This window comes from Myotis nattereri (assembly GCF_964212035.1).
Source record: "Myotis nattereri genome assembly, chromosome: 4".
In the NCBI taxonomy this organism is placed as follows: domain Eukaryota; kingdom Metazoa; phylum Chordata; class Mammalia; order Chiroptera; family Vespertilionidae; genus Myotis; species Myotis nattereri.
Genome location: NC_138079.1, coordinates 9,792,463 through 9,935,489, shown reverse-complemented (window position 1 = coordinate 9,935,489; position 143,027 = coordinate 9,792,463). Strand labels below are relative to the sequence as shown.

General features: G+C 47.6%; 4 protein-coding genes and 1 pseudogene across 9 annotated transcripts in view; 3 read left to right on the top strand and 2 right to left on the bottom strand.

The window, feature by feature from the left end:
* CCL28 (C-C motif chemokine ligand 28) overlaps positions 1 to 7,695 on the top strand; it is a gene marked incomplete at both ends in the record, with an annotated part of 12,823 nt that extends 5,128 nt beyond the window's left edge. The window contains 2 exons of the mRNA XM_081089587.1: positions 7,242 to 7,368; positions 7,482 to 7,695. Of these exons, the coding sequence (XP_080945713.1) occupies positions 7,242 to 7,368; positions 7,482 to 7,695 (341 nt within the window). The remainder of the gene's footprint in view (positions 1 to 7,241; positions 7,369 to 7,481) is intronic.
* A 22,020-nt stretch (positions 7,696 to 29,715) lies between these two features.
* Positions 29,716 to 46,664, top strand: HMGCS1 (3-hydroxy-3-methylglutaryl-CoA synthase 1; the record flags this gene model as incomplete). Of its 2 annotated transcripts, XM_081089603.1 has the most annotated exons (11): positions 29,716 to 29,825; positions 35,172 to 35,230; positions 36,610 to 37,067; positions 37,754 to 37,879; positions 38,383 to 38,547; positions 40,067 to 40,232; positions 41,044 to 41,214; positions 41,892 to 41,998; positions 43,584 to 43,709; positions 43,928 to 44,091; positions 44,978 to 46,664. In XM_081089603.1, the coding sequence occupies 9 exons, from the start codon at positions 36,620 to 36,622 to the stop codon at positions 45,065 to 45,067; spliced, it is 1,563 nt and encodes a 520-aa protein (XP_080945729.1). In that variant the 3' UTR covers positions 45,068 to 46,664. The 2 variants fall into 2 exon arrangements, with proteins under 2 accessions (XP_080945729.1, XP_080945730.1); XM_081089604.1 differs by lacking the exons at positions 29,716 to 29,825; positions 35,172 to 35,230; positions 37,754 to 37,879; positions 38,383 to 38,547 and having other exon boundaries at positions 36,620 to 37,067.
* A 6,370-nt stretch (positions 46,665 to 53,034) lies between these two features.
* NIM1K (NIM1 serine/threonine protein kinase) lies at positions 53,035 to 87,779 on the bottom strand. The gene is made up of 4 exons (XM_081089412.1): positions 87,647 to 87,779; positions 67,645 to 68,569; positions 56,630 to 56,898; positions 53,035 to 53,901 (listed from the first exon to the last, which is right to left on the bottom strand). Exons 2-4 carry the CDS (start codon positions 67,940 to 67,942, stop codon positions 53,152 to 53,154), a joined length of 1,317 nt encoding a protein of 438 aa, XP_080945538.1. The 5' UTR covers positions 67,943 to 68,569; positions 87,647 to 87,779; the 3' UTR covers positions 53,035 to 53,151.
* Positions 87,780 to 94,619: 6,840 nt separating this feature from the next.
* On the bottom strand, positions 94,620 to 120,352 carry ZNF131 (zinc finger protein 131). 4 transcript variants are annotated; one of them, XM_081090411.1, is made up of 7 exons: positions 120,010 to 120,352; positions 118,967 to 119,068; positions 110,586 to 110,730; positions 104,137 to 104,494; positions 103,812 to 104,034; positions 97,363 to 97,493; positions 94,620 to 96,773 (listed from the first exon to the last, which is right to left on the bottom strand). In XM_081090411.1, the coding sequence occupies exons 1-7, from the start codon at positions 120,131 to 120,133 to the stop codon at positions 96,087 to 96,089; spliced, it is 1,770 nt and encodes a 589-aa protein (XP_080946537.1). In that variant the 5' UTR covers positions 120,134 to 120,352; the 3' UTR covers positions 94,620 to 96,086. The 4 variants fall into 4 exon arrangements, with proteins under 4 accessions (XP_080946537.1, XP_080946536.1, XP_080946539.1 ...); XM_081090410.1 differs by having other exon boundaries at positions 103,812 to 104,494; XM_081090413.1 differs by lacking the exons at positions 118,967 to 119,068; positions 120,010 to 120,352 and having other exon boundaries at positions 104,130 to 104,494; positions 110,586 to 110,850.
* Positions 120,353 to 120,660: 308 nt separating this feature from the next.
* Positions 120,661 to 139,159, top strand: LOC308518101 (porimin-like; annotated as a pseudogene). The gene is made up of 4 exons: positions 120,661 to 120,784; positions 126,016 to 126,037; positions 132,281 to 132,999; positions 139,075 to 139,159. The product of its transcript is annotated as a porimin-like (transcript).
* Positions 139,160 to 143,027: the final 3,868 nt, after the last annotated feature.

Sequence of the window (143,027 nt, the reverse complement as noted above, 5' to 3'; positions counted from 1 at the left end):
ACATTTATGTAGCATCAACTGTAGCCGCTGTGCAGTGGTGTGGGTAGAAAGATGTCCTGAGGGAGTCTTAAAAGAAAGTCATATTGACCCTTAATTTTATATAGGAAAGCCAGGGAAGCCAGGGGACCACAGGTTCATGTGGAGAATGGGCAAAACGGGGAGAAAGGAGGCAACTGGGGAGCTCAGTAGGCCCACGGCCAATGAATGAGGTCTTGAACTTGGGCAGTGGAGGAGGGATGAAAAGGGAGAGGCAAAGCTGAGCAATGTTCAGGAAGTAAAACTTACAGGAGTTTGTGGCAGGCTGTGGGGTGCAGGAGGTTGGAATGACATGCGGGTTTTTGGCTTGGGTGACTGTACATGCTGGTTAAATGAGATGAGGAAAGGAGTGAAGTTAAAGCGGCAGGAGAGAATGTCTTCAGTTGAGCATTTATTAGGTTAGGGGAGCCTGTGAGACAGCCAAGTGCATGTTGCACAGAAGTTGGATATATGTCAGGGTCTTGGGGTAGAGGTTAAAGTAGACAAAGATATTTTGAAGTTACTGACAAAGTATGAGAAGATATAGATGGGAAAAAAGTAGAGCCGTAGCCGGTTTGGCTCAGTGGATAGAGCATCGGTCTGTGGACTGAAAGGTCCCAGGTTGATTCCGGTCAAGGGCATGTACCTTGGTTGTGGCACATCTCCAGAAGGGGGTGTGCAGGAGGCAGCAGATCAATGTTTCTCTCTCATCCATGTTTCTAACTCTGTCCCTCTCCCTTCCTCTCTGTGAAAAATCAATAAAATATAATTAAAAAGAAAAAAGTAGAAAGTCATGGATGGAGCTTTGAGAAATGCTAATTATTGAGGAGCGGACCAAGGAGAGGGGATACACCGGCAGATGTTATGCATGGAGCCTGTCTGGTCTGGGCTTCACTGTCCTGGACATTATGATGGTCTGATCCCCCCTCCCCCAGCCAGTTTTGGTCTTGCCTGACAGTCATGACAGGTTTCTCCCATGATTCCCCAACCCAAACATTCTTGGTAATTCTGAAATTGTGGGTCCTAAAGAAGAGTCCTTCCCCTCTAAGAATAGGGGCAAGGTGGATTGATAGGGTAGAGAGGCTGGTCCCCCACAGGGTCAGAGGCCCTACCTGCTGGGCAGGTGCTGCGAACCAACTCCCTGCCCTCTGGTGCTCACCTTCGTCCCCCAGAGGACTGGCCTTAGCCAGCAGGGGCTGCTCTCATAAATCACCTGTCAGGGAGCTGTTGGGCTGACACTCTGGGGTGTCCTTCCCAAAGCAAAGGGGCATCTCTGGAGAGTTAGGGGAGGGGGTCGGGGTGGGGGGGGAGGGGTGACGGGGATCAAGCCTCACAACAAACCTCAGATCTTTGTGTGTTCATACCTCTGGGCCCCCCTGCTTTGTCAAGCCCGCTCTGCAAGACCTCTCTCTTATTTGCAATGATTTTCTCACATTCCCCTCTCGGGAACCCCTACTGCATCAGTAAGGGTGGATTCCTGTGTGAATTCCTGTTTGAGGACAAAAGCAGGTTCTTTCCTTGGGGCTCCTGGCCTCCTGCAATGGTGGCATTCGAGGTGGAAGTTTTTGTAGAAAGGCTTAGTTTTCTGAATTCCTTATCAGCTTGCTGCCACAAACAAGTAAACGCATCATATGAATAAAAACGATGTCAATGCAGAAGCAATGTCAACTAATTCCGTTCTCAACTTTACTGCCTCTGCGAAATTGCTCCGGTGTGGAAATCAGAGGAAGTTGCTGACCTTTAAAAATGGAACTATTCTGACTGAAGACTGCATGAGAAAACCTCTAGGGGGCGACATTGTCCAAATGAACCTTCCCATTGCCCTAGTCCAAGCCACCCTGATACCATTCTTCATTGCCTAACTCCTCAACAACTTTCAAAGGATTCTAGCCTTACACGTATTTCGGAATTCCTCATTAGGGCACCAGTCACATCTGCCAGCATGACTACTTCTCGAATTGATGTCAGCACTCAGACAACTCAAACTCTTAAACACACAGGCGTGCTTATGACTCAGAAAGCCGTTTCCTCTTTTATGGTTTCCGGGGTCACAAGCCGGCAGTGGTCTGTGTATGAGCTCTTTGAAGCTAGTAACTCTTTGTCTTCCTACCTCCATCCCTACTAGCATAGTGACTCACGCAGAAGAAGTCATAGATATAGACATAGCTAGTGATGCGCTCTGTAAGAATTCACATAGTGATTCTTATATAGTAAGATGGACACATGGATAAGCTCCCAAATTTGGGGGGATATTAAAACAGTTTGACTTGGAGAATAAGCAGCACAGCGTAGCTAGAGGGGGGAAAAACCAATTAGTTGGAAGAAATAAATGTATTAATAAGTGTAAGGACAACCAATGTGCTGTTCTCCTATAGCATTTTTTATAAAGTTGAAATATAATTCACCTACCATAAAATTCACCATGGAATGGTTTTCAGTGCCTTCGCTGAATTATGCAATCGTCACCTCTAATTCCAGCGCATTTCATCAGCCCCAAAAGAGACCCCGTTCCTGTAAGCAGTCACTCCCCACCCCCATCCCAGCCCCTGGACACCACTAGTCTACCTTCCGTTGCTATGGACCTGCCTGTTCTGGACACTTCATATAAATGGAGTCAGACAGTATGGGCTTTTGGAATCTGGCTTCTGCCCCTTATAACCCCACCACCCGGTGAACGCCTGGTGAACGCCTGTCAGCATGTCAACCGTGTTGTGATGACTCGTTTAACTGCCTTCCTCCCTCGAGGGCAGAGACTGTGCCCGGTTTACTTCTGAGGCAGAGTTCCGGGCTGGCACAGAGGGGCCCTCGACGCCTGTTTGCTGAACGAACGATGCTTTGCCTGTTCCAGGGGATCTGGTTGGGTGGCGTTGGGTGCGCCTTACACACACTCCTTACACCCATAACAGCTCGGAAAGTTCTCACTGGCTCTAGATTGAGAGGGAAGCGGAGAGATCCCTGCGGCATGAAATAGCTTGCCTGGGCAACGTCACCGGTTTCCTTTCTTGGGCTGCCGCGGGCCTGGGTGTCACCAGCTGAGAACAGAAGTGAGGCTGAGCAGAACATAACAATTTATTTGTCTTATGTGGGTGTATTCCAGCTACATCTATTCCTTTAAATGCATGGTTTAGTAGTCATTGAAGACATACATTTTTGTAAGTGAATTCGTGTAGCTATATCATTAATGTCTACTTGGAGGGTGTATGTATGTGTTCATTCCCTGAGAACTGAGATATAGATGCCCTGGGCTGCAGCTAGGTTGCCACTGATTTACACCAAGCCGAGATTCTGTCCCGAAAGGAGCAGCACTGAGCTGTGAGGACAGGCGGGCGGGGGAGCAGGTGCAAGTCTTCCTTTCTGGGGGGAGAGAGCGCCAGTGAACATGACACAGATCGTCCTTGAGGGTCCGGGACCAAGGTCAAGGCACTTTCCCCAGGCCCTGGACAAGGCCCGGAGGCACTGCGAGCCTGCTCCTTGGACTATTGATAAGAATCTTGCCAGAGGAGACTTGTCCCTGTTTAAGACACCAGATTCCTCAAATGTGACTCAGATTCTGTGAGATGAACAGTCTTCTGTTCTCTTCCACACCAGGGTTCTGGGTATGAAGTTCCTGCTACTTGGAATGTTCCTCCCCCTCCCCCGCCCCCACCCACCCATTTCAACCAGTGAATGCTGACCCCTCCTCCAAAGCTGAGTCCAAACTTCACGTCCTTTGATGCCTCCCTGCTGGAGACCAAGTCCAGCATGTCATAATTTCAAGAGTTTCATCAAAAGGTTGATGAAAGTTGGGGACTCAACAGGGTTGAGTCACACATGTAGTCACCTGTTGGGAATGGCTAAAGGCATTTCCCCAAACCTGATTGTGGCTGCCAGACAGTTAAAGGGCATCTTAATCTACATGTTATTGCCTCCTACTGGCCCAACACCTGAACAGCCGTAGGCTATTCCCCAGACTGACAATGCCTCTGTACCCTTTGAAACCTTATCCTTTGAAGTGTGTTATCTCCACCTTGCCTTAGGACAAATTGTGTTAATAAAAGCAAGGCTCCTAGACAAGGAGGGAGTCTTCAGTTCCTTTAGCTGAAGGTCCTCTGACCCCCAATGCCTTTCAAAATTATATCTCGTCTCCGGATTCTTTATTAGTCTCTGGATTCCTATGTCATCTATGCACAGCCCACTTTCCAGATTCCTAAACCCTTCTTGTTGCTGGGACAAGAACCCCAGCACCTCCCATCCTCCCTGGGTGGTGTTCTGTAGTCTCCTGTGTTTCTATAGGATTCGTTCCAATCTGCCTAGCACTGGAAGTTTTAAAAAATCACAGGTATTTCAGGCTAGTTGAAAATGTGTCCCCTTTCTAGAAGTAGTCTTTTCTTATAAATTGGGGCTAAATATTTCCACATCTTTTCCTCTGTGTGTGTGTGTATATTTTTAATGAAGATGGAATCATTTGTAGTTCTTATATTGAAATTTGCTTTTTGCACTTAATAAATTATGGAATTCGTGTGTTAACATATATAGACCTATCTCATCCTTATAATGTACCATTATGTATTTAACTACTGCTAGACACACAGATGGTCTCTGATGTTTTGCTCTAGGGAATGCCTGTGCCCCTGTCTTTATGCTTGTGGGAGCCCCAGAAGCACAGATTTGAGAAGTGCAGCTACAGTGCGCCATTGCAGCTATTCCCTGAGCATTTAGTTCCAAGTTTGTCTCCTCTACCACAGCCTCTTGAGGACAGGGACATATTGTTTTATGTATTTTTTGTATCCCCCAGTGAGTATCATTGTGCCTGGAACTGTTCGGTGAATGTTTATTGAATAATTAAATGGGTAGTCCTAGCTGGTTTGGCTCAGTGGATAGAGTGTCGGCCTGCGAACTGAAGGGTCCCGGGTTCGATTCTGGTCAAGGGCATATGCTGGGGTTGCAGGCTCGAGGCAGCTGATTAATGATTCTCTCTCATCATTGATCTCTCTCTCTCTCTCTCTCTCTCTCTCTCCCCCTTCCTCTCTGAAATCAATAAAAATATATTTTAAAAAATTAAATGAATAGATGAATGAATGGCAGTGGAAAATTTTGGTGCCCAGAGAGTGAGTCACCTCGATATCCTTATTTCATGACCTCTCTACTCCATCGCTGTGAGGAGCCTGTCTCCATGTGGGTGGAGCATGGACTCAGAGGTCTTCTCCCCTCCAGAGGGCAGACACTTCTATTGCTTACAGCTGACACCATAGAGCGGCTTAAATCGTTTCTTTCAGCCTCTCATTCTAACCTCTGTTATTAACAGGCTGCACCTACAGCCTCTTGGTTTTAATTTCTAATTTTTTTAAAAGAAATTACTAGCCCACTGGTTCTCAACCTTGGCTGCACATGAGAATCGCCTGGGAATCTTTTTAAAATCCTGATTTCTGGGCCTCATCCTCCGGAAATTCTGTTTCTTTGTGATGGGGTGGGGCCACAACATTAGTAACAAAGAAACAGAATTTCCGGCGGATGAGGCCCAGAAATCAGGATTTTAAAAAGATTCCCAGGTGATTCTCATGTGCAGCCAAGGTGGAGAGCCGCTGTGTAACTAGCCACTTGGTGAAATGGGAAGCCCAGGAGAGTGCTATGCGCCTGTGGCAGGCAGGAATCTGCAGACACACACTTAGCAGGGGCGCGATTCCCTTCACATTTGTGTGGCCCCCATCCCCTTACCTCTGGGTAAGGTCGGCCCCCCCAGCTTGACTTCCTGCCGCAGTCTCTCCCCACTTTAGTCCATCTTGCTTATCACTGCAACATGGGTTTTCCTAAAACCCTTCCCCTTTCTCAATTCTTGAATGGTCCCATTTCATAAAAGCGAAACCCCCCGAGGCTGACATTAGGCCTCCGTGGTGTGCCTCATGCTCCCGTCACTTGCCTTCCTAGCTGCTCGATCCAGGCAGCGGTCTCTTCTCTACGCCTTGTGCTTCCCAGTCTCAGGGCTCTTTGTTTGTTGGTTTAAAGCAGTGGTCGGCAAACTCATTCATCAACAGAGCCAAATATCAACAGTACAACGACTGAAATTTCTTTTGAGAGCCAAATTTTTTAAACTTAAACTATATAGGTAGGTACATTGTTATTAACTTAATTAGGGTACTCCTAAGGCTTAGGAAGAGCCACACACAAGGGGCCAAAGACCCGCATGTGGCTCGCGAGCCCAAGTTTGCCGACCACAGGTTTAAAGTATTATATATGTCCCCGCCCCCCATTGACCTCTTCCAGCGGCCCCCTCCCACCCCAGGCCTTCATGGACTCCTGACCATGCACTTGCTTTAGTCTGGATAAGTCTCCATTTTTCTCCAGCCATTGAATCCTTCAGGATTCGGCCAAGTCCTTCCCAGCTGGGGACTTTGAAACCTGCCCCGGGGCCCGCGTGGGGCTCTCTGCAGAACTGTGTCAACCTGCTTCTTCCACCTTTTACCAAGTCCGCCTGCAGCCCCAGCACATGGCTGTCCGGAGCGGCTTTCCGCTCTTCACTCGGTCTGTGCTTCATCTGTACTTAGTTTTATCTCCCCCCATTCAGTGTAGGTTCTGGAAGGCAGAGCCAGGGCCTGCTCCGGGTCTGCCGCCAAAGCCACCCATCGGTCCCTGTCGGTCCCCGTCGGTCCCTGTCTGCCCTCGCTCAAGTGGATTAACATCCTGTTTCTCTGGAGTCTTTTTTTTTTTTAAACATACTTTTATTGACTTCAGAGAGGAAGGAAGAAGGAGAGAGAGATAGAAATATCAATGATGAGCCCTAGCTGGTTTGGCTCAGTAGATGGAGCATCAGCCTGCAGACTGAAGGGTCCCAGGTTCGATTCCAGCCAAGGGCACATGCCTGGGTTGCAGGCTCAATCCCCAGTAGGGGTTGTGCAGGAAGCAGCCAATCAATGATTCTCTCTCATCATTGATGTTTCTATCTCTCTCTCCCTTCCCTTCCTCTCTGAAATCAATAAAAATATATTTTTTAAAAAAAGAGAAAAAAAAGAAATATCAATGATGTGAGAGAATCATTGATCAGCTGCCTCCTGCACGCCCCGCACTGGGGATCAAACTCACAACCCGGGCCTGTGCCCTGACTGGGAATTGAACTGTGACCTCCTGGTCCAGAGGTCGACGCTCAACCACTGAACCACACCAGCCAGCCTCTCCGGAGTCTTTAAGATGCGAACCAGGCGGTGGTTCTACAAACTGTAAGGTGTGACATGCTCTTCCTTGTCCCCGTTCAGCCATCCTTCCCATCGCCTCCAGCTGCTGCACTGCGGTTTCCCATCACGTCCCCCGGCGGCTGCTGGACAGAGTGCACACGTGTCGCATCCAGAGAGCTGATGGGGACTGCGACTTGGCGGCGGTCATGTGAGTGCCGGCGGCGGGGAGGCCGGCACCCGCGGGGTCTGCGTGGGCGCGGCCTGGCAGTCAGCGTCTCCTTGTTCTTTCCACCCGTGACCTTTCTCTTGCCTCTTTGGCAGCCTCCATGTCAGGCACCGGAGGATCTGTGTCAGCCCGCACAGCCACACTGTTAAGCAGTGGATGAAAAAGCAAGCAGCCAAGAAACATGCCAACGGCCACGCTTGCCACACGAAGCAGCACCATGGCAAGAGGCACAGCCAAGGGGCACATCCGGCGAGACCGGGCACGCGGCCCCCAAGCTCCGTGTTGGAGAGCGAGCCAGCGGACCTGTGAACAGATTCCTGCCGGGAAGGTGGCCGGGGCTGGGTATGCATTGATCATGGGAATGTTCCTTCTTGGGAGCCAAGAGGGCAAAAAAACCCCAATGATACAGTATGCAAACGTAGCCAATAATACACTCAACTGAGAAATGACATGAAAAGATAATGCAAAACTTCATTTAATATTTTAAGAGCACAGCATACAGATACAATTTCTTCAACTTTATACTATAAAGTTGTCCAAACCTACAGAGAACTTGAAAGAATGGTAATATGAATCCCTGTATACCTGTCATCTAGATTAATCATTGTTAATATTTTGCCATACTGTTTTTCTCTCTATTTTTGTGTGTGTATATAAAACATTATATATGTAAATAGATACATTTTTTGTTAAACCACTGGAAAATAACATAAACATTATGATACTTCACTCCTAAATTTATTTTTACTGGTACAATTCGGCATCCCTCAAGAACAAAGACATTTTCTATAGGATCACATTATCAGCTTTATACCAAAAAAATTACAGTTTCTTATCTATATATTGCATGATCAAATTTCTCCAACTATTTCCAGAATATTTTATATAGTTTTTTTCAATCAATCAATCAAGTTTCACATATTGCACTTAGTCATTATATTTCTTTAGTATATTTTAATCTAGGAAAGTTCCTTTGCTTTTTTTCTTTCTTCCCATGGCATGGATATCTTTTTAGAAGTCTGCGAGTTTGTTTCCTCATGATCATGCTCAGGTTGAACATTTTCAGCAAGAATGCTTCCTGTGTGGATTTGTATATTTCTTCTCATTATTTAGAATTTATAAACATTAAAGCTCATTTTCTACATAGAAAAGTTTTAGCCGAATATCACTTTAAAATACATAGTTTGAATAACCACTGTTGATAATTACCGATGGATAAATTTGATGCTGAGACAAAAATAAAGGGTCTGCTTTGCTCCAGGAGCCGTCTACCCCTGAAGTCAGTTCTGAGGGCTCTCGGGGAAGGTCTGGAATTGGGTCCCATGCGGATGATCTTACTCTCCCTACACACGAGCCTACACCTTGTAACTCCTAAGCACCTTCCCACGCTGTGGGTGGATCCTCCTCTGCCTTCCTTGTCCACAGAAGCTTCGGGATGAGAGCCAGACCTGGTTTCATGATCAGCCATTAGATGTCAGGAGCACGTGTCCACCTGGGCAGGGGTCAGGTGTCCTGTGCTGCCCGGCTGGCCAGTCCCAGCAGTGGTGTGGCCAGGATGACGGGGAGGTGAGAAGGGACACACAGAGGTGCTGAGCCTGGTGTAGTCTAAAGTATCACCAAGCAGCCTTTGTCTAACACTGCTCATCGACACCCACTTAGCAGGTCATTTATTTGCTCTCGCCAATCATCCTGTGAGCTTTGTACTGCTTTCTCCACTTTTTGGATAAGGAGACCTCAGAAATGCTAAATAATTTGCCCAAGGTCACACTCACACAGTAAGTGGCAGAGAGAGAAGCCTTGTGCCCAGAACTTTCCTGTTCTCTTATCAGCCCCGGCAGAGGGCCCAGGAAGGTGTGGACACAGAGGTGGGGCAGAGGGAGAGGCGTTCAGATAAAGATCTGTGCACCTAGTGCTTCACAGAGGGCCAGAGGATGCCTGCCATCCGCGTCAGCGTTACCTGCAGCCTGGAAGTAAGCATGCTGCTACAGGTGGCGCTGGTGCTGCTACAGGTGCCGCTGGTGCTGCTACAGGCGGCGCTGGTGCTGCTACAGGCGGCGCTGGTGCTGCTACAGGCGTGTTGGTGCTGCTACAGGCGGCGCTGGTGCTGCTACAGGCGGTGCTGGTGCTGCTACAGGCGGTGCTGGTGCTGCTACAGGCGTGTTGGTGCTGCTACAGGCGGCGCTGGTGCTGCTACAGGCGGCGCTGGTGCTGATACTGGCGGTGCTGGTGCTGATACTGGCGGTGCTGGTGCTGCTACAGGCAGTGTTGGTGCTGCTACAGGCGGTGTTGGTGCTGCTACAGGCGGTGCTGGTGCTGCTACAGGCGGTGCTGGTGCTGCTACAGGCGTGTTGGTGCTGATACTGGCAGTACCCTCTCCAGAGATGAAAGCAGGCCCCAACCTGATTTTATTGAATTTCCCAATCTGAGGCAATGGAGAATGTGCACACTATCACCTTGGCTTTGCAACCTGCCTCACCGGGTTCTTCTTTCAACTTAAAGACAGATTACATAAGAAAGTCCACATTCTTCCGCTCAGCCCCATCATGCGTTTTGTTGTGAGAATCCAATAGCACAGGGGAACTGAGGGAAATGGTTCCTTGGGAACAGCAAGCATCTGTTTCTCACAGTTCTGGAGGCTGGAAGTCCAGGGTCCTGGCCTCGGCAGGTTCGGTGTGAGATCAGCGTAGTGAACTGGGGGAGCCTGGATGAGTGAGGCCTGTTTGTTAGGACTCTTATCCGTGCCCCATTGCTCCCAGTGATGGGTATGATTAGGGGGCTGGCGTGTGGTGGGCAGGTGTCGTGTGTGAGCCTGTATGTGACCCAGGAGAGCTGATTCTGTGGAACCCAAGCATGCAGCACCTCCAGCCGTCCTGTGGCCCTGGTTCAGTAAGGCATCGTCCCCTGCACCCCATTATCCTGGGAAAAGCGCAGGCGGCCAGAAGCCATGTCGAATGTGTTCCCACCAACATCCTTGTGCCTAGCCCCCGGGCCTGGTCCATAGAAGGCGCTCAGTGAATATCTGAGCATAAGAGCTGCTCACATAGAACACGGAATCTGGCATTCAGCAGCCACTCCCCGTGGTGGAAGCACAGCCACAGAGCAGGTAGACACGAATCTCTCTCTCTAGCTGGTGTTTGGAAAGCTTGGCACTGAGTTCTTAGACTCTTCAGGTAGAGGAGATAGAGAGGAAATATTCTTGTTTCGGGGAATAAAGGTAAGTTGATTTGCAGTCTATTACATGAGACACCATTTCAGAGATTCGAAGCAGATGGAAGGTGAGGACTGGAAACTCTGACTCTTGCAAGGACAGGCCTGAACAGGCTATCGGAACTGGGTGTGGCCCTTAATACAGTCAACTCATTTTTTCTTGTGTGAGAAATAGCTCCTTAATCCAAAACAGGCTGACGTTACTACCTAGGGGTAAAAGGAGAAGCATGGTCCTTATAGTTCCCCAAAGTAAATTTCCAAACCAGGCAAATTTCCCCATATTTCAGGTGGAGAAATCGAGGTGGTGAAGAGAGAGCAGTATATGAAGCAAATATGCTCACAATGACTGCTATGTAAATAATTGAATAAAATATTAGTTTTAAGAGTCTTGTATGAACTTTCACGGCATTAGCACCTGTTATTTAAGCACACACACACACACACACACATACCCCTTTAAAACTGTTAAGTGAACCTGTTTGTTTTTATAAGCTAACCATTCCTGAAAACTCTTGCTATTCCATTTATTTTTATAAACTGAAATCAACTGTAAACGAAGTGGGAGAGTTTCTTATTGGAAGAAATTTCTCCCAAAAGCCTTTTGCTAAAGTGGACGTTATTTTTGAAAGCTATGTTGACATTTGATTTTCGGTCTGTGCAGTGTTTGTGGTGGAAAAAACCCTGGGTCCCTCTGGTAAGACAGCCCTCCACTGAAATCCCTGTAAACAATGCTGGTTTGTTGATCTCCAAATGGTTTCAGAGATCGTTGTTGTGGAGTCAGAGAAGGAGACAGGACAGCAGAAGAATAATCTGGCCCTGGCCGGGGTGGCTCAGTTGGTGGCGCATCATCTGGTGCACCCAAGTTGGATTCCCGGTCAGGGCACATGCCTGGGTTGTGGGCTTGATCCCCAGTAGGGGGCGTGCAGGAGGCAGCTGATGTTTCTCCCCGCCTCTCTGTCTAAAATCAATTTTTAAAAAAGCCTATTTAAAAAAAGAAGAAGAACCATCTGTCTCTTGGAAGAACTGTGAGAAATATTCGACCCATTGCCCGCTGCTGGTTTCGAAGCTGGAGGAAGAGGCCCCAACCCGTGAACCTGGGAAGCCGCTAGAAGCCAGAAAGAGCAAGGAAACAGATGGTCCCCCAAAAGGAGCCCGGACCGACTGCCACCTTGAATTGAGCCCAGGGAGACTCATTTCAGACTTCGGACCTCTAGAACTTTAAGATAATAAATTTCTGTTGTTTTAAGTCATTAAAAAGAGGGAGGGGGCAGGTGTGGGCTAAAAGGGGTCAATGAGGAAAAAAGGGAACACCTGCAACACTTTCAACAATAAAGATTTTTTTTTAAAAAAAGATGGTTGCGAAGAGGTCGGGCAGAGCACCGTGCTTGCCACAGGAGAGGTGCTCAGTAACTATGACGTCGTTTGGGGGACGACTGTAATCTGGTTTGTGCAAAGTGAGGAAAATCATGGAGAGTAAAGGCATTCTCTTCAACTCGACTTCCACACTCTGACTCCTAGCACTGGAGCGCCTGTTAGACAGTGCACCCGGGCCTGGGTCGTGTCGCGAACAGCTGGGGCAGGATCTGCCTTGTGCTTTAGAAAAACTAGCTAAGGGGAGGGCAGTGTCTTCGCACAGCCTGAGTGGTGACGTTGGGGCTGTCACTCACAGAACAGAGGGCGCCTGTGCCCCTGGCAGCAGCAACTCCATGCGGGTCGTGGGTAGCTGCGGCAGCACCAAGGTAGCAGAAACAAGGCCGGAGCAGAAGCACGAAACTCACTGGTCCCCAAGCACCACTGGAGCCATGTCCTCAGGCCCTGGGAGGTTACACTCGAGTGAGGTAGAATCTGACCATTCGTGCGGTGGGATTACAAGATGTCTTAACTGAGCATCAAAATACTGTGTCCCCATCTCTGAGTCACACGTGCTATTTGTTTCACAGCACAGAAATAACTTCTGTTTCAGTGATTGGACTTGGACTGGGGAGAGTTTCGAAAATGTCGAGAGCCTCCCCTCCCCTTGCCTTTTGTTTTGTTATGTTTTGTTTTTTAGTCATAAGGCCCTCTGAGACCTTGGTTGGGGGGTGGGGAAGTTAGAGAGAGAACACAAGGGCAAAAGATAAAGTCTAGCTACAGCTATCTGAAACGAGGAAATGATTCAGGGAGCTTCATAGTGTTTTTATTTGTGTTTGTGCTTCATTTCCCTCTGCTTCCACTTGCCACCACACCTACTTCCAATGACAGTAACTCGTAATGGCTTTCCTGTCATCCATATCAGGAGTGGTGTCAAAGAAACGGTTCTTCACTCATTATGTCTTTCTTAGAAATTGCCCTCTTTAAGGAAGTGCCTTCAGTCTCTCTTCTCGCCCTTTATTTGCTCCCACATCGCCTGCTGTCATCCGAGTGCATGGGACCAGTTTCCTGCTCCCTGATTGGGTGCAGTTTGAGCAGCTTGCTGCCCCAAGCAGGGCAAGCTAGGGCAGGATAGGGCTGCCTGCTCACTGTCATCCCAGCAACTCAAACTTTGTCACTCTGAATAGCATATCTCTCTCCTCGGAGCAAAGATTGTTTATTTGGGGACTGTGAAAACAAACCAGCATTCTCACTTTAGGCATTAAAACAATCTTAGAATTTAAGAACATAGCAGGAACTCTGAAAATCATCTGGCCCAAACCTCTCATTTGAAAGATGAAGAGAATGAGGGCTAGAAAAACTGAGGTTAACAAGGGTAAGCTCAAAGCCAAGTTTCCTGACTCAGAGATCATATGTGCAGCTCCTTCACAGAATTGTTTTTTAAAAATATATATTTTTACTGATTTCAGAGACAAAGGGAGAGGGAAAGAGAGATTGAAACATCAATGATGAGAGAGAATCATTGATCGGCTGCCTCCTGTACATTCCCTACTGGGAAGCAAGCCCACAACTTGGGCACGTGGCCCCACCAAGAATTGAACTGTGACGTCCTGGTTCATAGGTCGATGCTCAACTACTGAGCCACACCAGCCGGGCCTTAGGGAAATAATGATCCCGGTCAAATACATTCATTTCAGAAAATAGTTATTAAGGGTCTACTTTAGGCAAAGCATTGTGTCAGATGCTAGAAGCCATAGAAACATGAACCAGAGCAGCTTCCTGCTTGGGCATGGGTAGGAGATATCACCAATACGGGAGGTAACTCTAATGTAAGCAAGAGTAACGTTTGTTCCATAAGAGTTATGGGGTTGTGAGGATGGAGGTCTGACATCCAGTAAGGGATGGAGGACTCAACCTGGCTTGGTGCTTTTCCGCACAGCGCTCAGAGCCACACTGCACCTCCACTGTTGAGACAGAGCATCGGACAGACTGGAGGAGGGCTCACTCCTTGAATGAGGCGGGAACAGATGGGGAACCTGAAATGTTCTCCAAGGATATGGGGCCTGGGCCTGGCCGGTGTGGCTCCGTTGGTTGGGTATCATCCCTTGTACCGACAGGTTGCTAGTTCTGTTTTCAGTCAGGGCACGTGTCCAGGTTTGGGGCTTGATCCCAGGGAGGAGGCATGCAGGAGGCAGCCCATATTAGATGTTCCTCTAATATCAATGTTTCTCTCTTCTCTATCTCTCAAAAATCCATAAAACTATTCCTTAAAAAAAAAGAATATGGGGCTTACCAAGCATAGCCAGGTAATGAGCGAGGCAGGAGGAACGGGACATGCATCAGTGTAAGGCGAGGACTGCAAAGCATAGCAGTCAGTTTAAGAACCAGGGAGACCAAGAGAGGCCCTGAGCAGAAACTCGGGGTACAAACTGAGGGTGAGGCAGGGAGATTCAGGGGGCTCATTACCCTGAACTATTCTCTTGATGCTGAGCATCCAGATGATACATAAGGAAATTAAATTGGTATAGCAGATACAAAATTCCAAAGTGGGTGCTCAGATCAGATGCAGATTTTCCAAGGAAACACTCAAGCACGGGTTTCACAATTCTAAAAATACTCAACCCGTAATACGGGTGTGATGGCCACGTTCATGTGTCAACTTAGCTAAGCTACAGTCTTTATTCAAGCAAAAGGTAACCTGCTGCAGAGAAGGTATTTTTATAATTAAAACCCACAGTCGGTTGACTTTAAGGGAGATGTCTACATAAGCTGGCAGGCCTGATGCAATCAGGTGGAAGCTTTAAGAGCAGGGCCCAGGCTTCTCTGAAGAAAAAGAAATCCCACCTGTGAGTACAGCTTCCAGCCCGCCCTTCCCGCTGGTCTGACCTGTGGGTTCGCCTCCACAATCACGTAAGCCAATTCCTTGCAATCAATCCCTTCATATATACTAGTATAGCTCTCTCTCCTAGGGGGTCAGGTTTTCTGGTTGAACCCTGATTGATACAAGGGTGTTAGTGAGTTGGAAGAGGAGTGCTTAAGAGAGAATTTAGAGAGGAGAATGTCTTTGGAGAGAAGTGATTTCCTGGTCTCAGTCTAGGCAGGGCTTCGGTGGGACCACTGAGAGTTTGACACTTATTTCCTGAAGTTGGGGCCAGCCTGGACCCATAACCTCTGCTGAGGGTGAGAGCTGGTGATTAGCTCCTTTGGCACAGGAACCACTAAGACCAGGACAGAGACGTCCAGTCGGCTTAAGAAACGTCCAAACCTGTAGAGAATTCTTGTAAGAGTTTATTTGAGCCAAAGTGATAACATATGCTGGGGAGCAAGCTCTCAAATGCTCCAGGGAATAATAGTTTTACAGCTCCTTTTATGCACTTAAAATGAAGGAAGGAGCATAAGGAAGGTTACCTGGAGGTGGGAGGAAGCAAGGCAGGGACTGGGTTATAGTTCAACAAGATTATGCGCTCTCTTGAGGGTGGTTACAGCTTATTACAAAGGTATGTTAACCTAGATTCACAGAAACAATGAACAGGGCTTGCTTAAAGCATAGAGAAACCTTTTACTAAAAACTTACAGGCCTCACCGACAACAGTGTGGTGATCACTAGAGAGGAATGGAGTGGAGGAAGGTAGAAGAGTATAAAGGGGTGATAAATGGTGATGGAAGGAGACTTCACTTGGGTGGTGAACACATAGTACAATATACAGATGATGTCTTAGGGAACTCTACCCCTGCAACCAATATAATTTTACTAACCAATGTCACTCCAATAAATTCAATAAAAATTACCCCCTCCCAAAGAAAAGTTACAGGCCTGTGAGTTACTTTCCATAGAACCGCCCCCCCCTTTTTTTCCCATCCACAGTATGAATTAAGCATATGTTGACCTTTGCTTCCTAGTGAAACTGACTAAAATGATCATACATGGATTTTTTAAAAAGCCATAAATCCATAAAGATAGGAAGCCTAGAACAGGAGACAACAGGTACAGACTTTTGTTAGGAAGGAAATGGAGTGATAAGAACCTCTCAGTGCCACCAATTATCTGAAGGGAAGGTATTCTTGACCAGCGGCATCAACCTATGAACTAGGAGGTCACAGTTCAATTCCCAGCCAGGGCATATTCGGGCTAGAGGGCAGGCAGGAGGCAGCTGATCAGCTGATCTATGATTCTCTCTCATCATTGATGTTTCTATCTCTCTTTCCCTCTCCCTTCCTCTCTGAATCAATACAAATATATTATTAAACAATAAATTACTGGGTGTTTTCTCTTTCCTGCTTGGATCCAGACTGATATTGGAGGGGGGAAAACAGCAAAATAGACATGTCAAACTTTTACAATTTTACTCTGAAAGTACGTACGGAACAATTCGTATAAATCTGTTAGGAGTCTGAGGGGCCATAAATAGAAAAAAGTCCTCGCCCTAACCGGTTTGGCACAGTGGATAGAGTGTCGGCCTGTGGACTGAAGGGTCCCAGGTTCGATTCGGGTCAAGGGCATGTGCCTTGGTTGCGGGCACATCCCCAGTGGGAGGTGTGCAGGAGGCAGCTGATCGATGTTTCTCTCTCATCGATGTTTCTAACTCTCTATCCTTCTCCCTTCCTCTCTGTAAAATATCAATAACATATATTTTTAAAAAAAGAAAAGAAAAGTCCTCTTCTCTTGTCAAGTCCTGAAACAATGTGGGTTGGGGTGTAAGTATTGCCTTTGGAAGCCACGGTAAAGGGCATGGTGTCGGTGTGTGGACTCTGTGGGCTGCCTAGCCCTGTGCCCCAGAATCACAGGCTTGGCCTCCCAGGCACAGGCTGTGGGTGGCCAGGGCGGTCCTCTTTCAGCTGCTACAGCAAACCACACCGTGGGAGAGAGCCACCGAGAGCACCCCTCCTGCAGGCCGCTGCCCCCAGCAGGGGGAGAGGACATAGCTGCTGTCTTCTCCCAAAGCCTCTCTCCAGGTAAGTCACTTCTTCCTCCCAGTGGAGATGGAATGAGTAAGCCCAGGGAGGCCAGTAATATTACACAGCCATGCCCTCCACATGCCTCCCACCAACCTCAACAAGGTCTGTGCCATTTTAACGTTATTTTTCTAAGTTTTACAAGGACAAATTTACAAAAGACTCAGATGAAGAGGGTGAAGGGGGTCAAATACAAGGTGATAAAAGGAGATTAGACTTTGGGTAGTGAACTCCCAGTTGAGTACACAAACATATTATAAAGTTGTACACCTGAAATTATATGATGCTATTAACCAACTAGAGGCCCGGTGCATGACATTTGTGTACTGGGGGGTTGGGGGATGTCCCTCAGCTTGGCCTGCACCCTCTCATAGTCTGGGACCCCTCGGGGGATGTCCACCTGCTGGCCAGCGGGCAAAAATCCCCCAAGGGATCCTTAGTGCTGCCGCAGAGGCAGGAGAGGCTCCTGCCACCGCCGCTGCGCTCACCAGCTGTGAGCCTGGCTTCTAGCTGAGCAGCACTCCCCCTGTGGGAGCACACTGACCACCAGGGGGGCAGCTACTGCATTGAGCATCTTCCCCCTGGTGGTCAGTGTGTGTCATAGTGATTGGTTGGAGGGACACTTAGCATATTAGCCTTTTATATATATAGACTAGAGGCCTGGTGCACAGATTTGTGCACTGGTGGGGTCCCTCTGCCTGGCCTGTGCCCTCTCTCAATCCGGGACCCCTCAGGGATGTGGGAGGCCCAATGCACAGACTTGAAACTGATCTCCGCAGGCCAGGCCAAGGGATCCCCCTCCAGTGCACAAATCCATACACCGGGCTAATTTTGGCCCGATCCCCACAAGCCAGGCTGAGGGACCCCACTGGTGCACAGATCCGTGCACTGAGCCTCTAGTATGCATATAAGATCTTTGGTTAATCTCTTCCCGTTGTCCCCCCTCCCCTCTTCCCTCTGAGATTCATTCGTCTGTTCCATGTTTCCATACCTGTGTATTGAGTATCTGCCCCCTGGTGGTCAGTGCACATCATAGCTACCAGTTGAATGGTCACACGGTCGTACATTTAGCATATTAACCTTTTATATATATATACTAGAGGCCCGGTGCACAAAAATTTGTGCACTTGGGGGGGAGGGGGGGGTCCCTCAGCCCAGCCTGTGCCCTCTCACAGTCTGGGACCCCTTGGGAGATAACGACCTGCCGGCTTAGGCCTGCTCCCGGGTGGCAGAGGGCAGGCCCAATCCCTAGGTGCAGCCCCTGGTCGGGCTCAGAGCAGGGCCAATTGGGGAGTTGGGGCGCCGCCCCTGTCATGCACAGAGCAGGGCGGAGTGGGAGGTTGCGATACCACCCTCAGTAATGCTCAGGGTAGGGCCGATTGGGGGGTTGGGGCACCGTCCCCTGTCACACTCAAGGCAGGGTCGATGGGGAGGTTGTGGCGCCACCCCCTGTCATGCACAGAGCAGGGCCAATCAGGGGGGTTGGGGCTCCTTACCCTGTCAAGCACAGAGCAGAGGGCCAATCAGGGGGTTGGGGAGCTCCCCCCGTCACGCACAGAGCAGGGCCCATCAGGGGGTTGAGGAGCTCCCCCCTGTCACTCACAGAGTAGGGCCGATCAGGAGGTTGGGGAGCTCCCCCCTGTCACACACAGAGCAGGGCTGATCAGGGGGTTGGGGCACCACCACTGTCACACTCAGGGCAGGGACGATGGGGAGGTTATGGCTCTACCCCATCACACACAGAGCAGGGCCCGTGGGGCGGGGGGGGGTTGGGGCGCCACCACTGTCACACTCAGGGCAGGGATGATGGGGAGGTTATGGCTCTACCCTATCACACACAGAGCAGGGCCTGTGGGGGCGGGGGGGTTGGGGCGCCGCACCCTGTCACACACAGAGCCGCAGGGCGATCAGAGGGTTGGGGCCCCACACCCTGTCACACACAGAGCCACAGGGCGATCAGGGGGTGGGGAGCTCCCCCCTATCAGGCATAGAGCAGGGCTGATCAGGGGGTTTGGGCGCTGACCCCTGTCACGCTGATCCCGGTGCCGGGAGGCCTCTCGGCTCTGCTGATCCCAGTGCTGGGAGGCCTCACGGCTCCACTGATCCCGGTGCTGGGAGGCATATTACCCTTTTACTATATAGGATAGAGGCCTGGTGCATGGGTGGGGGCCGGCTGGTTTGCACTGAAGGGTGTCCTGGATCAGGGTGGGGGTCCCCACTGGGGTGCCTGGCCAGCCTGGGTGAGGGGATGATGGCTGTTTGCAGCTGGTCACACACCCTTCAGGGTGGGGGTCCCCACTGGGGTGCCTGGCCAGTCTGGGTGAGGGACTGAGGGCTGTTTTCAGGCTGGCGGGTGACTGAAGCTCCCAACTGCTCCTTTTTTTCTTTTTCTTTTTTTTTTAATTCTGGGCCAGCTTTAGCTCTGGCTCCAGCTCTGAGGCCTCTTCTGCTGAAGCAGGTATCTGGTTTGTTTGGGTTCTACAATCAAAACACTGTATCAACTCCAGCTCTGAGATCCCGGCTGGCTGAAAGCAGGTTTCTGGGGTTTTGTTTAGCTTCTATATTTGTAACAATGTTTCAAACTGCAAGCTCAGAGGCGGGCATGCAGGCAGGGAATGTTGGTTTCCTCCGTCACTGAAGCAAGCAAGCCTCATGTTCACTTCAAGCTGCCTGGCTGCCAGTCGCCATCTTGGCTGGTAGTTAATTTGCATATCACCCTGATTAGCCCATGGGAAGGGTAGCAGATGTATGGCTAATTACCATGTTTCTCTTTTATTAGATAGGATATATAGATATAGATATATATAGATATTGATTTCAGAGAGGAAGGAAGAGGGAGAGAGATATACAAACATTAATAATGAGAGAGAATCACTGATTGGTTGCCTCCTGAACTCCCCTCATTGGGGACTGAGCCCACAACCCAGGCATGTGCCCTGACCAGGAATTAAACAGTGACCTCCTGGCTCATAGGTCAACACTCAACCACTGAGCCATGCTGGCCAGGCAACAATCATCTAGACTTTTGATTGGCATCTGATTTGGGTTGGAGTGGGAGCCAGTCTTGTAGGCCTGGGTTCTTACCTTGTGGAATCTGATGATATCTCCTGGTACATAATGTCAGAATTAAGTCGTAGGATGTCAGCTAGGATCAAAGAATTGCTTCATTTGTGGAACACCCATGTCTGGTGTCAGAGGTAAATCAGTGTTGCAGGAGAGCACTGCGAGCACAGGAGAAACACAGGAGTGTGTTTCTCCTTCGACCACTCCCCTAGAAAGTAAGCTCTATGGGGACAAGGAGTTTGCCTGTCTTGTCTACTAACTTTATAGGGTGGGAATCTTAAGCAAGGAAGAAGCTTTCTGAGAAAAATGCCAAAGTCAAGGAAATCATTTTTTGAAAGATGAAGAGCATAGTAATAGTAAATGACATCAACTGACTTCTTGGATCCAGTTGTCCTTGAAATAAAATCAACTGCGTAGCCCTAGCTGGTTTGGCTCAGTGAATAGAGCGTCAGCCTGTGGATTGAAGGATCCCGGGTTTGATACTAGTCAAGGACACATGCTTGGGTTGTGGGCTCAATTCCCAGTGGGGGGCGTGCAAGAGGCAGCTGATCAGTGATTCTCTCTCATCATTGATGTTTCTATCTCTCTCTCCCTTTCTCTCTGAAATCAATAAAAGTGTATTTTTAAAAAACGCAACTGCCTAGATTTTCATTATGTGAACCAAGTAATTAAGCTACTTTGTGTTGGTTTCTGTTCTTTGCAACCAAATAAATGGTATCTTCAAAATAAATCAACCAGCAACCAATTAGGGCTTAAAGGGAGTATATTGGCATGGACCCCCTGGCAGAAAGAGTCCCATGATATAGCTCAACCTCCATGCTGCTTCCTGGCACCCAAACCCACACATAGGAAATGAGCAGGTCAGGTGGAACAGCTGAGGACTCCGTCACCCACCAGGCAGGGTCCCTGCCTATCCTGCAGCCCTTTGCTCAATCTTCCCTGTGAACAGAACCCAGATTTGCTTTAGGGAAGGCTGAAGCTATCTATAATTCCTCTATAATGTTTGCTTTAGGAATGGGCATATGGTATTATTCTGCCCAACCAGCTACACGAAGTCCACGGGGGACTTCTGGAAAGGTCATCTTTGCTCTTCCAAAGGGATTTAGAGAAGGATGCCCTTTCCCCCTCTTCCAATCTATGAATATTTTTGTGAGAACATGATGCTGAGACTGGTTGCAACCATCTTGTGCTGTTGATCCCCAACACAGGTTCGGCTGCCTGCCACAAGCCAATACTGAAGAGTCAGGGGTTGGTAGAAGGAAAATTCAGTTTATTCAAGAGCTGGCAGCCTGAGAAGAGGGTGGACTCTTGTCACAAAGACCATCTTAACATCTCAGTGCAGGCAGGGGTTTTTATGATCCGGGAAGAGGAAGACAGAGCAAAGGAAACCAAAAGGGGTTGTGGGCTTTCTATTGAGGGTTCTGTGTGCGACTCAGCACAGTCTACTCCAGTGATGGCGAACCTATGACACGCGTGTCAGAGGTGACACGCGAACTCATTTTTTTGGTTGATTTTTCTTTGTTAAATGGCATTTAAATATATAAAATAAATATCAAAAATATAAGTCTTTGTTTTACTATGGTTGTAAATATCAAAAAATTTCTATATGTGACACGGCCCCAGAGTTAAGTTAGGGTTTTTCAAAATGCTGACACGCCGAGCTCAAAAGGTTTGCCATCACTGGACTCTACTCCCATAGCCATCTCAGAGTCGGTCACGTGATGGTCTGGTTTTTGTCATCCTGGTTTTCCTCATCATCCTGGTTTTAAGGTTGAAGGTCGGCCAGTCTCCAAGAGCTAGAATGCCTGAAGGCCAGAGTCTGTTGCTTAGAAGTCAGTTCCTAGACTTCTTAACAAACTGCTTATCTGCAGTCACATATTAGCTAACAGGTCGTAGTTTACAGAAACAATGTTAAAAATGGGGTGGGTTGCCCTGACCGGTTTGGCTCAGTGGATAGAGTGTCGGCCTGCGGACTCAAGGGTCCCAGGTTCGATTCCGGTCAAGGGCATGTACCTTGGTTGCGGGCACATCCCCAGTGGCGAGTGTGCAGGAGGCAGCTGATCGATGTTTCTCTCTCATCGATGTTTCTAACTCTCTATCCCTCTCCCTTCCTCTCTGTGGAAAATCAATAAAATATATATTAAATATAAATAAATAAATAAATACAAATGGGGTGGGTTACACTGTGAGGAAATAAGCCCGAAGACAAAGGCAAACAGCCATCGGGGTGGCAGAGCAAAACCATAGCAGGTCTGTACACAGCAGCCATACAGCTCTGGCTCCTCTTGCCCTCTGAGCCCATGGAGCCATGGGACCCGCTGAGGTTCTTTCAGCTCTCTTGGGGTTGTGGTGTCCTGGGATAGGGGTGTTCCCCATCTTCTTTTTTTTAAAATATATTTTATTGATTTTTTACAGAGAGGAAGGGAGAGAGATAGAGAGTTAGAAACATTGATGAGAGAGAAACATCGATCAGCTGCCTCCTGCACATCTCCTACTGGGGATGTGCCCGCAACCCAGGTACATGCCCTTGACCAGAATCGAACCTGGGACCCTTCAGTCCGCAGGCCGACGCTCTATCCACTGAGCCAAACTGGTTTTGGCCCCCCATCTTCTTGCTAGGCTTTGGAAGAACGCACTACAGCCCACCCTTACCTTCCTCATAGGACCATTCCAATAAGGTTTTTTTTTTCAAGCTCTAGCTGGCATGGCTCAGTGGTTGAGCATCGGCCTATGAACCAGGAGGAGGTCATAGATCAATTCCCGGTCAGGGCATATGCCGGAGTTGCTGGCTCGATCCCCAGGAGGGGGTCTGCAGGAGGCAGCTGATCAATGATTCTCTCTCATCATTGATGTGTCTATCTCTCTCCCCCTTCCTCTCTAAAATCAATACAAATATATCTTTTTAAAAAGGAATTGCTGGTAGGAAATGGAGATCGTCAGCTATGGGCTCATAAAAAAGGGGAGTCATAGCTACAAATGCAAAGTGTTCAGTTTAGGGCAGTCCACAGAAAAGAGCTTGCGGGTGGACGTCAAGGATTCTAGTCTCATGAGCAAAGCCAGTCTTAAAGTGGCCTGGGGAAGGCAATCGGGAGCTGTATGGCCTTGGTATATCTCCATCCCTATTGGGAAGACTGTCCTATTGACAAATGAATACATCATGTTATCTTAACTTGATAGCCTGAAAGAGCTGTGTTTAACTTCTTTCCCAATTCCATGTTTGCCAACCAGTGTTCTGAGGATGACTTGGCTCCTATGTAGGTTGACCTGGAAGGTGAGTGATGTCAATTTTGAGGGGTGGGGTTCCTTTTGTATTATAAGTAGTAAGCTGGCATTCTGATTTTATGCATTGTAACTTGTTAACGTAGTGCACCCGTCAGAGATTAACTTGTTCTTTTTTTTTTTAACCTTACTCGAGGATATGTTTTTATTTATTTGCTTTTATTTTAAAATATATTTTTATTGATTTCAGAGAGGAAGGGAGAGGGAGATAGAAACATTAATGATAAGAGAATCACTGATTGACTACTTCCTGCACCCCCCCCACCCCCCCACCGGGGGTCAAGTTTGCAACCCTGGCATGTGCCCTGACCAGAATCGAACCTGCAGCCTTTTGGTGCATGAGGCGAAGCTCCAACCAACTGAGCCATCTGGCCAGGACTACATGAACTTGTTCTTAGCAAGCTGATAAAAGAAGTCTGCTGAGACCACAAGCCAAGCACCAGACCTGTGCTATGGTAATAAGTGCTATCCTCTGAGGCCTCTCAGGAGAAGCTACCTACCTTCCTTATCCACCCTGTCTTTGAGCACAACTGTTTTTTTGTGTATGGAACAGTGGAAGGAACATGGTTCTGACATCAGAAGACCTGGGTTTGAATCCCAGCTTTGCTATTTTGCAAATGAGTCACTTGGAATAAGTTACCTAACCTCTGCATGCCTCAGTGTCCTCATTTGTAAACTGGGGTTTATCCAGGGGGGTTGACTGAGGGGATAATGTAAAACAAGACACTTATTAGAATCGCTGGAAAAGAACAGAGCCTCAGCAAACACTCACTACAAGTGTGACAAGTGAGTAATGGATTGCACTCAGGATCACAGTGTGGGAAGGACGTTCCGTTGAACTCACTCCTTTCCCTCTCAATGGAATAGAGAAAACATGGTGCCCTGCTCCATTAACACTCCTTCTGCCTGAAAACCCCAGCCCAAGGGAGATTTCACTGTGACTGATCACAACTTCGCCTTCACTCTCGATGAAAGACACAGTCCCCACGTTGTACATGTGATGGTTCCCTTTCTCTGCAATGACTCCCCCTCCCCCTCCTCACCTCCTGCCCCTCTGCTCCACAACCCAGAGAAGTCTTGTTAGTCCTTCAGAACTCAGCTCAGACAGCGGGCCTTGTGTTTCCTGTTCTTCAAACAGGCAAGCCTGGCCCCTGGGGCCCCTCGCCTTGCATCACTCTGCCCAGAGTTTCATAGATTGGCTCCTTCGCATCCTTCAAGTGTCATTAAGCCAGAGAGACCTTTCCTAACCACCCCGTGCACTTATCCACCCCACAGTCATTTTCTCTCTCATTCTTCATTGTATTATCACTGCCTGAAGATACCACAACTGGCTACTTTTCTCACATAGTGTCTAGTTTTCTTCCACCAAGCTTCCCTGGATCAGAAATCGTGCCTGTCTTGTGTACCACACAGATCTCCTGAGCCCAGAACAGTGCCTGGCACACATTAGTGCTCAATCCAGATTTCAGAATGTGCTACATGAATGAAGATCACATGCTCTGGAAAGCCTTGACCGCTAGGCTGGGTTAGATACCCATCCTGTGAGCTTCCTTTGTCCTTTGGGCATGTTTCTTTGTGTAGCACTTGAACTATAGCTAATTTTGCTATTTAAAAAGTGCCTTTCGCCCTAGCTGGTTTGGCTCCCTGGATAGAGGGTTGGCCTGCAGACTGAAGGTTCCAGGTTTGATTCCGGTCAAGAGCACGTTCCTTGGTTGCAGGCTCCTAGCCCTGGTTGGGGCATGCAGGCCACCAATTGATGTGTCTCTCTCACCTTGGGGTTTCTCTCTATATCTCCCTCTCCCTTCCACTCTCTCTAAAAAATTAACGGGAAAAATATCATCAGGTGAGGATTTAAAAAATAAGTAAATAGATAAAATAAAAACTGCCTTTCATGCATCCTCCCGCAGTAGTAACCCTTTCAGGGGTGAGAGATGGGCAAGAGGAGGGCTGAGAGGGAAAACCCTAGAGGGAAGCAGTGTTGGAAACCACTGGATTGTTGGGGAGGGAGTGCTAAATCAGAAGGGTTTTCAATCAAGTTCCCATTCAGAACTTTCCAGGGAGGTGAGTTCTGGAGAGAGGAAGATACCTCCCTGGGGCCCACCAGACCACTTTGGAGTGGAGCACATGCCAATGTGCAGGCAGGCCCCTCAGCCCCCCGGTCCTGTGGAAGGATTACAGAAGCTCCGTGTCATGCAGAGGAAAGAAGAGAGCTGAAACTCTGGTTGGCAGGGTTTGTGGGCTTTTGCTGCAAACAGGGCTGAGTGAGCCTACAGCTGAGGGCGGACTCCTGGGCAGGGCATCAGATGAAAGCTGTGAAGCCTTAGGATTTGGCAGCACTGGGACAGCCAAGACCGAGCCTGGTCAGCAAAGGGAGGCTAGTACCAGAACCCACAAGTAGGGCTGAGCCCCCTCCTCTGATGTAACAAAAACCCAGTAAAAGCTCATAAAACCCAATGCCACCTTGCCAAGTGGAAGGTTTCAGGAGAAATAGCCCTGACAGGGAATTCAACCTGAGTTGATCGAATATTGGGGCAAAGTAAAGCTGTTCACACCTGAACAGATGACCACACCGTTACTGACAAAGTCGAAGGGTCCTCCCAACCCGCCCTCTCCCACTCTTTAGTGAGTCAGAGGCTGGAAACCCGCCCCTTTGCTATATTTCCTTTTCTCTCCTCCACTCTTTACACTCTGAACTCTTTAAAGGACAGAGTCTGTCTTCCAGTTGTCCGGCACAAATGGAAGCTGCTTATGTCGTTTTACTTTTCTAGCAGCCACATTCCAAAACTAAAAAGAAACTAAAAATAAACAGGTAAAATTAATTTTGAGAATATAGTTTATTGAACCCACTATAACAAAAATATTATCATTCCATATAATCAACATAAAAATTATTAACAGGATACTTCCTTCCTGCCCGCCCCCACCCCCCAGTCTTTAAAATCTGGTGTGTATTTTACAGTCTTAGCACACCTCACTTTCAAATGCCAAAAAGCACCTGTAGCTAGGGTTTGCCTCACTCATCTAGCACAATCCCCGCCACAGAGGAGGTAAAAAGTAAATATTGATTCAATGGCTGCATTTCTAATACTAAATGTTATCATTACATGTTCCTACCTCCTGAGAAGCATTTGTTCCTTTCAAAATAGGGCAGATTAGCGCTGTCCCTCTCGGGAGCTCACCCCCGCCTTTCCCACCCTCTCTCCCCTCCAGGTGTGTTACCTTTGCTTTCCCTTTTCCTGAGTGCCAAGGGCCCTTCTTTTGCTTCTGTAACTTGTTTCCTGAGCCTATTCGGCCCAGCTGGCTCACTTCTACTACCTTTGTGACTTTCTGAATAAGCTTTCTTTTATAATTTGAAAACACACACACACAGTAGGGCAGAACAATCAGTCATGCTTTGCCTTGGATGCATAGCATCTACAGGGCTTGATCAATACGACTTGGCATTACATTTAGAAACAGTACAATAAGACATACACCTTACCATGCCTTAAAAATGCACATTCCAGTGCAATGTTGACTTCACTATGCTTGTGTCAAATTGCAGCTAAAAACCAAACAAATGTGTAGCCCCTCCCAAAATAAATACATTTTGTACTTTGTCCTCAATTGCATGGCCATATCTAATATTTGTGGAGCCTGGTATAATCTCTTATATTTCACAGAATCTCAGAGGCTTGCTTTTAAAATTCAATTGATATGTTCTGTATTTAATCACAAACCAATTTTGTTATTCATTGTTCAGTGTTATCCAATGACCAATAACCATGTTCACTTTGCTTAATTGAAGATTAATTTGATCAAAAGGACAGTCTGTGCCTCGAGGGAATTTCCTGTTGTACGAGACGATCACCCTCATGACTATCTGGCTAATCATTTCCCATGTGTACTCCTGACGTTGGAACTATTTGCTGTCCCTTCCTAAGGACAAAGCTGTATCCTCCTTCTTGTGTTTGTCTTTAACTGCCTTTCAATGCATTCCAACATGCCAAGAATGTTTAATTCCTCTCTCAAAATTGCTGCTGATCACAACCAGGCTGTGTTTCTCCCTTTATCACCTAGTTACTACAGGAAGGTGTGCAATGGCATTGATTCTGGAACAAATAGGCAATATTGTGGCGAGAAAACCATTATTGAATGGTCCTCTCCCCCAAATAACTTAACGTTACTACTTCATAGTGGTTCCATTGTCCATGTTGTTAACCTAAAAAACCATTGAAACCTGTAAAGAATTTTTGTGAGTTTATTTGAGCCAAACTGTCGACATATGAAGGGAAGCAGAACCTCAATGAATTGAGATAATGCTCCGGAGAATGGCGGGTTACATCTGTATTTATACATTTGCAATCAAAGGAAAGGGACATAGGTGGGTTACATGAAATCCATTGGTGATAGGCTAGAGAGGCAGGAGAAAACAAAGTGGGGAAACCTCTGGGATTGGATAAAAAGTAAAATGATAGACATATACTTAGGTGGGTGCAGGAACAATTAACATGATAATAATGAAGGAATTTGTGGTATCTGTCCTGGCATATTAGATTGTGCCCCAAGGGGTCCAGAAAAAGGGAAGTTACAAGTTACCCAGACATTTCAATGGTATGTTATAGATGCAACAAGACAGATAGGCTCAGTTTAGGTGAAGGTTGACCTTGTCAGTAAAGATATCAGCCTAGGACGTAACTACCCACCGTAACTGCTCTTAGTTAAAGTTTAATTTCAGACCATCCTTTGTTACCCTAGGTCTCTGAGTTTGCAAGACCACCATGCAGGCCTTCCCTGAGCTTGTCAGGTTAGCATGTGGTCCCTTTCGTCCACAATGTATTTTGCTACCTTGCTGCTGAGCATGTCTCTTACTAGGTTAGAATCTCTAGCAGATAATAAATTTTCACATAGCAGTAGTTACACGATGCATCAGTGACCCCTTATCAACAGTTTCCCAACTCAAGTGTGAGAGATACAAACAACTCTCATGGTTCTCCACCAAAGCTAAGTATTAGAGCGTCCCTATCTGAGGAGGAGAGGAGGCAGAGTCTACCAGGGGTGGGCAAACTTTTTGACTCGAGGGCCACAATGGGTTCTTAAACTGGACTGGAGGGCCGGAACAAAAGCATGGATGGAGTGTTCGTGTGAACTAATATAAATTCAAAGTAAACATCATTACATAAAAGAGTACGGTCTTTTCCGGCCCGCGGGCCGTAGTCTGCCCAGGCTGGCTCTAACACCAGGCCAGAGTGGTGAGGGATTACGAACCATCCGAATCATCCGCACACCAGGTGGCTGAGCCTGGATGGCTCCAGCACCCAGTGAAGGGAGTCAGCGGCTTTTAAAGGACTTTTGGCGGGATCTTTCTGGGCAGAGACTTCTTTATGCATACCCAGAGTGGAGAGAATGGAATGTGGTCACCACAAGTGAAAAGTGATCTTCAGCAAAGGGAATGCCCATAGTGAAATGACCGTGAAGCCACTTGGGGGGTGGGGTGCAAGTTTAAGGCCCTAAGGTCCTCCTTTGGAGTCTCCTAAATAGTACTCCAGTGATTTCCTCAGTTGCAATTGCTCCTCTCTGTTTTCTGGGAGAGTTAGTCCCTATCCTGTGGATTCCCTACGCTGAGAATTATGGGGTGTCTTCCTTTTTTTAACAACCTTTTATTTGGCACCTACCACATATCAAGCTCAGAAGAAACAGTGGGGAACAGGCCCCATGGAGCCCTTCCTCGGAGTGCCTGGGCTGGCAAAAATCCCAGACCCCGAACCACACCTCCCTGCACAGCCCTCGCTCTCCTCGCTGCTGCCTAACCTGACCCCACACTATCTTCTTAGGCTTAGTTGGGAAGAACTGTCCCAATAGCATCTCTTAATAAGTCAGGATAGTTTTGAAAGAGGTGACAATATTGGGTATTTACAAATAGACTATTTACAGATTTATAAATTCTGGGTGGCATCTCCTGCTCCCACTTGTAAGGCAGGCGCCCTTGGCTGCTCTGGAAACTAGAAAAACGTTAAGCTCGAATTCAAAATCGAGTTTTCAGAAATCGTACAGGTGAAGCCTCGCTCTGGTTGCTAGGCAACCTGACGGACTCTCCAGCGAGGACCAACTTGCCTCCCACACTGGACCATCTCTCCCCAGTGGTGGGACGCGGAGGCCCCATTGGCCCCCGTCTCCTCTCACTCGGCTCCAATTGGCCGCCGAACCTCTCACTCCGCTCCCGTTGGCTCTCGCCGTCTGGCGCCGCGCTCTCATTGGCAGGCCGGTTCTCGGGCCACTCGACGTCACTCTCTCACCCCACTTCCTCTGCCCTCCGACTCGGACACCGCCCCTCCTCCCGCCCTTCCAGCCACGAGGGAAAAACCCGAGCGAGCGCCCGCCTCTACCTTCCTTCTGATTGGTAGAAGCCCGGATGGGGGGCGGGCACTGCCGGGCTCGTCTGCCGGCTGCGATTGGCTGCTTGAGCCACTGCCCCGCCTCCCACCGCCTCCCGGCGCTGCCGGAGTCGGGCGGGTGGGCGGCTATAAAGCCGGTGGCGAGGGGAGTCGCCGCGCCCTGCGCCTTCGTGGCTCGCTCCCTTCGCCGCTCCGCCGCCCGGTCACCTCTGGGTGAGTGCCCCGCGCGGAGGGCCGTCGCTGGACGGCGGAGGGGCCGCGGGCGGGGTGAGGGCCGGCGGAGGCGGAGGCGGAGGCGGTGCCCTTGACTAGGCCCGAAGAAGGCCGGCTCGGTCCGGCTCGGGGCAGAGGGGGACCTGGCCGCCGAGAGTCAGGGCCGAGCGAGGCTCCCTGCCGGGCATCTGGGCCCCCCTACCCCCTGGGGGGGCCGTGGGGCGGAGCCGGGGGCTCTGGGGTGGGCTGGTGAGTTGCGGAGGGGAGCGGGCGGGAGGGCGTTGAAGGTTATGGGTTCGAGGGACACAGTCGGCCAGGAGTCGGAGGTGCCAGGGCAGGGGCCGGGCGTGGGCATCTGCCGGGGACGCGACCGGAGCTGGGTTGCTAAGGCGCTCCTGCCGCCTTCAGTGAAGGGGACGCCCGGGGACGGGGAAGCTCACCCGCGGGCTGTGGCTCGGCAGGGGGTGTGTCCTGCCACCCCAGGGGCAGTTGCTGGGAGGAAGGGGAGTGGGCAGCATCCCCAGCCGGGCGCAGGGGCAGGACGGCATCGCGGCCGCGAGGAACCTGGCCGAGGGCTGGCGCTCTTGGCTGCTGCTCACGGCGCTTGCTTCAGAGACCAGATTCCTGCCTCCCACCTTCCGCCTCCGTCATTTTTATGCCCATTTGAAAAACAGGGTTTCCCCGTACCTCCCCCCTGCCGACAGCTTCAGGACCGGCCTGACCTGCCAGGACGATGTGATGGGCCAGGCACCCACAGGGCCTGCACACACCAGAGGTTTTGGGTTAAGTCAAGGACATTCCCAAACAAGCCTATGGAGCCTTTGCAAACGCATGTCCTGCCGCGGCCCGCGGTAGAGAGGGGGTGGCTCAGGGCCACGCCGGGGAGGGGGTTTGGACCACAGGTAGAGAGAGGCTGCCCCTGCTTGCCGTGCTTGCCTGTGGCCTGGGCCTTCGGGCTCCTCGGGCCTCTCGGGGCTCGGGATGCTCTGGCCAGGTCTGCTGCCGCTGAGCACCAGCGGCTCCGTTTCAGGGACAGACAGGTCAAGAGAAAGGATAGCGAGATAAATGACAAAATCAAGACGAATGGAGGGGCTCACGCAGCTACCGGACTTTTCCTTCTGAGATGGAGCGCGGACCTGTCAGGAGGCGGATTGAAAGTCCTTAACACGGACCTGTGCCCAGTGGGTCTTTGCAGCTTGAGACACCTAAGCAGTCTGTGTTCATTCTCTGATCAAAACCTTATTTTTAAAATTTCAGTTATTTTCGTATGGACAGGAAGAGCATGTTCTACAGGGGAGGTGTGGGGGGTGGAGTAAGACATTCTTTTTGTTTTGTTTGTCCTTTGTAGGTTTCTCTCTTCTAAGTTTGTCCCATTTTCAGTTCTAGTTTAGTTCAGTTCCATGCTACCTTAGTCGGTAACTCCAGTTCTCAGAGGGTGTTTGCCTTTGGGGAGAGTTAAATGGATGTGACGTTTGAGGCCATAGACGGCCATATCATCTGTTAGGCTAATTCTGGCGCTTGCTTTTGATCTTGTTTACTTAAATATTCCTCCAGAATGCTTTCACATCTTGTTTCTCTTCACTGGGATTGGTTTTGAGAATTTTTGGTCAGTATTTTAGATAGCTTTTCTCACAGGAAATGCAGAACCCTAATGTTGATGGAACGTGTTTCCTTGGTACCCTAGAATTATTTAAAATCATAATCCAGTGGAACTGAATGTGGGGAGACACAAGTTGGTTGTGGAGGGAGGAGCTTGATGGGCTATATGTCAGAATCACTATTTAGTTTCGTTTAGAAAGGGATATCAAGGCTTATAATTTTAGGTCGGGTTCCTAAAGAACCAAGTATAGAAGGGTGTGATATTTCTGTGTTTCTCAAGAAGGTGATATAGATTGAAAAGGTTGAGAAATGTGTCACCCAATCTAATGGGAGGAGGGCAGGACTCGTTCTTTTTTTTTTTTTTTAAATATATTTTATTGATTTTTTTACAGAGAGGAAGGGAGAGAGATAGTTAGAAACATCGATGAGAGAGAAACATCGATCAGCTGCCTCCTGCACATCTCCTACTGGGGATATGCCCGCAACCCAGGTACATGCCCTTGATCGGAATCGAACCTGGGACCCTTCAGTCCGCAGGCCGACGCTCTATCCACTGAGCCAAACCGGTTTCGGCAGGACTCGTTCTTAGTCACCTATTCATCCTAGTGCTTGACATGTGTGATGCTCACTAGCTGTCTATCAGCTGAGTATAGCTAGTTAGAGCAGTAGAGGAGAAGCTAATCTTCCAAGCTCACAGTCTTCTCTGCAGGGTTTGTGCTTGGGGATGTGTGCATGTGGGAATGATTGTAAGACTAACAAATGTTCTCGTCTGATTCTGTTTAGATTCCTTTCATTTTTCGGGTTAGGATCTGGGAACAGTGGAAACCTACCATTTGCTTTGAACAACAACAGTAGAGAGCTAATTTTCTGAACACTCTTTGGTGCTGCCGCTCACCTTAAAAGTGATAGCAAAAAGAACTTACTAGTGAGGGCAACTACAAGTACTGAATCTACAAGATTTGTCCTGTAATTGTTTTAACTCCAGATTCAGCCCCTTAAAAAATGGCAGTTGAATGCCCTTTACTCCAAGGTCTCAAAGGGATTTCAAAAGACTAAAAATACAGTCCTTCCCCCAAGAGGAGTCTAGGAACCTGGGGGGGGGGGGGGGGTAGGAGGACCTCTCATAGCTTTCTTTTGAGGGTAGAATATGAAGACTTTGGTGTGAAAGACGTGCCTGCTGCAGGAGTGCAGGGCCCTGATTAGAAAACTCTAGGAAACTTTCCTAGAAGAGGAATCTTATAAGAAGGTATTGAAATATGAGTATACTCTCTGATAGCAGACCAGGAACTGAGGTGGGGATGGGGGGGGGGGGTCGGCAGGGGTATCCATGTTTTCTACTTAGAGAACCAGCCAGAGTGTACGCGCAGGAAGGCTTTCTTCACAGCAGTCTTGTTTGCTTGCTCCTGTGGTGGAAAGGCAGCTTATTCTCAATTGCCTGGATTCCTCTCCCGTAATAGTGAGCAGGTCGCCAGGTGACTGCTTATAGTTTATCTTGTACCCAAATGTGTCCTGAATTTCTCTGACCACCTGTTGGAATCAAGCTACAGGGGAGCCAGGAGGAATTCAGAACAACTGACTAAACCCCAGAAAAAAGCATGGTTGCAGGAACATGGTTGCAGGAACTAGGCAGCCTCATCATTTTAATCTTTGCCAAACTCATTGCCTCGGGAGTTTGCAAACACCCTTTGTGGTAACCTGCCCAGCCGCTTGTGATTCATTAACCACGTCCTGACCCTGACCCATGCTGCTCGGCTCTGGCACTTGCTCTGAAAACACCTTCTAGAAGAAATCTGTTGGAGACTTCGGCAGGGCTGTTGCAGGGAGAACAGAGAACCTGGCTGGCAATGACAGAAGAGGATGGAAGCCTAATCCCTTTCCCATGGACTCTTTCCCACAGTGGCCTTTACTGCCTCCATTTGTGCTCCAGGCCTCCTCCTCCAGGGAGCCCCGGCGACTCTCCACTCTTTCTTTGCCTCCAGTGCCTGCTCCCCGCCTCTTTCTCTCTACTCCCATTCCCCTCCTCTCTTTCCCCTTTCCTCTTCCCCCTCTCCCAACATTCATGCCCAGTTTATTTAATTATTATTATCTTTTGAATTTTTATAAGAGTTTATCTGAGCCAAACTGGCGACATATACTGAGGACCAAGATCTCATATGCTCTCCTTCTTCCCCAGTTTGAATAATTAAAATTGAAAGAAGGAATATCAGCAGTTAGGGGAAATTTCCTTGGCATAAATAGTGTCGAATGGGTATGCGTACATGGCTTCAAGAAGAAGTATTACTGCCCTAACCGGTTTGGCTCGGTGGATAGAGCGTCGGCCTGCGGACTGAAGGGTCCCGGGTTCGATTCTGGTCAAGGGCATGTATCTGGGTTGCGTGCACATCCCCAGTAGGGGGTGTGTGGGAGGCAGCTGATGTTTCTCTCTCATCGATGTTTCTAACTCTCTATCCCTCTCCCTTCCTCTCTGTAAAAAATCAATAAAATATATTTTTTTTAAAAAAAGAAATATTACTACTATTTAAGTAGTCTCAACATACAGAGGGAATCATGCTTTCCCCCCACCAGTGAGAACTGGTCTGCATGGTCTGCTTAATTTGCAGACTACACAGCATAAGATGAGAGAATAAAGAACAAAAAATAGGTTATTTTTTCAAAGTGTGTATTTAATACTTTAATCAAAGAGGTTTTGTGGAATTTTAGAGAGAGGAAGAGAGAGAGAAACATCAACATCTATGTGAGAGAAACATCGATCAACTGCCTCCCGCATGTGCCCTGACCTGGGGATTGAACCTGCCACCTTTTGGTGCACGGAGGTGACGCTCCAGCCAACTGAGCCACACTGGCCAGGGCAGGATTGATTGATTTTGGGAGGTGAGGTTAAACGTAATGAAGTAAACGGTACGAAGTCTGTGAAGAGCTCTTAAATGATCTGATGTGAAGAAAGTAAAGCTTTACTAAATAGCATCTCATTGTAGCCTCTGGGCCAATGCCAAGTGGGCCAGCACTTAGAGAGCAAAGGAAACTGTTACACAGGAACTGTTGTCTCAAGTGACCACCCTACAGCACACGTGGACTAAAGGAAGTGCTGCAGGTCATCATCCCATTTTCTTTCCACTCTGTTTATTTAAAATAATCATTGTTGGAAGTATTACAGATGTCTCCCTTCTTCCCCCATTGACCCTCTCTGACCTGCCCCTGCCTCCCACCCCTACCCCGTCTTCACTACCCTATTATCTGTGTCCTTAGTTTTTGCATATTTGCATACAAGGTCTTTGGTTGATTACCTCACACCTCCCTCCCCTTCTCTCTGAGATTCTGCACTGTTTCTACTCATTTTAAATGTTGATAAATTTTGATGTTCCTTGGCCTTGAAGTGTCAAATGCTTGTCTTTTCAATACAAGCACTAAGGGGAAATCACTCTAAAAGGTTGGGGCAAATGAATGTGGCTGAATGCCGCAGAGTTGAAAACTAGAAGCATGAGTGAGTAAATGAGGATAATTACATCTTGCTAGAAAGATAAGTATTTTGTTTGAAAAATCCTGAGGTCTGAACCTGCCCCTATAAGAGCTAATACAATAAAGGGGGAAAGGTTTATAAGCATTAGGTAACATTTTTCCTAAGCAAGGTCAAATTCTGTACTACATTATGTAATTGGATAAGGAAATGTTTAACTCACTTTGAAGTTGTTCTTTGAATTCATGTGGTAATTTATGACTTTAAACGAAGTTCTTATTTGAAATTCCTAGTGCCTGAAGGAGGAAACAGTGACAGACCTGGAGACTGAAGTTCTTTGTCGCTCACACAGGTATGGCACCCTGTCCTGCTGCTAAGGAGTGTCCTCTCGAAAGGAAGGGGGAATTTAATTTTTACCCCAGGGCAGATAACCATTCCTATGTGCCACACAGCCTCAAACCCTGTACAGGGTTACACCCTAGCTTGAAATACTAGTTAATGCTAATTTTGTGTTTAATGGACTAATGTAAAAATCTTTCGCTGGGAGGGTTGAGCCTTTGCTTTAGAACAGACTTGAGTCTTGTTGGTACTTTCTTGTTGGTACGTTCTTGTTGGAAGATAGCTTTAAAGGTTTCCAGAGCTGTGGTGAAAGTGTACCTTTCCTTCCCCTTTAAAGAAATTTAGTCCAGCCAGTGTTGCTCAGTGGTTGAATGTCAATGTATGAACCAGAAGGTCATGGTTTGGTTCCTGGTCAGGGCACATGTTGGGGTTGCAGGCTCGATCCCCAATGGGGGGTATGCAGGAGGCAGCCGATCAGTGATTCTCATTGATGTTTCTGTCTCTCCTTCCCTCTCCCTTTCTCTTTAAAATCACTAAAATATATATATTTGTAAAAGAGCCTGGCTGGCATGGCTCACTGGTTGAGCATTGACCTATCAACGAGGAAATCACATTTCTGTTTCCAGTCAGAGCACATGCCCAGGTTGCAGGCTTGATCCCTGATCTGGGTGCCTGTGGGAGGCAGCCAATGGTATGCTCTTACATCGATTTGTTTTTTCTTTCTCTCCCTCTCTCTCCCTCTCTCATCTCAATAAAAACACTTTTTATTGTTAATCCTCACCCAAGGGTATTTTTCCATTGATTTTTAGAGAGAGTGGAAGGGGGAGAGAGAGAGAGAGAGGGAGAGAGAGAGAGAGATATCACATAGTTCTTTACAACATGGAAGAATCTTATTTGAGTTTTCTTTATTTCTAATAATCATACTTTAAATCTAAAGATGTATAGTTTTGGCCCTAACTGGTTTGGCTCAGTGGATAGAGCATCGGCCTGCGGACTCAAGGGTCCCGGGTTCGATTCTGATCGGGAGCATGTACCTTGGTTGTGGGCACATCTCCAGTCAGGGGTGTGCAGGAGGCAGCTGATCGATGTTTCTCTCTCATCGATGTTTCTAGCTCTCTATCCCTCTCTGTTAAAAAATCAACAAAATATATTAAAGATGTCTAATTTTGAATAAAGTGCAAGCTTTTCTGAAAGATGATAATTTTGAATAATAGTACTTCATTCTTACTGTAATTGCTATATTTAAAATTGACTGCCCTAAGTAAAGTATGATGAACTTAAAAAAGTAAACTAATATTTTAGGTGATAGTTGAACTCTTAATGGCGATTTCTCAAATTTGAACTTAACAGTTTAGAACCTGAAATAATGTTCTTCTCTTCTTCTCCCTGAAGCTCTCGCACCATGCCTGGGTCACTTCCTTTGAATGCAGAAGCCTCCTGGCCAAAAGATGTGGGCATTGTTGCCCTTGAGATCTATTTTCCTTCTCAATATGTTGATCAAGCCGAGTTGGAAAAATACGATGGTGTAGATGCTGGAAAGTATACTATTGGCTTGGGCCAGGCCAGGATGGGCTTCTGCACGGATAGAGAAGATATCAACTCTCTTTGCATGACTGTGGTTCAGAACCTCATGGAGAGAAATGGCCTTTCTTATGATTGCATTGGGCGGCTGGAAGTCGGAACAGAGACAATCATCGACAAATCCAAGTCAGTGAAGACCAATTTGATGCAGCTCTTTGAGGAGTCTGGGAACACAGATGTAGAAGGAATAGACACCACGAACGCCTGCTACGGAGGCACGGCCGCTGTCTTCAATGCGGTGAACTGGATCGAGTCCAGCTCCTGGGATGGTGCGTTAGGTCTCTATTCCAAAGAAACAATCTCTGAGGATGAATAGGCCCAGAGGACCTTTTTTTAAAAAAATTTTAAAATATATTTTATTGATTTCAGAGAGGAAGGCGGAAAGAGAGAGAATCATTGATAGGCTGCCTCCTGCACACCCCATACTGGGGATCAAGCCCGCAATCTGGGCATGTGCCCTTGACTGGAATCGAGCCCATGGCCCAGATGACCTTTTAATTAATGCCATATGCAAACGTTACCACTTACGCTTGTTGGCATATGTCCAGGAAGATAGCTAAGACTTTTAGCATATCTGCATTATGAATCTGTTATCTTTATCATGTAGGATATTACCTTATCAAAACTTAGACCATTTTTTTTTTAATCCTCACCCCAAGGATATGTACTTTTTATTGATTTTAGAGAGAGAGGGAAACATTGATGTGAAAGAGAAACATCAATTGGTTGCTTCCTGTACATGCCCTAACTGAGGATTGAATTCTCAACCTAGGTATGTGTCCTGGCTGGGAATTGAACCAGAAACCTTTTGGTTTCTAACCAACTGAGCCACCCGGCCAGGGCCCATTTTCCAAAGATGGGAAAAGCATATTCTGGGGGAAATGTAACACTTCAGTTTCCACGTGTAATATTTACAGTATGGATCACCTTCTTTTGCACTGATGATGTTTTTCAGGACGGTACGCCCTGGTAGTTGCAGGAGATATTGCCGTGTATGCCACAGGAAATGCTCGGCCTACAGGTGGCGTCGGAGCCATTGCTCTGCTCATTGGGCCAAATGCTCCTTTAATTTTTGAACGAGGTGAGTGGGAATGTTTTTGTTTTTTTAAATTAGCACAATATGCTGAGAAATTTGAAAATAGAAGCTAGTGCTTACTGAGTGGTCATTCACAGCAGACACTACTTGCTAAGTGCTTTCTTTGTATTATCATATTTAGTCTTCATAGCAATTGTGTGAGATGAGCAATGTCATGCCCATTTTGCAGAGAAGTAAAATGGGTTTAAGGAATAACTTAAAGGAAGCACTTGCCCGTAGTCACACAGCAAGTGGCAAGCTTTATTTCAGTTTAGTAAAGCAATCGATGTCTCCCAGTTAGATTTATGAAGCTTGCATGAAAATGTATAGCCGAGGAGTCTTAGGCCTATTGTGGATACAGTTGTTTCAGTTACTATTGGCTCCACCTTGTCATGCTTATGCTGCAAGAGGCGAGAGCTAACTAGTTAAGGAGGGCCCAGTAATGCTTGCTAGCATGCTGACATCAAGAAGCAGAAATCCATGGACATCTTCCTTTTTGGTTCTAATAGGACTTCGTGGGACACACATGCAACATGCCTATGACTTTTACAAGCCTGACATGCTTTCCGAATATCCCATCGTGGATGGGAGACTCTCCATCCAGTGCTACCTCAGTGCATTAGACCGCTGCTACTCTGTCTACCGCAAAAAGATCCGTGCCCAGTGGCAGAAAGGTGGGTTTCCGCCGCTCTCCTCAGCTTGGTCTGTGTAGACAACCGTCTGGGTGTCTTCAGTGAGAAACTGCTCATGGGCATGCTTCATCAATCAGAGTCCTTTAACCATGTCTTCCTCACCCGCCAAGTGGCATTTCCTGTAGTTTTGGGGAATGTGTAATTTAGGAAAAGAGGTAAGCTTTGGCAATGAGATATCTCTGCACCAGTACTTAGGCCGACTTATCCCCAGTAAGAAAACTAAAAAGTAGGGTAAAAGAAAGTAGCTTGAATTTTGTTCATCTTTTGTGAAAGGTCCTTCCACGGGTTTTCGTTTGTGACTGTGCCCAGAGAAAGCTGTAAGAAGGTCAATTTCTCCCCCCATTTGTACTTGACCTGTGGGTTCATATTGGCTTTTTTATGTCATCATTAATCTCCATCTTTAACCCTGAAAAGGTTCTTTTTTTCTCCCCAGTGGTATACTTTTTAATAGTTTTCAGAATCTAGGCTGAATAGCTTTTTTAAAGCTGCGTAGCTTTTTAGAATAAAAGTAATGACGGTATAAGCTCGGGCACATGCTTTGAGACACTTGGTGAGCCACAGGCAGTCTGTGTCTTTGATGACCACTCAAAAGGGTGGCAGACTTCGCAGAGTAACTTGATTACAGTGTGGAGGAAGATGGTCACGTCACGGCACATTGTCTACGAAACAACATTCTGACGGTCAGAACTTCAGCAGGACACAGCACAGTCTTAGGTATTAATTCAGGCACTGCTTTCTGACCAGTACAGACTGCCTAAAAACCGGGCATGTATTTTGACTAGGGAAAGAAATAGACATAGCTGCTTTTTTCTTCTTCTGGATACAGCATATCTTTTCCAGGAGGAGACAGGCTCAGCCAAAGGAGTTCTGAGGTACGGAAAAGGGCAGTATTGAGTCAGTGCTGTTACAACGCACAGTATTATCAGATAAAATATACTTTTCCCATAGTCCAGCTTGGCTTTATGAGGTTGTGAGAGAGGGTTAGAAGTATATTCAGACACCTGGTGGATCTGGACAAGCAGCATTGCTGCAGTCTGTAAAATGGGCACTGCTGAGCAGCCTGTATTGAAGGCTATGGCGATTCTATGACTATTAGGACATGCAGTGAGAAATACACTTTACATCCTTTGTGTGTGCTGAACCCAAAGAAAAGTGTCATGAAATTGCTCATCCATGCTGTGAATTATGCAGCTTATTTTCTATTTAATTTTTTTAAACTATAATTTTTTAAGATAAAAAACTCCTAGCCCTGACCCACTAACTTGATTACATAATCCACTAATGGGTTTTGACTGTTACCTCTGAAAACCAGTAATATGGTAGTGTATATTCTATCTCTGACTGTCTTTTTGATAAGCATTTTAAACCACACAGGTATTTCATTGTACAGTATATTTTTGGTTGTGATTTAAAGATACAAAAACATCCTAGCCCTGTTCAAAAATAAAACTTCAAAAGTCAATTACATGAATTTCATAATGTCTTTGGATTTCTTTTTCAGAGGGAAATGATAGAGATTTTACCTTGAACGATTTCAGCTTCATGATCTTCCACTCACCATACTGTAAACTGGTTCAGAAATCTCTGGCTCGGATGATGCTGAATGACTTCCTGAATGACCAGAACAGAGATAAAAATAGCATCTATGGTGGCCTGGAAGCCTTTGGGTAAGGGGGAATGTTAGGGTTTTTTCCTCCTATATGAGAGCATTTCTTATACCTATCTGTTAAACTATTATTTGTACAGTCCTCAAATTTTTAGAGTCCAAAGGATTTTAGAAGTAATCTAGTCTAACCTTTTTGTGTCATCAGTGAAGAAACTGAGTCCCAGAGAAAAGTGGTGGCTTACCTACAGGAATTGTTGAGTCATTTCTACTCAGCTTTTCTGATTTCCCCCTTTTGGCACCCTCCGTCATCAGCATGATAATGTGGCCCACCAGCACCTATACTTACAACAGCCTCTTCACTCTCCTCCTGCCTCTCCCCAGCCCTGGGCCCCAGATTCATCTGCTCACTGTCACGGTCAGAGTCGGCCTCCCTGCCATAGCTTCCGCACTGTTCAGGCTCACTGCCAACCTCCTTCCACTTTTCCTCACCTACCCCTTCTCCATCTGATGAAATTCTACTCACTTTTTAAGACTTGGCTCCTGTAATACAATGATTCTCCTAACTCAATAGACATTATTATGGACTCAAAATAGTATATTTTTTTTGGTGACAGCAACACTTTAGTGTGTGTATTAACCCATTAGAAGCAAGTTGTCTTAACTTGGTTATTAAAAACTTTGAGAAAAAGGATTATCTGTTTACAACTGTTAAATCTTCCATATCAATTAGCATGCTACTACCTGGCCTTTAACAAATGGAATCATAAAGAACAGAATCATACACACTTGGAGATGAGAATAGTAATTGGGTACACTAATACAATAAACATGGAGTCTTTGAACACTAAAGCTGTCTTTTACAAATCTTTCAGGGATGTTAAATTAGAAGATACTTACTTTGATAGAGATGTGGAAAAGGCATTTATGAAGGCTAGTTCTGACCTCTTCAATCAGAAAACGAAGGCATCTTTGCTCGTATCCAATCAGAATGGAAACATGTACACGTCCTCCGTGTATGGCTCCCTTGCCTCTGTTCTGGCCCAGTAAGTATCACTTTCCGCTACTAACTCCCCTCATTCAGGGAATGTTAGGATTCTAAGACCAGCTTCGGTGCCACGTCACGGAAATTGTACTTCCAGGCTCTCTAGCCTATTGTCCATTGACTTAAAGAATATATGGGGTGAGGCTACCGTTATTCCATAGTATTTCATGTCAACATGGCTTTAAAAAAAACCCACATATTTTTATTGATTTTAGAGAGAACAGGAGAGGGATAGAGAGACAGAAACATCAATGATGAGAGAATCATGGATTAGTTTCTTCCTGCAAACCCCCCACTGGGGATCAGGCCCACAACCCAGGAATATGCCCTGATTGGGCAAACCATGACCTCCTGGTTCATAGGTCAACACTCAGCCACTGAGCCACACCAACTAGGCACACTGGCTTTTCTGGCTCCTGTTCTCATGGTTTTATTATTCCTGACCAGCAGTTGAACCAGAAATGCCCAGTTGACAAGGTGACTTATTTTATGGTAAAATAACTTTCATAAGCCCCCTCCTCCTCAAAGAGATGAACAGCTTGGTTCTGTGGGCTAGCTGTCAAGTCAAGCTTTAGGTTAGGTCCCTCAGGCTATAGGACGAATTCCTAGTCCAGCTCAGAGCTTTCTGCACACTGTTGTTTCACATCAGTTAAGTTTCCTGGCTCCTCCCCTGCACAGGTACTCGCCGCAGCAGCTGGCAGGGAAGAGGATTGGCGTGTTCTCCTATGGCTCTGGCTTGGCTGCCACCCTGTACTCCCTTAAAGTTACCCAAGATGCCACCCCAGGTAAGCACCAAGTCTTTCAACAAGAATGTGTGGGAGCCTGTTCTGGGCAGGTTGTCCAACAGCTTCTCAAGCACGCTCCGTCTGTCCCACAGGGCGTCTGTCCCACAGGGCGTTGCTGCATTTCAGTGTCAGTATTCTTCCCACACAGCTGGGTTTTACTCTCATCTAAGAATCTGCCTTACCTCGGTGAAGGGCAGCTCTGTCTGCCTGAGGATAGCTTCTCTCCACCCTTCCAAATCAGGAAAAAATACCAGTTTAAACATTTTATGGTGGAGTGTTTTGATTTTTCCTTCTTTTGGCAAATAACTTTACCTTTCATCTCGTGTTCTCAACATGTAGTCGGGGGAAAGGAAGCATATCTACTTAAGGCAGGCAGCTTTTTGAGTGTTTAATGATTGAGTCTGATCACATGAGTGAATAACAAATCATTTCTTACTGTTCACTAATATTTAAGTTATCTAGTTTTCCTAACTTTATGGTCTTGGCTACTTTTAAGGAAACTTCTGTGCCTTCTCTGTGGTAGAAGGAGCAAAAACAGAATGATGGTAGACTTGGCACTGCTTTAAAAACTGCCTCTATACAAGTTATTTATAGTATCAACCTCACCTGTTTAAAAACTTGTGCACTGGCTGACACTGAACAGGTATCTAGTCAGAGGTCATAGAAGCTGTGTCAGATAGATACCATCTTATCTTTAAATATCTATATACACTAGAGGCCCGGTGCATGAATTTGTGCACCAGTGGGGTCCCTCAGCCTGGCCTGCAGGATCAGGTCATAACCAGCTCTCTGACATCCCCCTAGGGGTTCCAGATTGTGAGAGGGTGCAGGCCAGGCCAAGAGATCCCACTGGGTATCCTACAGGAATTGTTGAGTCATTTCTACTCAGATTTTCTGATTTCCCCCTTTTGGCGCCCTCTGCCATAATAATGTGGCCCACCAGCACCCGTATTTACAACAGCCGGGGCCAGGGAGAGACTCGGGATGTTGGCCAGCTGGGGAGGGACTGTGTGTCCGCCTGTCTTGCTCAGTCCCTATTGGCCGGACCCCAGCAGCAAGCTAACCTACCAGTCAGAGCGTCTGCCTCCTGGTGGTCAGTGCACATCATAGCAACCAGTTGACTGTCTGCCCCCTAGTGATTACTGCACGTCATAGCAAGCGGTTGAGCGGTCTTAGCATATCATTAGCATATTATTTGATTGGTTGAACAGCCGACCAGACAACCAGACACTTAGCATATTAGGCTTTTATTATATAGGATAGTTTTTTAGAATTGATTTTTAGAGAGAAAGAGAAACATTAACGTGAGTAACTGCTTGGTTGCCTCCTGTATGCACCCCAACCACAACCTGGGTCTGTGCCCTGACCAGGAATCAAACCCATGACCCTTTGGTGCACAGGATGATGCCCCAGCCAACTGAGCCACACCGGCTGGGGCGGTAGATACCATCTTATCTTTAAACGATAGCCAGTAGTTTTAACAAGCAGTGAAAGTGGGTTTTTTTTAACATTTGGCAATATTTTGCTTAGGCTTTCGGGCATGCTATTTTTAATCTTTTAATGTTGGAATTCTTTACTATTTTAGGTTCTGCTCTTGATAAAATCACAGCAAGTCTATGTGACCTTAAATCGAGGCTCGACTCAAGGACGTGTGTGGCACCAGCTGCTTTTTCAGAAAGCATGAAGCTCAGAGAGGACACTCATCACCTGGGTAAAATATTCTGTTGTTAATATACACACATATACACCCCAAAGCCTGTAACAACATGAAACATACCACATAAAGATACGGTTATCCACAGATCTAGGCTGTATTCAGTACAAACCTGATGTTGGTGAAAATTGTAGGAAAATATGCAACTCTTCAGTTTATTACCAGGTAAGCTGTGTACCATAACTAATTGTTCACATTCTCCGCCTTTCCTTCAGGCAACTACATTCCCCAGAGTTCCATAGATTCCCTTTTTGAAGGAACATGGTACCTGGTTCGAGTGGATGAAAAGCACAGGAGAACTTACGCCCGGCGACCCTCTCCAAATGCCAACACTTTGAATGAAGGAGTAGGACTTGTGCATTCAAGCACAGCCACTGAGGTACAGGGAGCGTGTGGTGGTTGGTCGTGGGCTTTGGTGGGGGGACATTTACATCCCCAGATTGCTGGGCGTGGGGGGCCTACCTGTGGGAATATCAGAAAGAGAGATTCAGAGCGGGCTTGGGGCTTGGGTTCCAGCTGTGCCCTTTCCCAGTTTTATAAAGTCCTTGCATTTAAATGGTTATCATTTTCAAGTTTTAATAATACCAGAATTGAGGGGAAGACGGGTCTAGAGAGAGGCTCATTTGTGACACATCTTGGGAGAGCACATAAGGATAGGGTGTTGCAGCCCTCACCTCTCTTCTCTTGGGCCGTTGACAAAGTGGTCTCCAAAGTTGCCGGGAGGTGGCAATAATAGCTGTGCTTTGAATTCCTACTGTGCTCGGTACTTTATTTTCATTTTCTAATTTAATCCTTATCAAAATGGCCTTTTGGTTAATGATACTATGCCCATTTTAGAGATGAGGGTGTAAGAAGTTAAATGGCTTGACGAGGATCATAGCCAGGTTCAAATTTGAGGACTTTATAACCTTGCAGTTATTTATTACATCTCCTCAGCACGAACTTGTTGAACATAATCTTGCTTCTTGCTATTATACAAATTAGGTAGCAGGTCAACCTTCCGGCGTTTGGGTTGTGAATGGGAAATGTAACAAGTACAGGCCGTGGCTGGTGGGTCTCTGGCCTCCCCCTCTCTTGCTGTGTTGATAGTTGTATGAGTTCACCATAAGGTAAAGAATGGTGTTCAGTTCCCGCTGTGAACAGTTATATAGAATATATTTAGCATAAACCTCCAAGGTTGCGCTCTGCTTTTCTACTGGAACCTGCATTAACACCATGACTCAAAGCAGCAGTGACCTGAGGCGGCTTCTCCCATTGATTTTTAGCACATTCCAAGTCCTGCGAAGAAAGTGCCACGGCTCCCGGGGACGGCAGCAGAGCCAGAAGCAGCTGTCATCAGCAACGGGGAGCATTAACTGCCGTGCCATGCGGGGAAGGCCCGTGTGGGCGGGCAGGGTGGGCATGTATGGGAACCGTTGGGAATGGGATGTCTGGGACAATATTAAAGGATTACATGTTGCTTAAAATTTTGTGACTGACATGGAGCCTGGAAAACTATCGTGTTCTTGGGAAAGTCTCTGCTCAGTTTGCTAATTCGCTTCCTATTGAGTCTCGCTGATGCTTACTGTACTCCATGATGTTAAGGGCTCTGCAAAACTTCATACCTCTCCGGCCATTCGTATGCATGAAGCTTAGTTTTTAAATGTGGTTTGATGAGTCGTTTGTTTCTGGCAGAAAGGAGCAGAGGTACTGGTCTTCGATTTTAATTTTTTTGAATGGATAAGAATTTTATACTTTGAACAAACAAGATTACTGAAAGTACCTGTGGTTTTTGATAAAAAGTTTCTAGTTTAAGGAATGTGCTCTTACATGTGATATACACAAACCCTGTTTGAAAATGGCAAGACAAACGTTGTTTTTCTAAACTCTGTACATTCTGGAGAGAAGAGTTGGAAACTGGAATGTGGCTTTAAATCCATGCAGCAGTGGCGAGTGATTGCAGGGCCTGAGCGGAGAGGCTGGCCCTGAGCGGGCCTGGGAGGGCGGCCTGGTGTGTTTCAGCTCTGAGTGTGGCTCTAGGTCTGCCCTGAATCCGTTCATGCTGGACGAGGTGGAAAAACACTGAGATGTTACTGGAACTTGTGTATGAGGAAGCTTGTTGCTGCAGTCCTTCTGTGTACCCTATTTTGAAGAATAAACAAAACATTTTTCTGGCTGCCTTTTAAAAATTTTAAAAAGGAAGGATAGGGCAAGGCGCTAGTTACTCTGATGTGTCAGTGTTATAAATGCAACCGAAAGACTGTGTAAGTATTCTTTTCCTTTTTTAAAAAAAATCTGTTTAATGAAAATAAAAAGGTAAAACCCAAGTTTTTACATAGTTTAATCAGCCAAAATGAGTATTCCGCTTAGATCTGGAAGTAGGATCTATAAAGCATTTTCTCAGACTTCCACCTTAAGAAAACTATCACAAGGTCCGAATAAGACTGGCTAGACAGTTCTGTAGATATTTTTGGTGCTGAACTATGACATGAGCCTTATAGATTGTAAAATAGAGCTAGTTGGAACTAATGTACAGAATTCAATTTTTAAAACTTTATTTGCTATTAAATTCTGTGAAGTCTCAGTTATCTAAAATAAACGTACACAAATATGAAATGTAATGTTTCACATTGCAAGGTAATATGTAATGTAGTGTTTGTAAAATACTCTTGTCTAATATTAACTAGTGGTACTTTGATTTGTACAGTCATACTTTGTTAAAATGACTTCATTGTAACATCCAGATTAATAATGGAAGTTCAGATTTAAAGATCGATGGGAAAGTGGTGCATGCAATACTTCCACAAGTATTGGGAGTTCGGTATGTTTTGAAAAGAGTAACTTTTGGTGTCAGAAAAAGGGTTGTCTCAAAGTCCATTGCCAGCAATGGGCAGGCCCAGTAATATGGCACAGAATTAACTGTACACCTTATTGACAGTGAGGTGAATAACTTTGAATAAAGTTTTCGAGAAATATGGCAGATATTTGCGTCTTCTTTTTCTCTCCTAAACTAACATTTAGGCAAGAAATCAGCTGATAATCTGATAATCTATCTTTAAATATAGGCACTTTGCCCTAGCTGGTTTAGCTCAGTGGATAGAGCATTGGACTTTGGACTGAAGGGTCCCAGGTTCGATTCCAGTCAAGGGCATATGCCCGGGTTGGGGGCGTGCAGGAGGCAGCCGATCAATGGTTCTCTCTCATTGATGTTTCTATCTCTCCCTCTCCCTTCCTCTCTGAAATCAATAAAAATATATTAAAATAAATGAATGAATGAATGAATGAATAAATAAATATGGGCACTTGTGTTATTTAAATTTATTCATTCACCAATTCATTCATCATTCAATAAACATTCCAAAATGTGATATATAAACAAGGCACTCACTTAAGTCAGAAATAAAATTTATAAGATATATGGTCTTGCCTTCAAGGAACTCTCTCTCTAGTGTGGAGTGATTTATACTGATAATTTATTATTACACTTTAGACAAAGAAAGGAAGTCCCAAGTTGGGTGATGAGCATGTATGAAGTTTGCTATAATTTCTTTTAAATATATTTTTATTGATTTCAGAGAGGAAGGGAGAGGGAAAGAGAGATAGAAACATCAATGATTAGAGAGAATCATTGATTGGCTGCCTCCTGCATGCCCCACACTGGGGATCGAGCCCGCAACCCGGGCATGTGCCCTTGACTGGAATGGAACCCAGGACCCTTCAGTCCGCAGGCCGATGCTCTACCCACTGTACCAAACCAGCGAGGGCTATAAATTTTTTAAAAAATAGGTTTTTATTGATTTCGGAGAGAGAAACATCAGTGATGAGAGAATCTTTGATGGGCTGCCTCCTGCATGCCTCCTATTGGGGATTGAGCCTGCAACCCATGATCGAAATCGAACCGTGACCTCCTGGTTCATGGGTCAGTGCCCATCCACTCACCCACACCAACTGGGCTTGCTATAAATTTTTATATAGAGAGTTACTTTGTTCCTTGAAACAATTTAAGATTAAGAGTTAGCAATTAAGGATTCAGAGCAAATTCTATAGCTCAGCGACAGCTTCCAGCCCAAGAGTCACGTGTATATGTTCCTGGTGCTCCCGGGGGTTTTACAGAGAACTTCTGCATTGGCAGTAAAATTGGACTAGGTAATGAGTCCTATCAACTCTTTTGGATTGTATGAATTAGGGAGTACACCTAATTTTATGGTACTGATTAGCTCATTTTATCATGTCATGTCTATATTCAATACTTAGTAATAATTTCATTTATTTCCTGTCCCTCTGGGTCATTCAGAAAAAGGCCAGTGTTCTGTTCTCTAAGGTCACTTTTGCAAATTCTAGAACCCTAAGGAATATGGTTTTAAGAGTCCTTACCCTTCTCAAATGAATTTGTGTACTTTCCCCCTCACCTCTGGGTTTTTGTTTATTATGAACACTGATAATTCTGAGATTTTAAACACTAGGAGAAACTCAAATAGATGCAAGCAACCACTTTGGTCCTCTTGTAACTTAGTTGAAATACTTTCTCTTGTCCTGCTGTTTGAAATGGCCTAAGAAACAATGAAGTGGAAATCAACAGAACAAGGAATGTAGCATGATCTTTTTAAAAAATATATTTTTATTGATTTCAGAGAGGAAGGGAGAGAGAGAGAAACACCAATGATAAAAGAATCATTGATCAGTTGCCTCCTGCACCCCTGGGGATCAAGCCCACAACATGGGCAAGTGCCCTGACCAGGAATTGGACCATGACCTCCTGGTTCGTAGGTTGATTCTCAACCACTGAGCCACACCGGCCAGGTGTAACATGAACCTTAAGTAAATTAGAGCTATGTAATCTTGACACAAACATGAACACTTCCTTTAAAATTTCTAGCAACTGCTCTTAATTGAACATAGGCTCCTCATTTTATTCCCTCTAATTGGTGGTGGAAGAAAATAGTTGACCTGTGATCCATCCCCCCCCTCCCCCCCCCAATTGTAAAGATAGTAATTTGATGCCGGAGATTATGAATACCAATCCTCAGGAAGTTTCTAGATCATCAGGGCTCTAGGTTATAATTTTTTTTAAAAAATGCATTTGTATTTAAATGTTTACAAGTAAAAAAAAACAAGGAAATCTTATTTGTCCTATTCCATCTTTGTGTAGGCAATAATAGTAAGAGTTATTGAATTTTGCGAAAGCTCCCAACCCACCTTAGCAAAGTCTTGTTGGTCTTCAGGGTCCAGCTCAAGTTGCTTCCATTCTGAGAGCTGCCTGGGCTACCTTACTTGGTAGTGAGCACTTTTCACCCCGGAGGGCATCACATTCCTTACTCAGGCTTGTAAACTCCCACGGGATCTGGTCCCTGCCAGCACCACACTCAGTCCCACACTCATCCTGCCTTTCCTCCATTCCTCAAACATGCCAAGGTACTCCAGCCTTCCAGCCTTTGATCTATGCATCTGAAACCTTGGGCCCCACTCAGACCTCTGCCCTTCGGTCTTCACCAGGGTCTCAGAGAATATGAGAGCACCTCCCTTTGGATTCCTGCTACATACTCCCCTCTTTGGCCCCACTGTGATGTGGGATCCCCACAGAACTCACTTGGTACACAAAATTTCACCTTCCGGAAGGGCAGAGCGGTCAAGTTCCCCTGGGGTCACTTGCTGGTGACCAATGGCGGACACTCACTGGTGGGTAAATGCTTTTTCCTTTCATCCCCTGGGCAGACAGTTCTGAGCAGCACTCAAATCCTGCAGATCAACGACCAGTGTCCTGTGGCCTATCCAGCAACACATCTTATGCTGGCTTTCCTTCTCTTCGTTGTACTCCTGTGTGTCCCGCACCCTGGGTCATTTCCCAAATAAATGACTTGCCTGCCAGCTTCTGTCTCAGGCTCTGCTGTTTTGGAGAATTCAGGCTACGACCATTGATACCCGGGACAGTCATAAAATGGACCCTCGGGATGGGAGGTTGGAGCTGGTTCACTCATCAACCATGCAAACCATCCCATTCGGTGTGTAGTTGGCAGAGTGATGGCCCCACCTCCAAACATGACCATCTCTGGCCCCTGAGAATGTTACCCTGCATGGTGAAAGCAGATATTAAGGTTAAGGACTGGGAGATAGGAGATTTCCCTAATGGTCCGGATAACCCAAACCTAATCACATGGGGCCTTAAAAGCAGGACTCTTCTGGGCTGTAGCCTGGTGGCCATGGGAGGATGGGCAGACAGGGAGATGCACGTTGCTGGCTTTGAGGATGGAGGAAGGAAATCACCAGACAGGGAATGTGAGATGCTTCTAGAAGCAGGAAAAAGCCAGGAAATGGGTTCTCCCTGGAGCCTCCAGAAAGCCCAGACCTCACACATTTCAGTGCAATGAGGCTCATGCTGGGCTTCCATCCTACAGAACTGTCAGGTAATACATTTGTGTTGTTTCTCGCCACCAAGACATCACGGCATCAGGGGAACCGAAGGCACCGCTGGTGGGCATGGTGCAGTCACCCTGCAGACAGGGGCAGCAGGTTACTGTCACTACAGGTGCAGGTGGGCCAGAGCCGGATCATGTAGCACCTGTGGCGCTTGACCAGTACAGGGCGATGATAAAGGCCGGGTTTGGCCAGCTTTCATTAACTGCTTTGGAAGCCTGGGGAAAAAGCTAAAGATGCTTTTAAGTCAGCCAACCATCAAGTCTACTGTGAAAGTCTGAGGGCCTTGGATTGCCGCAGAGGAAAAGCGCCTGTGAGGCCCAGGGCCTAGTAGGGAGGGTGGCTGAGCTGCACAGGAGGGACTTGACCACCCTCTTTATCAAAGTCAGGGACTTGATAGGAAGAGAGTGGGAGACTAGGGTCTAAGTAACAAAAGGGAGGATGAGCCTGAAAATGTTGAAAACTGGCTCCCTACACACGGGTCTTCCTTGTCTGAAGACCCCGCTGAGGTCTAGGGAGGCAGATGCCTGCCTACAAGTTGCTGCTTGAAACCTCCTCGAGATGCTCTTCCAATACCTTTGTTCTCCAAACGGAGAGCTGGGCCGGTCCCCACGCATCCCCCGCAGAGAGCTACAACCCTGTCCCGGAGGAGGTAGCTTAGACACTGAAGGAGCTGTGGAACCTGGCGGAGGCGCACTGTCAGGAGCCAAGGGGGAACGTGGGGGGAGCGGGGGGAGGGGATCCTGAGGGCATTGGGCCAGGGGTGGGGGTGGAGGACAAATATGAGGCAGGATAAAGGGCAGATTATAATCATGGGAGCATTTAACCATGACTTGGAGTGAAGGGCGCCTGAGCTGGTCCTTATGTCCTGCGGGGACAGCTGTCAAGGTTGGCCATGAGCTTGGCTCACAGTGAATTAGGCGCACAGAGTAGAGCTGCCGTGGCGTAGTGTTCAGGGCAGGGACAGGAAGTTCCAGCAGGTGTGAATGTCAGAATGGACTCATTACGTGAGACTGGAGAACCACCTGTTTCCCAGGAGCACGTTCCCTTCACTGAGGCAATGAGAGTGCGCAGCACCTGTTCGAACGTCAGGGATTGATGGGGAAATGCTGCGTGGAACCGGGCACGCTTTTGCTAACGGGACAGTGGGATTCCAGCATGGCAGAGGCCATGTGGTGTAGTATATACATGTCAGGCAAGGTGGACATAACTGAATGGACATAAGGCTGGAGTGGAAATCAGGGTGTCTTGCCCTGCGGGGGCTTGTGACAATGGCTAACAGATCATAGAGTTCTGAGTGACAGCTGGCTGGAATGTTAGTTACTTGACTTGCAAAACCAGAGAAAGAAAGGAGGCAAGTCGGCGAGCAGAGCCTGGGGTAGCCTGTCACCATGAGAGAATCATGGCCCCAGGTGTAAGTTGATTGACAGGTCCCGTGCAGTGGGAGAGGCCAAGTCTCTCTGCTGCCACACGTGTATGCAACATATACACCCAAAATTTTTGAGGATTGTTGGATAAAAGTCTACGCTGGAACGATGATCAAACAGGAACAAATGATCAAAGACAGTTCACGTTTCTCTGGGATGGACATCGATTGTCATTTACTCTGTTGCCCCCAGGTGGTGACCAGTCTCCTGCTCTGTGTCAATAGAGTCTGAAAGGACCTTGACATTCTGCAGAACATCATGCCTGCCCACTGTATCAAGGTGGATCTAGCATCTGAAAGTGGCAGGTAGAGAACCAAGATGTTGGTGTAGGCAAGCACCTGTGCTCGATGCCTCCCACAACCACATCAGAATTACTACTGAAATACAGAACCACCATCATTCAGAACCACCTGAAAGGTGGCTGAATGGAAGTCCTACAACTAGAGAAGTAAAGAAGAAAGCACAGGAAGGGAGAAGGCATGGAACGGGCTGGTCCGACACCCACGTTTGCCATTATTTTAATCGGGAGAGAGATCTTCCCTGTCCCTGTGGAGGCCACCCGTGAGGAGCAAGGGGTCCCAGTCCCACACCAGCCCCCGGCCCAGGATTCCAGAGTTGGGAAGAGAAGGCCCAAAACTACGGGCTGTAAAAACCAGGAGGGCTGTGGCTGAGAGATAGGGAGACTGCTGGAAACCCACTTATAGGGCCAGTCCACAAACTTACTCAGATTCCCAGCACCAGGGAGGCTTTAGGGGACCCAGACACATATGGGGAGGAACTGGATTGTCTGGCATCAGGGCAGCTTTCTCCCAGATGGGTGTTTGCAGGGGTCATTGTTCCCCCATTGCTGGGACTTCCTCTGTCACAGGGCTGACTGGCAGGCACCTTATCTGAGTCTCCATCAGCCTGGAGCACACTGCTTGGCCCTGAGGATTCCGAGACCCCACCCCATCCAATTTGCAGTCCCACCCAAGCTGTTTGTGCAGCTTTTCCATATGAATGGCCAGTCCTGACTCAGGCTTCAGACTTTGCTAAGATCTCTTAAACAAGCTGCAGCTGGAACAGCGTGCCCCACACCTATCAATAAAAGGCCCAAGTCCCAGCACTAGGCACTAGCACCAGCCTGCCTTGCTTCATAGCTGGGCCTCGCCTGGGCACCTCCAACCCCAATACAAATAACAAATAGCCATCTGAAAATCCCTCTGTAGCTCCTGCCAGGTGGCCCCAGGCAGTGGCTGACTTTGCACTTCCCTGGAGGCCCTAGAACCAGTACACCCGGTGGACAGCTTCAGACCATACCAGATTACAACTCTACACACCCACAAGCAACACACTCACAGGGAAGACTCAGTGAGCTAAGCCCCACTGAAGCAAGTCTTGCTCCATAGGGGTGTCTCCTACACAGCAGCTCTTCCATTATAGACACAGCTGGCATTTTGGAACAAGAGGAGATTGTAAATCAAGCCAGAATCTGAGTTAATACACTTCTTTGGGGGGAAAGAATGTATACCTTAAATTTAAATTTATTTAGAAATTATAAAAATGTCCCCACCAAGTTGACCGTGAAAAAGTTTAAAAGCAGCAACAATGACCTTGGTTAATTACCACCAGTCTGACGGAATTTATAAAATTGAGCACAATTTGGATGTGTGTCTTATGCCTCTGTAGGGACGGGGCCCTTTCTTTAGGTCCCGTTCTTTAGGGTCTGGTAGTATCATTACTGGGACATTCTCCAAAGCCTTCTTCCTTTGGACCCGATGCAGAATGATGCGATAGACCCCGGTGATGGAGCTGCGGGCATCTCGCCCTTGGTTGTTCCGAATATGCTCTTCTGTGATACCCAAATGTTCTAAGGTGCTTTTGACCTCATTTTCTTCCTCTTTGAGGGTGCTGGTTTCTGACAAATGTCTGGGGTCAAGCTGGAAAGGTTCCAGAGGGGTGGGGTATGGCACCCCTTGCATCCACTCATGGTTCATGATGGAGTCGATCCCGTACCGCTCAGAGGGTATGGGCTGGAGGACTCCCCGGATGAGGCGGAGGCAGGGCTCCGACATGTGGGGAGGCACGTTGTACGTGCCCTCGAGGATGCTCTTCTTCAGCTTGGCCACGGTCTCTGCCCGAAATGGCATGGTGCCAGTCACCATGAAGTAGAGAAGCACCCCCAAGGCCCAGATGTCCACATACATGCCCACGTAGTGCTCGTCTCGGAAGAGTTCGGGCGCAGCGTAGGGAGGGGACCCACAGAACGTGTTCAGCATCTCCCCTTTTCTACTCACTGTGCTGAACCCGAAATCGCCCACCTTCACGCAGGTGTTGCTGGTGTAGAACACGTTTTCTGCTTTCAGGTCTCTGTGGATAATTTGGTTTTCGTGCTGTGGGAGGAGACAGAGGGGAAAACGGTCATTTCCAGAGTGAAATACCAGCAGGAAACATGCATCAGCAGCTCTGACACAGTGAGATGGCGTAATACCGGAAATTCAGTGGAGATTAACCACGTCAGCAAACCTGGAGAGCTGCCCTGCCATGACCTTTAGCCAAACAACACCCACAGGCCCCCTAGGGATGAAAGGCTTCATTTTCCTGTGGGGTGAGGTTGGAGTCTGTCCCCCACGTGTGTACGCGGGAATCAGAGCCAGAAATAAGACCCAAATCCTACTGAACTACTATTCCAGAACATAATGAGACAATAGTCCTTTGTTTTGAGGTCATAGGTGGGTTTTTCTGGCTGAGCAATCTCTTGACTAGGGTCAACCCCAAGGAGGCCTGGAGCCCTCCCAGCTTTCCCACCACACTCCGCCAGGAGGCTCCTCCATCGCACAGAAGTCAGTAGAAGGGAGGAGGTGCCAGCAGCAGGAGTGTGTGGGTTGAGCCCAGGCCCTACACCCACCCTGGCGTTCTGAATCCGGACAACCTTCACCTGCTCAGTCCCAACGACTCCTGGGATGTGCTTTACTATCCCTCTTGCCGATGGGCCTCCTGGGGTAAGCATCCAGGCTTTGGAGCCTGACAGCTTGGCTGTAGGTTCAACGATACCAGCTGTGTCAGTTCGCTACCTTGTAAAATGGGATAGGGATGGGCACCTCATGGGGCGTTGGGAGAACTGTAAATCCACTGCGTCTGTCCCGCTCGGCAGGGTGCTGGTGCAGAGTAAATACCCTCCATGGAATTTGGAACCCTGTCTGCGATTCATCCTCTGGAGACCAGGGCGCCGGGAGGAACGTCAGGGCTCCGAGCTCCGGAGGACTCGGTCTGCACCCTCTACTCCTGGGTCTTCCGGTCTCTTCTCCAAGGAGGACGTGGGAGACTCCTTTCCCAACGGCTCTGCCGTGTGACGTGTCTGGCTTGTTCCTTGGCCCGGAAGGTGCACCACAGCACAGGCCACTTAATGACGGCTAAAGCGCCCGCCGCCATGGGACCAGGCTCTTCTCCCGGCTCACTGCTTCCTCCCCGTTCCTCCTGTCTGCTCTCTCGGCTCCCCCAGGTCACTAGTTCCCTGCTGATCATTTGGCCAGGAGGTCACTGACCCCACAACAGCCAGGCAAAGGAATGACCTAGAAACAGCCTCTCCACTAAGACCCCAGACAAGCGTCTCTTGTCTGCCCACTGGACTGAGACCTGGGTAAAGAGGGCAGCCGAACATCTGTGCTGATACTTGTGAAAGTGGTGGTCGGGTCTGCAGTCAGTTCCTCCTGCGCCCAGCAATTCAGCCAGCGCTACACAGGGCACCGAAGCGCAGCTCTTCAAAGATCTAGATTCTAGGCGTAGCTCAGGAGTTGAGCGTTGATCTACTAGTACAGCGGTTCTCAACCTGTGGGTCGCGACCCCTTTGGGGGTCGAACGATCCTTTCACAGAGGTCACCTAAGACCGTCGGAAAACACATACTGAACATATAATTACTTATTGTTTTTGTGATTAATCACTATGCTTTAACTATGTTCAATTTGTAACAATGAAAATACATCCTGCATATCAGATATTTACATTACGATTCATAACAGTAGCAAAATTACAGTTATGAAGTAGCAACAAAAATAATTTTATGGATGTGGGTCACCACAACATGAGGAACTGTATTAAAGGGTCGCGGCATTAGGAAGGTTGAGAACCACTGCACTAGTATGAACCAGGGGGCACATCCCCAGGTTTTGGGCTTGATCCCCAGTAGGGGGCGTGCAAGAGATAGCCAGTCAGTGATTCTCTCTCATTGTTGATGTTTTTGTCTCTCTCCCTTCCTCTCTGAAATCAATAAAAATATATATATATTTTTTTTTTTAAAAAAAGATCTAGGGAATGTGCTTTAGGAGTCCAGGTTTAGCTACAAAAAGAATCAGGGCCGAAACCGGTTTGGCTCAGCGGATAGAGCGTCGGCCTGCGGACTGAAAGGTCCCAGGTTCGATTCCGGTCAAGGGCATGTACCTGGGTTGCGGGCACATCCCCAGTAGGAGATGTGCAGGAGGCAGCTGATCGATGTTTCTCTCTCATCGATGTTTCTAACTCTCTATCTCTCTCCCTTCCTCTCTGTAAAAAATCAATAAAATATATTAAAAAAAAAAAAAAAGAATCAGGGACTAAAATAGGACACCAAAGTCTGAGCACAGAGGCAACAAGAGGTAGAGGAGTTCACGGAAGTTGAGAAAGATCGGTGGGAGCTGCTGTGATATTGAAGGGAGTTTCAGAGAGACGGGCCTGAGCTGGGTCGTGAAGGGTGGATGGGAGTTGGAATGTGAGACGTGTTGATAGAGGAGAAGGCATCCTCAACACAGAGTTAGGAAGGCAAGGCCAAGAAAGAGCGAGGAGCTCTGGCTAGAGGAAGATGGGGTTGGAGAGATAGGTGTGACCAGAGTGGGTGAGTGTCATCAAGCTGCTCAGAGTGACTCCTGCTAACTTCCAGAAGCCAGGAGGCCGCGCTGTCACTGGAGATTCCTGGGTGATCCTTCAGAGGCAAGGAGAATGAGCACAGCCAGGTTTCTGACCAGCAGAGAAGGGGCTACTGTCTGCCCTGTGAGACGGGCACCCTCGGGGCTGCTGCATGATGGTAAACGGAAGCCGCACGCTCCCACTGTGGGTAGAATGAGAGCAGACTCTCCTCGCCCACTCACCATGTGCTTCACAGCAGACACAATCTGGGAGAAGATGAACTTGCTTTCTGGTTCCGAGAGCTTCCCTTCGGTGCTAATTTTCCCGAAGAGCTCCCCGCCCCCCGCGTACTCCATCACCAAGTGGAGCTTGGACAGGGTCTCCACGACTTCGTAAAGGCGGATGATGTTCGGGTGGTGCAATTTCTCCATGCTGGAGATTTCACGGGAGAGCAGCCGCTGGGTTTTCTGGTCTAACTTGGTCTTGTCCAGGATTTTAATGGCCACCTTTTCTGGAAAAAAAGAAAAGAATGTGCCAGTGTTCGCAGGCTCACAGAAATTTAGAACTGGCTCGGCTGCGGCGGCTCAGTGGTTGAGCGTCGACCTATGAACCAGGAGGTCCGGTTCGGTTCCTGCCTGGCGGCATTGTGGGCTTGATCCCGGATCGTGCAGGAGGCAGCCAATGAATGGTTCTCTCTCATCGTTGATGTTTCTCTCTCTCCCTCTCCCTTCCTCTCTGAAATCAATAAAGATATATTAAAAAAGAAAAAGAAATTTAGAACCCAAAGGGACCTAAATCAGCCCCTTTATTTTATGAGACAGAGGTTAAATGGCTGTCCCCAAGCTCACAGAGCTCATCCCTTATCTTCCCTGCACAGGGCCTGATGCCAACTCCTGCCTCCCAAGGAGGTTGTAGTTGATGATCTTTACCCAGTTTTCTGGATGACATTAAACGTCCTTTGCTTCGCCAAGAAAGCCCCCCTTAATCAGACCCACTCACCTCCTCAGCCTCACCATCCATCACCTCTGTCCACCATCCTCCCCTCCTGCCCACCATCCTCACCACCTTTTCACCATCCTCACCTCCTGTCCACCATCCTCCCCTCCTGCCCACCATCCTCACACCTTTTCACCATCCTCACCTCCTTTTCACCATCCTCACCACCTTTTCACCATCCTCACCTCCTGTCCCACCATCCTCACACCTTTTCACCATCCTCACCTCCTGTCCCACCATCCTCACACCTTTTCACCATCCTCACCTCCTGTCCCACCATCCTCACACCTTTTCACCATCCTCACCTCCTGCCCACCATCCTCACCTCCTATCCACCATCCTCCCCTCCTGCCCACCATCCTCACACCTTTTCACCATCCTCACCTCCTGCCCACCATCCTCACCTCCTGTCCACCATCCTCACCTCCTGTCCACCATCCTCCCCTCCTGTCCACCATCCTCCCCTCCTATCCACCATCCTCCCCTCCTGTCCACCATTCTCCCCTCCTATCCACCATCCTCCCCTCCTGTCCACCATCCTCCCCTCCTATCCACCATCCTCCCCTCCTGTCCACCATCCTCACACCTTTTCACCATCCTCACCACCTTTTCACCATCCTCACCTCCTTTTCACCATCCTCACCTCCTTTTCACCATCCTCACACCTTTTCACCATCCTCCCCTCCTGCCCACCATCCTCCCCTCCTGTCCACCATCCTCCCCTCCTGTCCACCATCCTTACCTCCTGTCCACCATCCTCACACCTTTTCACCATCCTCCCCTCCTGCCTATCATCCTCACACCTTTTCACCGTCCTCACCTCCTTTTCACCATCCTCCCCTCCTGCCCACCATCCTCACACCTTTTCACCATCCTCACCTCCTGCCCACCATCCTCACCTCCTATCCACCATCCTCCCCTCCTGTCCACCATCCTCACACCTTTTCACCATCCTCACCTCCTGCCCACCATCCTCACCTCCTGTCCACCATCCTCACCTCCTGTCCACCATCCTCCCCTCCTGTCCACCATCCTCCCCTCCTATCCACCATCCTCCCCTCCTGTCCACCATCCTCCCCTCCTATCCACCATCCTCCCCTCCTGTCCACCATCCTCCCCTCCTATCCACCATCCTCCCCTCCTGTCCACCATCCTCACACCTTTTCACCATCCTCCCCTCCTGCCCATTATCCTCCCCTCCTGTCCACCATCCTCCCCTCCTGTCCACCATCCTTACCTCCTGTCCACCATCCTCACACCTTTTCACCATTCTCCCCTCCTGCCCACCATCCTTACACCTTTTCACCATCCTCACCTCCTGTCCACCATCCTCACACCTTTTCACCATCCTCACCTCCTGCCCACCATCCTCACCTCCTATCCACCATCCTCCCCTCCTGTCCACCATCCTCACACCTTTTCACCATCCTCACCTCCTGTTCACCATCCTCCCCTCCTGTCCACCATCCTCACCTCCTTTTCACCATCCTTACCTCCTGTCCACCATCCTCACCTCCTGTCCACCATCCTCCCCTCCTGTCCACCATTCATCATCCCTGTCCCCACCCTCACCTCCTGTCCATCAGCCTCACCTCCCATCCACAACTTGACTCCAACTGTTACGGAACCTTTTGTTGTTCCTTGAAAAGGGATGAAACTCGTATGCCTGGAAGCTTTCCTCTGCCTGGCTCATTTATCTGGCGCATGACCCCTTTCCTGTCCGTCACGCAGTTTACTCCTGACTGTCTCTCAAGGCCAGCCTCCAAACCACCCTCCTCCAGGAGGCCTTCCATGACTCCCATTCTATAAAGATCTTTGTGCCCGATTCTGTGTCTCTCTGTACTGTAATCTCAGCGCGCTGACCTGTAAATGTTGACTTCTGGTTGGTCTCCTCCTCCTGCCCCGTCCGTGTGTGGGCTGTGTTCTATCTGGCTTTGTCAGTGCCTGGACACACCAGTACTTAGTGTGTGGGGGAGGATTAATTGGTACAATGGTCCTAAACTATTATACCAATTCATGGTAGTTTGATATTAATGAATTGAGAGCGTGAAAAATGGTTGTACCCTTTGACCCAGCCATTTCACTTCTCACAATTAATCTTAAGGAAATGACCTGACATCTGAACAAGGGTGCATGTGTGCCTAAGAAGACTTCTGTGATATTGGAAACAGCTTAAGTGTCCAGCAAGAGATGGTTAAACTACAGTGTGGTTCAGTTACCTATATCACGGTATACTATGCAGCTATCAACATAATGACATGAAAAGATGTGTAATAAGCATGTCTAACATAACATAGTCAATACTATGAGCAGTGATCTCCTCAACTCCAAACCTGCTCCTCTTACAGTCTTCTCAATTTCAGTAAATGGAAATGCTATTTTTGCCATTGTGCAGACAAGAGCCTTGAGCATTTCACTCTTCTTATCATGCCATTTTCAGTCTATCAGCAAATCCTAGTATGTCTACTTTCTAAATAGCCCTAACCGGTTTGGCTCAGTGGATAGAGCGTCGACCTGCAGACTGAAGGGTCCCAGGTTTAATTCTGGTCAAGGGCATGTACCTTGGTTGCGGGCACATCCCCAGTAGGGGGTGTGCAGGAGGCAGCTGATCGATATTTCTCTCTCATCGATGTTTCTAACTCTCTATCCCTCTCCCTTCCTCTCTGTAAAAAATTCAATAAAATATATTTTAAAAAATAAAATAAAATAAATAGAGCCAGCACCCAACCACTCCTCGGCCTCGCAGGGTACCGTCCTGGTCCAAGGCACCGTTCTCTCTTGCCTGGATTATTGCAGTAGGCTCCTAACTGATCTCTCCTTTTCTGCCTTTGACCCCTTGCAATCTATTTTCAACAGAGAACCAGGGTGATCCTCTTAAAGCAGCGGTTCTCAACCTGTGGGTCGCGACCCCTTTGGCGGTCGAACAACCCTTTCACAGGGGTCACCTAAGACCATCCTGCATATCAGATATTTACATTATGATTCATAACAGTAGCAACATTACAGTGATGAAGTAGCAACGAAAATAATTTTTTGGTTGGGTCACAACATGAGGAACTGTATTTAAAGGGCCAGAAGGTTGAAAAACCACTGTCTTAAAGCAAAAGGCAGATCATCTCTTGTCTCTGCTCCTGCCAAGGCTCTGGTTTCACTCATAGGAAAAGCCAAAGTCCTTACGAGGACATATTGGCCCCACACGATCTGGTCCCTGCTGTTCTCTATTCTCATCCCCCTTGGCTGTTTCTAGAGTACAGCAGTCACACTCCTGCCCTGGCGCTCTGATGCTTGCTATTCTCTCTGCCTGACCACTTTCCCTCATATGCATCCATGACCAGATCCCTTATTTCTTCTTTCTGTTCAATGATCACCTCCCTCAGTAAGGCTGTCCCTGGCCAACTTACCTCTAAAGCTGCAGCTCTCGGTGCTCCTTCTCATCACTACATAACACAATGATATTTGACTGACTGGCTTCTGTCTGTCTCTCCCCACTAGACCATAAGCTCCATACACCAGAGATTATTGTCTATTTTGTTCATTTCGGTATCCCCAGCCCCTAGAAGAGAACCTGCTACCCCATAGATGCTCAACAGATATTTGTTGAATGAATGATCTCATGCAGTCCTCACAAGAACACAGGGAAAGCATTAGCCTAACAGTATACACACAATTTTGGGTCTTGCTTTTTCATTTATTGTTGGTCCAATGCATCTTCCGCGTTGCCACTCACTCTTCATTGTCATGATTGTTAATGGCTCCGTAACTTCACATCCAATGTGTATGTTTTAGCTTACTTGACTATTCCTAATGTTGTTGGATTATAGAAATGATTCCAAGTCCTTTGCACTATAAATAACGCCACAATGAACATTTTTTGGGGTTATTGTATTTCAAATGTTGGGCTTATTTTTAGGATGGATTCACAAGTCACTTACTATTTTTAAAATAAGAACACATGATTTTTAATTGCTGGGTTTTTTCTTAATGTTTTCAAGAGGAGGGATCACCTTTTAAAAAATCAGTGGGTCTTCTGTATTAAGCTTTAGTAGAGACTGAGTTAGTTCCCTGTCGGGTCCTCCTAGGAGATTACAGTGTAGAGAACCTCCCAGAGAGTACTGCCCTGCATTGCTCCCTCTAATATCTCTTCCCCACCAATACTACATTTTCATGAGAAGTTAGTATGCCAACAATTCAGCAAACATTTGTTGAATGCTTATCCTATATAATAAAAGGCTAATATGCAAATAGACTGAATGGTGGAATGACCAGTTGCTATGATGTGCACTGACCACCAGGGGGCAGATGCTCAATGCAGGAGCTGCCCCGTGGTGGTCAGTGCACTCCCACAGGGGGAGTGCCATTCAGCCAGAAGCAGGGCTCACAGCTAGTGAGCGCAGCAGTGGTGGAGGGAGCCTCTCACGCCTCCATGGCAGTGCTTAGGCCTGTGGGGAGCGGGCCTAAGCCATCAGTTGGACATCCCTTGAGGGCTCCCAGACTGCGAGAGGGTGCAGGCAGGGCTGAGAGACACCCCCTCTCCCCCACCGAGTGCACGAATTTCATGCACTGGGCCTCTAGTTACTTACAATGCATGTGGGGGAACTCCAAGGATCAATATGATACAAGATCTGGCACCAAGGAGCTTGTGACCAGGACACCCAAGACTTTTAGCATACCATGGATTTGTTAAGCTCCAAATCTTGATTTTTCATCCAGACGTTCCCTTGCGCTCCAAGATGGCTCCTGGACTGATTACTTCATGAATTCCACGTGCCTCCAAGTCAGTGCCTCCAAATCTTTACTGTCAAACCCATTTGTTCTCCTGTGTTCGCTATTGACTGCTAACTATCAAAGCCAGGGACCTGGGAGTCCTCCCCAATTCCTCCTGCCCCTTGTCTCCCCCACCCTCCCCCCTCCAGTCAACAACAAGGTTCTCCAATATTCTAAAACTTTTCTCAAATGCATCCCCTTTGCTCCAATCTCATTGCCACTTCCTGAGTTGGGATGGACATCATCATTCATCTGGACCATTAGAGTAACATTTTATTCTGACTTCCCTGAGTCTTGTCACACCCCAACTTCAAGTTCACCTTCCTCACTGAAATCAAATTCTATTCATCCCTTGTATTAACTGCTTGCTTTAAGCTCTTCAATGGCTCCCTGATACCAAAATGGCAAAATCCAGATACGCACGAAGGCTCTCCATGATCTAGCCCTGCCTGCATCGCCCACATTGGTGGTGCATCGCAGGCTCCAGCCTCACTGAGCTGCTTTCAAACCTACAAATACTCGCCAGACCGGCTCACGCCTCCATGAGCTTGACAGCTTCTCTCTGCCTGGAATCCCCTTATCCCTGTGACTTGGATAATTTCTCCTCAAACCTCAACACCCAATCCCAGCCTTTCCTGGTCAACTGACCCTTTCCTGACACCCTCAGGGACAGCTGAGCACACCCTTTGTACCTTACCGGGTGACATCACTTACTGATTGTTTCCTGTCTGTCTCCATTACATAGTGTGGGTCTCTATCAGGCTAGAATGTACCTCATTCATCTCTGTTAAAGGCCCAGAGTGAAGTGTGGGTACGGGAGAGTTTATTATATTTTTGAAAAGAGGAATAAGTGAACTGATAAATAAATAAATTGAGAGAGAGGAGAAGAAAGCGTTCAGGAAACTTGAGACTAGAGTAGCGAGAGGAAGACCAGGGGAGAAGAGGTCAGGAAGGGCACACAGAGAAAGGGACAGACACCGCCGCCTCCTTCACTGTTCTCTGTGGCAACAGATGGGACATAAAATATTCAGAAGCCGAGCGCATCATCTCGTTTGAGAAATTTCTAATCAGCCTGATTCTAATCATGATGGCTTCAGGCACCCTATCAGCTTGCAAGGCCCGGGGGAACCTGAGCTGTTCGCCACAAAAATAAACCCCGGCCAGCAGGGGCCTGGATTGGAGCCTTTTTCTAGAGATTAGAGCAGCTGGCACCGGTTTAAAAACCACTGTCCTAGGAGCTGCCCCACGGGAGCCCTCGGCTATCCCAGGAAAGTCGCCCTTATTTATCTCATCGAGCCCATGTCCACGCTTCTTAGGACACCCGCAACGACCCAGCCAAGTGGGCTTTGTATGGGGACCATACTGATAGGAATGGCAACCCATATTGCCTACTCTGGCGTGGCCTGGCTGTGGGACAGGCATTGAAATTCCCAGCAAGGCTTCCCAAAACACTCGCCAATGAGTCACCTTCCTCTTTTAGACGTACAGCTTTTATTTATTTATTTTTATATTTTATTGATTTTATACAGGAAGGGAGAGGGAGATAGAAACATCAATGATGAGAGAGAATTGCCGTAACCGGTTTGGCTCAGTGGATAGAGCGTCGGCCTGCGGACTGAAGGGTCCCAGGTTCGATTCCGGTCAAAGGCATGTACCTTGGTTGCGGGCACATCCCCAGTGGGGGGTGTGCAGGAGGCAGCTGGTCGATGTTTCTCTCTCATCGATGTTTCTGACTCTCTATCCCTCTCCCTTCCTCTCTGTAAAAAATCAATAAAATACATTAAAAAAAAATGATGAGAGAGAATCATTGATTGGCTGCCTCCTGCATGCCCCACACCGGGGATCGAGAATGCAACCCAGGCATGTGCCCTTGGCTGGAATCAAACCCAGGACCCTTCAGTCCCCAGGCAGATGCTCTATCCACTGAGCCAAACCAGCTAGGGCTAGACGTACAGCTTTTAGAGGAACGTTCCCCCTTTCTTTTCATTCCCGTCCACTCAGACTAGCCAAATGTCCCCTCTCCATTGACAGCCACAGTCTTTTCGCCCTGACTCTCTTTGTCCTCTTTTCATCCTCCTGCCCGAGATTGTTTCCCAGCGCCTGAACAGCCACCTGTGCTCATCGCCTCGCGGGCCTCTGCACCCAGGTTTCCCTTCCTGCCCCCCTTTCAGTTCCACTTATTCTCATTTTCCTACTCTTTCCTCCGCTCGCTCGGGGGGCGGGGGCTCGCTGATGGGTGGAAGCCCAGGAGAGAGGTGGGGCGTGGTGCCAGGACTAGGGCGTAAGGGTTGGGAGGTGAGGCTGGGATTCCTTTCTTCTGTTGCATCGGCCTAATGTGCTCAGTTGGCTGCCGGTGCATTCTCTGGCTTGTCTGAACTTGCTGTTGATCTGATTTCCGCACTGCCTGTGCTTCTGACCTTCCTCCCCTTTGGCACATGGATCCCGTAACCAGAGGGTGACTTGCACCTTTGACAAGAGGGCTGGTTAGCAGTGAGGATCTCATGCCAGTGAGGCCGCCCAAGTGCCCAACTGCACCGCAGGAAAATGCCGTGCTCTCCGCAACTCAGGGACAAGAATGAACTTAATTTAGTGATACCACAGACACCTGAGGAGTCCAAGAAGGAAGTCATGCATAAATACCAGTTGTTGCTTCTCTTTCTCTGGTCCAGCCCACGCTGGAGCCTGTCTACGGAATCAGATGCCGTCTTGTGGCTCCTGTCTCTATGGTGGACATGTCCTGTCACTCTGCTCACCTTCACAGACACACCTGTCTGGACCTTGGGCTCTGTTGAGAGAGTCATGGGGCTGCGGGACCTTAAGGCTGCCGCTAACTTGACACGGGATGCCCTTGACCCCAAGTTGGCCCATCATTGACTGGTTAGTGAGCAATCAGGCAGGGGCAGGCAAAAGCAGGTTAACAATAGTAATAAATAATACAATAATAAAAGACAAAGATGCTAATTGACCGTACCTTCGCTATACCCTAAGCCACGCCCACCCGCCAATCAGAGTGCCTGTATGCAAATTAACCCAACCAAGATGGTGGCTGGCAGCACAGAGCTGGAGCAAGCAGAAGGCTTGGTTGCCCCGGCAATGGAGGAAGCCAAGCTTCACCCCTGCCCTGAGCTGGCTATGGCCTCCGCTCATGGCAGCAAAGTTGCAATTATAGAAGCTAAATAAATCCCAGATACCTGCTTCCAGCCAGCCTCCACTGGGAGCTTGCGTGGCTGGGGGCCGTGGCCAGCCTGCAAACAGCCATCAGCCCCTCACCCAAGATGGCCACACCCTCATGGGATGAGGGTCCCTGCTGGGGGGCTTGGCCAGCCTGCAAACAGCCATCAGCCCCTCACCCAGGCTGGCCACACCCTCATGGGGTGAGGGTCCCAGCTGGGGGGCTTAGCCAGCCCGAAAACGGCCCTCAGCCCCTCACCCAGACTGGCCAGGCACCCCAGTGGGGACCCTCACACTGAAGGGGCTGTGGCCAGCCTGGAAAAAGCCATCAGCCCCTCACCCAGGCTGGCCAGGCACCCCAAAGGGGACCCCTACCCTGAAGGGACTGTGGCCAGCCTGCAAACAGCCATCAGCCCATCACCCAGGCTGGCCAGACACTCCTATATAATAAAAGGGTAATATGCAAACTGACCCTAACAGCAGAATGACTGGGAATGACTGGTCACTATGACACACACTGACCACCAGGGGGCAGATGCTCAATGCAGGAGCTTCCCCCTGGTGGTCAGTGCACTCCCACAGGGGGAGCTCTACTCAGCCACAAGCCAGGCTGACGGCTGCCAGTACAGCGGTGGTGGTGGGAGCCTCTCCCGCCCCTTCAGCAGCACTAAGGATGTCTGACTGCAGCTTAGGCCTGCTCCCTGCTGGCAAGTGGACATCCCCCGAGGGCTCCCGGGCTGCCAGAGGGATGTCTGACCTCCAGCTTAGGCCCAATCCCCCCAGGGAGCGGGCCTAAGCCAGCAGGTGGTCATCCCCCGAGGGGTCCCAGACTGTGAGAGGGCACAGGCCGGGCTGAGGGATGCCCCCCACCCCCCTGAGTGCACAGATTTTTGTGCACCGGGCCTCTAGTGTATGAATAATAATACAAGAATAAACTCTGTGATTCATGTACTCATAACTATAAACCTACTTTTGCCCACCCCTGTGTTCTCTCTCTTTAAAATCTGAGCTGAAATATGTGGATGGAGATGGACAAGAAAGCTGAGAGCGTTCAGTATGTGGCAGTGGGACATGCAACCATCATTCTTGGCCTTGTGCCTTCTGACAACGGGGCAGAGCAGCTCGGGCTGGGGCCTAGGAGAGAACATGTCAGGGCGGACTCTCTGGGAGAGGGCAGAGCGAGCCCATGGGCTTAGGAAGTTGTAAATTGTACAGATCGCAAGGGTTCCTTTTCTGTGTTGTAACTCCCTTTGGTCATGTCCAGGCTTCAGCTCAGCAAGAGGTAAGCGGGGAAGAGCCCACACGGCCAGGCTCTCTGCAGGCCGTCCCCCCCCCCCCCCCGCCCGCCCCGCCCCAGGCCAGCGTGCTGGGCGCTGCTGCACTAGGACCCAGCACGACTGGGACCCAGCAGGGGTGGGCCTTTGGTAGACAGCAGGGAACCCAGCAGCAGTGAGGCCGGTGCAGAGCAGACAGTAAGGAGAGGGCCCGCAGGGAGTGAGCAGCGGTGGTCCTGAGAGCAAAGCCCTTTCCCCAAATGTAACACAAGCAGCAGCCTCGGGCCAGGAGCGCAGACTGGAGGTCTCCGGCCGTTCTGCAGCATTGGTATTGACGCACAGATACAAACGGGAGGCATACACAAAAGCTTGGACTGTGAGTTGCCCTGGAACCAAGCCACACTCCATGTCAGCAGGACAGAGTCCCCACAGTGTTGTTTTGTTAATCCTCACCTGCAAGTATTTTTCCATCGCTTTTTCAGAGAGAATGGAAGGGCCAAAGGGAGGGAGAGAGGGAGGGGGAGAGAGAGAGAGAGAGAGAGAGAGAGAGAGAGAGAGAGAGAGAGAGAGAGAGAGAGAGACATCGAGACATCGTGAAAGAGACACATCGACTGGTTGCCTCCTGCACTCATCCTTGAGGAGAGGGGACCGGCGGGGAGTGAGCCCACAACCCAGGTACATGCCCTTGCCCAAGAATCAAACCTGTGAACCTCCATCACGTGGGCAGAGGCCGGCCAGGGCCCCACAGTGTTTGAGCGAATTCATTCACAGGGTGTAGGGGGAGAGTGTTTGGGGTCAGAATCATCCAAGGTTGAACTGCTGAGGCCACATGTAACTTCTGTGGGTCTCAGTGTCCCTATCTATAAAGCGGAAACAGAAACATTGTCCTCACCCCTTACCGTGAAAATTAACTGAAATAACAGAGGGCAGGGCTCAGGTGACAACTGTCCCTGGCTTCCCGGCCCTGGGCTCCTGGCCCCGCCCCGCACTGGGCCCCGCCCCGCCCCGGGCCCGGCCCCGCCCCCACGGGGCGCCTGGGGCGCAGGCCCTACCTTTGGTCAGGGAGTGAATCCCCAGCTTGACTTGGGAGAAGTTCCCGCTGCCGATTTCCCCGCGGATGCGGTAGAAGCCGATCCGCTTCCCCAGCGTGATCTCTCTCACCACCTTCTCGTCCTGGGACATGTCCCGGGTCAGCTTCTCGAAGGGAGTCAGCTGGCGCGCCTGCCCCTCGGCCTCCTCCTGGCTGCACTCCGTGGGGCAGCCACTCTCCACGCTGTCCCGCCGGTCCCACCGGGCGCAGTGCGGGCTCACCAGGCCGCCGCCATCCACGCACACTGCTGTCATCGTCATGGCACCGCAGCAGCTCCCGTCTCCATCTCAGCCAGGAGGCGCGGCCAGCGGCAGGTTGGGAGGCGCAGAAGAGGCCCCTTGGGTGGGCGAGGGGCGTTAGGGACCGCCAGGGCCCCAGCCCATCAGAGCCGGCCTGCAGGAGGCAGCGGAGCCCGCAGAGCTTCCCCGGAGGCCCTCACCTTCCTGTGCTGGACTTCCAGCTCTCAGTGTGCAGGGGGGGCGCACGTCCTTGCACTGCTGTCACCCCCTGTCCGGCTGCAGGAACTTCCTGGCCGCAGTGCAGCCTGATGCTCTGTGCTAGGCGCTGGTCCTGGGACCACGGTCCGGTTTGCTATTTCCTTTGAGGGTCAGAGGATCTATCACTGTGGAGGCCCCGGGGGCCCCGGCTGCTGGCGCTCAGCTCTGACCTCCCTCATTTCACGAGGCTCTTGCCGGCAGGTCGCAGGGCCCGAGACCTAATCATCTGGAGCCCCAGAAAGAAGAAAGCTGCCAACAGCCTTCCGGCCGGGGCGGGCGGTCGGCGAGTGGAGGATTAAGTCCTGCTATGTCACTTTAGCCGGCCTTTATTTAGATGAGCCTTCCCCTAAGCCGAGAGCTGTCTCAAAAATTTGGCAGGTGCTGTTCGCCCTAAGAACAGAGAGGGAGAAAATGTATTAGCGAGGCGAATGAACTACACAGGGTGGGTGACGAGTAGGGGGTCTGCTCTGTAAGCGCGGACCTGAGAGCACTATGCGAATTTCAGCTCTGATGCAGGCCAGCGGTAAATGCCCGATTACATGTGACTTAGCAAGAGGAAAAGCTATGTGCACCCGCTCCTCTGGCCTCCTTTTAGAAAAGCCCTCACGGCCGGCAAACACTTCTAGCAAAACAGGTTTTCCATTTTGTGATGTTTAGGAAAATATGCATGTTGCTTTGGGTTGCTTTATTTTATTTTATTTTTAAAAATATTTTTAAAATTGATTTTAGAGAAGAAGGGAGAGGGAGAGAGAGAGAGAAACATCAGTGATGAGAGGGAGTCATTGATCGGCTGCCTCCTGCACGCTCCACACTGGGGATGGAGCCCACAACCCGGGCCTGTGCCCTGATCGGAACTGAACTGTGATCTCCTGGTTGACAGGCTGACACTCAACCACTGAGCCACGCCAGCCGGGAGCTTTGAGTTGCTTTAAAACCAGATTTTTAAAATTATAATAGGACAGTCATGATGATAAAGATGTTCTGTTAACATCCGTTTTCAAAAGCTCTTACATTGATTCAAATAAAAATGTTATGCTTCCAATGTGGTCTCAGTTGTAGGTTCTCCTACAACATTTTCTATGTTTTTTGCTCCTACTCGTTCTTCCTGTTGTCATTCTATGCCAAAGGCTAAATGTCCTCCTCGTCTTATTTCCTGGGTATTTTTGGTCAGGTGTCCGCCTTCCGGCCCAGCGGCTCATTTTGAAGGTGCAGGAGCAGAGGGTGGAAATCCGTGGCATCCTCCGTGAGAGGAAGCACTGCCCGCTAGACCGCCCTCCTGACCTGCTTTCCTGCGCCCTCCGGGAGGAAAGACTCACTTCCTCCCTGAGCCCCCAGGGCACTTGGTGCATTTCCCACAATGTCTCGTCTCCATGAAGGTGGGGACTGTAGGCCCTGCTGCCCCCTGTCTCCCTCCGCTCGCACGGGGCCTGCAGACAGAAAGTGCCGCTAACGGGGTATGGAACTTGATTTTTGGATTTGGGCATTGCCTTGGAAACGTGAATCTCCACTTCTGTTGATGACATCACATTGCTACGGTGAGTACAGGACTGCCTAAGGCACCTGCCCCTCACACTCCTGTCTCCCAGAGCTCGGCACCGTGCCAGGCACTTAGTCAATAAAGGTCCATGATGAAGGGATGCATTAACTTAGAATTCACTGACTATTACATTAGGCAGGATTTAGTAGAGGCAAGTGCCTTTATGTATCAACTAATGACACGCCCCCAACATTGGCTTGAATTCTTTCAGAAGGCTGATTTCAGTCCCCATTCTCCCCGCCACCCACCCCGCACCCCGGCCGGGGCCACCTTCTACTCCATCAGGATTCCCGTCCCCACTTCTGCGCAGATGAAAGCCAAGTTGGAATCCCACCTCCACACTGAGAATTGCTACAGGACTGAATGCAAGAGACAGAAAAGCCAAGTGCCCCCCAACCTTGCCTCTTCCAAAGGCTCAGGTGTCCCCAGGCACTCCGGGCTCACGCCTCCTGGAACCTGGTCTCTGGCCCCCATGTGGTGCTTGCCCAGGACTTTCCTCTGCTCCCCTCCCCTCCCCCTCCTGATTTGGGCTCTATATCTTCAACTCCATTCAGGCCTGCGATTGAGAATCAGGTTTTGGATTTGCTGATTAACTTCAGATTCCAATTGCACACGGAGGGGTCAGACTCAGCTGCCAAGTGTGGTTGGATTACACGCACCCGCAAATTACATTTCCTGCACAATGGCTTTGAAAAAATCCCGTCTTGCCTTAATGACCAGGAGACAGTTAATCTGGCCGATGAGAAGGAGGATTTTACAATTTTAAAACATTGCTGTGGGTTTGTATTGAGGAAGATTTGTAAGTTGAGACAGGTTGCCAGCTAACTGGGGGAAAATTGAACCTCTACCTCCTGCCAAGAAAAATGCCAACTAGATCACCTAAATAAAAGCAAATTAAATGAAACCATAAAATACTAGGAAAAAAACCCCGATTTTTTCATGACCGCGGAGGTCATAAAAGAGATCATTAATTTGACTACATAAAATGGTAACTTTCTGTTTTCCAAAGGAAAGCACTAATGAAACAAGATCAGTGGTAAACTGGTAGGAACCCTTTCCAGCATGTGTGATAGACAAAGGGCTAATTTCCTAGATAAAGAATTTTCACAAATCGATAAGCAAAAACACCAATATCTTAAAAATTATAAAGAATGTGAGCAGACATTTCACAGAAAGTACAGATGACTCTATACTATATAAAAAGATGCTCAATCTCAATTGCAAAAAAAAAAAAAAACACACATAAATCAGGGAGCAAATCCATAAATTAGACACTGAAATTAGATTTTTCTACAAATAAAGTTGGAAACTACAAAAAAATGTGATAATGCACTGGTCACAGAGGGTTTGGGGAAACTCGTTGTTCCTAAGAGTCAGAATTCCTACAGCTGCCTGGAGGGCCATGGGCTGTAACAGCCAATGAAGCACAAGTGTCCATATCCTTTGCCAGGAATTTCGCTTCTAGAATGTATTTTCTCTGCATGCAGGGAGCTTCCAGTCAGATTGCACTCAGAATGAATGTCCCGTCCAGAGGCACCATGTACCTGAGCAAAGGCTCCAAGATTAAAGAAAGGTATGCATACAACCAAAATAATAACAACCAAAAGGCACTTGAAGGAAACACCAATGCAGGAAACAGGAGGCAAAGATAAGATATTGCATCCATAAAACCAGAATAAAATGAGAGAAAGCAAGAAAGAGTTCTCTTGGAAATTGAAATTGAAGAATTGTAAAAAAAAAAAAAAAAAAAAAAAAAAATTCTAGAAGAGATAAACAATAGTGAAAAAAGACAAGACAACCAGCTGATCGATTCCGAAAGTCCAGCACCTAATTATTAGACTTTCTAGTGACACTCCGGCCCGCCCAGTAAAGTAAGACACATGGTTTCTGTTGAACTTGACCTGCCGACAAACCTCAGAAATGTCAGGAAACTATGGGTTCTCACAAACTCCATTAGAATAAGAAGAGTAGATGGAAAAAACCTTCACGGAAAAGATAAATCATGGTTGCGTGTGTAAATACTCATTTTCACTTTGCAAAACGTGTTTTTCCTTCTGAATATGTTTCTTAGATGTGGGTGAATAGAAATCCTGATTATGGGCTGTGGGGTTGCTATAAATAGTTTATATTTTTATTACTTTCTAATTACATCATGTTGAAAAGCAAGCAAGCAATGGAAATGACAACATACCGAATCACAGATAACATCTCCCTTTCTTTGATGCAACTGGGGTTTGCTGTCATTTCGCCTTTTGCCCTTTCGATGATTTTGACTAATGTTTATGGACATTAACGAGAGCCCAAATAGGAACCCAAATAGCCAAAACTATGGGCCCCGCCATTGCAGATCAGACCTCTGGTGAAGGCGGAATGTCCTTCATTATTAACTTACTGTGGCAGCACAGCAATGCATCAAACAAGATCAAAGAGCACAGAGCTGGCGTGGTAATTTATTTTCTTGACTTGCAATCCACTGTGAAGATAATATCAAAGAAAACCATCTCGCCTTTGTTGTCTTTGTCCGAGTTTAAATGACAAAACTTCTGGGCAAGGCTCTCGGGCACCCGGGCACCGTGGCACCGTGGCAAAAGAAGGCAATGACAGCCAAACCCTCTCCCACCGGTGCGCCTCAGGGGAATGACTACCAAACACGCTTCATTTGAAAATCGAGTTTTACCATTTAACAATCTTGTGCAACGCCTCGGCTTTTGGCCTTGGCTCTTTGTTTCTCACCGCACATGTCAAGATCCCCGCGGGTGGAGGAGGGCGCAGCTGGGAAATTTGGGAGCAAATGGAAAATCAGGGTGAACCGGTTGTGCCTTGTGATGAACAGCAGCGCTGCTCCTGGGTCCTGCTTGTTCCTCCTGATCTCACGGGCTGCTTTCCTGGCCACTCGGCCGGTCGCCCTCGTTCCATTGACCACCCATAGCCAGTCCACCCCGCCCGATAGGCTGACATCAGCTCTTCCCACAGGAATTCTCCCACACTTGAGGCTCCCTTGATGGTCAAGGTCACTGACTCGAGCACCGAGGTGGGCCGTGCAGGGGCTTAGTACAGCGTCCACGCCACTAATGACGAAGAGGCCCACGCCCAGTTGCAGCCAGCGTGGCCATGCGGCAATGCCGGCTTACTTTTGCCGGCCTTTCAATTCTTTAAAAGCAACTGGAAATCAAGATACTTTGGATGAGCTCTTCCAAGTTGTAGATGGTGGATCGAATGTTTTGAAACATTGTATGGTCCCGTGAACTGAGCCATCGGGCCAGATTTGGCCCTCAGGCTGCCAATTTGCAGGCTGCTCTCGGTTTTCTAGGTACGTCATCAGGATAAAAGGGGAGGGCGGCCACAGGGCCATCGTGAAATATATGCTGGACAGGTGCATATTATCCCACTCTTAGGGTTTTGCATCAGCACCGTACAGTATTGCCGTGTTTAAAGCACACGCAAGTAAACAATTTGTTTGTTTGTTTGTTTGTCTCATTGTTCTCCAAGTTTGGGTAACCATCGAATTCATTCTCACAGGAATGAATTCTTTCTGTTATTGGCATTTTTCTTACCACTCGGACCTCAGAGTTATACAAAGCTGTAACGTACTCAGCTGCACAGAAGGGAATTGCGGATTGAATCACAAGCAGGTGGCGCTGAGCAGAAAACAAAATGTGTTCTTCCTCAGAAATCACTCTCCTAGAAAATACCGTGAGGGAACAATGCTTGCCCATTGGCAGCGCGTGCTTTACTTGTAGGAGGCTGAAAATGACTGCAAGTCAAAGCAGAAACTGCTCTCTTGCTGCCTGTAACTTTCTTCAGCGCCAATGTCCCGGGCTCACTACGAACAGCGTCCGGGTGATGGCCTTAAGGATGTTAGAAAATACTTTCTTTCCATTTGAGCAGAACTCGGGAAAGTCTTGCAGCAGGAGGCTGGAGGCTGGTCACCGAGGAGGAAAAGCAGTTGCAGAACAAAGGCTCTCACTTCGACTATCACAAGAAGTTCAAGTGGAACTTGAAACCTTTGTGAAGAGCCTCCCGTGCCTCCTAAGTGATGCCTTCACGCGGGAGACGCAGCACATCTGAGGGTTCTTAAATACTTGCCCAGCCCTGGCTGGTTTGGCTCAGTGGATAGAGCATCGGCCTGCGGACTGAAGGGTTCCAGGTTTGATTCCGGTCAAGGGCATGTGCCTTGGTTGCAGGCACATCTCCAGTAGGGAGTGTGCAAGAGGCAGCTGATTGATGTTTCTCTCCCATTGATGTTTCTAACTCTCTATCCCTCTCCCTTCCTCTCTGTAAAAAAATCAATAAAATATATTTTTAAAAAAAAATACTTGCCCAGCGGTGGAGGAAAGCGAGGGGTGCTGGTGGCGGGCGACAGGAGAGAAGTTATTCGCTACAGAAAAAGGAGCGAGTGTCAGCGCGCAATGGCAGTCTGAACGAACAGGATAGAGATATTTTTTAAAAAATATATCTTCGTAGATACGCACATTTAATATGTAACAGAGCTAGCATTTTAAACCACCGGCAAAACAGAGATGATTTGGTAGACCACGCGTGCCAGGACTGAACCAAGAGGCGGCTTAGGTAGACTTCAGCTCCCCGCCATCTCAAAGTCTCCACCAGATCCCCTACTTTGATATAAATTATTCATATTTTTTAAGTTAATGTAAGGTGTCAGGCAAATGAACAGGGAGGCTCATGCTTTTCCAGCAATATTACTACCCCAATATTGGGTGTTAGGACCCATGCATATATATGTCTGTGTTTATTTGTATATTCATAGAAAAAGGTTTGGGAGAGTATGGAGTTGTGAGAATTTTTATTCCTTTACAAGTTATGGGTACATGACACGACTTTGAGAAACTCTGCTTTTCAGGGAGATTCTCCCAAATTAAACCACACATGGGGGGCACGGGCAGTAAGGACGGATTCAGAGTCAGAACGAGGTTAGAGTTTTGCTTTCACACTAAATGCCAGTGTGGCCGTAAGCAAGGCCCTCCCCATCTCTGGGCTGTGTCTCCACTGGCAAGTGAGAGCGGTGGACACCATGATGTGTACAGATCCTGCCAGCCCTGGCCTCTGAGATTCTCTACTCAACAGTGGAGGGTGGATTCCAAAATGTCATGAAAAAAACCCACAAGAAAACAAAACACAAACCCTTCTGAAGTTCAAGTATCACATTGCCCCCTTCTGGACCTTTCTAGTGTCCACATGCACGAGGTTATTAACCCGCAAGCCCTCATGGGCATGCTGAAATATGACAGCCCTGTTCCTTCCCCCTCACAATTTAGAAAGCCAGGTTTGAGGTTTTCTAATAGAAGGATTAGAAGACAACCCAGGAAAGGGGAAAGGAAAAAGGGTGCCAAAGGTCTAGGGGTCGACATGGAGGAGCAGCAGCACTCAGGAGAGCTTCACAGTTTTATCTTCATCAAATTCCCCCAATTTAATAAGCACTATTAGCTGTTCTTCATCAAGTGTCTACTATGTGCCCGGGACCAGTTCTTTAAATCCTTCCAATGACTTCCAGACAGGCCTGAGTGGCTCCTGCTTGTGCCCACCATTTTGCCTTTTCCCATCCTGTGGAGATGGTCTTCCTTCTAGAAGCGTTCCCTGCCTGCTCCTCACCACACTGCTACCACGCGGTGGCACCTCACATCTGTGTCTCGTGATCTGGTCCTCGGCTCCGTGTTTTTTCTACTTGATTTGTGCGAGTCGAGCTTCCTCACGAGTTCTCCTTGTGTCCATGTGGCATGGTCAGGGCCTCCAACCATCGCCTGCCTTCCGCATCACCTGGAACAGTGCTGCTCACCTAGGGCTGGACAACTCACAAGGTGGCCTTATCTTTACCTCCTTCCTTCCTCGCTCCCCTGCAGGGAAAGTCACCTGTACTTTGGGTAGTAACCTCTCTTCTTTACTCTGAAGGTGGAAAATCAAGCTTCTCATTTTCTTCTCCAGATGTGTCCCCTCTCACACCTTGGCAAATGGTAAGCACCCTTCCTGATGAAACCACAACTCTTAACTCCTCTTTTTTCTTATGGCTCATGTTCAATGTGTCAGCAAACTCTATTGGCTCTCCCTTCAAAACATATCCTGAATGCAATCCTTTGATCTCATTACTAGAGGCCTGGCGCACGAAATTCGTGCACGGGTAGAGTCCCTAGGTTTTCTTTTAGTTGCCTCAGTCTATCCCCAATAGTTTTCACCTTCCTCTTCTCACTGACCACCCTCCACCCTACTAACTTGGTTAATGTTAAACTTATCTTGTCTTCCCTCTGCTCAGTCCTAGCCAATAGGCTTGTTCTTCTCATCCTTCATTGAGTGGACATCCTGCTCAGATCACACAGAGAGCTGACAGTGCAGTGGGGATGCAGCACACAAGGCAAGAACCTTAGAAGCAGCACCTATATCTATAGGTGTACCAGGATCAAAGAGTAAGCTGCTTTTTTAAAAAAAAAAATCAAATAGGTATTCACCTTAATGACCAACCTCTGGGGAAGCAGGAAATTCATAAACCATGCAGAGACAAGCAGTGAATCTAGGCTTTACATGAAAATACACGGAAACCGCACTGGCCTTCCATCCAAAAGGAGCCTGGTAAATAATGACGTAAACCCATGAAAGAACATGAGTCACAAAGTCCAGGGTCTGGCAGGCCCACCGGCCTGGGAAAGACAAAATGAACTGCTCTTCTGAAAATGAGGCAGGGCCCTCCCGGGTCTGGCTCTGCCTTTCCTGCTCCAAGAACTGCCGGCACAGGCGTCCTTGCAGAGGACCGTGGTGACCTAAGGGAAAGGCAGATCTCATCAGAGCGGCTTTCTTCCCTGGAGCAGAACCCATCTGGGAACCACCGAAAAGTGATTACAGGTGCTGGAGAGGCTGCCTGAGTGCTGCCCGCTGGGAGCCGAGGCTTGGGAGCCAGTTCTGGGAACTGCACACTGTTCCCTGGTGCTTGCTAATTGACCGGGCACTTCTGGCTGCAAAACATCCCCCCAGGGAGGCGAGTGGAAGTAGGTAAGCAGCCTGTCTCACCGCACGGGGCCTTTCCTCAGCAAAGCTTGAGTTCTGGAGACGAGAGAGGATTTCAATACATAAACTGCGAAAAGATCACAGACTGAACGTGCAAAGATTCAGAAGGGTGCATCCAGAAGGTTCTGCTGTGATGCGCAGCCCACACTCCTCCTCCCCGCCGCCCCGCCCCGTACTCCTTTAGCCTGGGTTCGCGAACGCTTTATCCCTGTGAAGATAAAGGGCGGCTGTTTCTATGGGGCAGGCCCTTGGTCTTATTGATTTCAGGATTCTGGGCACCTGGTACCCAGGAGGAGTCTATAAGTGCTGGCTGAATGGACTGGAATTGTACAGCTGTGTGAAAGGGTAGTGTGGGTTCTAGAAGATACAGAAATAGATATTTCTGTCTTAAGCATCCTTCTCTGGCTGAAAAAACAACAACAACCACAACACAAAACCCACCCATGACAAATGAGTGTCCCCTGATCAAGAAGAAAAGGCGAAAATGTAACCAAACGACAGACACTCTTTCAAGTGTTCAATCCTGAAACAAACAAGGGCAGGCTTATTGCGAGGGCCCCTCCCCGGAGCTCCCCCGGCTAGAAAACGTCTGCACCAAACGTCGGTGGGTTCGATGAAACGCCCCGTTGTGTGCCGGCGAAGCACGCCGCGAATGTGGACAGACACTCCTAAGAAGCTTATTTGAATCGCGAGCGACAGAATGTTTACACACCAGCAGTTGCTCCAACCCACAGACAATAAAAACCACCCAATTATGGCTGTCCTTGGAGGGCTAGTGAGATTAACATGAGCACAGTGAGCGTCAAAGAGGCTCCGTTTCTCTTATTTTATTTTAGGGTGTCAGTAGCTTGCAGCAGAATTTGCTTTATTTATTTTATAGGAAATAATCCTGCTCTATTTTCAAGACCTCCTTTGCACGTCTCCATTCCTCACAAACAGCTCTACAAATACACACGCCATGCACTTGCCTTTGACCTTGTCCCTGCTCCTTGCCTGCCTTGTGTTTACTCTTCCCCAGGGGAGCCAAAACCAACACGAATTAGCAGTGAATTAAATCCCACCTCTGGGGAGTTGGTGTTTACTCAGGGCTCCAGGGCATCCTAGTCCCTCTCTCCTCAAATACCCAGCCCTGAAGGCAAGTTCTGAGACCTGAATCAATTATACGATTTATGCCTCAAGTTTACCTTGCCTATCATAAAATAGCCTTTCGTGCCTGGGTAGCGTTAGTCCCCAGCTTGGCCTACCAGGAACACACTTGTTCCTTGTCTTCCTTAACCTTCAGACCCCACTGTAACATCACCGTGATGTTCTCTTCTCTCTATTCACCCAGAAAAGGCGGAGGCTCGGAAGGCAGCAGGGGGAGAATTAGGAAGGGTCACCAGGAGCAAAGAGGTGTCATTAAAGACCAAGGTTAAGATCACCCCACACCCTCGTATTCCCAGTTACTATGTATGGATGCACAAACTGGAGAGAGAACGAAGCTGATAGGGAAGAGTAGATTCATTTGAAATACGGTATTGGAGGAGAGCTCTCTGGATACCCCGGACCACCAGACAGATGGACAAGCTGGACATTCAAGCGTTTCATGGCCTGGTCTGAGTTTTCCTCTTGCTTCTTACACATCCCTAAACCAAACCAACCGGGGCTGCAAGCAGATTGGCTGTTTCATAGTTTCCCTTGATGACCCAAGCACATTCCTGGACTCTCAGAGTGCAGAGGGGTGGGTCCCACAGGGTTGTTTAATCTCTCATGTTGTGTTTGAAAAACAGATGAAGGGAGGTAAGAGAAGCCTACTGGTGCCCAGCTGGTGTGGCTCAGTGGTTGAGCGTCGAGCTATGAACCAGGAGGTCACAGTTCAATTCCAGGTCAGGGCACATGTCCAGGTTGTGGGCTCGATCCCCAGTAAGGAGTGTGCAGGAGGCAGCCAATCAGTGATTCTCTTTCATCATTGATGTTTCTATCTCTCTCCTTTCCTCTCTGAAATCAATAAAAAAAAATATTTTTTTTTTAAAAGAGAGACAGACCTACTAGTTAGTGGAAAGAACAAGATTAGAACCAAGTATCTTTATGTCTTTCCACTATGCTAGCCCACCAAACATCCCAACAGAATGAATGAATCTCTAAAACTAATTGTTGGGATTTAAAAACCAAGCTAGGAAAAAAATAAATAAACAAACAGCTAAGTAAATATTTTTATTTGATATCAACTCAAAAGAAAATTTAGAAAATGTAAATATTTTCTTCTGACCAAAGAGGACTTCATTAGTAGAAGAGCTCTAGGTCGCACTTTCCTACATGTTTCACAAGAGAATAATTTAGAAAATCATTGTTCTCCTCACATGCAAACTTTCTGTGATAAGTTGTTTGTGATGGCAAAAGAAAAAAGTATATATTTGGCTTAATAAATATCAATGGCTTTTTATTTTGTGCCATGAGTCCTCAGAATGCGCTTAGGCCACATCATATCTCAGCATTGAACCCATGTTACAAAATGTTCCCCACTCAAACAAAGGCAGCAGTAAAACTTGCCTGTTGTTAGTCTTTCCAAGAAAAGTCCCTGGCACAGAAACTGTACTTTTTCATTCTTTCAAACGGTGCCCAACCCATTTATCTTTCATGCCTGGTGTTACATTTCCCCCTCATGCTTCATCTCCATCCAAACCAGCTCACCCCAACTCGTTTGCCAATTCACACTCATTCCTCTCTCCTGTGAGCCCAGCACGTCTGCGGCCTGTACCACACAAGCACTCACCAGGTGTGCCCTTGGCTTGTTATTTACATGACGGTTGCATTTTATCCTCCTTATTAATAACCGTTTACTGAGGGCCTACAATATGTAGCTACTGCTCAACAAGTAGATGAACAGAGAATTTGTCATTCAAACCAGGACACTTTCAAGGGGAGGAGGAGGTACTATTAATAATAACACTGGGATGGCAGGTGTGAACCAGGCATGCCTGACAAATGAGCATAATGCCACCCTCTCAATAAGTGATGGTGTGGCCCAGCTGGCATGGCTCGGTGGTTGAGCGTCGATCTATGAACCAGGAAGTCACGGTTCAATTCCTGGTCAGGGCACATGTGCAGGAGGCAGCCGATCAATGATTCTCTCTCATCATTGATGTTTCTCTCTTTCCTTCCCTGTCCCTTCCTCTCTGAAATCAATAAAAGTACTTTTTTAAATAAGTGATGGCATGGCAGACATTGTAGGCTGGCTCACTCAACGCGTTTGCTAACTCTCTTCTTCCTTCCTTGCTGTCTCCTGTTATAAAGGCTGGAAATCCCAAGCCCTCTTTCTCCCTCACAGCTAGAGCTGGCCAGGAGGCACCGTTCTGGACAATGAGACCTCGGAAGGGGTTTCTAACTAACTTCTGATCCTGATAAAATGGGATATTTTTTTTAATTAAATCTTTATTGTTCAGATTATTACATTTGTTCCTCTTTTTTCCTCCCATAACTCCCCTCCTCCCAGTTCCCACCCCACCCTCTGCCCTCACTCCCCACCCACTGTCCTCATCCATAGATGCACGATTTTTGTCCAGTCTCTTCCCTCATCTCCCACACCCCTTCCCCCCCCCCCCGCCCCCCCGCACTCATTCCTCTCTCCTGTGAGCCCAGCACGTCTGCGGCCTGTACCACACAAGCACTCACCAGGTGTGCCCTTGGCTTGTTATTCCCTTTCTATGTCCCTGATTCTATTATAATCACCAGTTCATTCTGTTCATCAGATAATTTATTCACTTGATTCTTAGATTCACTTGTTGATAGATGCATATTTGTTGTTCATAATTTGTATCTTTACCTTTTTCTTCCTCTTCCTCTTCTTAAAGGATACCTTTCAGCATTTCATATAATCCTGGTTTGGTGGTGATGAACTCCTTTAGCTTTTCCTTATCTGTGAAGCTCTTTATCTGACCTTCAATTCTGAATGATAGCTTTGCTGGATAAAGTAATCTTGGTTGTAGGTTCTTGGTATTCATCACTTTGAATATTTCTTGCCACTCCCTTCTGGCCTGCAAAGTTTCTGTTGAGAAATCAGCTGACAGTCGTATATGTATTCCCTTGTAGGTAACTGAGTTTCTTTCTCTTGCTGCTTTTAAGATTCTCTCTTTGTCTTTTGCTCTTGGCATTTTAATTATGATGTGTCTTGGTGTGGTCCTCTTTGGATTCCTTTTGTTTGGGGTTCTCTGTGCTTCCTGGACTTGTAAGTCTATTTCTTTCACCAGTTAGGGAAGTTTTCTGTCATTATTTCTTCAAATAGGTTTTCAATATCTTGCCCGCTCTCTTCTTCTGGCACCCCTATAATTCTGATGTTGGTATGCTTGAAGCTGTCCCAGAGGCTCCTTACACTATCTTCGTATTTTCGGATTCTTTTTTCATTTTGCTTTTCCGGTTGGGTGTTTTTTGCTTCTTCGCATTTCAAATCTTTGACTTGATTCTTGCGCTCCTCTGTATAATATTCTTTGCGCTGTTGGGAGTCTGTATAATATTCTTTATTTCAGTCAGTGTATGCTTAATTTCTAGTTGGTTCTTTATCACAACATCGAGGGTCTCATTAGATTTCTTGAGGATCTCACTATATTTATCGGCGGTCTCACCAGTCTTTTCGAGGGCCTTAATAAGTTTATCGGCGGCTTCTAGACAGTTCTTGAGAGACCTTAAAAGTGTGGTTTTGAACTCTATATCCTCCATTTCTGACATTTGTGTCCTGTTTCTTTGTCTCTGCATTTTTTATGCTTTCTTGGTGCACCCCCTAGTGGTTTTTGTGCGCAGTCTTGTTGTAGTTAAGCCTTGATTGTTGTAGGTAATACTGGGGGTGATTTGACCTCCAGGCCAATTGGCTGTGAGAATCAGCTGTGTCTGCAGTGGGAGAACTTCTGTCCTCTAGGGAGGTGCTAATCTAGCCTTTGCCTGAGGCTATCTAGCAAAAGCCTCCCTGCAGGGCTTGGGCGGGGAGGGTCCCATGGGATCCACGGGATCAACTGGATCAACAGGGCGGGTCGAGCGAGCAGTTATGGCTGCTCTCAGTCCTGTCCCCAGAGGTTCTGCCTCTCAGTGTCCCAGCAACCGCTGCAAACCTCAGAGAGAAAGCTGCCCTCGAGTTCCAACCGATGCCAGACAGTCCCGCTTCTCCCGTTTGAGTCTGGGTCCCTAGAGACTCACCCGGATCTGGAGCTCAGAGCCTGAGACTCCCTCCCGATTGAAACAGACAACCGCGCCCTCAGCCGCCAGCCCGCTTTGCGCGCACCTCCACACCTTTGTATTTTACTTCGGCACTGTGCCTCCTCTGAGTCTCAGTATGCTTTTCTCTTTCCTTCTAGTTCTAGAATTTCCCCTCAGCCAGCCTTCCTGTGGTTCTGGGTGATGTCCATTCAGTCTTTTAGTTGTATTTTTGAAGTGGTTGTGTGAGGCAGCAATCTCTGGTGTTTACCTATGCCGCCATCTTGGTTTCTCCTCATAAAATGGGATATTTAAAATGAGCATAGCCCTTCCCCTTTCTTCTTCTGTGGAACACCACCTAAAGACCAAGACGTGAGAAATATGACAGCAAAAGGAAGGATGACAGAGTAAAAAGCAGGAATAACCCAAGCCTTCAGAGCAGTTAAAACAAAGTTATCAGTCGCCTATTACAGGGATTTCCAGCCTTTTTCACCTCATGGCACCCATAAACTGATCACTACAATTCTGTGGCATACCACAAAATATATTTTTGCTGATCTGACCAAATAAATAGATATAATTTTGATTCATTCACACTGGACGGCTACTGTTGTGTTGGCTGCTGTCATTATTGTATTTGACAATAAGGAAAAAGAGGTCAGTGACCCTGACTAAACTGGCAGGTATTGCATGTTTTAAATATTCTTGTGGCACACCGGTTGAAAATCACTGGCCTGTTACTATGTATGAATTGTGTTCCCCCAAATTCATATGTTGAGGACTTGAACCCCCAAAGTGGAATTTGGAAATGGGGCCTTTGGGGTTAATTAGGTTTAGATTAGCTTGGATGATGAAGGTGGGGCCCTCATGATGGCATTAGTGCCCTTATAAGAAGAAACCAGAGAGCTAGGGTGCTTCCCCCTCTCTTCTCTCCTTCTCTCTGTCTCTCTACAATATGAGGACAAGGCAAAAAGGTGGCCATCAGCAAGCCAGAAAGAGAGCTCTCATCAGAACCAACCATGCAGGCACCCTGATCTCAGACGTCCAGCCTCCAGAACTGTGAGAGAATAAATTTCTGTTGTTTCCACCTCCTGGTCTCTGGTATTTTGTTATAGCAGAGTTAACTGACTAATACACCTGTCTAGACTTCCTCCTCTCCAAGAAAATGCCCTTCTTTTATCTGAGTAGAAAGGTTCTTTGATTACGTGCAGCCAAAAGCATTCTTAACTAAGAATAGCTATCCTTATTTTGTTCCAATTACTTTAGACAGGTTTTCTTTAATCCTTACAACAGCCCTGAAAGGTGCCTGCGATGAAGAAACTGAATTCAGAAAGGGCGTGGTAACTTGTCCAATGTCGTACAGTAGGGCATAGCATCTTGATGGCTAGTCTAGCCCGTCTGACCTCAGAGCCTGCACTTCCCACACACACAGGCAGCTGCTTTGACACCCGCCCGACCCCGTGAGCCAGAGCTCTGCCTGCCACAGGCAATCCCACTGGACGATGCTGCTAGAAAGGAGGACAGAAAAGAACTCATTTCCCCTACTTTCTGCCTCACTCCCACCCTACGCGATGCGAGGGTGCCACCCCTGACTGAAGTGGAGGCTCCATAAAATGAAGGCTTAAACCAAGAAAGGAAAAGCAGAAAACAGGCCAAGCAGGGACTCAGTGCAGAAGGGAAGGGAAGTCTCAGAAAGCCATGCCAGGGCTAGAACAGAACTGACCAGCCTGGGGAACTGAAGCTCCCCTCTGGAGGGCCCTTGTCTTCCTCACCATCCTAACTCAACACTCAGCTCAACACTCAACCCCCAAATCTGTTTCTTTTTTCCTGTCTAAAATCCAAACCACCCAAACAACAGCTGCTAATCTGCAAGAACAGGTCCTCCCTCTTCCAAGAGCCACGCTTGACCAACTGTTGCTGAAACTCGCTGAATGTTGGCTGCTCTGGCTAAAATGAGATGCTCCTGGTAGCTTTCCGGTGCCTGGCGTCTTCAAATAAAGGGTTGTGCTAATGGTGCTCTGCCTGGTTTCTTCCCACAGACCACGTTGCAAAACTAAAGGGAGAAAAGTTGGAAGGAGTGGAATAAGAGAGCTATGTCCTCCCCTATAATAAGGGAAAGTCGATAGCTTCTGTCTAAAATCGAATCAGGGACCAGCCATCTAAGCAAATTATTTGGAAATAGGGGGGTAAATTGTCCAGCAGGTAAGAACAGAAAGTGATTGTTTCCAAGGAGGGAACTGTTGTTTTTGTTAGCATCTTTTAATGTGCTCTACTTCATAAAATTAGATGAATGCATTATTTCAACAACTAAGCAACTTTTTAAAAGTAAAAACTTTCCATTTAAAGCAAAAAAAAAAATGCAATTACATAATCAAGTGTGTCTATAAATTATCCCAACTAAACGGTCCCGACAAAGAGAGACGTAGAAAGCTTTCTTGGTGGCATAAGGCTTGGAAAGAGGGAGGTCTAGGGAGCAGCTGGTTTGGCAAAGACGGGGAAGCTATCCGACCCACTCCACTGCCATGGGAGCAGTGAGCCACGCACTTCCATCTGCCACTCAAGTCCCCGGGCACGCCCGGCGTCAGAGGACGTGGCTGAATGGGGGATGGAGGCTTTCTGGAAAAGTGTCTATTTCTGTGTTCTTCAAGGAAGATTAAGAGCAGAGTCCTTTTTAGCTTTCTGTTCTCCAACTTGGGTTTCTTTCTTTTTCTTTCTTCTTCTCTTCCTTTCCTCTTTCCTTCTTTCTCTTTTCTGTGCAACTCTCTTTACACGGGACTTTTTCTGTTTCACTCCCTTTCCCTTAATCTGTGAGTTTCCTCTCACTCAGGACGCTTTTCCCCTTTGGCTTTATTTTTCTCTGTGATCATAAATTCTTCCTGCCATCCCCACCCTGTCTCTCTTCCCGTCTCCATGCTCTCTAAGTCTTGGCTGACGTGCATGTATTTTTGCCTTTTAATTTTCCAAGTGGTTAGCCAAAATGACTTCAGTCTTTTGACCGAAACTCATCCATCTGTAAAATTGGTTAATATTCCTTGGGATGCTTAAAATAATGGCTGAGCTATCTTTGAAGTTCTTGAGAGAAAATAATTTAAAAGCTGTGGCCTGCTTAATTCAAATTGTAGACTATTGTCTTCATAAGTAATTTGAATATTTCCTTCTCTTAATATTTATAACTTCAATTCTAGAGAACTTTTGCTAGAAGGACAATAAGAAATGACAACAATAGAATGAGGGTAATTTTTTTAATTGATTTTGGAGAAAAAGGGAGAGGGAGAGACAGAAACATCAATGATGAGAGAGAATCATTGATTGGCTGCCTCCTGCACATCGCTACTGGGGATCGAGCCCACAATGAGAGTAATTTTATGAAGTTTGTCCTTTCAACAACTGAAAGAAAATCAGCCAATGACTTAAGGCTCCTGACTCCCTGGAGAAATATTATAATGAGATTCAAAGAATAAAGTTGGATTTCACAATATTTTAATTCTTGAGTTTCTCAAAATGGAACTATGTATTTGGCTGAATATCTTAACCTACTAAGACAAAAGCTTTTCTTCTTTTAAAACTGTAAGTCTAGGGGTATTCAAATTTTCCAATCATATGTTACCAATGTATAAAATTGATTTATAGGATTCATTGCTCAGGAATTACGGCTGTGTAAAGAATGATGGTTCTTTAATGGCACAACATCTGCTAATTAAAGTATTTGAATGGTAGCTATACTTCCTCCCCACTTTTACCCCCCAGTTAATCCATTTTAACGGAAAATCTATGGTTAAGCCAAGAGCACCGAGGGCTCTAAGGCCTATCTGGGAAAGTTAGATTTTACACAAACCTGCCTTTATTTTAAATGTAGGTTAGTTATTAGGAAAAAAGCACATACCGCGAACTAAATATGCAATCCACATTTCTTCCGAACACAGGGAGGCCTCTCTGAAGCTTTTTCCAGGCTTACCACCGAACAGCGGTCAAGCCAAAAATACGCCGAGGGCTTTGCTGGGCAAACTCAACAGCACAGGAAACACTAGTCCATAGAGAGTTGGATGTAGCTTTTCCCCAGGAGCCTCTCTCGGGGACCCCCACCCACAGGCCCCATCTCCTAATTAGAAGGCTACTTAGGATTCCAAGTGAATGCTAAACGGGAGGGAGATGTGAGGGCAGGCCAGGATTCCTTTCCCATCAAGCACTGCCTTCTCCCTTCTGGGCTGCAGTGAGGTTAGTGCAGGGAGTGGGCACAGAGCTGGCCCAGGACTGGCTGGCTGGGGGGCTGTTTATTTTCAGCTGTCTGAGAGGGAAGATCTGTCTTACACATTGCAAACTCCGAAAAAAATAAAATTTAGAACAACAACACGCCGGGGGCTTTTAGCACTTTCAGGAAAAGAAGCAAGGATCTTGTAAGCTCAGTCATTGTTACCATGGTAACTTAAGGGGCCAAGAGGAGATCTCTTCAAGAACAGTTCCGGAATCCAGCCAGGCGGCGGCGTCGCCACCGTGCAGGGCGACTTCTTCAGTTACCATGGCAACCCAAAAATCAGAAGTGCTTTTGCAACACTAACAGAAACCATCTTTTGAAGCGCTTCTGTGAATCACGTTGAATACTGATGATGCAAGCCTGAGGGATACATATTTTTTTAGCAAAAAACAACCCCCCCCCCGCCCCCCCCAGAAAACACCATATCGCCATAAACACACGCTCGTTTCAGATGCCCCTTTGAAATCTTGGCTTGGCTGCGGATAGGCTTTTCGGTCTGGTTTTGTTTGTTTCCCTTTTGGAGTCCCGCGGCCTCGAGTGCAGAGGCGATTTGTTGAATTTCCAAACTTGTCTGAGCTGCGCGGGGAAGAGCCGCGAACGCGGTTCCTTCGCTCCGACTTTGACGCGGCCCGAGGAAGAGGGCTGGGCAGGGCGAGGCGAACAGAGTCCCCTTGTCTCCTGAACTCGGGAGGACGCCGTGGGGCGCGGGGCTGGAGGCGGAGGGAGGGGGCAGGGAGGGAGGCGGAGGGGAGCGGACCGGGAAGGCCAGGCGCAGGGAGCGGAATCTCCGCTGCCCGGTGAGGCTCCGGCAATGTCCTCGGCGGCCTTGACCTCTCCACCTGCCCAGATGCCGCGTCGGGCACCGGGCACACGAAGCCGATCGGAAATGGCATCTTAAAGCCCCTGCTGGGATCTCTGCCCTTGCCTGTCCTGGCGCCGAGTCGGAGCTCCTACTATTCCTGCAAAGACGCCCGCGCGGAGGAGACCGGGCGCTGGCTCACTTTGCTGCCTGTCTTCAGGGGGCGTCGCGGGGTGCGGCGCGGTGGCAGGTCCCCCCCTGAGCCGCCGTCCTCGCCGCCAGCCCGGGCCTCACAGCCTCCAGCCCCCGCGACAAAGCTGCAGACGCGGGTGCGCGCGCCAGGGGGTCCGGCCCGGGCGCAGCGGCCCCCAAGTTCACGTGCGGCGCGACTCAGACGCGGGCGCCGCGCAGACCGGGACGCGGGGCCACGCGCGCACATCCCCGTGGGCGCCACGCAGGCTCGGGCCCCGCGCGCGAGCACACGCCGCCTCCCGCCTAACGCCCTCTCTCCCGATGGGCCTGGGAGGGGCGCCCCCAGGAGCCCCTCGCCTTCTCCCGACCCCGACGCGGCCCTCCTCGCGCCAGGAGTGCGTCTCCCGGGGCCCCTGGGTCACGGCGAGGACCGGAGACCCTCCGAGCCCCAGGTCTGCAGCCGGCGGGGCAGCGCGGGGTGGGGTGCTGGCTGCGCGCCCCGCGGCCCTGCCTTACCTTCCCGGCTCCGCGGGGCTGCGGGCTGCGCGGCGGGCGGGGCGGGGGTGTCACTGCGCTGGGGGCACCCGGGCTCCCCCGCTGCCAGGGGCGGCGACTGGAGCGACAGCGGCGGCGGCGAACCCCGCTCTCCGCCGGGCCGGGGCTTGGCCGCAGGGACCCAGGCGCCCCGCAGCGGTTCCCCGAGGACCAATGGGGAGCGGGGGGCTGGCCCGGGGGAGGGGGCTCGGGCCGCTCTCGCCGGAGGCTCCGGCCCAGACCCAGGAGGCGGGTTTCCATGGCAGCCAGGAGGGAGGGCGGGTGGGAGGGGCGCGCGGCCAGGGACACCCATCGCGTGCACCGGAGGAAGGGGGTGGCCCTGCCGCGGTGAGGACGCCCCCCCCAGCCCCCCAACAGAGATGGGAGGCGGCCACACGGCCCGGCCGAGAGGGGTGGACGCGGCTCCCATTAGCTCTCGCCTGCACCGAGCGGCTGGGCCTTTGGATCCAAGGTTCCTGTGTCCTCCGGAGCCGCCCCCCAGGAACTGTCCCGACAGAAGGGGGTTCCCAGCAACGCTGAGCCAGCGCCTTCGGGCGGGGGGGCGGGTATGGCAGCGCCCAGACTCTGAAGGAAGGGGTGCGGACCCTCGCGGACATTGGGGTGCCTCCGTGTCCCCGAGGCAGGGGATCCCGACCGCCCGTGCTCTCCCAGCGGCCACCCTCGGGTGCTGAATGGACGTGCCATTCATACTTTTCCAGTCTGCATACGAGGAAGCCAGCTCACTGACCTGCGTGCAGAGCGGGAATGCCATTCATAGAATACCAAGGCACGGAGTTATTCACTGAAGGCCCACACTGAGGCCAGAGAAGTCAGTGAACTTAGCGAAGGTCACACAGCCGCTTAAGGGCAGAGCCAAGACGAGGCACCCCCCTCACAGCTCAGGGAGCGCTCTTCCCACCCCCTCCTCCCCCGGGACCCTGCATTCATGATGCCAGGGTAATCTTTACAGAAGCAAAAGTGCGGAGGAGAAAATAACCGAACTTCAAAGTCCTTTTATGGTGGAAATGTGGGAACCCAAAGGTTCTTTTTCGCTCTCTCTCTCTCTTGGCCAGGCACTGTTATAAGTGCTTTCACAAAGATGATTAAATCCTCAAAGTCGCCTAACCAGGTACTTAGCTACCCTCTTATTTCCATTCCCAGGTGACAGATGGGGAAACTGAGGCCCAGAAAGGTTATTGGACTTGCTCAAGGTCACACAGCAGCCGCTGCTAGGGCTGGGACTCAAACCCAGCCAGTCCGGCTCCAAAGTCCGTTTCCCCGTCTTTCCTACCCGCCGCTGCCTCTTGGTGCGATGATGAAAGGGGCCAGGAACAGGAAGGGCAAGAAACAAAACCCTGGACAGCTCCAGGGCCTGGCCCTTGGGAGTGGCAGGAAACCAAGAGAACTTGGAATGATTCTTCCTTGGCGTGTGCGAGCGGCTGTCCACTCTGGTGGGATAAGATTCTCTGAGAAAGGTTTGTCTTCAAAGGGAGGCCCTCTCCTCAAAGAACAATAGGAGTTTTACAAAAAGAGGAATCATTAAAACAGTGCTCCCCTAAAGCAACCCAATATAGGATGAAACTGCATTCTCAAACAATATGATATGAAATAGCCGATGAATTCTAGATTGTAATGACACACAGGATAGGATGTCAGGAAATGGCCTAGAAGTCGAGAACCTCAAACACCCAACCTGATGGAGGCCCTCCCTTCGTCCCACGGACACCTGATGCTAGAGATTCTAGGGCAGTGATGGCCAACCTTTTGAGCTCGGCGTGTCAGCATTTTGAAAAACCCTAACTTAACTCTGGTGCCGTGTCACATATAGAAATTTTTTGATATTTGCAACCATAGTAAAACAAAGATTTATATTTTTGATATTTATTTTATATATTTAAATGCCATTTAACAACAACAACAAAAAAATCAACCAAAAAAATGTCATAGGTTCGCCATCACTGTTCTAGGGGCTCGAAGGTTTCCGGAGACTATCAGAGAAAAGGAAAACTTAAATAAGCATCAGAGGCAACTTCTAAAGTCCACTGGCCTGACTCGATTCCAGGAGCCCCCCTGCACCCCCATTCCTCTCGGAGCCATACTGCTAGGACCTGCTACTTTTCACATCAGAACCTCTTCCTTGGGGGTCCTGGGCCCCACCGCCATGGAGGACTGACTTCCCATCCAACTCCCTACAGTTGGAAAAAGTGTTTTGCTCCCAGAAAGGGCCTTCAGCAATAGGCTGATTACATTGTAATAGAATACAGAGGTTAAATTTAAAATATATATATATTTCTTTATTGATTTCAGAGAGGAAGGGAGAAGGAAAGAGAAATGGAAACATCAATGATGAGAGAGAATCATTGATCGGCTGCCTCCTGCACACCCCCTACTGAGGATTGAGCCCGCGACCCAGGCATATGCCCTTGGCCGGAATCAAACATGGGGCCCCTCAGTCCGCAGGCTGATGCTCTATCCACTGAGCCAAGTCAGCTAGGGCCAGAGGTTAAAATTTTTTGTTGTGAATAGTATGAGGAAATATCTTCATATATATATATATATATATATATATATATACACACACACATATATAAAGTGAAAGCAAAAGTCGCAAAATAGAATGTTTTTCATTAGCTGGTAGATTCACAGGTGGTTTAAGTGATCTTAATATTTTCCAGTGTTTTCAGATTTTTTTAAATAATCGGTGTATGTCAGAAAAATACTTTAATGTCAGAAAAAGATTATTTTTTCCAAAGGAATGATGAAACTGTCAGATCTATAAGATAGGGAAGGTAGTTTCATGGCTATTGGGGAGCTCATTGAAACGTAGCCACCAAACCCTGCTCCCCTGCGTTGGCAGGACAGAAGGTGAATGCACACTTGGAAACACCCGCGGGTGATGCTGAAGCAGGAGGCCCTTGTTCTGTGCTTTGAGAAACATGAACGGTGTTAACGCTACACCTGGACTCTTAGCTCTGCTACTTGGCAGCTGTGTGACACCCTTTCGTTTCAAGAATCTTTTGACCTCAGTTTCCTCATCTCTAATCTGGGTGTTGTGAGAATTGATGAGATCAAGTTTCTGGCAAATAAAAAACCAGGTTTTCTTAACCTGGAGCCCACGGGCTTTGGGTGTTTGGCAGGAGGATCCCCTCCTGAAAATGTGTTAAAGCACACTCCTTTCGTCACAATCTCCAAGTCGTGAGGCTCAAAGAAGGCCAGAACCCCCTTAATAGGCTTAATAAGTGGTAGTGAGCCCGGTCGGGCGTGGCTCAGGGGTTGAGTGTTGACCTGTGAGCCAGGAGGTCACTGTTCGATTCGCGTTTCGATTCCTGGTCAGGGCACATGCCCAGGTTGTGGGCTCGATCCCCAGTGTGGGGTGTGCAGGAGGCAGCCAATAAAATGACTCTCATCATTGATGTTTCTCTCTCTCCCTCTCTCTCCTTCTCTGAAATCAATAAAAATATATTTTAAAAAATAAGTGGTAGTGATGATGATTATTGTAAGTTCTGAGGGATCCTATGTCCATTTCTTCCGAAGTGATTCCAGGACTGACAGCACTGCCTGGGAACTTGTGAGCAATGCAGTTTCTCCGGCCCTGACCCAGACCAGGTGAGTGAGCACGTCTGGGTGTGGGGCCCCGCAGTGGGGGTCTGAGCCGTCCTGCTGCCCCTGAAGCTGGAGAACCACCGCCGGGGTGGGGTAGTCCCAGGGCAGGAGGTGGCAAAGAGAGAGATATCCGAACGCAGCCGGCTGCTCCATTTCCCTCCCTCCACCCCTGACCCCATCAAGGGTGATGTGGATTCCAAAAGGAGGGCAGGTGTGTTAGCCTCGGATCTCACTGGGGCGGGGGTGGGGTGGGGGGGGCGAGACTGCATTTCAACGAGGAGAGGAGTCTGCTGAGCTAGCTCCCTGGTTTCCAACACTGGTCCCACTATTCCCTAGCCATTTCTCACCTCCCCCTTCCCTCAGGTTCCTCCACTTACCTCTACCTCACGAGGCCACTGAGGCAATTAACTGTAATGTGCTTGACGTATAACGAGTGACTCACAAATGAAGCTATGATGTTGCATTGACAGTTTTCACTCCTAGGCTGTATCTTGGTACAAATATCAAGCTGGGCGGGCATTGCTTCGTTTAAAGAAGCATGTGTTATATTAGGTTACAGGAAAGTTCAGGAGAAAAAACACATGGGATTCACAGGATGCCTTCCTACTTAGCATGTCAACAGAATGAATGAAGTCACATTTATAGGGCACGGGGCAGTTTCAGATACCCGGTAAAGTCAGAATACATTCATGATGAACAATGTCAGCCGCACAGTTACCGCTGAAAGCCATGTGCTTCCAGGCCACCAGTTATAAAGGATCCCACTAAAGGGTGCTGGTGAGGTTTTGATAGTTCTGATTCCTGCTGCTTCTCATCTGAATCCTTTGGGACAAGTTTTGTCAGCGCCGCAGCACAGCGCGGCACACGGCACAGGAAAAACATGTCGCCGACGTTTCCGTCTCCTGATGTCACAACACGGAGGTCACCGTTACCCTCATGACGGCAAAGCGCTTACATTTTCTCCAACAGAATCAGCCCAACACTTAAGGCCAGGCATTTTCTTGCACTTTTTGCTGTGACAGTAATAAAACACCATTTCCATGCAAACACCATGACCGTCTGGTCATTTGTTTAGAACAATCAACACTATTAAGTTGGAGATATGCATTAAAATCCACTTGATTTCCTGGTAGAAAGACTTTTGTCTGCATTTAGGCCTCAGTCTCTACTGTTGACTTAAAGTATAAAGTGGACAATTAGACTCTAGAGCAGTGGTTCTCAACCTTCCTGATGCCGCGACCCTTTAATACGGTTCCTCATGTTGTGGTGACTCCCAATTTCATTGTTACAAATTGAACATAATTAAGGCATAGTGATTAATCACAAAAACAATATGTAATTATATATGTGTATTCCGATAGTCTTAGGCGACCCCTGTGAAAGGGTCATTTGACCCCCAAAGGGGTCACGACCCACAGGTGGAGAACCGCTGCCCTAGACTTTCACAGACCCTTTTAATCCTGAAATCTTTACTTCCAGATTGTATGTGGTGGGGGCATTGCCGTCACCATAAAAATATTCCTGCTTCAAAATATAGAAGAATGGCAGCCTTCTTAAACTAGTCAGACTATAATGAGAGCCTTCTGGTTTTATACATATTCAGATTCCTAGGTTTTAAATGCATTGACATTAGAGTTCAGTTTAGTTTTCCTTTGAATCTCACTTGGTAGGGGTTGGTGTAATAAAAAATATTTGGGCCAGACCGGTTTGGCTCAGTGGATAGAGCATCAGCCTGTGGACTGAAGGGTCCCAGGTTCGATTCCGGTCAAGGGCATGTACCTTGGTTGCGGGCACATCCCCAGTAGGTGGTGTGCGGGAGGCGGCTGGTCGATGTTTCTCTCATTGATGTTTCTGACTCTCTGAACCCCTCCCTTCCTCTCTGTAAAAAAATCAATAAAATATATTAAAAATATATATATATTTGGGCCCTAGCCGAGTTTGCTCAGTGGGCAGAGCATCAGCTTGCGACTGAAGGGTCCTGGGTTCGATTTCGGTCAAGGGCACGTGCCCAGGTTACGGGCTTGAGCCCCGGCAGGGGTGTACAGGAGGCAGCCAATCAATGATTCTCTCTCATCATTGATGATTCTCTCTCCCACTTCCTCTCTGACACCAATAAAGAAAAGAAAAAATTGGTCTTGGTCCCTGGTTCTTGGCACTGAGCTCCTAAAACCCATGGAATTTTCTGATTTGTATTCATAACAAGCCCCTTTGGCCCAAACCTGAGTTTATGCTAAGAAGGGGACTTTTGGCCTTGGTTGCCCTCACATTAGAGGGCTAGATCCATCAGCCTCACCCTGAGATCCCCAAGGAAGGACAAGGGGCAGGATGGCTCAATAAACGCTGGACAATGATTTAACCCATCATGTCCAGATGATAGGTCTCTGGCGAACAAGGGAGCTTCCAGGTTGGTGAACACCTGCTAGGAAGGTGAGGTGCCAGGAAGCGCTGCCCACCTCCCCCTAACTGCTCCCCACCCTGTGCACTTCTTCCATTTGGCTGTTCCTGGGTCCTAGCCTTTACAATAAAACTATTATTGTACACGTTTCCCTGAGTTCTTGAGTCATTCTAGTGAATGGCTGAATCTGAGTCCTTCATTTGCAGTGGGCCAGGCAGAAGTGCGGCTCTCTTGGTGTCTGAAGTGGGGGCAGTCTTGTGATCACAACTTGGGGAGTCTCTGCTCAGTAGTGTCTGACGTGACTGGATGGACACCCACTTGGCGTGAGCACCGAAGAACTGCTGTTGGAAGAGTGGAGGATGGGGGTGGAAGAGGCTCCATCAGTCTCCAGTGCAGGTGGGACCCCTGTGGTGGCTGGCGGCTGGCACCCTCCTGCCTGGCTGGCACACTGCAGACAAGGCCAAAAACCTTAGCAGGAGTCAAGTGGGAGGAACGAAATACCCAGTTCAGTACTGGGAAGCTTTAGTAGCTGTGTCATGTGCAAAGTGCTTTGCACACTGCAAGGCAACAGCAGGTTATCACAGAGGGCAGCTTTCCTCTCCTGCAATCAAAGTTGCTGGTACCTGGAGAACAGTGACACACCCTTTATACCTTTTTGGAAAAGTAACATGAACTGTACCTCCCCTCAAACCCACCCTAAAAGACCTTGTCAAATCTGAAAACTCAAATGATAATTTTAACACTTTGCTGGGCCTCTATCCCTCATCTCCACCTTGTGGTCAGAACTCTTGAAAGGGTTTAAAAATAAATCTTGCTTCATACCTTGGCTTAAGGGCACAGCCTGGGCTATTTTCAGTATTCAAAATTCACTAGGAATGTGCGTACTTGAGACCATTATGTGTCAGGGATTTTTTAAAAACTACAACTAACTCAGAAACATGGACATTCTAAGACAAATTGAGAATTCAATGTGATTTCAATTTATTCATTTCATCAGTATTTCCTAACTTCAAAGAGAAAAAAAATATGCCAAACAGAACAGACCTGAATTTTGTGCCCACTGTTCACCAACTGCAAATATCAACCTCTTTAAACTGGTTTTTGAGGAATGGAGGTGTGTATTGAAACTTTTATATCTCAATTCATGTGTCAATCATGTTAATATTGGTACATAAAGTCATGCTAATACAGATGAGAAAACATCTCTGACCACAAACCAACTTCCACACTGGTAATTAAAAAAATAAAGAGCCATGAATACTTAATTTTAAAGTTTACTTTAAAAATGTAAATATCTCCCAATATTTAACAGGTAAAGAAAATAGCATATTGGTTTATGTGGTTGTTATATTTTATTTTCCAAGTAATACTGATTAAAAATATTTACACACCTACTTTGAAGTCCACAGTTTAGCACTCTTATTTGTATGGCTTTAAAAGTTATAGCACAAGATCTTTACATTAAGGATCGGGGAAAAGATTCATTCAAAACAAAGCCTGATATATTATATACATGTTTTTCTCTGTACTTTATTTTAAATACATTAATTTTCAAATGATGCTCATCCTTTTTTTTTTTTAAATCTGGTGGTAAAATACTAGTGCAATTTTTCTTCAAAATAAAGGTTACCACAGACATAAATGTATTTTTCCAATTGAAAATGGCCCTTCAGCTGCCATTAAATGAAATTTCTCAACCTAACTTAAGTGAACTGGTAGCTTTCACCATAAACAAAAATAGAAAGTACTACACTGCATCATCTACATCGCTCCTCACAACACAAACTTTGAAAGAACCAGAGATGCTTTAGAGAAGTTCAGTTGGTTTTGAAAGGCACGTGGGTGTAGATCTTTTTTTACATTCTGGACATTTTGCCACCATTTCTGTTGCAGAGATGACACCTGTGACTATCGGGTAGACAAGAACGCGTTCAAACTAAAGAAAGCCAGAAGCCAAGACGTAACTGCACAGTAACAATGCACTTTTCTTCATGCGGCCTGTTTCCTATGGATTCACTTTTTCTAGCATGCATTAGAATACCCGCTTGTATTCTAATGATTTTGTTTGACTTTACAATATGGAAAAACTCCGAGGAAGAACACAACCTGGGGAAGAGAAGGGGGGGGGGGGGGGGGGACCCTTACCACAATGAAAATAGATACGTTCGTACCCAACTACATATAAGAATATAATCCGTTTAAAGTTTCCAGAAATATACTTCTCAAAACTTCCCATTTGCTATGGGCAACATCCCTCCTCTGGGGCATGAAGTGGGAGGGAAATCAGCTTGTTTCAACAGAAACAGTTCAGCACAACAAGGAAGAGTTGAACTTTGGTCCGCTTGTCTGTCAGCTCAAGGACAGTCATGCTGCCCCACATCAGTTCAAAAGCCCAATACATACATTAAAAATATATTCGTTCTTTCACTCTAAAACTGGCCTCGGCATTCTGTCCTCAGTCCCTGGGCTTTCCGCTGGGCAATCCTCTGTTGGTTTGCTCTCTAAACCCTCAGCACCTCCCTGGTCTTCCGTGGCCGCCTCAGCTTCGACTTCCTGGCTGGGCTCCCTCTCCTCCTGCTTCATGATGTCAGGGGCCACTTGATCCAAGTCCGCTTGGAGCAGCTCAGTGTGAACTTCCAGGGGCACCTGGTTTAGCCGTTCCACATGCAGCTCCTCCACGTGGACTTCAGTACCTTCTTCAGTCTGAATTCGACCCACTTCTAGATAGCTCACCTGGACCTGCTCCGGCAGCTCGCTCATGTGGGAGTCATGCACTTGGCCGTCCTGGAGCAGATCTGGATGGACCTGCTCCACAGTCACCTGTGCGGAGTCCACCTGGACCTGCAGCAGCGGCAGCACATGCACCTTCCCCACCTGTTCTATGATAGTCATGGACGTCACAGGCTCCGTCTGCACTCGTGTTTCCACGGAAAGAACTTCTTCGGTTACCAGACGCTCCGTAATATTATGAGTATCGCTGAGATGCCTTCTTAATTCATTTCCTTGCATAAACCACAAATCACATAAAGTACAATGGTTGGGCTTATCTCCAGTGTGTATTACCAAGTGATCTTTGAACTGGTCCCAGCTGTTAAACACACTGTTACAGACCTGAAATAACCAAACATCTGGCATTAACAATACTTATATTCAAACTAAAGAAAATATGGATTCATTTATTCTCTGTAAGGAAAAGGTTAAAGAGTTTTCTAAAAATGTTATATGATACTTGTAATATATGTTCCAAGGGATTTAATAATTCTTTTATTTGTTCTTTTAGCTGATGTAGCTAACAAATTAAATATATTTTGGGAAATATTTTAATTGTGCCCTCATTGTTTAAATTCTAAGAATACAAAGTAACAACATTATAATTTCTCCCAAAACAAAATTTAGAGCACTACATTATTGGGGTAAATATACATTAATCAGTGAAAAACCCATGATGGTCCGGCTCTCCCCGGCCCACTCCTCAGTTTCAGATTACTTGCTAGTTAGAACAGAGCTTATGGACTTTGGTGCCACCCAGGGTTCAGCAGAAAACACTACTGTAACCCCCTCATAGAATTACGACAATGAGGTTCTTGACTCTCACTTCTTTCCACACTGTCAGCTCTCAGCTTCGGCTCCAGACCGGGACCCCCATGGTCACTGACTTCAAACACAGACTCTGCTGAGGACAGGACACACCTGCACGTACCTGACACTCGTAAAGCTTCTTTCTTCCCTTTTTTGCCCCCACTCCAGTTTGGCACGCAGTCAGGTGACATTTGAGGGTGCTATTTCTAGCAAATCGTTCATGACAATTTGGACATTCAAAAGGTTTTTCACCTGTTAGAATAGAAAAAGTTATACTGACAAATTAAGAAAAATAAAAAAATCGAAATAGAAAATGTGGGTCTAAGTTCTGTTCCATAATCTCATATTTCTTAAAAATTATCTTCCCTTAAAATTAAGATTGATCTCTATTTTGGGGAAATGCGTTACTGTCCATTCCACAGGCATTTTATGAGCATTTACTGTGTGTGCCAGACCATGCGCTGGTTGTGTGATGAGGACAGAGAAATAGTCCTTGTTTTTAAAAGCTTCACGCAGGTGAAAGACCTGGAAACGAACACATGCTGCACCATAGAAGGCCTGTTACAGACAAGGGGGCCATGGGAAATGTACGCAGACACAGAGAGGAGAGGGATCAATTCTGCCTGGAACGGAGAGAGGGAAAAAGAAAGTTTATTCTAGGCAGAGCACGGTGGGTGAGCAGAAAAGGGGGAGGTATCTGGCTTAGAGCACCAGCCAGGATAAAGACACAGAAGTGCACATAGGTCTGGAGTGGGCTGTGCTGGGAGAAACTGTAAGTTCAGTTTTGTGTCTGTTGGGTTTGAGGTGCAGAGTTGTATAGTCAAATCTGGAGCCAAATAGAGGTGGAGCGGTACACAGATGAGCAGTGACATTAAGTGGTGATAAACTCTGATGTGGATGAAGCTCTCAGCCTGTTACGTGGTAACAGAATCCAGGACAGAACCCAATGAAATACTAAGTTAAGACTGCAGGTTGATGAGGCCGCAAGGGAAACGCAAACAGAGCAAGCAGAAGAACAGAACACTGAGGGAATTTAAGGAAGTTCAGAGGATGAGGGTAGTCATCAGCGCCACAGTGAACAGAGACGTAGGGAGGAAAACGAGGGGACAGCAGTGCTCCAGCAAGAATGGCGTGAGCGTGTGGTGCGATGGGAAGGCAGACGCAGCGGGAAGAGGCACCAAGTGAGGCAGGGCAGTGAAAAGTCAGTGCAGAAACTTTCGAGAGGGTTTGGGAGAGAAGAGAAGTGGCTAGAGGGGACAAGCCAACGAGCGAGCGGGAAGAGTCATTACCTCTTTGGAAAAGGAGAGGAGGGGGGGGGGGGAGTGACAGAGGGAACAGTCTAAGAGGAGAGTGAAGTTGTGGGATCCAGAACTCAGCTCTGAAAAAGTACATTACTTGAGAAGCTCAGATGGTTAGAGCATCATCCTGCTACGCCAGGGTTGTGGATTTGATTCCCGGTCTGGGCACATGCAAGTCAACCAAGGAATGCATACGTAAGTGGAATAACAAATCAATGTTTCTCTCTCTCTCCCCCTCCCCCTTTCTCTCTCTAAAATCAGTAAATAAAATTAAAACATTAACTTACTTAAACATGTACACAAAGGTATGTGTACAAGTATAGTTAGTGCTGCATGGTTTGTAACAACATACCAGAAACAATCCAGTATGCATCACCAGGAGTGGTAGCGGAAACCACCCACACACACACACACCGAAATGCCCTGCAGCCCCAGTGAGAACAATGAAATAGACTGACAAATGCTTCATGTATTTAAACTCGTTTAGGATAAACTGAAGCGCACAGCACCATACTACATGCTCCTCTGTTCCCTTAAAAGCTTAAAAGCTCCGTGTGCGTCTCTCTATGGTGACTTGAAAATGCAAAAAATGTATCTGGAAGGATAAGTAAGAAAATGATGGCAGTTGTGACTTCTGGAGAGACCTACTGAAGTAGGAAAGAGGTTCACTTTACAGAGCAGGTCATCTGAGCTTTGGTATTTAAAAAATCAAGTCTAATAAGCCCAGTAAAATCTAAACATAGCAACAGATTAATTGTATTTTGGCTGTGTGGTATACAGTCTTCAAAGTGCCCTGATCGTTTTATTTGCCACAAGCCTGTAAGTAGGCATCATTACCCTTATTTACAGAGACAAGGAGAGGCCCAGAGATAGAGTGACCAGCCAAGTGCCTCCCGGTGGCAAAGGCCAGGACCGGAGCAGGAGCCTAGCTCTGACTCCCAGTCCTTCCTGTGCCTGAGCACCACCTCTGGGAAACTAGGAGACAATCGCTGGAACACGGTTAGGGATCTTCTTTGGGTTCTCACACCGGTGTCCCACAGGTGTGCCGAGCTGATGTCCGAGTGCTTACGCTCTGCATTTTCCCCAGTGTATGACCTCCAATCACACAGCCAAGCAGAAGGTCGGAGCCACCCCGCTTTACTCCCACATCTAGCCCAGCACCAAATCCTGTGGATTCTGCCTACTTCACGCTATACTCGCAGCCCTTTTCCACCATTACTGCCTTTATTCAGCCCCTCATTCTTGTTCCAATTACTCCAAAAGCTTCCGAATTGGACCTAGGTTTCACCCATCCAACCTATCCAGGCAGGCCTCTCTCTAAAACATAAGCCTGAACAGACCTCTTCCTGGCTTACACGTCTTTAAATTGACCGGGCCTTCCAAGATAAAGGAACTCATTTACAGCACTTCTGAAAATACCTACATGATCTCACCTCACCTCCGTCACTTCCTCTTTCCCACTCACCGGTACACTATCATGGCGCCCACGTGCATGCCCTGTGGTCAGCCGTCCTAACCGTTCAGCTGCATCTCCTGGCTTCCTGTCACTTGGACCCAATCCTCGAGCCATAATAACCTACTAGCAGTGCTCTGAGCGAGCTGCTTCCTCACTTTGCTCTGTGCCTGTGTGGCTTCATTTCGTTAGCCTGGAACGCTCCTCTCCTGGCTAACTCCTGTTCCCTGGGAGTCACCATAGGGTGCGCCTCTACGAAGCCACCCTGTCCCTTCCGTCAGAGACAAAGAGCCAGGCAGGCATCCCAGGCTCTGGTCTTACCCCTCCCAGCACTCAGTCTGCTGCACTGTTATTCCCATGACCTAGCAGGTTGGCATTTTCATTACTATTTTCCAAATAGAAACGAAATAATTCAGAGGATGAGTAGCCAAAGTCGTAGAGTACAGTGCATACTTTAAGAATGTATGAGAAACCAAATCACTAAATAAAAACATGCAAAATATGAAACTGGGAGGGGGGTGCAATATGTATATTTTGAGGATAGAAAACAGGACAAGGATAGTTTTCCTTATTTTTACACTTGACTTAAGAGAAAAAAACAATCCATTCTTTATGAACATCAGCATAATTTAAACCTGTTTACTTGCACTCCTCTTGAATTCACTCACTCACTGATCACATCTACAGCTTGCCACTAATTATTAGTGCAACAATTGAGGTTAAAAAAGCAACAAAGTTCAGTTTCCTTTACGCACAAACTTTTAACTGTTCCTCCAATGGGCATCTGGTTCTGTACTCTGTAACAGCTACTTAAGTTCAATAAATTACTGCACATCATTGTGAAAAAAAAAAAAGACAAAGACATCCAACAAGGTCTTTTAGCTCTACATCCTACTGTTCTACCGAAAACACAAAGTGCAGGACTTGGAAAGCACATTTTAAAACTTCCCAAACGGCCTAAGCTGTCTTACTTTCAAACAGGTAAGTCACAGGTAATGTTTTCAGCAAAAGAGACAATTGCTTCTACTTTCACACTATCGGGAAATTACATGAGTGATGACCTGTTGCGGCACTGAAAACCCCTTACCCAAAACATGCTAGTTACCAAGTAACGTTTACGTGCCAATTTAATGTGCTTCTGGTATGTTAATCCTTTCCCTAAACAACTGCAGTTACCACAAAAATGTACATCAGTAGACCATTAAAATAGATGAATGTTATTTAAAAACCGATAGCTATAGGGGTTTCCAAATATGCAACAGGTATATACATATAATATTTGAAAATAAGAAAGCATTTCCCAAAAAGATTTCATAAATACCTATTAGTTACCCAAATTAGTGTACCTTAAATAAAGCCTTTTATTCCTGACAAGAAAAAGTTAAAGGAGTTCATCACCACCAAACCAGTGTTACAAAAATGTTAATGGGCCTCTTTAAGAACATAAATATGAATAATAAAATGGCAATAACTACATATCTATTGATAACCACTTTAAATGTTAATAGATTAAATGCTCCGATCAAAAGACATAGGGAAGATGAATGGATAAGAAAACAAGACCCATGTATATGCTGTCCACAAGAGACCCACTTCAGATCGAAAACACATACAGACTGAAAGTAAAAAAAGTAGAAAAAGATATTTCAAGAAAATGAAAACAAACAAAAGGGTGGGGTAGCAATACTTATATCAGACAAAACAGACTTTAAAACAAAGGCTATAGAAAGAGACAAAGGAGATTACACCATGATAAAAGGCCCAAAACAACAAGATGGTACAGCCACTGTAAACATGTATGCACCCACATTGGAGCACGTACACATCTAAAGCAAATCTTGATGCACATGAAGGGAGAGATCGACAGTAACAGTCACAGTTAGGGAACTTCAACACCCCACTGACATCAATTGACAGATCTTCCAGACTAAAAATCAACAAAGAAACGGCAGCATTAAATGACACATTAGACCAGATGGATTTAATTGGTATTTTCAAGCATTTCACCCCAAAGCAGAATATACATTCTTTTCAAGTACACACGGAGCCAATATTATTTACAAGTCAAGCTACGGAAGCAACCTAAGTGCGTATCAATGGACAATTGGATAAAAAAGCTGTGGTACACATATACAATGGAGCATTACTTGACCATAAAAAAGAATGAAATCTTACCATTTGCAACAACATGGATGGACCTAGAAGGTATTATGCTAAATGAAATAAGTCAGACAGAGAAAGACAAATACCATATGATTTCACTCATACGTGGAATCTAAAAAACAAAAAATAAACTAACAGAAATAATTAGAAAACAAGTTAATAATTGGGGACGAGGGACTGAGTGAGAAAGGTGAAGGGGTTGAGAAGTACACATTAGCAGTTACAAAATAGTCACAGGGATGTAAAACACAGCATAAGGTACATCCTATATAATAAAGAGCTGATATGCTAATTAGATTGGACAGCAGAACCACCTTCCAGAGTGACCTTCCGGAATGACCAGTGGGCGGGGGGCAGGGCCATGAGGCAGCCGGGGCTGCGAAGGCCTACTCTTGCATGAACTTCGTGCATTAGGCCTCTAGTAGTCAATAATATTGTACTATGTATGTTATGGGTGGGTTCTATTATTTATTAGGGAGGGAGTCACTCTGGAAATTATGTAAATGTCTAACCACTATGCTGCATATCTGAAACTAATATAAAATACTGAATGTTAATTGTAATTAAAAAGAGAAAGAAACACCTGTTAAATCTATACTGAGCCTGTAGTAAGAGATTCCCGTGCTATTTGTATTTATTCAGTTCCTGAGTATTAACATCAAGAATCTAAATAGTGAGGGATAAAAAAATTAGTTGAATCTATCAAGTTTCTCAGTTTCAAGTAGCGAGCAACTCTGAAAAGTGAAGGATCTATAAAAAAATTTCATCCAAAGTTGTCCAAACTCCAGCACCGGAGAGAAAGATTCTGAATAGTGTGAGATGGCAACCCTCTATTCACTGTGTTAACAGTCCAACAGCACGTAGGAGGACTTGGAAACAAGTGTCCAGACGTCTGGCACTTAGTACACTGCAGCACTGCTGTCCCCCACACCTTTGCTGCAGTGGGTGTAGGGACTCCCCAAGTTGCAAGTCATCGGTGGTAGTTCCTGTGTCTGGCACAGGAGATATAACAAAGAATACTTGGGGAGTGGGAACAAGCATAGGGAATCCGACAGGGAAAAAATAGGCAAAGGGGTTGGAGGCGGACTCCCTGGGACACTCCCTCAAGCCTGGGGCACGGGATAAAGACAAAGACCTTATCCTTCTCATGTCCCTGCTTGCCCATCAGTCCTGACACGTTTGCCCATGGAGAGGTGGGAGGGAGATGGACCTGTACTGTCTACCTATCTACCAGGCCCAAACAGATGACCCGATGAACATGAAGGCACCAACATACCCAGGGTTGTTTATAAGTGCATTCATCTATGTAATGTGTTAACATAAGACAGGAAATGCAAAAATAGTAACAGTGAAGTTTCACTATAATTAAAATTTCATAATTTATGACCCATAGGAAATAATTACAAACTGTACTTTACATATTTTTTTAAAAAATATAAAAATTGGCAAGGTGCAAGAGGGATGATCACTTCCAAAGTTGATACTGGTTTTGCTTTTAAAGCATCAATATTTCAACTATTATTATAAAGACAGTCTGCATATTATAAAATATGAGAGATGGTTTCTGTGGTACCAATAAAAAAGGACTTAGACATTTAGAATTGAAGTGATTTGAAGAAAATATACTTTTAACATAGGTATGTGCTAATTAATTACCTGTATGTTTTCGAAGATGCTCTTTAAAATGTCCAAAGTGGTCAAACTGTTTCTCACAGTACTGACATATGTGAATTTTTTTCCCAGTTCTTTGCTTCTTACTGACCCCACCTTCCTCAAGGTGGTAACAACTGAGGTGCTGTTTCCACGCGCTCTCCCGAAGATACCTTTTATTGCATATTTCACACTTGAAACTCTCAGTGGAGTGTGATTTCATGTGTTCCTTAAAATGGTAAAACAATTTAAATGAACGGTTACATTTCTCACAATGGAACAAGTCCTTCACATGTGACAGCTGAAGTTCCACAATTTCAATACCTTCTACCTGTTTGCTTGTGGGGTCAGATGCACAGCCTTCTTCGTTAAGCTGCCCTTTCCTATCACCTTGACGGTACTTGCTGGTAATGTCTGCCAACAGTGCCAGCGCCGAGTCGTCGGAGGACCCTGTGTTCTGAATGTACTTGATGGACTGCTTGGCAGAAGCCACGTCCTCCAACGTCTCCATGCCTTCGTCTTCCACTTCGATCGTGCCTTCAGCAATCTCCACCTCAATTTCAACTGGTTCTGATTCCACGGATGGCAACGACTCAGTGATGACATTAGAAGTTTCTGCAATCTTCCTTTTCTTGGCCTCACTTTTTCCTGTGCTATTGTCCTCTAGTGGAGCAGCGTTCTCTTTGTTCCTGAAATACATAATGTATGAATTTAAAAATCCGTAAGATCAAAATTCTAGTAGGCTTTTTTTGAAAAAACTGAAAAGCTGATAATAAAATGTATATGAACAGGCAGAAAGAAGATTGGAGAGTGTATCCTACCTGATTCCAAGACTTATTGTAAAGCTGCAATAAGTTAAGACCAGTGATACTGGTGAAAGGACACAGAAAATGAATGGAACAGAACAGACTCACATTCACCTACCAACTGACTTAAAAATAAGCCTGACTTGCCCTAACTGGTTTTGCTCAGTGGATAGAGCGTGGGCCTGCGGACTGAAAGGTCCCAGGTTCGATTCCGGTCAAGGGCATATACTTTGGTTGCAGGCACATCCCCAGTTGGAGGTGTGCAGGAGGCAGCTGATCGATGTTTCTCTCTCATTGATGTTTCTAACTCTCTATCCCTCTCCCTTCCTCTCTGTAAAAAAATCAATAAAATGTATTCTAAAAAAATAATAAAATAAAATAAGCCTGACTCATGTTCTTGTATCATACACAAAAAAATTCAAAATGGATCATAGACTAAAATATGAAACCCAAAACTTCTACAAGCAGGAGAAAATCTCTATAACAAATGGATTAGTGAACAGTCTCTTAAATAGCACACAAAAAGGAAAAACCTTAATAGCAAAAATTGGTAAAATGGATTTCATGAAAATTAAAAACTTGTGCTCTTTGAACTCACAGTTAAGAGAAAGGCAAGGAACACCCGCAAACATATTTGTCAAAGGTCCTGTGCAGAGAATGTAAAAAAATCTCACAACTCAATGAACACAGTCAGAGAAGATGCTCCACGGGTCTGTGTTTCTGCACGTCTTAGGAACTGAAGGCTATGGTTCTGGACTATCTTTTCAAGGATGTTTGCAATAAAGTCAGCTGCGTGGGAAGACAGAGCCAGCGCTCCCTCAGGGGCAGAGGAAAGCTGAGCTTACTGTCCCATATGGTGATGTCCCCTCTGGGACGAAGGGCAGGCAGGTCTGCTCACAGCCCATTAAGGAGAAAGCCAACCTGGCTTTCTAGGGACTGTGCAGTTGGCTGAGTCCAGGACCTTAGGGAATGGTGCATGGTTAAGCTCAGCACTGCAGGGTGGCCAAATCCTGCTGTTTAGAGTCCTGTTGATAGCTGTCTTCATTAAGCCCAGTGTGAGAAGAGATGAATGGATTAGCCCCTATTGGTCAGATTAATCAGAGTGGTCAGGGAGAGGTATGCTAATGGGAAAATTCACCAGAAGCTGAAGTATATAGAAACGAGGCACTGCTGGGAGACATCTCTCCATGTTTCTCGCATCCTGGAAACAAGGACACTGGCAGCCTCTTGTTCTGGACTATCTTTCCAAGGTTGTTCGTACAGCAAACGGCCTCAGAAGACGGAGCTCGCCTTCCTCCAGAGGACGGGCAGGTTCACTCTGGCCAGTGGATCCTCTGGGCGAAGGTCAGGCAAGTTTGCCTGCAGCTTGCTATAAAAGATTTGGGTTTCCTAAAGCTCCAGAGTCCTCAACTGTGACACAAAGCACCCAGAGTCTAGCACCCACCTAGGCCACTGCGTCACCCTGTGGAACTTGGGTACAGAGGGTAAGAAAAACTGATATAGACATGAAGCTTCTACTGTGAGAAATAAAGTCCCTTCTCCATGACTCACGTCTTCTACCAGCATCTGTAAAACTCAGCCTGCAAATAGGATCGAATCTCAGACCCTTCACCGCTCTTACCAATAACCCAATTTTTAAAATGGGCAAAAGATGTGAACAGACACCTCACCAAAAGATAAACAGATGGCAAAGTAAGCATGTAAAAAATGCTCAACATCACTAGTCATTAGGGAAATGCAAACTGAAGCCACTGTATACCTAGGAGGGCAGCTAAAATGGAAAGGCTTCACCATATCAAGTGTTAGCAGGGCTGTGGAGCAACTGAACTCTCAACCCTGCAGGCTAGGATGTAAAATGGCAAGCACTTTGGTGTTTGAAAAAAATTAAACACATCTGTCATACAACTCAGCTATTTCATTCCTGGGTCTTTACTGAGAGAAATGGAAGCCTAAGTCCAAAGAATGTACACAAGTGTTCACAGCCTCTTTATTTGTAAAAGCTAAACACTAGAAACAGCCCTAGCCGCCTTGGCTCAGTGGATAGAGCGTCAGCCTGCGGACTGAAGGGTCCCAGGTTCGATTCCGGCCAAGAGCACATGCCTGGGTCGCGGGCTTGATCCCCAGTAGGGGGTGTGCAGGAGGCAGCCAATCAATGATTCTCTCTCATCACTGGTGTTTCTATCTCTTTCTCCTTCTCCCTTCCTCTCTGAAATCAATAAAGATATATATAAAAAAACAAAAAACTAGAAACAACCTAAATGTCCATCAACAGGTGGCAGATCCATACAGTTGGAACAGCCCTAAGCAATAAAATGGAACGATAATACCTACAGCATGGATTCTCTCTAAAACACAATGCTAAGTGAAAATGGTCAAACATGAAAGATTACACCAGGGGTCCTCAAACTTTTTAAACAGGGGGCCAGTTCACTGTCCCTCAGACCGTTGGAGGGCGGGAGTATAGTTTAAAAAAAAACTATGAACAAATTCCTATGCACACTGCACATATCTTATTTTGAAGTAAAAAAACAAAAAGAGAACAAATACAATATTTGTATTTGCATGTGGTCCGCGGGCCGTAGTTTGAGGACCCCTGGAATACACAATGTAAGAGGCCATTTATATGACATTCTAAACAAGATAAAACTACAGTGGTTGCCTGGGGCTGGGGGCCAAGGTCCACTGCAGAGTTGTGAGAAAACTTAGGGTAATGGAAACGCTCCTATGTCTTAACTGTGGTGGTGGTTACACCATTGTATACAACCAACAAAATTCAAACTCTATACTCAAAATGTGTGGATTATGTGTAAATTATACCTCAATTGACTGGGGAGGAAAAATCTGTAAGGCAAATGCTGTCTCCTACCAAAGAACAGGAAACTTCTCATTTAAATAAATAATGATGCAATTTCCAGCAAAGCAAAATAAGGTCCTAATATTTTTTCAATTAAAAAATACTTGCGTCGAACCGATTTGGCTCAGTGGATAGAGCGTCGGCCTGCGGACTCAAGGGTCCCAGGTCGATTCTGGTCAAGGGCATGTACCTTGGTTGCGGGCACATCCCCAGTGGGGGGTGTGCAGGAGGCAGCTGATCGATTTCTCTCATCATCAATGTTTCTAACTCTGTCCCTCTCCCTTCTTCTCTGTAAAAAATCAATAAAATATATTTAAAAAAAAAAATACTTGCATACTGCAACATTGAAAAGACACCTTATACACCTTCTGTATCTGAAAAAGTTATTTATACAATAACATCAATAAAGAGGTGCCTTAACCAGCTGATTTAATTATCACTAAATTAATTTTTGCTTATCTTTAAAAAATATTTTTATTGATTTCAGAGAGGAAGGGAGAGGGAGAGATGGAAATATCAAAGATGAGGGAGAATCACTGATCAGCTGCCTCCTGCATGCCCCCAGCTGGGGATCGAGCCAGCAACCCAGGCATGTGCCCTGACCAGGAATCAACTGTGACCTTCTGGTTCATGGGTTGACGCCCAACCATTGAGCCACACAGGTGAGCTAAAATTAATTTTTATTCTTAAATGTTATTATTATAAACAGCCAAATATGTAACAGTTATCTTCCTATTTTCAAAAAAAATAGAGTATACTGCACGCCTCACTGGTTCAAGAAACAATTCCACTCATTACTGTTTTACACTGAAAAGCACTGATGATTATAACTACTATAAGGATCCCAGTCTATAATAAATCCTCTAAAAGGTTCTAACCAGAACTAGGAAATGGCTGTACCCAGTTGTTCTTACCTTCCTCTCCCAGGACTCACACAAGAACGCAACTAAATGCCTCCCACATCCAACCTAGAATGCATTCCACTGTTCTGCTGCCAAGGACTTTCCCTGCAGTGAGATAGTACTCACTACCATGTACAGCAAAGGCACCGCACAGACACAACATTTTTTAATGAAGATTCTCATTTAGTATTTAACCACAAATTTGGTATTGCCCCATCCATATACAGGGTATCCCAAAATGTATTCACACATTGAGCTGATAGCTCAATTGATGTTTCTTTCTTTTCAGATTTAACACATTGGAATTAATAATTATTCAAAATATATAGACAGTTTTTTGGGACACCCTGTATATACCCCTAGTCTATCTTCACTTTGAGAAGATATGACCTAATCAAGTACATATCCTTAATTCACTTCTATTTTGCTACCTAGTACTCTGCAGGAGAGTACTGATCTGTTTTAATCAGTATGCACTCATCCATCCAACCATTCACAGATATTTACTGCATATATATGTGCCAGACAGTAGGCATTAGAGAATATTTACACACTACCCTCTTAGCAGAAAAGTTTAATCTTTTTTTTTGCAGAGAAACAGTATTTTTTTTTTTTTAGTTTTATTGCTTAAAGTATTACAAAAGGTATTACATATGTCTCCTAGATAAGTTTAATCTTGAACTGTCATCAAACTAATTCAAAGCTCATTAGAAGGAATGATATATATTTTTAAAATATATTTTTATTGATTTCAGAGAGGAAGGGAGAGGGAGAGAGATAGAGAGACATCAATGATGAGAATCATCGATCAGCTGCCTCCTGCACGCCCCCTGCTGGGAATCGAGCTTGCAACCTGGGCATGTGCCCTTGGCCAGAATCGAACCTGGGACCCTTCAGCAGGCCGACGCTCTATCCACTGAGCCAAACCGGCTAGGGCAGGGGTGGGCAAACTTTTTGACTTGAGGGCCACAATGGGTTCTTAAACTGGACCAGGCCCGAACAAAAGCATGGATGGAGTGTTTGTGTGAACTAATATAAATTCAAAGTAACCATCATTACATAAAAGGGTACGGCCTTTCTTTTTTTTTTTTAGTTTTATTCATTTCAAAGGGGCCGGATCCGGCCCGCGGGCCGTAGTTTGCCCACGGCTGGGCTAGGGCAAGAAATGATATTTATAAATGACAATTTTTTTAGTTATTCTAAATTATAACTTATGACTAAACCACACCAGTGAACTAGACTAAATTATTTTGCCCGAACTGCCCTTTAATGTTATGCCAATGACCTACACTGAGGATCATCATAAGGAACAGAGCAAGGAGAGTATTTACACCTTAGAGTATTATGTGCCAGACACCATGCTAAGCACTTTACATGCATTCAATTCATTTAACTCTCACAAATAAGCCTATGCAGAAAGTACCATTATCATCCCCATCTGACAGATAAGGAAACTGCGCTGCTGACAGGAGGCTATCTGCCTTAAAGCCACACACACAGTGGCAGAGCTGGGATATTGCTCAGAGTGCTTGCTCTGAATCACTATATTACAACACCTGCATCCATCCGTGAAATCTTCATTCATTTTATCAGTTAATGTTTTCTTAATACTTCCTATGAGAAATTATGTTTTTTAATACCAGGAATCGCTCCTAAGCAATTAACTTATTCTCATATTATAACCATGAATATTGTTAACTGAGTAGTTTTTCCTTTTTCTTTACACTAGGTGTTTCAGAACTCAAAGCTAGATTTGGTCCAACTAGCAAGTATACAGACTTCAACGGCATAAACTTTGGCCACCATATTTCTAACTTCATAATTATCACCCAGACTTGGCCTATTTTATTGTCACCAATTTCCTCACTTTCAAAGAGTACTATGTTAATTTGTGTAAGCTATTCCTTTTTTAGAATAAGGCTTGATACAAATTAACAACTTGAATTCAACAGAACAGTTTACAGAGAACTCCTTAAAAGCTACCTACTCCTTACTGATGCAAAAGATGCTTTGTTAGCCTTAGCAGTTTTTACATAAGGACAGGAAAGCAAGTAAGAGGGAAAGAACAAATTGTAACCAGAATTTTATAAATCCCTAAATATTCTTAATTTGAAAACATCAGTTTATATGGCATGACACACACAATAATTTCTTGCCTACCACGGTGAACATGACTGAATATTACTAACTGCGCCTCATTAAAGAGGCAAGTCATTACCTGACTTCAAGAGCTTTGATAGCTTCCAGCATTTGTAGAAACTCTGCTGCTTTCCACACATCATTGGCTTCTTCTTCTCCTTGGATCATTAACTTCGCTGTATATGTGAACTCGATTAAGTGACTAAAGGCCATTTTACTAACACCTGTAAAAAAGACGTGCATTAGAATGTATTCATGTTGATCCAAATCTTGTAACATTTAGTAAAAAAAAAAAAACACCCAGTGTTTGGAACTTGACTGGTACTTGTCACTTTTGAAGATTATTTCCTGGCAGAATTTTCAGTAACAGTACAATACTATTGTAGCCAAGTTCTAGCACTAACTATCCAACTACCTTAAGACCTTTCCTAAAGATTTCCTGTGGGTTCTTACAGAAGAGTAACCTGAATAATGAGAAACACCACAAAATATAATGTAATATGACCATGTTACATGCTACCAAATAAGGAAACTTAAGTAACTGAATTCACTAAGGCTAATTTTTTTTTGGGGGGGGGTGTGGGGGGGCCCACTAAATCTTTTTTTTTTCCTGGTTGTCTTTTGACCACATTATTCTTTATTATATGAGAACTAGAGGCCTGGTGCATGAAATTCATGCATGGGGAGGGGGGTCCCTCAGCCCAGCCTGCATCCTCTCCAATCCAGGACCTCTCGGGGGATGTCCGCTGGCTCCTAATCGCTCGCCTGCCTGCCTGATTGCCCCTAACCACCTCTGCCTGCTGGCCTGATGCCCCTAACTGCTCCCCTGCTGGCCTGATTGCCCCTAACCACCTCTGCCTGCCGGCCCAACTGCCTGCCCCTAACTGCCCTTCCCTGCCGGCCTGATCGCCCCTAACCACCTCTGCCTCAGCCCCTGCCACTGAGGCTTTGTCTAGAAGATGTTCAGTCTAATTAGCATATTACCCTTTTATTAGTATAGATAGCCTGAAGATAGACAACTAGATTTTTGCTGGGTTGTGTTTTTTTGTTTGTTTTTTAGGGAGTTTTGACCAAATGTTTCAAAGTGCAACAAACATCCTTTTAAAAAACAATGTGTAAATTTTTCCAGGAATGGAATGAAATTTTGACGGTTAATAGAATATATATATATCAGGCACAACTCCAAATACTTTACAAGTACTAACTTACTTATTCATTATAACAACCCTATTAAGTACTTACTATTATAACCACCATTTTACAGATGAGGAAATGAGACACAGATAAGTTAGGTCACTTACCCAAGTCACATAGTTAAGTGATAATAAAACAAGGATCAAACCAATGGCCCACTCCAGGTCCATAGGATGATGGCAGGAAGCACTCCTGCCTAGAACAGTGTGACTACCATGGTCTCATTCACTGCGGTCCCAGTCTCTTATAATCCCAAAGTCCCCCAATCTCTTAAAACCAGTTTCCCCATAAATTTGGCAGCAAAATTTGATTGGAACTGACATGAGGCTATTTACAGTTTTTACCCCAATTAGAATAAATAGTAATATGCTATGCTGCTGAAATATTATTTGGTTACAGTGTGTTGTCCTAGACCCCATGGAGAGTAAGCATTCTGCAATTTCTCTAGTCTTAGGGAATTCCCCCAATTAGTGAAAATTCTCACTCAAAAAGGATGCAGTGTACTTGCATGTTCTGTCCTTGTTAGTAGGATTAAAATTTGATGTGATGGTAGAGTTGCTATTAGAGAAAACTAGGTGCTTAGGGATGTGGTTTCAGGAGGAATAGAGAAAGAATGGGTTTAGAAATTTGGAGGCTCAGGTTAGAAGGCTGTGTCCTGAACAAGGAAATTAACGTTCGTTGAAGATTTGATGCAGGTGTGAATCCAAGTCACAAACCCCAAGGCAACTGGTTTTGAGGACAAGAATTTTTATTTGAAGCCAAAGGTGAACCTCTGGATCTAATCAAAGGTAACTTACTTGACCAGGGATCTAGCAAACAGGAAGAGTGGTAGCTCAGCCTGCACAGTGGTAGCTAATGACAATGTACAGTATACTCACAGAGCAAATTGGAAGTGAAACCTACTTCACATGCATGTCACCTGCTTTTACAAAGTCCTCTAAGACGGGGATTCCCAACACTGGCTACACACTGAAATGGTTCTGTGGCAGTGCTGCCCTACCTTTGCTGTACATAGGCATCATCTAAGATCCTAGACTGAGTCAGCAGGTCTGGGGTGTAGCCCAGGAGTCTACACTTCCAACAAGCTCCCAGGTGATGCACATGCATCATTGGTCCTCCGACCACACCTTGAAGAATGAGGACCTAGACAACTTTAAACACAGATGTTTGGATCCCAACCCTCAAAGATGGGCTTAATTGACCTGGAGATAAAGCCTGGACATTAGTACTTGCAAAAGCTCCCCTGATGTTTCTAATGTGCTGCCCAGGACGAGAACCACCACTACTGGTCATTATTTGTATTTTACAGATGGGGTGGGGGGGTGAGGGAGCAGTACGCTCCAGTTCCAGCTAAGATGGAGAGAGCACACTCTACCGTATCTTCTCCATTGATTACAACTAAAAATCCCGTCAGGATACAAAAGGCAAATGTAAAAGGACTCTGAAAAATCAATGGAAGCAAAAGGATTGGAGAGAGAAATCAAAACTGAGTCTCCTGGTTTTTACTTTTCCTCCCACATATCCCAGCTTAGACTCAAGGACAGTCCGAATCCCATAACTGTGCAGCAGGTACAGACAGAGCAAGCTTCCAGAGAAACTCTTCCTGGCTAGAGAACCAGGAAAGAAAATGGAGAGTTTGCGTGCATGCATTTTTGGAAAAAATACTTGGTTTTTACTGTTCCATCTCAGCCCTCCCGAGAGACCAGCCCCAGTGCTGACGCTGCACACCTGTGGTTGGTGGCCACCAAGCAAGGGCCCAGGCTAAGAGACAGTTCTGCTCTCTGACAGAAAACTAGGGAACAGATCATATGTGAAGAGCATGAAGAGAATTCCTGCTATTTTTTTCCTCTCCCTTTTCTCTCACCACTTTGCCTAAGAGGCAGATCCCATGGTGGGCAGTGTAGATAGCACAGGGAGGATAAAGCCCCCGTTTTCTAGCTGGAGGACCAGGAAAAACACATCCTGGGAGCTAACTGGCGAGGAAATCAGAGCTCTGTGTGTGCAGTTTCCAGCTTACCACCAAGCTGTGCACAAGGAACTGATCTGCGGAGACATAGCAAAAGCTCTGCCAACTGCACTATGGCGTGAACTACCACCCAGGTTGGCACTCCCGGACATGAAGAGCACAACAAAAGTTCTGAAAACAAAATTGGAATTGGATCTACAGCCCACATAAGGCAGTCTGACCCTGACCAGGTTGCTCGCCTCATAAAAGAAACCAAAACAACAAAAGCATTCACCAGGGTATTTTAACAGCACCCAGGGTGTGATGACTAATATTCAAAATATCCGTGTCAAAAAATTTAAATAAATAAAACAGACATATTTTCAGATAAAAAAAAGAAAAAGCCAAGATATCCAAGTTGACACAACTGACAAATAGTAAAACCAGGACTACAACTCAGGTTTTCTAACTACACAGCCAGAGCGTTTTCTATAGCCAGGTGAGCTAGGCAGATAAGACCCCAATCCCAAAGTTAATGGCTTAAGAAGACATTGAACCAGGAAGGTGTGGCTCAGTGGTTGAGCACTAACCTATGAACTGTTTTATTCCTGGTCAGGGCACATGTCCAGGTTTTGCGAACACACCCAGGTTTTGGGCTTGATCCCCAGTAGGGGGCATGCAGGAGGTAGCCAATCTATGATTCTCCTTCATCATTCATGTTTCTAATTCTCTCTCCCTCTCCCTCTCTGAACTAAGTAAAAAAAAAATATGTATTTTTTTACATAATCAGACATTGAGCCAAACTGATTGTTTTATATATATACTAGAGGCCTGGTGCACGGATTCGTGCACTGGTGGGGTCCCTCAGTGTGGCCTGCGGGGATCTGGCCAAAACCGGCAATCCAACATCCCCCGAGGGATGTAGTAGTGCACCACTGCACCACTCCCACTCATCCTGACCCCGCTGGGCCGGCAGCCACTCAGTAGGCTCACTGCTGCTCTGCTGAGGTCTCCATTCGCCCATCGTGAAGCGATACCAGCATGTCCATGACCAAGAAGTGGTGGCAGGCTCACGCCCAGTCAGTTCCAATCCAGATGGGGGAGGGGCGTGCAGGGGGAGTGTCCGTCAGAGAGGCTTGTACTGCCACAGTGGCACTTGTCAGTCGTGAGCCCGGCACCTAGCGCCCATAGGTCAGCTGAGCGGCGCTGCCACTGTGGAAGCACACTGACCACCAGGAGGCACCTCCTGCATTGAGCATCTGCCCCCTGGTGGTCAATGTACATCATAGCAACCAATAGAACAGCCGCTTGGGCTTTTACATATATATACTAGGGGCCCAGTGCACAAAGATTCATGCACGGGGGGGGGGGGGGGGGTCCCTCAGCCCGACCTGCACCCTCTCCAATCTGGGAGTCCTCAGGGGAACCCTCTCCAATCCGGGAGTTTCTGTCTGTCTTTGCAATCATATGAGCAAATTGTCTGAGATCCCAACCCAGTTTGGTTTGTTGCTCACAGAATAGTAGAAGCATTTTTTTTTTCTTTGCTTCATTGGTGGAGATTTCCTGGAAGTTCTAGGATATCTTCCCTTTCATTTTTCCTAGACACTCTGATTTTACTTATGTCTCTCACCTTTGCTTTCCCTCCATCCCCCACCGCAACAGTAACTTGCTCCAGGCTCACTTTGCTCTAATGTCTAGGAGATCCGTCTGCCACCAGAACTACGATTCCCAGCATTCCTGGTGCTCCCCATGCTCTGGGCTTCTGCTTCAGGTCCTGGAGCTGCCACCAGAACTACTATTCCCAGAATTCCTGGTGCTCCCCACACTTTTAGTTTTCCCTTCCTGCTCTGTCTCCATCCCATGGCCTCCCACTCTGCCAAATCCTCCAAGCCACCAGCTCTCCCTCTCTGCTCTCTGTCTGGCGGCTTGGGGAGCCAAGTTCCCCAAGCTGCTCCACTCTCTGCCGGCTCTCCCGCTCTGCTCTCCACCCAGCGACTGTATAGGCAAATTAACCTGTCATCTTAATTTGCGTACTCACTCCTGCTTGGCTGGTGAGTGTAGCGGATGGACAGTCAATTTACGTTTCTCTTTTATATAGGATACTAGAGGCCCGGTGCACAAAAATTTGTGCACTGGGGAGAGGTGTGTGTCCCTCAACCCGGCCTGCCCCCTCTCAGTCTGGGAGACCTCAGGGGATGTCCTACTTAGGCCCATGGAGTGGGCCTAAGCCGAAGTCTGGACTCCGCCCCCATCACCCCCTAGCTGCCTCTGGCCTCCCTCTGTGGGAGCTGACCTGGCCAATCAGGGGAAGGCAACGCCCCCATCATGCATGCCTCTGCTGCTGCTACTGCCGGTCACTGCAGCTGCCTGAGTTTCAAGCTGGCCCTGGCAGTGGCAGCTGCTGCGGCTTTGTCTGGAAGATGTCTGCTCTAATTAGCATATTACCCTTTTATTAATATACACTAGAGGCCCAGTGCACGGATTTGTGCACCCCTCAGCCTGGCCTGTAGGGATGAGGCCAAAACCAGCTCTCTAACATCCCCCGAGGGGTCCTGGATTACAAGAGGGCACAGACCAAGCTGAGGGACCCCACTGGTGCACGAATCCATGCACCTGGCCTCTAGTACTTATATAAGATTTTTGGTTAATCTCTTCCCACCCTCCCCCCTCCCCTCTGAGATTCATTAGTCTGTTCCACATTTCCATGCCTGTGTGTTGAGCGTCTGCCCCCTGGTGGTCAGTGCATGTCATAGCTACCAGTCGAACAGTTGCTTAGCCTTTTATATATATGCTAGAGGCCCAGTGCATGACATTTGTGCACGCGGGGGGGGGGGGGTACTCAGCCCAGCCTGCGCCCTTTAGCAGTCCAGGAGCCCTTGGGGGATGTCCAACTGAAGGCTTAGCGGGGAGTGGGCCTAAGCTGCAGTTGGACTTCCTTAGTGCTGCCACAGAGGCAGGAGAGGCTCCCACCACTGCCACTGCGCTCACCAGCCATCAGCCTGAGCAGCGCTCCCCCTGTGGGAGCGCACTGACTACCAGGGGGCAGCTCCTCGTTGAGTTCCTGCCCCCTGCTGGTCAGTGAACATTATAGCAACTGGTTGTTCCACCATTAAGTCGATTTGCATATTACACTTTTATTATATAGGATACACACACACACACACACACACACACACACATATATTACTGATTTCAGAGAGAAAGGGAGAGGGAGAGAGAGAGAGAAACATCAATAATGAGAGAGAATCATTGATCAGCTGCTTCCAGGGAATTGAACCCATAACCCAGGCATGTGCCCTTGACTGGAATCAAACCTGGGACCCTTCAGTTCACAGGCTGATGCTCTATACACTGAGCCAAACCAGCTAGGGCAGGGGTGGGCAAACTTTTTGACTCGAGGGCCACAATGAGTTCTTAAACTGGACCGGAGGGCCGGAACAAAAGCATGGATGGAGTGTTTGTGTGAACTAATATAAATTCAAAGTAAACATCATTACATAAAAAGGCACGGTCTTTTTTTTTTTTTTAGTTTTATTCATTTCAAACGGGCCGGATGCGGCCCGCGGGCCGTAGTTTGCCCACGGCTGAGCTAGGGCCAAACTGATTCTTTAAAACTGAATCTGGCAAACAAAAACATTTTCTTTCTTATCGGTCTATAGTTAAACACCGAAGGCTGTGTGTGCTGTACCATAATGGACACAGCCGGTCAGAGGTACTAAGAAATAGAGAGACATCCAAGGTGACTGGTCTTCCGAAGAGAAGACCCTACTTCTCCAGGTAGTTCGGTACTCCTTGCTGCACCAGCAATCCATAATCTGGCCTGGCGATTTATTTTACGTTCTTTACCATCTCTCTAAGGTAGACTAAACCACCCATTCTCCCTCCTTAGGGACACTGTTTCACAATAAAAATCTCTGCAACATTTCCTGCACTCCATTCTTTACCTGTTGCTTATCTGTGATTAAAATTGCAAATTTTAAAAAGGTTGTCTTATTCATTAAGTCTTCATTTAATGGGTCTAGCATAATGGGTAATCAACTGACAAATAGCCCCAATTTATTAAGCTTTGACAATCTACTAAACCCTATGCCAGGCACTCGGCATATTATTTCAATTAATCAAGTCTATTAACCCACTTTTCATATGAGGAGGCCAATATGCAATTGAGATAAAGTAACTTGGGGTCACACCGTACCTCAGGTGAATAAATGCATGAAACCTTAGCTTGTAATAGAAACCAATACCATCCAGGCCACTAGATTCTCACTTTAGTAAACTTAGTGGATTTCCATTATGCCTGTGCTCTCTGTCCATCACAGATAATCAGAAAATAATCTACCCATGAACAGAGCAGCTAGAATGCTAGACAAACTACAAGGTACCAAAATAAAAGGATATTCTTAAACTCTTTACATTTTTTTACTCCCCTAGGCACAAAAATTTTTCCAAGGGAATAGTGTTTCTAGGCAACTCATTCATAACAAAGAGTATATATGCCATTAAAGAGGTACAAAACCAAAACTCAAGAGCCTTGAAAGATGCTAAAATTCAATATTTATGTAGGCAAGCTCATTTATTTCCTCGTTCTGAATTGTGACTCTCTTGCTAGCTGGGCAACCTTGGGCAAGTAACCTTTGGAGCCTGATCTCTGATGTGTAAACTGGAAATACCACTTACTTCAAAAAACTGCTGCTCTGAACCTCAGGAAAATGCACATAGACTACATAGCACAACACCTAACAGTAGAGGGCCATTATTACAGAAAAGTCAAGCAAGTACAAAACAATCACTTATTTTATTTCAAATCACTTATTACTGTAAGACAGTACCTAGTGGATAACGCTTTCCATCCCTGACCTTCTACAGCCACTGGAACTTCTGAATGCTACTACGGTCATCTTTTCTAACCCTTTCCACATTCTGGCAGCCCACCTCACACTGCGCGGGCCATCTACTCGTAAAGGCTTCTACAGAATCCTTCAGCGTCCCCAGGCTGAAACATAAGCCCACTGAACAAAGATGGGAATTTGCTTGTAATACATGTTTTCAAAAGACAGTGAATGGCCATGGGTTTTAGCAGTGGAAAAGACTCTTTTAAGAGACCAACACCTACCATCTAACACAGGAGTTTTTCCTGGCAGATCACTGTACTAAGCACTTTACTGAAAGTAAGAATTCTCAGGTGTCAAAAGAACAATCTATCCAGTCACCTAACAGGAACCACTGATAACTGTGTCCTAAGGTATCTCACTCAATTAACTGTTTAAAACAACATCAATTATAATGTCTGCTAAGCAGTATTATTTAAAACAAGTATTTACCTTCTATTTCCACCAAAGGTTCCTGAGTAAATTCCTGAAAGAATTTGTAGAAGAACTTACTGCAAGCAGCCAAAACAGCCTTGTGGGCCTTAAAATGGTGACCTAGGTAAAAACAAAAACAAAAACACAAAATCAGACATATCCACAAAAATCAAACATATAACTAGAACACAGGTTAGAAAACTACACAGTCAGTCTTTCTTCATAATATAACTATAAAACTATACACATTGCTGAACTAGTGTCAGAATACCCTTGCAGCTATCTTGACCAATTTTAATCTCAATTAGACACAAAGCCCCATCTTTACCCCAGAGACCCCAATGAAGTCAGTTTTATAAAGGCCAGTTTACTTCCGGAGGTAGGAACCTCCTACCACTTAAAGAGTGAAAGGCACATCCTATTCCGTTGAAATTACCAAACATAAACACCACCCAAAAGGCTCCCGACCATTTGGGGAGGGAGGAGAAAGAGCCGCAGGACAAGCGGGAGGCTGCAGGTGCTTGCTATGGGAAAAACTTTCACAGGCCCAACGTGTGGACGAAGCCTATTTCCACTCAATTGGAGACACCCAAGCTGGGCTGGCTCCATTACAAATGACGGACAAAGGGGGTTCCCAAAGAGGGTACTGAGTGCTGCAAAGGATTCTCCGTCTCCCTCCAAGACCATCTGAGAAACTAGGAAAAAATAAAAATAAAAATCCACCTTCTCCCACCTGGCTCCTGGGAGCTACTCCCAAATCAGCTGATCCGGAGAAGACGACTGACCGAAGACTCAGAGACACCGTCCCGGTGCCCACAGCGTAATCCCGCACGCGTGTGTGCAACGGGAAAACTTCAGCAAGTTCCAAGGCCACGGGCATGTGGACGGCGTGCCTGCCGCCAAGTCGCCTCTGCAGCCCGGCCCGTGGGAGCGGACACCCTGGGTCCCGCGGACCCCGGGGGGCAGCCCGCCCCATCGGACGTGGGTAACGAGGCGGGTGGGGGGAAGGGGGATGAGGGCCGATGCCCCTAATTCGCTCGGGCGCCCACTCCGCTACCCACCGTCGACAATCAGGGTGATGTCAGTGAACCGGTCCTGCTCCCGCTGCTCATTCAATCGGTCCAGGATCATCTTGTGATGTTCAGGGAACTCCTGCAGGCATTCCATCGTCTCTTCGGCCTCCATGGCCGGCGGGTCGCTCTACAAAAGAGGAGCATGATCGTGTACACCCATGAGTTCGGGCTGGGGCACGGAACCCCGAAAGCTGCAGACAACAAAAACCAACACCCCAGCAACGTGAGCAGGAGGGGGGAGGGTAAGGCGAGAAAGGCGAGAGAAGAAAGGAGGGCTAGCCGGTGGCGGCGGCGCGCCGGGGGCCGGACCGAGGCCGCCCGCCTCCGAGCCTGACCTAATTGGAGCCGGGACACGCGAGCTGGAGCCGGGTGGGCGCCGCGGGAGGCGCCGGGCGCCCGGCGCGCAGGTCCGGCGGGGAGCGGGCCGGCAGCCCCCGCCGCCCGCTAACGGCCGCCCAGCCCTTCCGCCCGGCCCTGGCTCCCGCCGCCCCGGGACCCGGTCCGGCCCGCGGCCCACAACGACTCCCGGGTCGCCTCTCCTTCCCCCGCCCTCCCGCGTCTCCCCCGCCCCGAACGGGCCGGCACTCACTCAAGGAAGGAGGAGCGGCCCGGGGCCTGCGCGTCACTTACGTCGACGTAATGCGTCACCGCGTCGGGCTTCGGCTGACGCGGCCGCCTCGGAGCGCAGACCGCGGAGGGCGGGGCCACGCCGTCCCCGCTCCGCCAGCGGCGGGAGGAGCCAACCGTGGGGACCGGGCGCTCGGTGAGGGCGCGCGCCCGCGGAGGAGGAGGACGTGGGGCTGCGGGCGTCGGGTTGGCGCCGGGCCTGGCAATGCCAAGCGGGGAATCCTCAGCCACCACCCGCCGCGCCCGGCCCCAGGTGTGCGCGCTCCCACCCGGACTCGGAATAAACCCGCCGGCGGGCTGCTCGGCCTTTAACCGCGCGCCGCGGCCCCGCCCCGCCCCGCCCCTCCTCCAGCCCCGGGCGGCCCGCCTTACCCCGCTCTCCCAGCTCGGGGCCTCCCCGCGCTCCTCCGCGGCCCTCACAGACGCTCCGTCCCTGCTCGGCTCTCCCCTCCCGGGGCGGAGGTCGCCCCGCACCGGTCCGGACCCCTCAGCAGCGCCTCGCCCTCCATGGCCTCGCCAGGCCGCGCCGCTCCGTCCGCTCGGGTCCGGCCGGCGCACGTGCCGCAGCTCCGAGACCCCGGCGGCCGCGGCGCGGGCGGAGACGGGCGCGAGCACGTCCGGCCGCCGGAGGACCGTCCTCCCCGGTGCCCGCCCTCTCCGTGCCCGGCGGGCAGCACGTGTCTGCCGGGCTCAGGACCCGGGGGAGCTGGTCCAGTTCCTCGCACGTGGTGCCGTAACTACAGCTGTCCGCCCCCCACCCCCCACCCCACGGCGCCTCGAGGCCCGCGACCCACAATTAGCCGCGCGGGACTGGCTCCGTGAAGGGCGGGGGGGGGGGGGGGGGTCGGATGGTCTTTAGGGAAAATGAGATCGTTGACATTTATTCTTTCCTCTAAAAAGAGAAGAGAGTGGGATTTAGGGGCGAACTCAAAAAGCTATGTGCAAAGATGAATGTAACATTTGGGTTTTTGTTTGTTTTTTCAGATTTTGTATATATTTTTATTGATTTCAGAGAGGAAGGGAGAGGGAGCTATAGATAGAAACATCAATGAGGAGAATCACTGATGGGCTGCCTCCTGCACGTCCCCTACAAGGAATTGAGCCCACAACCTGAGCATGTGCTGAGACCTCCTCGTTCATAAATCCACGTTCAACCATTGAGTCACACAGGCCAGGCCTATTTATTTTTAATCTTTATTGTTGAAAGTATTACATATGTCTCCTCCCCACCCCCCCCCCCCCCCACCTCCCCTATTGACTCCTTCTAGCCCGTCCCCCGCCTCAGGCCTTCACCACCCTATTGTCTGTGTCCATGGATTATGCATATATGCATTCAAATTCTTTGGTTAATCTCTTCCCACCCACCCACCTCCGCCTATCTGAGCTTGGACAGGAATGTAACCCTTATTTAAACACATTAGTTGAGAGTAAGGCTGTGATAGCACTGCCTAAGGGCCTGGGAAGTCCAGTGGTGAATGAGGCTTATTGCTGCCTTCCAGAACTTGGTCTGATAGACATCTCGCACAGTTCATTGTTACCAGATAGGAAGAACGATGTGACCTGGGGGTCAAGGAAGCCAGTGACCAAGAAGCAGCCTGAAGTCTGAGTGCTCTTAGCCAAGGCACGCTGACATTGAGGCATTGCAGGAACTGAAAGAATGTTGCTGGGACAGACCCTCGGGGCCTTGCAAACACTGTTAACGGTGTAAGGTTTTCTCACTGGCACAGGAAAGCCTTGAAGATTGAGCAGAGTAGTGTCATCTTAAGATTGGCCTCTTAGAGTAGGAATTCTAGCCCAAATATGGAAAATGGATTACATGAGACCAATTGGGAGGCTGTTAGTGAACTAGATGAAACCAGGGTGGCAATTGGGTTTGGGGACTGGATGGAATCCAGTGATAGAATCAACACTGGCTGGAAGGTATGTCACTGGTACTAAATATGTAATACTGAATATATTCATGACAAGAAAAGGACAGTCAAGGATGGCTCCTAGATTTCTGGCTTAAGCTGGTAGATTATTGGTATCATTACCCCCAAAATGGGGAATGTAAGTGGAGGAACTGGTTGGGGAGAATAGATGGGGAGGAGAGGGATAATTTTGAGGAGACAACTGAATGGAGATGATGTCAACAAGGCACATTATATACGGACCTAAATAGAGTCTAGGTGAGAGAGCTAACCTTAGAGATTTTCAGTATAAAGTGGGTATTGAAGCCATGGAAATAGATTAGATTGTTTAAGGAAAATTGGCAGGGATAATAGACCAGATTGTAGGTTTTAACATCACCATCATCATTATTACTCACACAGTGGTTTTTTTTAAAGTTAAAGAAGTTGTGTATAGAAATAGATATTTTGGAAATTCCAGCATATAACGCTCCTTTCCTGTATAACAATTGGATGAAGCCAGATGGAGACTACTGTGGGTTATATGGGACATGAGCTATCCAGTTTACCACGGAACCCGTCACTTTCTAATGTCTTAGACCCAGATTACATCATGCTTTTTTTATTTGCCTTGTTTTGAAAGCATTGGAGTTTGACCTCTTGGTCTATAGCGACAGAATACAAGAGTGTCGGACTTTATCCCTGAGAAGTACCCATGTGTGTGGGTTGAGTAGGAAAGGAAGATACTGAACCTGAAAGGACAGTATTGGCAGCTGGAGATAGATGGAAAACCAGAGGAGTATGACATCAAGGAGGTCAACGTTGCAAAAGAGAGGGTATGATCAGCAGTGCCAAATGCCACCAAGTGGTCAAAGTAAATGAAGTTTAGAAATGAACCATTCAATGTAGCATCATGGCTGCCTTTGGTAGAAGACTTTAGTAAGAACAGTTTTAATTAAGTTCTTCAGGGGCCAGGGAAAGAATTCTATATCCAAGTAGCTTAAGCAATGATTAGGAAAAGAAATGGGGATAACAATGACAGAACTCTCACTAAAAAAGTGAGGGAAGTGAGAAAGGAATACCTACAGAGAGTGATGGGTCAAGCCAGTTTTAGGTTTTATGTTTTGGGATAGAAGAGACTTAAGCAATTTAAATGCTGACAGGGAAGGATCCAGCAGAAGAAGATGATAAAAATAGAAGAGAAAAGGAGGCTAATTGTGCAAGAGAGGAAGAGACTAGAGAAGAAGTTGAGACAGGTGAATGAATCAGCCTTAGATAGGAGAAAGGACATTTACTATTCCTGAAAGGATTAATGGATTAGATGCTCTTGGGCATGTAGATTTGCTTTGTAGTTGAGAAAATTCCTAACTAAAGAAAGAAACGCACAACTATTTTTTCCATGAAATAGGTGGCCAGATCACCTACTACAATCCAAGATTAGGAGAAGAAGGGTGTGTATGTGTTGGGAAGAAGATGTTTGAGATTGGAAGATGTATTAGTTATTTAAGTCTGTGTAATAAATTGCCCCCAAATGTAGTGGCCTGAAACAATATTATGATTTCACAGTTTCTGTGGGTCAGAAATGTGGCCATCACTTGGCTGGGTTTTCAAGGTCTTTCCCAAGGTTCCGATCATGATGTCAACTGGGACAGCTGGGGGAAGATCTGCTTCCAACGCCACTTACGTGATTGTTGGAAGAATTCAGTTCCTCCTGGGCTGTTGGACTGAAGACTTTGGTTTTCTGTGCAAGTTTTCCCTCCACGTGGGGTTCACCATACAGACTGATGGCTATATTCCATTAGAAAGAGCAAAAGAGAGTGAGCACGACAAAAGCCAAAGTCTTTTTGGAACATGATCTCAGAAGTGACGTTCCATCACATTTCCTGTATCCTACTTGTTAGAAGCAAGTCATGAGGTATAGCCCACAGTCCATGGCACAAATAGTAGGAGGCATGATCATTGGGACCAATCTTAGGAGCTTCCTACCACAGAACAGAATGGAAAAGATTTGAAATAAATCTTGGGCATAGTAATACAGTGATGGCGAACCTTTTGAGCTCGGCATGTCAGCATTTTGAAAAACCCTAACTTAACTCTGGCGCTGTGTCACATAAATTTTTTGATATTTGCAACCACAGTAAAACAAAGAATTATATTTTTGATATTTATTTTATACCAGAGGCCCAGTGCACAAAAATCTGTGCACTCGGGGGGGCGGGGGAGATCCCTCAGCCCGGCCTATGCCCTCTTGCAGTGTGGGACCCCTCGGAGGATGTTCACCCCAGTGAGGACCCTGACCCCATGGAGGTTTGGCCAGCCTGGGTGAGGGGCTGATGGCTGTTTTCAGGCTGGCCACACCCCCTTTAGCGTGGGGGGTCCCCACTGGGGTGCCTGGCCAGTCTGGGTGAGGGGCTGAGGGCCGTTTTCAGGCTGGCCAACCACCGTGGCAATGTAAGCTCCCAGCCTCTCCTTTTTTTCTTTTTTTCTTTTTTTCTTTTTTTATTCTGGGATTTATTTACCTTCTATAATTGAAACTTTGTTGCCTTTAGCAGAGGCCTGCAGAAAGCTTGGCTTCCTCCATCGCCAGGGAAAACCCACTCCTGCTCGCTCCAGCTCCGTTGCCACAGCTGGCTAAAAGCAGGTATCTGGGGTTTATTTACCTTCTATAATTGAAACTTTGTTCCTTTCAGTGTAGCTCAGAGCTGGGCTGTGGCAGGCGGAGAACCTTGACTTCCTCCATCACTGGAGCAAGCCTCCTGCTTGCTCCAGCTCCGTGGCTGCCGCCCGCCATGGGTTAATTTGCATATAGTCACTCTGATTGGCTGGTGGGCATGGCTTAAGGTGTAGCGAAAGTATGGTCAATTTGCATGTTTGTCTTTTATTAGTACAGGATATTTAAATGCCATTTAACAAAGAAAAATCGACCAAAAAAACGAGTTTGCGTGTCACCTCTGACACGCGTGTCATAGGTTCGCCACCACTGCAGTAATATCACAGTAGCATCAATAGGATCGGTAAATATTGGTGACCAAGAATTTATATGATAGCCGTCTGCTGGATATTGTGTTTTCCTCCAGAGACATTCAGTAATGAAGTGCCTACAAGGACAGATGATCTAAGAATGTAGTGTTCAACACAGTTCTCTTTGGTGTGGATTTTTAAAAAATTAAATTTATTGGGGTGACAGTCTATATAATAAAAGCCTAATATGCTAAAGTGTCCAGTCAGCCATTCAACCCATCAAAGCGTGATATGCTAATGATATGCTAAGGCTGCTCAACCACTCGCTATGATGTGCACTGACCACCAGGGGGCAGACAGTTGACCAGTTGACCAGTTGCTATGACGTGCACTGACCACCAGGGGACAGATGCTCTGACCGGTACGTTAGCTTGCTGCTGGGTTCTGGCCAATCGGGATGTGCTGGACATGCTCTGGAGCCCTCCTTGGCTATAATTTCCTCCTTTTCTCCCTTCAGGCAACGTGCTGGACTCAGGACGGTAGTATGTGGTTGTATGTACTTGAGAGGAGTTCGTTGCTGCCCAGCTTGTGGATGGTGACTCATAGAGCAGTCATGGAGGGCTGGCTTGGAAACTCCAAATGAGGGGCTCACCCGATCATCTTGTGGAGCTAGGCAAGAAGGCAGGACAGTGGCCAGGGAGCAAAAGTCCCTGAGGATAGCAAGCTAAGCAAGGGTGACACCAGGTCCAGAAGTTTCCTTTTTGGCACCGTGGTCCTAAACAGCGGCTGAATCTTGAGCGTTCAAGTTCAGCAGCTCTTGTCCCATCTTGGCACAACAACAATATGAAATATGATAACATCCGGGTGTGGAAAGGTTACTGTTCTCCTGGAAGTTGGAGAAACTCCAGAATGTTATTATTGTGAAAGGATCTTTTTTTTTTTCTTACAGAATAATTTTGAATGTTTATTTTTTATTTATTTTTCCCATCACCATTTATTCCCTCTATACCCTCTTTGTAATCCAGCCCCCAACTCCCGCATTAAGATCCAAGTACGTGGGGAGTGAGGGCGGATGGTGGGGCGGGAACTGGGAGGAGGGGAGTTATGGGGGGAAAAAAGAGGAACAAATGTAATAATCTGAACAATAAAGATTTAATTAAAAAATTAAAAAAAAAAAAGATCCAAGTACGGCTGCTGCTTCTATTTTTTTTTATATGTTTTTATTAATCTTTTTAGAGAGAGAGGAAGGGAGAGGGATAGAGAGATAGAAACATCGGCTGCCTCCTGCAGGCCCCGTCCTGGGGATCCAGTCCACAACCTGGACATGTGCTCTGACCAGGAATCCAACCGGTGACCTCTTGGTTCATAGGTAGACTCTCAACCACTGCATCACACTGGCCAGGCTCTATTTTTTATGTCTATTGAAAACATGGAATTCGCCAGACCCTCCTTGATATCTCTGTGGATCTTCCTTTTTTCCTTGACCTCTTAATATTAGAGCACCCCAGTCTATTATGTTTAATGTTATGTAATATATTTGGGATTAAATTTATTATGTTTTTTACTTGTCTTACTGTTTTGTGTTGGCTCTATCTCCTTTCTTGCCTTATTTTGGATTGATTTTAAAAATTATTCCAGACTCTAGGAGGACTTCCAAACAGGTCCAGAACTAGGGTGAGGTGAAGGAGGTATTGCCTGAGGTGACAAATATAAGAAGACCAAAACTCAGAATCAAAATAAATAATATTTTTATACAACTTTTTTAAAAAAGCAAAATGAATGCAAGACTACCCCTTCTAGGAAGATGGAGCCAGTGTACTTTTTCCTACTTCTTCCACGAAGCACAACTAAAAACCTGAGACATTATATAAAAACTAGAAGCCTAATGCATGAAAATTTGTACAGTCGGTGGTGGGGACGGGTCCCTCAGCCCAGCCTGCACCCTCTCACAATCCAGGACCCCTGGGGTAGGGTCCCTAGGCCTGGCCTGAGATCAGGGCCTATTGGGGCTTTCCTTCCCCCGGCTGGAGGCAGCTGGCCCCACCCCCGCCACTGCCACTGCTTGCCATCTGTGTAGCACTGCCCCCGCTCCCCTGCCACTGGTGGCCTCCCTCTGCAGGCGACAGGCGTGCGATGGCTTGGCTGGCCTGGGCCTCCCTCTGTGGGGTGATCACTGGCTGGCCACTCACCTGCCACAGAGTCATTGCTGGTGGCCTGGGCCTCCCTCTTTCTTTGCTGGGGGGCGGGGCTAGCCCTGCGAAGGGGCCCTTTGCCTACCTGATCACCCCTAACTGCTCTGACTACCCGATCACCCCTAACCACTTGCCTGCCTACCTGATCACCCCTAACCACTCTGCATGCCCACCTATTGTCCCTAACCACTCTGCATGCCTGCCTGATCACCCCTAACTGCTTGCTTGGGCGAGGGGCGGTGGTGGTTCTGGTCACTGGTTGTTCCATTTACGGTGGCTGGCCTTTTATTATATTGGATAATTTCATCCCTTTCTTCATACCTCCTGTGGCTGAATGGTCAGCGTGGCCATGCCTGCAGAAGTCATCTCAGGCCCTTGATTTTTTTCTGCCCAACCTTGTAAAGGCTTGCCCTCTATTCTTCTCTTTCCCCTGTCCAGCAACACTGCTAGGCAGACTGGCCCCAAATCCGTTTTCAGAGAAGTGACGCGAGCATCACGGTGGAATAAGATGTTTGTTGCCTGCCCTTCGGCAACATTGACTTGGTGTTCATACACAGGCAGAAGTGCTTTGTGGGGGCCATGGAATCCAGCACCCACCTGAGTCAGGTAATAGGCTTACAGACCTGCTGTAGGTCCCGCAGTGGCCTATGAGCCAGCTCAAGCCCTCTTGCCGGTGGTCTTGCAGCCCGTAAATAACACTCTCGGACAATGGCCAGTGGACCAAAAGAGCCTTTGTGCAGGTCCAGGTCTTCAGAGGACAGGATCCAGCACATGGAATCTGTGCACACAATTTGGGAAAAGAGAGTTTGGATGCATTGGAGAGAGGAAGAAAGCAGTTTTACTTTACCTGCAAGACCTCTGACCGCAAGGCAGCACAGCTTAAAGTCAGAGAGATATTAGCAGCAGCTGGTTATTTCTCTTGGGGGGTAGGGGTGAGGTGGAAGGGGAGGAGATGAGAGGGGCGTGAGCATGTGTGCCTGAGCTTAGCGTTCCCACCTGTGGGGACGCCCACAATGAGGCACTTCTCAGACCTTGAACTTAGGCAGAAAGCTGGCTGGACTCTGCAAGCCAGAGAAAAACCAAACTTGAACTTCAGCGCCACCTTTGGGAAAACTAAAGAGAGGCTGACAGTGCTAGACCCTGGTCCTTCGCAAAATCCAGAGAAAGCATACAAGCTCAAGACTTCTGCCACAAGAGGGCGCAAGAAGCGTGGGGCAGGTGTACTCACCGGCCAGCCATAACCTCAGGAGCTCTGGTTTCCTTCCCAAAGTCAGGGAGGACTGGAAGAGGTGACTGCTGTTTCACATGCAAAGACAGAGATGTAAACCTTCTGGGGACATGCATAATTAAGGAAACGTGACTACCATGGGTCACAATAATCTTCCAGTAACCAACACCAAAGCCATGCAGATCTGTGAGTTACCCAATAAAGAATTCAAAATTGCTATTTTAGGGCAGCTCAGTGAGCTACCAGAAGACACAGAAAGACAAGTGAAGGCAATCAGGAAAACAATGGTCAAGGAATATATAAAGAGAAGCAAGAGAAGTCTTCAAACAAGCGAAAATGGTAACAGTCAAATATTGAACCAATCCATCTGTGAACAGTTTTATAGATTTAGTATGTATTTACCTGTAATGATTTTGAGCCTCTCTTTATACACTCTTTAGCCAATTTGTATTACAGATTTCCCCACAATCTGAAAGCACAGTGTTCCTATGCAACTTTTAAAAACAAATGGCATAAAACGAAGAGGCAGTTATCATCAATTTATCTGGAAAATGTTTGAGCCATAATAGCCTACCAAATTATAGCAAATAACATATAAAACCTAAAATAATACTAACATATAGTACAAGCAGAATGATATTGTGGAACAGCTGGAAGCTTTTCTGAAAGAAAGGATTTACTGAACCAAATGCCAGCCAGACAAGGCCCAGGTCCCGGGGATGAGGCAGGTCTGTGTGGAAAAGAGGAACAAACCCTCTGTCCTGTGACGGGCTCTTTTATGGAAACCGTTCGGGGAAGAAAGATGAACACTGTTCTGGAGAATTTACACTGGCTGTAGATGAAGGGGATAGGAGGTGAAGTGGGCTAGTAACGGGGTAGCTCCATAATCCCTAAGGCAGTATTTGGTCCTTTGGGTAGCTGCTGGGCAGCAGTGTGGAGAGGTCATGGGTAAGCAAGGAGAGAGGCACCTGGCCTTTTCTTTAGGTAGTCACGGAACTAGGCACCTAGAAGTTAACTCAGTTTCTACATACACTCAGGAATGTAAGCAGTGTTTTCCTGGTTTTCCTCTGCAGTTGTTAACTGGTTAGCTTCTCCTGTCTCTTCCTTCCATCCCCTGGCCTGCTGTAATTTATTTATTTATTTATTTACACCCCAGAGGGGATGCTGCTGGGGATCTGGCCACTTGCCAATGGACCAGGGACTCTTTTAATATATATATATATATATATATATATATATATATATATATATATATATATATTTCAGAGAGGGAAGGAGAGGGAAAGCTAGAAACATCAACGATGAGAGAGAATCATTGATCAGCTGCCTCCTGTATGCCCCCTACTGGGGATGGAGCCTGCAACTTGGGCATGTGCCCTGACCAGGAATCCAATCATGATCTCCTGGTTCATAGGTCAGCGCTCAACCACTGAGCAATGTTGGTCCGGCTGGCCTGCTGTAATTTAATTTAGGGCATTTCAAATTCTTTTTTTGTCACTATGATACACATTACAGACTGTAAAAAGTAGAAATAATGTGTGTTCAGGGTATTTCACTTACTAAAAAGACTGACTTGATTTCTCCTTTTTAAAAATATATTTTATTGTTTTTTTACAGAGAGGAAGAGACAGGGATAAAGAGTTAGAAACATCGATGAGAAAGAAACATCAATCAGCTGCCTCCTGCACACTCCCTACTGGGGATGTGCCTGCAACCAAGGTACATGCCCTTGTCTGGAATTAAACCTGGGACCCTTCAGTCTGCAGGCCGACGCTCTATCCACTGAGCCAAACCGGTTAGGGCAATAGATTTTTCTCTTTATCTATTACCAGATGCTGACTAAAAGAGACGATTTAGCAGAACCCAGTAGTAACTTCAGCAGCTTTTTGGATTCTTCCCCTCTGCTTGTTCAATGCATGCACAATGTCTTTATTTTATTCACCAGGATGGAAATGCTCAACTACATCAAATTTTACTCTAAGTTTCACCCCCCCCCCCCCCCACAAGCTTTCATAGGCATTTTGGGTACCTTAGGACACATCTTGCTCACAGATGCGCACAGATGCACACAGACACAGCTCACAGCCACGGTAGCTTGATACTGAGATGCTGAGTGTAGGTCCTGAGAAAGGCTTGGTGAGGACTCTCACTGCTCACTGCTGCCTCGCTAACAGCTAAAATAAATAAATAAATAAAATTTTAAAAAATCAAACAGTGGCATACAGCAAGCTTTCAAAAAGCAAGGCTTATCTGTATTGTGCTATTCTTCTGTGAATTACCTACTCATATCCCTGAGCATTCTCCTTTGGATTTCCTGCTTTATCATTTTGATTTGTAGAGATTATATGTGCTGTCTGCATAGCTATCAATTACCTGTGAACGTTAGACTTTGAAATTATTTTCTCCCAGTTGTCATCTATCAGTTTTTCCCGTGTATTATCCCTCCAAAGTGTTACTTCTTCCTAGAGACTGTCTTCCTAATCATATTTCTGATAGTGTACTCGGTCATTATTTCTAGCTACTTTGGAGAACTGTTGTCCCATTGTTTAATTTTAGTTCTACATAGTTTTTTCATAATTGAGATTTTATTGGCTGCTTTGAGGAAAGTACCCAAGTAGATTTGTACACATTTCTTACCGGGCGCACCAAAACCTAAAACGTCAAGTAGTTGTGATTCTTTCCTAAACAGTTATTCCAGTGACATCCCAGCGTAAAATTTAGAGGCAAATTTTCCTTCATAGAATATCAGGAACCGAGTTCTTAAATGGAAGCTTATACTGAAGCATGGACTTCCCTGGAAGCTTCTAAAAAAATCTCCTTGTAGTGTATCTCCTGGGTTTTCAGGATGCTCAAAACTATCTGTAACATCTAAATTTGACCGTTATTATAAATTTATGATTTAGGGGTGTTTTTTTCTGTTAAAAAATTGTATATCTTAGATGTGTCTACTTAAAAGGACGGGGTACAATTATCAACAAAATAATTTTGAGCATATCAATGAAAAAATGGTGGTTTCTACATTTCCCAATAAATGGCACTAAGTTTCCTGGAAAAAAGACTGATTGCAGATCGAGGGAAAGAAAACTAAAATTTGCGCCTGAGGCAGTTTATTGTACCAGAAAACAGGAAACTGGGGGCGGGGGAGAGGGGAGTGAGATTAAAGGGCTTTCATGGATCTCAAAGGCAACAAAATTTGACTATCAAATAGAATAATAAGAACAACTAGCTTTTGGGGGGCAGATGGCCGGAGGGAGGCGTGCGCGGCGGAAGAGGACGAGGACGGGCTCGCGTGCAGAGGGCCTTTCTCGCTAGCGCTGTGGCCACCTCTGCTGGGGACCCTCGAGGCCGTCGCGTCCCGCCAGGGGCTTGGCGCGCGGGGGCTGGGCCATGTTCATCGCGGGGGCGCTGCTGGTGCTTGCGCTGCTGCTGAAGGCGGTTGTGGACAGTAAAGACCCCACGGGCTCTTCAGCAGACAACCTTCCACATTTCCCGTATCTCTACTACGGAGCCAGCGGGGATACCACATTCGTGTCTTCCGTCAATAAAAGTGATCTTCCCACAGCACTGTGGAACCATCTACAAATCCAGTTTCCCCAGTGACAAACACCGCCGCGAAATCCTCAGCAAAGCCATCAGCTCCAGTTTCTTCAAAAAGTGTGACAGCCGTCACCTTGAAACCCACAGCAACTTCTCAGATGACAACACAAGGGGTCTCAGCAAATATGTCTTCCACCACCTTAAAGTCTACACCCCAAATAACAAGTGTTTCACAGCACACATCCCAGATGTGGACATCCACGATGGCCACAACCCACAACAGTTCAGTGACATCTGTTTCTTCATCAGTAACAATCACAGCAACTATAAGTTCTAAAGGAAACAAAGGATCAAAATTTGATATTGGCAGCTTTGTCGGTGGTATCGCATTAACACTGGGAATGTCATCCATTCTTTACGGTGGATGCCGAATGTATTATTCAAGAAGAGGCATTCAGTATAGAACCATTGATGAACATGATGCCATCATTTTAGGAAATCTAAGGACCCACAGAAAGAAGATTGATGCAACCCTATCGATTAGGTTAAGCCAATATTCTCTTTTATAAAAGAGTATGAACAGGTCATGCACATAATGTACAATGTTTTACATAAATATTCCTCATGATTACTAACGGTAAAAAAGGTTTGGTTTGGGTTTTTAATGAACATTTGGAGCGTACAGTTAACACAATGGCTATATTCACTTTTAGAAAATATGGAAGACAAATCCTGTCGCATTTTCTTGTGGCATTGGTCACACAGGGCCAGTAACTGGAAGACATTTCCAGTAGGAGCTTGTCACACACAGGATGTTGGCTGTCTTTAGAACTCAGTGCTGCGCAGAGCTGGATATAGTTCACTAATGCCACACAGCAGAAATGTTACGAGTAAACCAGGTCGTAAGCATGGTTTTAGTTTGTGTCTCTTTAGAAAGCATCAGTATTTTATGTTTTAAAGCATAATACTTGGTTTAGAAACAAAATGCATACAAACTCGAAAAAAAAATCAAATAGAAGCAGAAACCTTACTGGGGCTTAACCCTGTTAGCCTGTATATTTTTTTAAACAACTCCTTTCAAGCTTTCAATGGCAGTTGATATAATTATCTTTTTTCCCTCTGTGATTTCAGCAAACTGCAGTGTTTAACATAATAGTGTTTTAAAGACTTAGTTGTTAGTATTAAATAAGTTAGATTATTTGCTACTGTGAGAATAGCCTCACCACTGGAAATTGCTTTTTTTATACCCAGCTATTAATTACATGTTTAGTGAATATTTAAAGATATGTAGAGCTGCTTTCAATATATAGAAATGTTTAATGCGGCATAAACACACGTAATTAAATAGAAAATATTTAAAAAAGAACAACTAAACTGGTTTTTTTTGTTTTTGTTTTGTTATTCTCACCTGAGTATATATTGTTTTTCATTGCTTTTCAGAGAGAGTAGAAGAGAGGGGGAGAGGGCAGAAAAGAGATAGAAAGATAGAGATAGAGATCAACATAGAGATAGAGCTAGAGATAGAGATAATGGTAGCGATAGGAACATCTAAGTGAGGGAGAAGCAGTCACTGGTTGCCTCCCAGCCATGCCCAACCTGGGAACTGAACCCTGGACCCTTCAGTGCCTGGGCCGATGCTCTAATCACTGAGTGACACTGGCCAGGGCAGTACAACTAAACAACTGTCTCCAAACGGGTGCTAGAGGATGCAGGGATGAAGTTAAGCGGGCATTTTTTTTTCATTAAAGAGTAACACCTCTGAAAGGAAAAAGGAAAAAGGAGAATTGGACAGTGAAGCTGTCAGGCTGCTGTGCAGACGGGGCTCTGACAATTCTGCGTTGGCCTCACTCTCCTACCCTCCCGCAGCGCTCCTTCATGCTCATTCTCAGGCTCCGTGTCCCAGCCCTCAGCTCAGCGGGGTGTCCCAAGTAGCTCCCTGAAACCCTGTGACTAGCTTGAGCTGTCAATCATCTGCCACCTTCACTATCTATTAAGTTGTTTGGTTTTCTTTTTTCCCTGTTGCTATTTATTACATCTATTGCGATCCCCCTTCAGCCCCGCAGTTAAGCAAACAAAATGTGACTTTGAAGAGAGGCATCAGGTTTAGAATGTTCCTTTCTGATCCCCAAATCAGCTACCGCAGTGCTCACAGAGCTGGCTGTATTCTGAACGCTCTCCTGACTGTGTTTATTCTCTCACTGGGATGGAAGGTCTGAATCCTGTAGCCAGTTCTCCATCTCTGTGTGTAAGGCACCCATCACAGCCCCTGGAACATGGAAGGATGACAAACTGCTTCCTAAGGGTTGGGGATGAATGAACTTGAGGACAGGAAGATAAACATGCCATTGACGTCCAGACATACCTGCCTCAACCGGCTATTTGACCCAGACAAAGGCTGTATTGCAGGGGAATACACTGTGGATAGGATGTGCTGAGGGGAAAAGAGTCCACTGAGAGAAAGAAAACTTCCCAGCCCCGGCCTCCCAGCCCACCCCATGCCTCCCTCTGCTTGCAGACCTGGTTGTGGTCCCCTTGTCCAACACTAGCAGGATGCTTGGGGGCTTTCTACCAACCAGTGTCCAGCCCTAATTCCAGCCCTAATTCCACCTGTCCCGCAGAGAGTTTGACTCTGGGTCATTTAACCCAAAATGAGTGGGTGATTCCATTTTCTCCCAGGATCAATGTCACCACCCCACTTCCCCATATCCGGTTAGCCCCCCACCCCGTGACCAGAGGAGCACAAGAATGCACTGGCGGGGGGGGGGGGGGGGCGCGGGGGGGGGGGGTGTTCTGCAACACGGATCCCCTGTGTCCTGATGGGACCCACAGGAGCGCACAGCCCTCCCGGGGGTGAGAGCTGGGCCTGGACCGAAGCCCTGAGATGCACGGCTCCCGCCACCCTGGCTGCCGTTCAGTCCACACCTGTGCGCTCTCGGGACCGAGGCCAAGCCCCCTGGGAAGAACTTTCTGTTCCCTGCGGCTTCTGCGCTGAGATGGTGGAAACCCGCACTTTACCTCCCTGGGCCGCAGGGTGACCCGGCTCCAAGATAAGCAGGTAAGGCGTCTAAGACCTCCAGAGTGGGGACCCTTTAGAGAAGCCGTTCTCAACCTGTGGGTCTCGACCCCTTTGGGGATCCAACGACCCTTTCACAGGGTTCGCCTAAGACCATCGGAAAACACATATATAATTACATATTGTTTTTATGATTAATCACTATGCTTTAATTATGTTCAATTTGTAACAATGAAAGTACATCCTGCATATCAAATATTTACATTATGATTCATAACAGTAGCAAAATTACAGTCATGAAGTAGCAACGAAAATAATATTATGGTTGGGGGTCACCACAACATGAGGAACTGTATTAAAGGGTCGCGGCATTAGGAAGGTTGAGAACCACTGTTTTGGAGCATTTTCCTTCTCCAACAGCCGCCACTGCACCTCCCAAAATAGTGGATCCGAGCTCAGTGGCCCAGAAGACCCTGGCCCCCAAGGACCCCTGCGATTCTGCTCCATCCCCTCCCTGCTCCATCTTCCCCAGCACAGGATGTGGCAGTAACACCGCTGCGTTTACTCCATGACCAGGAGGCAGTTTTATCCTCAGAGTCAGAGACCCATCAGCTACACAGGAAGGTGACAAAAAACAATGTGAGTCCTTTCTCCCTCCCGCCTGCAACTGTTTTGTCTTGGGGAACCAGGAGGCAGGGCAGGTGGTGGGTGGTGCTGGCTCCAGGGAGGACTCTTGGTCGCTTGGGAGCCACAGATACAAATGTACCTATGGCGAGCTTCGAAACTTGCAAATGAGTGGAGAATGAGGAACACATCAGGTACATGCATTGATCACTTCCTCTGATTTGCAGATACATGCCCACAAAAGAATGTATTACAAAACCGATACACAAACACACATCAAAATGTTCCTAATGGGAAGAATTGCAAGACAAGGAAGAGAGCGGAGAAAGGGGCATCACTAGTGATGGAATGCACATAATGACATAAAACAGAGTAGGGACTTGGGCGGAGAAAACCACGGAAAATGTGGCATTAACTGGAAGTGTTTGCGCACTGGGTATGGAAAGCGGAGCGTGTTTGAAGTCTTCCTTCCACGTAGATGAAATATCACAATTAGAGGTGAGGTTTGGACTCCCCTTTACCCACTCTTCCCTAACGGACTCCTTTACTGCCCTCTTGCCTCTTGTGCCTGAGTGAGGACCCGGAATCTCAGTCCAGCCCCAGAGGTAAAAAGCTCTGTGATCCCCGAGGATCCAACCTCCCAGTCTCATCTCTACTCCCTGAGGGCCTCTCCCACCCGCTGAGAGAAGACCTGGGAGAAGGGAGCTGTTCCTGGAGGGCGCGGACCAGCAGAGGCTTCTACAGGGAAGAGAAATGGCCAGGACCTTTCTCCCCAGGGAGCCTCCTTCTCCCCTCCCCCTAATTCATTCAGGGAAACCCCCACACATTATCCGCAGGTCGCCCCAGAATGCGGGAAACACCCCTTAATTCCATCTGGCGCCGACGCAATTTGCAATGCACAGGAGGGCCCCTCCCGCCCAGGTGGGCGTGCTCTCCTCGGGCCTTTCCCGCGGGGACGGTGTGAGGCGCCTCTACCCCTGCCCCAGGCAGGCCCTCCTCCCCTGCACCCACCTCCCTCTCCGCCGCCCCGGAGGCTGCAGCCACGGAAGCGCATCCACCCGCCTGGGGAGACCCGTCGGGTTGGCGGTGTGTGTGCCCGGAGCCCACCCTGCCGCCGGGCCGGAACCGCGCGCAGGCCTGGGCCGGGGCCATGGACACCTTCCCTGCGCGGAGCCGCCCCTCCTGCCACCCCCGCCTCTGGCTCCCGGAGCCTGGCCCCTGGGACGCGGAGGGCCCCGGAGCTGAAAGGGGCCAGGAACGCGGCCGGACCCGCAGTCCCCTCGAGGGGAGGCCCAGGCGCCGGCCGCACAGCCCTGTGGCCCCTGAAGCAGCCAGGAGGCACCAGCCCCAGAGGGAACGGGGGACCGGGCTCCTGGCGCCGCGCTGAGCCCCAGCCCCGCACCAGCGCCCAGCACCTAGCTGCACCCCAGGAAGCGGACGGAAGGCGGCCAACAGCTCGAGGAACCGCACCCCTGGGGACCCTGAGACTGCCCTGTAGGCAGCCCTGCTGCTTCTTTCTCTCCTGCAGGGCGCAGACTTTCCTGGGACAGATCCCTCCCCGAGTGCGGTCCATAACGTGCTAAGGTACTGACCTGGCTTTTGCCTCTACTTCTCTCTCTGTTCGCTTGTGGAACCTGTGGACCACGATTAAACCCCATCCTTCTTTGCGCCTCCACTTGGCAATGATTCTCCCTGGGGCGTCCGGATGACAGGAGAAGGAGGGACCTGGGCAGGGAGGGGCCAGGGAAGTCCTGGGTGTTCTGGGGAGGGAAGGGACCCTCAGGGTCACACCAGGGGAGCTGGGCTGTCTGAGTGTGGCCCTCCAGCTGAGGGCAGGGTGCAGGAATCAGGAAATGTTTCTTGAAGGTTTGAAGGGTTACATGGGCAGGGTGGGGATGGTGCTGGTTAAGGATAGGGTGCCTGGGGGAAGCCCTGTGCCATCTGAATGACAGCCTTGGGCTTCCAGGGCACCAGCCCCAGGCCAGACAGTTCCAGGCAGATACAGGATGCTCCCCTGGTGGGAGGAGGTGTTTTCTCCCCTTTTTTCTAAATAATGTGCATCTTAGCTCTGTCTACCTAAAAGACCAGGTGCAATTATCAACAAAATAGTTTTGAGCCCTTCAGTGAAAAAATGGTGGTTTCTACAAACATTTCCCAATAAATGGAAATGAGTTTCCTGGGGGGAAAGGCTGATGGCAGATCTGTGGCAAGAAAAGCAAGCAAACTGAAAGATTAGTATGGTGCTCAAACGGAAAAAGAAAAAAAAAAAGGCAAGATTGAAGGGCTTTCATGGACCTGAGATAACAAGATTTGACTATCAAATAGGATAATAGATAAGCTGAACTTAAACACTGCCTCAGGCAGGGGTCTGGAGGATGCTGGGATGAAGTTAGACAAGCAAATATTTTCTATTAATGAGTAATACCTATGAAAGGAAGAAAGAAAAAGGGGAATTGGAAAAGGACAGGGACAGCTGCTAGACTGCTATGCAGATGTGACAGAGTTTCTGACAGGCCCAGGGGTGGTGCTGAGGCAAGAATTACTCATGAAGGACCCTTGTTCCACTGCTTGGCTGGGTTGGTCCTTGACTGATGGCGGCCTCACAAAGCCTGTGCCCAGGACTCAACTCCTGAGACAGGCTCCACCGAAACTGAGAGCTGAGGGCGGCGGACAGTGACACTACTTTCGTTGCCCACTGGGTATGGAAAGCGTAAGAAACTGGGCCTGTCAGAAACTGTCGCATCTGCATAGCAGTCTAGCAGCTGTCCTTGTCCTTTTCCAATTCCCCTTTTTCTTTCTTCCTTTCATAGGTATTACTCATTAATAGAAAATATTTGCTTGTCTAACTTCATCCCTGCATCCTCCAGACCCCTGCTGGAGGCAGTGTTTAAGTTCAGTTTATCTATTATCCTATTTGATAGTCAAATCTTGTTATCTCAGGTCCATGAAAGCCCTTCAATCTTGCCTTTTTTTTTTTTTCAGGATCCAGGATCCAGATGCCTCCAGGGGTGGAGACACTGCCCAGATGGTGTGGCATCGCCTGCTTCAAGGGGCATCTGAGCACTGAGCACCAAACCACACAAACATCCTAGGAAGTGGGTGGTTTGTTCCTAATGATACTGAAAACTCAGCAAGGCCTCACAGCCATTGGATGTTGCCTGGATCTATCTTTCTTCAGCAGATTAATAAGGAGAAATAATTATTTACCCACAGCCATTGCTGTATGAATGACATTGTAGTCTAAGAAAATGGTTAGTGAAATTGGAAAAGACACAAGCTCGCCTATGTCCGTTGCAGCACCTTTTACAAGACCTAAGGGGCTGGAAGCAATCTACCTGCCCATCAGTAGACGATGGGATAAAGAAGTTGTCAGGCACATAGAATGTTTTTTATAGAAGATAACCTTCAAATAGCATATCCGACTGTGGTTTTTTTTTTTAAACAAAGAGACAAACTTTAAGGCTCTCAAGCAAGACACTTAATCCTATCCAGCCCCACCCAGGGTGATCAGATCCCCCTCAATCTTATTAAGTCCCACCTTCCTCACAATTGGCACCACCCAGCCTGACTCCCCTCCATTGGACCTCTAGGAGCCCAGGGGGGTATAAATGTGCAGGGAAGGAGTCACTGGAAACCTTTTCTCAGCTGCTGAACCATGGAACCCAGCCTTCCCCGCTGTGTGCGTGAGGCCTGGGATTCCGTGGAGGAGCTGCAGGGACCATTCCAGACCTTCCAGCACCGAGGGCCCTGGGCACTCCCTCTCTACCCTCGGCTGGGCCGCCTCACTTGGGACCAGGAGGACTTCAACCAGGACCTGAATTCTAGTCCCTGTGGGCTTCTGCGCCAGCACTGCCAGCTGCACAGGCCCAGCGAACACAACACGTGCAGTCGGGGCACAGAGCTGCCTGCACCAGACGGGACGCCCAAATCCCGGGAGCCAGAGACGCCCCCAGGAGTGGGGGACCCCACTTCCAAGGCCAGGGAGCCAGAGACACAGGAACCGCTCCTGCCCTTCCCGGACCCCGGGCTCTGGTCAGAACTCCTCCACTCTGTGCTGGGCCACCTCCTTTCGGACGACCAGGACGCCAACTAGGGACTACACCCGGGCCCAGCGCGCAGAACAGCAGAACACATCCCGTTGGAGCAGGAGCACAGATCCGCCCACCCCAGACCGGACGCCCAAGTCTCCCGAGCCAGAGACGCCCCCAGGGGTGGAGGACCCGATGCCCAGGATCCAGGGGTGGAGGCTGCCGCCCAGAAGCCTGGCTGATGCTCGCCCTGCACACTCCCTCCACCTGTCGCCTCGCAGCGGGAGGGACAACAGGAACAGACTTCTGAGGCACCCCCCAGCAAGGCTCTCAGGTGCCCCCAGTTCCTCGGAGGCTGGCGACCCAGGACCCCCACACGCTGCCTCCACTGAGACCCTTAGTGAACCATCCTCTGCCACAAATGTTCTCGCAGTAACACTTCTGCCTGTAAAAGTCCTGTAAGAAATGGGCCTTCGTAGGCATTTTCTCTCGGTGACCTAATAAATTTGGCAAGCATTCCAGCATCTTGCTTCTGTGTGTCCTGCTTTGGCGACAGGGAAGGACTAAGCCAGGGTCCCCACAAGTCGCCTGACTTTGGGGCTGGTCAGGCGGTAGGGTCTCCTGCACACACGGGGTGGGGACAGCGGGACCCGGACGAGTCCTGGGCCTCCAAGAGGCAGCCAGCGGTCCTGGGAGCGCCACTCAGCCCACACCCGCTTCAGCTCCCTGGCCCCGCCCCTTTCCTCTGGGGTCCCCAGTTTACAACCCCCTGCTCCAAACTGGTGACTTACCAAGGCTTGTCCTTATCGCTGATAAAGAACCAAAATTCAACTCAGTAAATTTAAAGATTTAATTGGCTTTATTAAAAGATTCATGAACCAGGTAGCATCCCCTCCAGCAACTAGAACAGAACTCCCAGGGGCCACACAGAATGAAAGGTTTTAAGAGGGAGAGGCTGAGCCACAGGTGCTGGTAGCAAATGACAGGGTTATTTTGACTCAGACCATCTTCTGTGGAGGGGGAGGGGGAAGAACAGCAGGGGTTTCCTATGCAGATTGTATCTTGGGAGGGAGGGTATCAGAGAGATGGAGAGGCTCCATGAGACAGATTACCTACCTGGTGCTTGACTGGAAAATTCCAGTCTGGCTGATTGAGATGACATTTCTGGGGGAGACTGAAGTTGCCCTTAAGTCAGGTATTAAAGCTAAGTTCGGTATCATGGGCTTTTAGCATGAGCGGTGCCGTTTGGGGCCTGTGTGTCCTCTTTAACATGAACAAACAGAGCAGAACTATTTAGCCCAACGTATCTGGGGTTGAAACCAGGCACTGCCTTCAACAATGCCCAGCAAAGTGTAAATGCTCGATCCGTGTCAACCAGATTATTCTTAGACTCACTCAGCTCCTGTGATGTCTCTGGGTCAAAGGAATTCACTGAGATTGAACTCACAGGTGTCTCACCCTGGGACTGTCTCCCTCAGGAGCTAGTCCTGTGACCCTTCACCTCCGCTCTCTGGTCGCTGGCATCCCACCAACCCACCCTTTCCTGCTTCCTGTTGGGATTCTACCTGTCACCTCTCCATGAAGAGGAATGCGGAGGCTCAGCCACTGTAAAGCCCTGCCCTGGCCTCAGGAAATTGCAAGTTTTTCTCAGTGTGGACATTATCTTGTTGACAGTGCCCTTATTTGCACCAAAACGGATTTTTGTGGTTGGCAACACCAGTAGATGCCAGAACTTGTAGGTGCCAGTGCCGCTCACTCTTTTCACCAAGTAGAAACAGACTTTTTAAAAACAGTCTTTATTGTTGAAAGCGTTACAGATGTCCTCTTGGTTCCCCCCACTGACCCCACCACCCTGCTCCCGCACTACTCTCTGTGTCCCTGGGGTACGCATATAAGTTCTTTGTTGGTCTCCGCACAGCCTGTGTTCCACGCCTCCATCTTCCTGTGGCAATCCCACTACTCTCCCTGCGTGGGCCACTTCTCGGTAACACACCTCTGATGGCAACCCTGGCCCAGGAATATGCTGCAGGTTTCCCAGTTCCAAGGATCGGAGTGTGTCTTCGTGGCAGCAGGGCCGGCAGTGGCCAGGCCTGGATCCTCCTTCTGTCCTTTTGCTGGACACCTGCCCTCCCCCAGCTTTCTCTCCCACAGCCCTGACAGCTTGGTCAGAAGAGTGTCAGTGGTTGAACAACATAAACATGAACAAAAATAGATCCAGAGACACAGAAGCATGGAGCAGGCTGCAAACCTCAGAGGGAAGGCAGGGGAGGGTGGGTGGGTAAGAAGAGATCAACCAATGAACTTGTATGCATATATGCATAACCCAAGGACACACAGAATAGCGGTGGTGAAGGCCTGGGCTGGGGGCAGGGACAGCCTGGGAGAGGTCAATGGTGGGAAAATAGGACAATAAAGAATGATAATCCTATATAATAAAAGGGTAATATGCAAGCTGACCCTAACAGTAGAACAACTGGGAATGACCGGTCACTATGACACACACTGACCACCAGGGGGCAGAAGCTCAATGCAGGAGCTGCCCCCTGGTGGTCAGTGCGCTCCCACAGGGAGAGCTCTGCTCAGCCACAAGCCAGGCTGCTGGCTGCCAGTACAGTGGTGATGGTAGGAACCTCTCCCACCTCCTCAGCAGCGCTAAGGATGTCCAACTGCAGCTTAGGCCTGCTCCCCGCTGGCAAGTGGACATCCCCCAAGGGTCCCCGGGCTGCCAGTGGTATGTCTGATTGCCAGCTTAGGCCCAATCCCCCGGGGAGCAGGCCTAAGCCAGCAGGTAGTCATCCCCCGAGGGGTCCCAGACTGCAAGAGGGCACAGGCCCGGCTGAGGGACCGCCCTCCCCACGTGCACAAATTTTTGTGCACTGGGCCTCTAGTAATAATAATAATAATAAT

Coding starts and splice junctions, on each gene's coding strand:
- NIM1K (XM_081089412.1), bottom strand. CDS start 67,942: ATGACGATGACAGCAGTGTGCGTGGATGGCGGCGGCCTGGTGAGCCCG. Junction 56,899..67,644: donor GATTCACTCCCTGACCAAAG/GTAGGGCCTGCG, acceptor CTTTTTTTCCAG/AAAAGGTGGCCATTAAAATC. Junction 53,902..56,629: donor TGTCTGCTGTGAAGCACATG/GTGAGTGGGCGA, acceptor CTCCTCCCACAG/CACGAAAACCAAATTATCCA.
- ZNF131 (XM_081090410.1), bottom strand. CDS start 120,133: ATGGAGGCCGAAGAGACGATGGAATGCCTGCAGGAGTTCCCTGAACAT. Junction 119,069..120,009: donor CATCACCCTGATTGTCGACG/GTGGGTAGCGGA, acceptor GTTTTTACCTAG/GTCACCATTTTAAGGCCCAC. Junction 110,731..118,966: donor ACCTTTGGTGGAAATAGAAG/GTAAATACTTGT, acceptor TCTTTTTTACAG/GTGTTAGTAAAATGGCCTTT.